The sequence below is a fragment of the Adiantum capillus-veneris genome, chromosome 10 (genome assembly GCF_014529385.1).
Source record: "Adiantum capillus-veneris isolate H3 chromosome 10, ASM1452938v2, whole genome shotgun sequence".
In the NCBI taxonomy this organism is placed as follows: Eukaryota; Viridiplantae; Streptophyta; class Polypodiopsida; order Polypodiales; family Pteridaceae; genus Adiantum; species Adiantum capillus-veneris.
This window is the reverse complement of record NC_140940.1, coordinates 123,200,430-123,344,608: the sequence shown is the minus strand read 5'-3', so window position 1 is coordinate 123,344,608 and position 144,179 is coordinate 123,200,430. Positions and strand designations below refer to the sequence as shown.

The following is a 144,179-nucleotide window of genomic DNA, read 5'->3' as shown; positions in this document are numbered from 1 at the left end:
AAAACCTGGCGTAGATGGCGATGCTGTGGCTGGTGTGGGGGCGGGCAAAGAAGGGGAGGGTAAAGAGCCTCGTCGAACACGAGGCGGTGTGGAGGCATCGGTGGCGGAATCCCCACAACAACCGCCACCGCCACCACTAGAGCGCCGGTGTCTAGACGAGTGTGAAGCTCGTCTCGTCGATGCTGAAGCTTCGGAGCGCGCCGAATGCTCCGAAAGAGAGGGAGATGCGGATGGTGTAGGAACGCGCGATGATGCGCCAGAGCGATGACGCTCCACGTACCACTATCTCTGCTGCGGTGACAAAGAAGAAAGAAACTCCTCATCATCCATACCTGCATTAAACACACGAATATTTAAACTTAATATTGAATGAATAGAGTAGACAATGACGCAAAGACCATTAAATACAATGACGTAATGACGCATATAAATACAATGACGCAATGAATCGAGTGATAGAAGAGGCAAGTCAAAAACTCAGAATTTTCAATCAAAAGATGTGAGCGCGAGTAGAAAAGAGCGTTATACACCATGGAAGGTACTTAGAGAGCCAGAGCTTTTACAACACGGAGCAAAATTGTTCAAATACAATATTTGTGGCTTTAAGAGATCTCTCTCTCATCCTCGCATAACTCAGCATAACCTCCTATATCTATATAGAGCTCTCCGTTTAAACACATATCCTCTGTTTCATTTTGTAGCTCCTCTGCATGCACCCCATATAGAGTAGTAGCATCTTGATGCTCGTCTGGCACCACCGCAGCGGCTTCTGATTGAGCATCTTCTCTGATTTCCTCCATTGATGTCGTTGTGATTGGCACATGGTAGCCTTCATACGTCCTTGCACTACGAGGGGCTACCTCTATGACGTACCACCAGTTTGATGTAGACTTTGTAGGATGAAATATTACCTGCCAGAGCCACATAACTTACATGAGAGCTTTCAAGCACATAACTTGTAAAAGGGGGATGTTAACTATTTATATACTTACTTGTTCACAATGCTCGGGTAGTACGAAAGTGTCTCTTAGGTCAGTCCATTTCTTAGTAGAATCCACCTCAAGAAAACCAGACTCTCCTCTACGCACAGTAGCGTTGCGACCCTCCATGATTATCTTGAACCATTGCACGTCGAACAAGTCGACAAAAAATCCTCTGTAATCGATCCTCAAAATCTCTTGCAGCGTGCCGAAGTAAGTGAGTTCCGCCACCACAGGATCTGCATCAGAGGAACGTCGTCGACTGGACTGTTCAAATTTTGCCATGATTCCACAATCTTGAGTAAAACGCTTTTTGTCGATTCGTTCCACCCTAAAATGTCGACCTTTACACCATGCTGCTGTGTATGACTTATACTACAACAAACAAAGATTATGAGTGGTCGTTCAAACGTTTATAAATAAAGTCACTTGCTAGTCGTACATTGCAAACTTACCTTGGTCGCGCAACCCCGAGAGTACTCCCACTCTTCTTCAGTCACTTCGTCACCGCATTGTTGTGCGCTTTTCAATTGGTTGTGCAACCATCTTAAGCTCATGAAGGTTGGTAGGCTCTCCAGAACCGCTGGATAGTGCATCGGTGGTCGTCTTCCCCGTCTCCACTCGATTCCTGTCCTTTGTCGCTCTTGCTTTGCATCCTAATATTGTGAAATCCACTTTTGCATCACTGGATTGTGAAGCATGAAAAATCGGTTGATTTTAGCCTCTAGATCTTCCGTCATCTTCTTCTCAACACCGAGATTGCACATGACAATCCCAGATATGCGCTCATCATCTATGGTTTGCCATAGCGTGTCCCGGGATTTATCAAATCCGTCTAGCCCCTCTCCAATGTACACTAGGGACTCTGATACCAACCAACCTTCTGCCATGCTACCCTCCGGATGTGCCTTTTGACGCACATATCCAGGCTGCGTTTTCATGAAACGCTCTAAGAAGAACATCCATCTGGAATGAACTGTGCCAACTATTTCCACCTCATCAACTATGTGAACAAGAAGATGCACCTGAATGGTCAGCATGGTAGTAGGAAAATGTTTCTCAAACATGCACACAAGCTCCGCAGCATTTAGTTTGGCTAATGGTATGGAGCCTACGTTGATCTCCTTTTGTGAGATCCATTGCACCAGCTTTGCAAGTTTGTAGATTGTGTTACGGATGTCGAGAGACAAACATCCCTCAATGGCAACTGGTAAAATAAACTGTATAGTATGTGCAGCAATGATATTAAAGTCCACATTTTATGCAATGATATTAAAGACCACTATGAACGTACCTGACACATTTTATGCCAATCGTGTGACTTCAAACCGGTAAGCTTTCCTTCTTTAGTAAAACACGTTCGGAGCGAGTGCATTACGCCAGTGGGGGTCCGCAAAGATCGAATGGCCTCTTTTACTTTGCGTTCTTGGGCTCCTGTGAAAATCCATGGTGCTTTAGGGAGTTTTATCGATCCATCAGACGCTGTTTGCGGCCAATATTGCTCCATACGATCCACATTTCTAAGGTCAACTCTGGCTCCCAAAGTATCTTTCTTGCCGGTCAAATGGTCCCATAGTAGATTACCCACATTCTTGAATATGTGCATTGGATCGAGCAAGTGATTGATCATGAGTCGGGGCCAGTACGGTAACTCGTACCATAGAGATAGTCTCTTCATCCCTGGAGGCAATCCGTCATCGCACATCTCTTTCTGCTCTAACCATGCTTGTGCAGACATCCTTGGTGGCTCTCTTCCCAAAAAGCCGTCGCGTAACACATGATTCTCTGGAAGATACGCTTGATGACCTTCGTAGATTTGCTTCTTCAGTGAGGGTGCCCTACGTGCATTCAGTCTAGGTCCACATGTGACACATGCTCTATATCCGCTTGTTTGAAGCCCTGCATGTATACACATGATAATAGATCAACTATGGGAAAAAACAATATTTACAGTGTCTGAGTGAGGAGTGTCAATAGATCACCTGAGCATTCTGTTAGCCCAGGATAGTCATGCATGGTCCACATTAGAATGCCTCTGGTCTAGAGGTGCACGGAGATCAGAACCACCGGGTTATAATCTCGTCTTTATTGGTCAATACCTATATTTGTGGGTACAAGAAATCTACACACCCACGTCTACATGATACTGCATGTAGTGGACAAAACCCCTTTGCCTCTTCTCTAGCTGTAGCACTTCACTTCATCTTAACATCTTTTCACATTAGATCTTTTCACTGTTTGTCTAACTCTAAACCCTAAACCGTAAGTAATTCTTGCGTGGACTCGATCTAACGTAAATAAGTGTAAATCTAAATAAACGTAAATCTAACTAAAAATAAAGCTAAATCTAATTTAACGTAAGTCTAATGACTAGAGGTTGTCTAGATGGTCATTGTGTCGGGGATGTAGTGACTCTTGCCGCCCTGAAGATCCACCTTCTTCCCTATCTTCTGAAGACATTTCACCAGTACTTTTGGATCGACGGAGCCCACCAGAGTGAAGGCAGCAATACCCTATATTCCATTGAGGGCTTTCTTCACCCGCTTCATGCAGGCATCGCAGTCTATGGAGACCTAAATCTAATCTAATATAACGTAAATCTAAATTTAGCTTAAATAAACGTAAATCTAGTTAAAAATAAACCTAAATCTAATTTAATGTAAGTCTACATATAACTTAATCTTTAACGTCTTTTAAGATAGTTTCCTACGACGTTATAACTCTCTTCTTCTTGTGTATGTGCGTGTGTGTGGATGTGTGTGCCAACAAAAAGAGATAAATGGTATAACCTTTCTATCACCCATGCCAAGTATGATAGATTGATTATGCCATTTCCCTCTTGAATAATAGGTCTTGAGTTCAACTCCTCGTCGGCGAGATCTTTAGGTCTTTTAATTTTAATTAGTTTCCTACGACGTTAAATTAGTTTCTCTCTCTTTCTCTCTCAATGTGTGTGCGTTTTTTTGGATCGTATGCATGTTTTCTCTCTCTTTTCCTCTCTCAATGTGTGCGTTTTTTGTTTATGCATGTTCTCTCTCTCTTTTCCTCTCTCAATGCGTGCGTTTTTTGTTTATGCATGCTCTCTCTCTCTTTTTCTCTCTCAATGTGTGTGTGCATTCTTTGTTTATGTATGTGTGTGTGCGTTTTTGTTTTTGTTTGTACTCTCTCTCTCTCTCTCTCTCTCTCTCTCTCTCTCTCTCAAAAACACTATGTGTGTGTGTGTATGTGTGTGTGTGAGAGAGAGAGAGAGGGAGAGAGAAAGAGGGGAAGGGAACATGAGAATGAGGAGAGGGAAGGAGCATACCTGGCTCTCCTTCTTCTCCTCGTGTGTGTGTTTGTGTGTGTGGAGAAGAAAAAGAGAGAGAGAGAGAGGGAGAGCGTTACCTGTTCCTTGCTTGAGGGCGCCGAAAAACTCAGATCTGAGATCTGAGTTTTTGGGCGCGCTCGGTTATTTTTTTACCCCAGCCGGCGTCGCTATGAGCGTCGCAAATTTATTTGTAAATTTGCGACGCTCATAGTGACGCTTATAGCGACGCTCATAGCGACGCCGGGAATTTTTTTTGTTAGCGTCGCTGTGTGAGCGTCGCTAATATGAAGAGCCTCTTGTAGTGTGATGCAGGCTATTTTCAGGCCGTACCTAGACGATTTTGTTATTTTCTTCTTTGATGATATTCTAATCTACTCAAAGGATGAAGACAAACATGAAGGCCACGTGAGAAAGGTGTTGGATATTCTAATCTACTCAAAGGATGAAGACAAACATGAAGGCCACGTGAGAAAGGTGTTGGATATTCTTTGGGAACGCAAGCTATATGCAAAGATAAGCAAGTGTTCATTTTTCACTCCAAGGATTGAGTATTTGGAATTTATTGTTTCGCATGAAGGAATCTCAGTGGACCCAGCCAAATTTCAAAACATAGTTGAATAGCCTTAGCCATAAAATGCAAGTGAGCTTAGAGGATTATTGGGAATCACAGGATGGTATATAATCTTTATAAAAAGGATTCTGTAGTGATTGCTTGTCCCTTGACCGACCTTCTGAGAAAAGGAGTGAAGATAAGCTGGGAACCACTACACCAAGAAAGATTTGACCAACTTAAGCAGTATGTGACTATAGCACTATGTGCCTAAAGCTACCAGATTTCAACCAGGCCTTTGAATCATTGATGCTACTGGAATAGCATTTATGGGAGTATTAGTTGAAGGAGGGAGACCAATTAATTTCACCTCACGTAAGCTTAAGATTCATGAAAATAACTACCCCACCCTTGACCTTGAACTATTGGTAGTCATTCATGCTCAGAAGGTGTGGAGACACTACTTATTGGGAAGAAAGTTAATTCGACTTATAACCGAACATAAGAGCTTAAAGTGGAATTTCACCCAAGCAACCTTGATTATCCGACAAAGGTGATGGGTAGAACTTTTGCAAGATTTTGACTTTGACATTATCTATTGTCTGGGAAAAGAAAACATGCTTGCAGATTCACTCAATCAAAACCATTTTTGAGTCTCATATCTATACTCGACAATTCGATCATTGAAAAGATTAAGGAAGTTGCGTCATCTCATCCAGAGTACCAAAGGCAACTTAACCTTGTTCGATCTAGGGATTCAAAGAATATACCTTCAATGTTACACTTCTCACATGATGGACTTGTCTCTATTATAGAGATAGGTTACCAAAGGACCCTAACTTAAAGAAGTCTATCTTATTTGAGGCCCATGATAGCCCTACTTTAGGACACCCAGGGTATGCGAAGACTCTCAATGCCGTAGGGAAAAGTTTTTATTGGACTGGGCGAAAGGTAGATGTGCTATGCTATGTTCGGCAATGCTTGGCATGCCAAAGGATTAAAGCTCAGAGAACTAAACTTCCCGTAAACTTCAACCATTGGACATTCCCCAAATGAAGTGGGAGTATATAAGTATGGACTTTGTCATTGAACTACCTACAGGCTATGGTACAGGGAGGATATAATTCACTTATGGTAGTTGTTGACCTACTCACGATGGTTGCATATCTCATACCAGTGAAGACAACCTTTACGGCCTCCGACATTGCACGACTATTTGTTAAAGAGATTTTCATATTGCATGGATTGTAAGAAAACGAGATGTGAAGTTCACTTCAAACTTTTGGGCCTCACTCTTCAAGGCAATTGGTACAAAATTAAACTTTAGTACTTCATACCATCCTTAATCAGATGTTCAAACAGAGCGAGTAATCGAAGGTATTCTTAGAGCTTATTGTAGTAGAGAGCCTAAATGATGGATTCAATTTTTACCTCTAGCGGAGTATGCTTGCAATTCTTCCCACCATCAAAGAATTGGTATAACCCCATTTTGTGCTTTGTATGGTCAAGAATGTGTCTCTCCACTCAACTATTCTGACCCCACCATTAGAGTTGAAGCATCTAAGAAGATGCTTGAAGTAATGGAAAATCAAACAAAAGCCATCCAAAAGGATATTCAAGCATCTCAAGATCCAGTACGCGGATGGTAAGAGATCCCGAAAGAAAATTTAAAGAAGGTGACAAGGTTTTTCTTCAGATTCATCCAAAGAGAATTACCTTTTCACTTGGTCCACATTATTGTGGTCCTTACAAAGTGATCAAGTGCATAGGAACCCAAGCTTACAAGTGGAAGTTGCTAGCTCACATGAAAGTCCATGATGTATTTCATGTAAGCTTATTAAAACCCTATCTTCCTAGTGATAATCAACTCCTCAAGGATGAACAAATTGTCATGCCTACTCAAACCACCTTGGAGCTCCTAATTTTAGAGTCTCGAGAGAAGATCTTGGAAATAGATCTCTTAGAGAACACCTTGTGGCGGGACTATCCTGAAGAAGATGCAACATGGGAAGATGAAGCCACCCTAAATAAGAACTACCCTCACTTTTTCTCGAGATGAGGACATCTAAAATCCCTATGTTGGGGAGATTGTAATGTACCTACCATTTTTTAATAAAAACTATTTCATTTACTTTGCAAAAATGTTTAAGGTTCGCATTGAATCATAAAGCGTTTCAACAGAAGTATTAATTATGGTCTTTATTCACTTGAAAACAATAGGTTGATATGAGAAACTTAGGCCTCAAGATGTTTTGATCGCTAGGTCAACAATACAACATAACTCAACAATGCTTCATTTTTTGAGAGTTATGACATGTTGAGGATTATGGTTATAAATATCATTTGTACTAAGTAGGTAGTCTAGTTGCAGAAGCCAGGGTGAAATGGCACTTCCAGATTGTAAATACCAAGCCATTTGACCCCTCAAACTCTATTTTTCGTTAACCTAAGGTATCCTTAGTGTATAAGGTACCTAGCTCACTTTTGTAAGAACTTTTATCATAATCAAGTTTTAAGTTGTCATCGACTGTGTGTGAGAGAGGAAGAGAGAGAGCACGAGGTTCATCTTGGTGCTACTCCCCACTCGCTCATCACATTGGAGATCCGACTGTACCGGCGTGTTTGTCTCGGCAAGAGCTACGCAAAAATGCCAAGTATTCCGCATGGAATGGAGTGAACACGCTCGCGCATCTACGAGTTGTTTGTGTTGTAAGTATATCAAGTGGTGTCTGTTTTCTGCCTGCAAGTAGTCATTAGAATCATGGTGACATAAGCTATGCATAGCTACTCATAGACTTCAGTTCTGAGTACTTCAAAAATTTGGCTCTTTCTTTATATGTGTTTTCTACAGATGGTTTATGTTACCATATACATGTGGTAGTGATGAATGTGAACACACTTACGACCGCTGGGACATTTTCCCCCTCTAGAAGGGTTTTTCCCCCATGCATTTTATATACGCCCATTCATTCTAGGTCTATCCATCTTTCCATTGCACACTAAGTAATATACTCTCTATTGTGTGCGTTGAGCTTTCTTTGTCTTCTCCAGGCTGTGGCGTTTCCCTGCAACCCTAATTCCAACAATTGGTATCAGAGCAGGTTGCGTCCTCCCGGGCTTAGTCGCCAGCACCTCCAGCACACGCCTGCTCACTTTCTATGATATCGGTGAGCTTTTGTGAGCGATCACAGGTGGACAAAAATCTCGGGCGAACTTGTAGAGCTCATTCTGCTCATATTTCTGATTCAATCTCGTTTCGGCCTCCGTTTCCACTATAATAAGTACTACATAGGCTATTTTGTCATTTTGTGCAGAATTTTTGTTAGTGCCATTTTTTGCATAACAGGTCCCTTACAACTAGTCTTCTACGATTTGTGCTATGTAGCATGTGTTGTTCCCGCTTCATTTATCCTCTTTTCAGACAGTTTTCACATCAGGTGCAACATTTATGATGGTTGATAACAACACATATGTGTTCAAGATGCTTGCTGCTGAGGAGAGATTGGATGGGGACAATTACCCTATGTGGGCACAAGAACATGTATGTCCTGGTTCTGAGATGTAAGCGATGTTGAGGATGTTGCAGGCCTTGCTGCAAGGATTGCTACTGTTAGAGTTGTTTTGCCTATGGCAAAACCGTGCTCGTTGGGATGTAAAGGATGCCCAGGCTCATGCATTAATTGCCTTGTCTATGAAGCACACCATTACTCCTCACATTTGTTTAGCGAACTCTACAAAACAGTCCTGGGATATTTTGGCTGGTCTTTATGCGAGCTGCAATGAGGCTAAAATTTCATTGTTGCGTAAAGAGCTGGAATCAAAGATTATGCATGAGGAAGATGAAATGGACAGAGGAAATCTCTCTCTCTCTCTCTCTCTCTCTCTCTCTCTCTCTCTCTCTCTCTCTCTCTCTCTCTCGGAAGCAAGCAAGTCTAAATAAGGGAGTACCAAGGACCTCGATGGCATGGAGGTTTTTTAGTTGATTTTTTTTTAAACAAAGAGATGAAGAGTAGAGCTCTTGACAAGCGGCAGAGAGGAGCAACGCTATCATCATTAATTTCATTGAATCTTTTTTATTCATTAATAGTTGAGTGATGTCGGGTTAACCCATTGTAAGGAGCTTAAACTCCTTAATTAACACTTAATCCAAGTAGCAGTGCCATTAACAACCCGCTTTGGGTAATTAAGCTTTGAAATCTTGTTTGTATTGTCAGATTCAAGTTCTTAAGCTTCATCTACATTGATTGTGTCTGTTGTTCTCTCTCTTTCACATTTCTGATAGCGAGAGGCCCCGGCCTTCCCGACTCAGCTTTCGAAACCATATCCCCTGACAGCACTGTGACATCAAGTTAATGGGGGTAGCTCCTCATTAAAAAAAACTGTCTCTTTTGAAGGCACGCAAGCAAAGCCCCTAATTCGGAAAAATTCCACATCACTAGTCCTCTAAACATAGCATTGACTGCAACATCACACTACATCAGTGGGTGCTACCATCTCTAACATCGAGCAGTTCCCACACAGAGCCGAGTATAAGGCAACCATAGACATGAGCTCCCAATCTCTCCCTCTCAGCTTGTGATTCCAAATGGGTGCGCCATCTTGCATATCTACTCGCATATCTACCCCAAGCTTTGGACTTGCAACAGTTCATGTGGATTATTTGATGCACCACATGGCACTCTCCTGTTGTTCTGGATTCATAAGGCCCTAAAGCCTCCAAAAAAACTCGTGAGATCCTCCAAAGAAAAACCTTCTTCTTTCTTTACTTTCCAATTGCTCCCATTTGATGCACACGAGTCCAACTGTCAAGCTGAAAAGCCATTGCCGGCTTTGAACTCCACCATCTTTCCCACCTTCCAACTTCACCAAGCTCGCAAACCGAGTGACAAAAGAGTGCAAAACAACATCTGGTAGAGCTCAGCTGGCAATTGTTGCTCCCAACTTCATCATGCAATATATCGGCCCTTCGATCTCTAATTGATATGTTGTTTCTTCCTATCAACTCTATATGATTCCCACTACCTCTACAAACCCTGTGGAGCTTCAAAAACTCCCATAAGGCACACTCGAGGGGTGCACTATTAATCACGTTAATGTATAACATGAGTGCAATAAGAGGGGTTTTAAAATTCAAAATTTTTAGAAAATTTAATAGAGATACATTAAAATAAGGGTTTTTATATTCTATTTTGGAAAAAAATCCTAAAATAAGGGGTCATTTTATTCATTCATACATGTTAAAAGAGGGGTTTTTTTGAATATCCCATGAACGCACGTTATAAAGGGGGGTACTAAACGGTGAATCCCCCGAGAAGGCACATTCTTCAAAGAAGTCAACCCGGCTTGGAATCAGCTCCTAATAAAACTTAAAAGTTCTATAACTTGGCAACCAGGCTCCAATTGTTGATCCGTAAAGACCACACATTCCACAGCTCAATCTCTAGAGACATACACTTCAAAACATCCCTTGCCAATTTTGCAATTCATACCTGCTTAGTTGCCCCTGTGTGCACCTGTTTGCCCATCCATACCTATTTGTGTCATCTTTTGCCAAGTCAACACACTTTAGCTGCACCAATGTCTACTAGGTGCTTGAGAGACTAAGATGACATAAGCATGATTTACTCACCTTTTCTCTCCTTGACTCATACTCTACTAACTCTAGGACAAAGCTCACACCTTACACCTTGCATCTTTGAAAGGATAGTTCTTAAATTGGACAATATATTGTCGGATAGTCTTATCACTTTTTAAAGCTTTGTCAAGTCATGTTGTAGAATTCTCTATTGCTACAAGATCTCTTTGATTATTGCAAAATTATTGATTCTTTGAGTGGATCGCCCTTATATGGTTTCAAAGGGCTCACATGAAAGGCATTATGGCTTCATGTTGTAGAATTCTCACTTGCTACAAGATCTCTTCTTGGCCTTCAAACTTAGGTAGTCCTTCAATTATCAATTCTTTTCATGGCTCACCCTTATACGGTTTTAGACGGCTCACATGAAAAGCATTTTGAATGAGCCAAAGTACTAGGTAACCATAAATAGTAAGTTGATTCATTGATAGGCTTAAGAATATTGAAATGAGTCATAATATATTTTTTATAGTTTAGCATAATATTTTTGGTGACCCATTGGGCATCCGTGTGCTCCCTTGCCCGTAGTGTGACTTAGGCATTCTTTGGAAACTTGCACAATCCCAATCATTCTCTTTGAATTTCAAGGCTCTTCTATCCTTATCAACAACAATATTTTTCTTTTGTTACATCTCCTTAATATTCTTAAAAAAACTCATCATGAGAAAATATCTTCCCAAGTGTCTTGACTATCAATAGGATCTTCCCTTCAAAAACTTTGAAGGGTGCCTTTTGTATAGAAGTATAGACAGTGTTATTGTATGCATAATCTACCAATGGTAAATAATTTTACCATTGATATATTTGATCTAATTTTATAACATAGTCTTTGAAAAGATTAATAATAGTTGAATTTTCTAACTCACTTTGGCCTACCATTTGTGGGTGATAGGCCAAAGAAAAATTCAGCTTAGTACCCAAATGCCCAAAGAGACCATTCCAAAATTGCTACTCATTTTTGGCAAATCCAGGGGCAAAAATCCAGGGGCAAATATTATAGATGTTGCTAAGGCGTGATACTTAAAGATCTATGAGAAAAAAAGAATTACCATATGGTGTGTTCTAATAGTCTTTTTGACCGTCATCAAAGAACACTCCCATGAAGCTTTGATGAGGCCTTAAGAGCCTCTCCATAATTTGATTAAAGGTAATGGCACATTGGTATGCCCAAAAGGGAGTACCAAGAATTCATATAGACCTAAGGTTGTCCAAAAAATTGTCTTATGCATATATTCAAGCACAATTCTTATCTAACAATAACCACTTTTGAGACATATTCTTCTAAAGTAGGTAGAGCCTTGTATCTTGTCGAATAGATCTTCTATGTTGGGAATAGGAAATCTATTCTTTATGCTTATCCAATTAAGTGATCTATAAGTATTATCTTTCTTTTGTACTACTAGAGCTATTGAGCCAAATGGAAATGAAGTAGGCCTGACCATCCCCTTTTCCGCGACCTCGTTCACTTTTCTCAAGCTGATAAGACTCGATAAGGAGGCTTATTAGGAGGTGAACTACCTCGGGGAGTGCACTATGTAATCATGTTAATGTATAAAGTGATTTCAAAAGGAGGGGTTTTAAAATGCAAAAAAAAAAGGCAGTTTAATAGAGATACATTAAAATAAGGAGTTTTAATATTCAACTTTGGAAAAATTTTATAAAATAAAGGGTCATTTTATTCATTGAAACATATGAAAAGAGGGGTTTTCTTTATACCCCCTGAACGCACGTTATATAGGGGGTTACTGAACAGTGAACCCCCCGAGTGAACTACCAGGTCAAAGTTTTATGAAAATGATCATATTGTCCTGTTTTGGTAGGTAGATCCCTAGGAATGTAAACACATCTTCAAACTCACTTGGAAAACTAGAGAATTCTAATTCCTCTTTATTTTCATTTTTTACTTCATTGGAAACACATGCATCTTTCTTAGACTCCTTAACAAAAAACATGCAACAAGAATGTAACCTTTTTATTACTTTGTTTAAATCTTTAGTGTTTACATCAAGTGAAACATGTTTGCCTCTATAGGAAAAGAGGTCTTTTCTTGGAAGAAACTTCATAGTGGCAAGTTGCAACCATGCAATCAAACCATGGTGCCCCTAGGATAACATCCTCATGCTTGAGTGGAGAAATGAAAAATTATTCTTGTCAACATAGCTTTGCAAATGGAGGCTAAGCTTCCAAATCAATGGAGTGACTAAGGACTCTTGCACTTTGAAATCTCCATCCACTTTAACGACAACTCCTATATCAAATTCATGAACTCCTAGCTTAACAACTAGCTCAACAAAAATGAAGTTGTGGATTAATCTATGATCAAAAATTATGAAAGCATCATGATCTCTTACTTTTTCCCAAGAATAAGAGTGGTTCCTCTTTAGATGAATGTTTGTTTTTTCCTTCGTAGCCCTTTTCCTTTGCCTTTGTTGTTTTTTTTTAATTTTTTTATAGCCTTGAGAAAATTCTATGCTGCATTGTTCTTACCCTTTGGCTCAATTGGTTACTTAGCTTCCCTTGGCATTGAGCCCCTCTTACTCCCTTTGTTTGTAGGTCACCACGATTGACATCTGTAGCATAGCTATATGGCACTAACATAATACGTCAATACTGAGGGAAGTGACTCACATGGAGCATAAAAACTCTTTGAGGTTGTCAGTCCTCAAGAAGTGAAGCTAGAAAGTAAACGCATCAACTCAACAAGCAAATCATTACTCAATGATCAAAAAATTTGCCTATATTCTTTCTCATCACTCTGGGTAATCACGCCATTTCAATGACTAAAGGGACTTGGATCGTCACAAAACTTTGAGTGAAGCTATATTAGGCATAAATAGACAAAAGTGTGGTTGTATCCTAACAAGGTGCAAGGATCATGATTCAAGTCACAAAAATTGCAATAGAGCAGCCCAAACAGGTTACCCTAACATTAAATAACACTCTGCTACAGTCAAAACATCAAAAAATAGTGATTTAAGCACTAGGCCCATAGACACGCAGTTGCAAACCACAACAAAAATGGAAATGCGTACACTTAATTAAAAGAGGATGAAAGAGAAACAAAATGCAAGTTTTGAAATCAAATTTGGATTACCCAAAAAGACTTTATTTCTTCAAGATATGGATTCTATATTCATCAATAGATATATGTCTTTTTCAAGAGCACAAAAGACATGACAGAGCAAGAAAATTTTTACACTACAAGCGAATGCAATGTTTTTATGGTGGGGCACAATCAAGTCACTCAAGAGTTTTGACTTGCATCAAAGCCTCCATGAATCCCCAATGGTTGCTTGACCATCCTAGTGGAAGATGCTCGGTGTTCTCTATCACTACAAAATGGGGTCTTAAATTAGTAGTCAATATTTAGGCCGACAATAACCCTAAACTTCATTGTGAGCTCTGGAAACAGCTTGCATCAATTAATTTTTTGTTGGCTTTGTGGGTGCGGATTTCAATATGGTTTGTAATAGTAGTGAACCAAATTCTACTGGAATCCTTCTATCTAACCTGGAACATCAAGCTTGGGAAGCTTTAACAACTAGCAAATGGGTAGACTCATGGATTTCTAATTGTAGTCCTACTCTTGACTTTACCTTTCACTCTAATTCACATACCTCTTCCTCATCAATGTTGGACAACATTTATTTCATAGGTTAGACTGACTGCCTTTATCTGCTCAAATACATGTGGATATTCAAGTTTCTTTATCGGATCATTTTCCATTGATTTTGTGCTTGAATAATGTTGATATTCAATCTTTTAAATAGTGTCGCACTGCTAGGACATTAATGGTCAACAATCTTTTGTTACATCATGAAGTTTTCAAAAATGTAGTGCTTAATGTCCTATGCAGGCGTGACACTGTTTTTGTTCAGTTGGTTTACAGCAGCCTGTGCAGACTTGACGCTATTTTTGTTCAGAAATGTAGACATGTATCAGACATGTGGGCAAGGATGTGGCTATAGACTGGAAAAACTTGATGTAAAACAGGCTTCTAATTACATTAACCACATTATGGCTTATGATGTATCAAATTTAACTCATGGATGATTGCCGCAAGGTAGGTAATCAAAAATCATGAGGCAGAGATGGCTATAAGAGCAAGGTTTTTATGTAGGAAGTATGAACTCAAGGATATACACTGCTCTTCAAATTTCTTATTTAGGAAAATGCAAGCTAAGCATGCTAGCCTACATAGGGTTATTAAGGATGATGGGAATGTTGTCTCAGAACCAGATGAAATCATGGGGGAATATAGATAATATTTTGAGAATTTTTTTAACAAGGAGGTAGATCATTCTCCAAAGAGGCAACAAACAATTGATTTGTTGTTTTTAGTTGTGGATCAATGTATTTAGCCAAGTAATGCCTATAGATTAGAGGTTCCTTTTGATGGAAATGAATTTGTATGGGCTATTAAGAAATTGGTGGGGAATGATAAGACGCTAGATACTTGTGAATTGACAAAGGAATTGGGACAATTTGAGCCCACTTGTCTTGGCAACCATCGATAAAATTATGCTACCTCAATGCATGGAACCCCTATTAAAACAAGTAGTATGATTAAGTTTCTTCCTAAGAAGACTTTCCTTGCCTCCTTGTCAGATTGGAGACCAATCACAATGATGGGTATTTCATATAAAGTGCTACCTAAGGCTATAACTATTAGAATTTCACCTTTTTTGAGAAAAACCTTACAAGAAGCTCTATTGGGTTCATTGGGGGTAGATCTAACTAGATAACATTCTAATTGGTATGTTGAGCATATAGGCATGCAAGAAAACTAATGAAAAATTAGTGTTGTTGCAGCTTGATTTTGCAAAATCATTTGACTCTGTCATTTGGGACTTTGTGGTTAAAGTCATGACAAAGATTTTCTTTGGACGGTAGAATATACTCTTGTATTTTGTTGTTGGGCTTCGGCAACCTCTATAGTTATGGTTAATGGGAGAATATTTGATGCAGTCTTAGTAGGAAGATCAATGAGGCAAGTTTTTCCTTTGAGTCCTTTTTTGTCTATTGTTCCCACTCATCCACTGTTCTATTTTTTAAATGCACAGGCTAATGTGGGCAACCTCAAAGGGTTGCAAATTGGATAGGAACAAGTGGTTGCTTTGGGGTTTGGTGATGATACCATTTCATTTGTGCGGGTTGATAACCTGAACATAGGGAAGTGCAAGAATTATATAAGAGTGTATTTATTGGTAATTGGTATGGAGATAAATTGGGGAAAATCTAATCTCATAGATGTGTCTACTGATAATTTTAAGAATGTCATCTAGAGGGGGAAAAGAATATAACAAGGCACTATCTTTAGACACCTGGGATACCTAATTGGGGTAGTGTGACCACGTTGGGAGGAGGAAAGAGTATGCAAGAAAATTGCTAGTTGGCACTATGATGAGTAGCCCTTTCATGTGAGAGTGAGAATCTTACAAGCTATTATGTTGCCCTATCTAATCTACTTCCTACATCTGGTGTGCGGGTTGGATCATGCTTTCAATAGATTCAGGTCTATTATGTTGCCCTATCTACTTTACTTCTTACATCTGTTGTACTGGTTGGATCATGCTTTGAATAGATTCAGGTCTATGTTGATTAAATTTCTTTAGGGCTCACTATTGTGAGGGATGTAAGATGTAAAGATGTCAAACAATGTAATATAGAACAAGGACCCCCCCCACCCCCCAAAAAAAGAGAGAGAGAGAGAGAGAGAGAGTCGTGAAAGCTTCAAAGGCAAAAGGTGCTCTCTTGTTGTTGGTTATATAACATTTAGCTACACCAAGGACTTTCAAGACCAATTAGCTCTAGGTCTAGTAAAAGACATGGCCTCGTCCAATGTCCATGAGAATGTCGAGTTAGCTCACACACGCGCCAGAGAAGGGAAAGAAGAAGGATAAGGCGAAGCAGAAGCAGAAGCTCGACGTTAATGTTTTTGACAATCATGGCGCTGCAGCCTTCACCGGAACAAAGCACATCACAGCAAAGCGAAACGTTGGCAGCGATGGCCGCCGCGTCTTCTCTGTATTCACACCCGATCTCCTACCCTTGATGCAGGCATTCGATGGTGAAGTTAATGATGAGCGAGACTTCACTAAACCTTTGAAGAAAGACGCTGCTTATAAGGACACAGATGGTGCCATCTTCTTTCATGCCACAGACAAGCTCCAAAAGAGAAAGAACAAGAAGAGCGCAAAGAAGAAGCTGGCGGAGACTAGCTGAGTGCTGACAATGTTGGGTTCCCCAAAAAAGCTACTCAAGAACTTTTGGTTCTTTCATGAAGATATCTCTTTGGCATACATGTTGACCAAAACAATGCCAAGCTAGACATTTTTTTGCAACTTTCTAATCTAGCTATCTCACGCATCAAAGCACCTTCATCAATGCCGCGGTCATTTCACGCATTCAAAGATGATTACACTTGCAGAATGGCCTTCATTTTTCATCCTCTAAAACAACCCAAAACTTTATTGCCACAACCATGTCATGCAATCACCATTCTCCAAGAGAGATGACATTCCCAACAAGACAATGATTGAGAACTTCTTAAGCTTTTGCAAGGACAACATACATGTCTATGAAAGCACCACCAAGCAAGACATATTAAAACCCTTGACTAGTTAACTGAGTGCAAATTCTTCCATCCCATGTCAATGACTCTCACAATGACATAGGATTTCAAGGTGATTGCATCTCAAACATGCCCTCACTTCACATTTGTTGAAAACATCCCAGAGCTTCCTTGCCATCGGCATTTTTGGGAATATTCTCCAATCAAGACATTCTAAGAGACGGATTTAAGATGCACACAAATTTCATCAAGAAATCTTCAAACTTTCACAAGGATGCTACATGTGGCATGCATACCAACCAGTGCGGCACCAAGATAGACATGTTTCTACAGCATCCCTTATCGATGTCTAACACAATGCAATAGGCCTTCAACGGGGAAGCATAGATGACTGCATCTTGTTTGACATACTTTCACTTTGCATCTGCTGAATATTCTTTGCCAAAGTCACGTTGGGTATTATCTCCTACAATCATCACATTCTAAGAGAGGTCATTACGTGCCACAATTATGTTGGGTTGAGACATGCTAAACTTTTCATCACCATCCCCTTATTGAGGACTTACGTTAGCCATCACATCTAGATCCTGTTGATCTCTGACGAATGTGTGAACGCACTAAGTTCAAATCATTCATAAAAAAAATGTTGAAGACATTTCATCTTTCTCTACATGTCTTTAACAATACTTTACACATAAAAGATCACATGTCTTCACTTCAATCAAGGAAATTTCCAATTCAATGTAGATATTTTCATAAAGTCGTTTTGAAAAATACCATCAGCCCGTTGGTATCCCTAAAATTTGAAAGAAAAATTGTTGACTTAATTCAATCTAGGAAATCTATGACAAAGGAGTAGAGTGGTTCCCTTTCTTCTTGAGTCCGCATTGCACTAGATTCAACCTATTGACTCATCGATAATAACCTTTAACTAGATTCAACCTATTGACTCATCGATAATAACCTTTAACATAGACACTACTAAAAATCCAAAAGCTTCAGGGTATATCTTTCTCTAAAGAGAATTTGCATTGTTCTCCTCCTCCTCCATCCACTTTGCATCGAGGGCCAAAGTGTACACTTCGCTAAATTTTTCGACGGACCTAGCTTACCTTTATGATATTTTCTTATGTCCTTAGAGCTCTTCGTAGCTTGGTTGGCCTCCCCTATCCACTGGCACCTCAATTTCAATTGTTTAAATTCTTTGATGAGCCATCAGCTAATTCTCTTTCTTCATCAAAACCCTCGGATGCATCATCTTATGATTCGCTTGCTTCTTTGGAATCATGTGACGCACTTTCATCTGTTCCCTTGACTTGTTGAAACTCTTGGGGTGCACTATCATCTAATTCCCTTGCTTCTTTGGAATCCTCTCAAGAACTTCCATATGGATCCTTTGGTTCCCTTGGTTCTTTCTCTTTACTTGAAGACTCTTACCCTATTGAGGTGGACACTGGCTTGTCTATAGGATACATTAATGAACTGAGATGCATTAAAAATCCTTGATTGGCATGTCCCATGGTCCTCTGATACACTATCAATACCAACGAATCTCTTTTGGTAAACCACAACAAAATCGCTCAATCTGGTCCCTCAAAGTGACCCTCCAAAACGAGGACACTGGTGTTGGAATTGGGGTTGCAGGGAAACATACATAGCTTGGAGAAGATAAAGAAGCTCAAGGCACAGAACAAAGAGTGTATTGCTTAGTGCACAATAGAAAGATAAGTTAGCCCTAGAATGATGGGCATACATGCAATGCACGAGGAAAAAAATATCCTAGTGAGGGGAAAAATGCCCCAATGGTCCTAAGTGTGCTCACACGCATCGCTATCACATATAGGTATCAAACCCCCCTACAGAGTAATGTGATGAACGAGAGCTCGCGCATAATGTATAGGGAAGTGCCATGTCCTAATGAAATGATCAATCCACAAAGGGAAGCTAGCCCAAATCTTTGTGGAAAGCTTCAAACTTCTCACAAGGTAATGCTTTTGTAAAAAGATCTACAATGTTCTCTTGTGTTTGCACAGAAACCAAGTTGATCTCTCTTCCTGAGAGTCTCTCTTTGACATAGTGATAATGCACCTCAATGTGCTTTGTGCGAGCATAAAAAAATGGGCTCCTTGAAAATGCTAATGTTCTCTGACTACCATTGTAGATGATGTTGTTAGTGTCTTGTTCAACACCCAAATCATCCATAAGGTGTCTGAGCGATGCACACTCAACCATAGCTGTGAAGATTGCCTTGTACTTAGATCCACAATTGGAAGTGTCCATAGTTGGTTGCTTCTTGCTGAACCATGATATGCATGAGCTATTGAGCATGAAATAAAAACCACTTGTGGAAACTCACGTGTCATAACAACCAGCACAATCTGAGTCCAAAAAGGCATGCAAATTTAGTGACAATGATCGTCCCTTGGGATAAAACAACCCATTATGTGAAGTGCCACTCAAGTAGTGAAAGATCCTCTTAACATCATGCTTAGACCATGGGCTATGCATAAATGTACTTTGACCTGTGAGATTGCAAACCTAATATATGGCCTCATATTGCATACATAAATAAGAGACTAATAGCAATGTGATAAACAATGACATCACCAAGATCATCAGCATCATAAAGACTTAATTTCAAACCTTTCTCCATTGGAGTAGCAACTAGTTTCCAATCCTCAAAGCCAAACTTACATAGTAATGCCTCTATATACTGCCTTCCCACTCCTTAAACTGCATACCCAAGTAATGATGCAAAATCCCCAAGTCTTTCACCTTGAAATTAGCATTCAAATTTGCCTTGAAATCAACAATGTGTGTCTTATTTGTGTCAAAATGAGCATATCATCTACACATATAAATATGATGGTAAATACATCACCCTCACGCTTGACATACAAAGCTCTTTCAATTGGATTGTTACAAAAACCTCGTTTAACCAAATGAGTGTCATCTTTCTCATACCAAGCACGAGGAGAATGCTTCAACCCATGTACAAATATTTCTTACATTTGTACACTTTCTTTTCTTGTCTTTTTTTGACTAAGCCACAAGGTTGTGTAACATCAGATATATCACCATTCAAAAAAGAAATAACAATGTGTGATTGATGTACATGCCATCCAGAATGAGTTGCCAATGCACATAGAAAATGAGCAGTATTCATATGATAAGTGGGATAAAACATCTCTTCATGATCAATGCCTTTTTGTTGTGCATAACCTTTCACAAAACAAGTCTAGGGTTGTAGCTATCAATCACACCTTTCGAATTATGTTTTAACTTGTAAACCTATTTTGTACCATGAATTTTTTTTGTCAGGAGGCAAATCACATAAATCCCATGTGTCATTTTCTATAACTACATCATATTCTAATTGCATGGTAGCCATCCAGTTTACTAAATTATGTGCTTCATGAAAAGAAAGAGGTTCCTCCTCATTACATAAACTAGAAACAACCAAAGCATAGCAATCTAACGCATAAGATGCATGGCGCGAGAACCTGAATAAGTACAACTAGACATAGATGCATCCAATTTACTATCATGCAAAGTATGCACCAGCCATTTTGGCATGTATCTAGCCTCCTCATTCTCAGTAATTTCCACATCAAGTACATCATGCACTTCTACATTAATAATAGGCTGATCCATAACATTTTCAAAAACCCCTATAGATGGTACATTTGCCTTATTGGAATTTATTTTTAAGTATTTCCTATCAAAAATAGGTAGCAAAAGAATCATAAATTTGTTGTGAGCTTACCTTACTATCCTTGGTACATGATAACAAAGGTTGACCAAAATCTTCCACAAATACAACATCACGTGAAACCAAGATAATTTTTGCTTGCAGATGGTATAAATTATAACCTTTGTTTCAATATTGTAACCAACAAAAAGGCATTTAATAGCCTTATCATCCAATTTTCTGTGCTGCATTTGTGGCACCAAACCATAAGGGAAACAACCAAAAACGTGTATGTGATCATTCATAAAGGAGTCATAGACTACAAGGCTTTTGCAAGACATGTGCTAACCACATAAGTAGCACACATGATAGCCTCAAGCCAAAACGAATGTTGCAAAGCTTGACTCTTGACCATACATCGTGCCATCTCCATAATCAACTTGTTTTTTCTTTCAGTCGTACCACTTTGTTGAGGTGTATATGGCACTGTACATTGGTGAGGTTACTAGCATAAAACCTTTTGCACTCTAGAATGTGCAAAGAATAGAGTGAATGAATGAGCTTTATGGGCTCATGATGAGTGATACAAAGACTCAATGAGGCTGAGGGAGTCCTTGAAATTACAAAGGGGAGGGACTCTTTATATAGGCAAGAGAGTGATTAGGAGCGAGGTTAAGATCTAAGTGCAATTTGTACAAATGGAGCTTGATTAGGGACATTCCACCAATGAAGAAGCTCCTTCCAAGTGATTTGTTCACCAATCTGCAACTAATTGGCTCCATCATCACTTGTGTTGTCTTCACTCCTTCCTCCATAGCTTGAGTCCAAGAGCTTCCTTATTTTTAAATGAAAAAAAATCTACATAAAATCAATGCATATCTAGTAATAATAGAAAGGGGTTGAATGACAACTTATGAATTACAACAAGATTAAGCATGATTTGAGAGGTGATTAGAAGAGGAATTTGTGATGGTTTTATGTGCTTGAGAGAGAGGAGGAAGGAGGGGAGGGGGAGGAGACTAATGGCTGATTTTAGAGAAGGACTCAATGTGGAAAAGGAAGGGTGTGTGTGTAAAGGTAGAGGGGGTGGTCTCCACCATAGTTGGAAAAACTGGCATCCGCCATTTTGGCCATATCTCCTAGACCGTAAATGCAAAAATTATAAAAAAAATATGGTCAAAATCTACAGCTCATCAGATACAACTTTAATGAGGACAACTTTTCTCGGATCGGAGTGGACATATTTTTTAAAAATCCAGCAAAATCATGTGTCTGTTTTCTTCCTTCACTAAGTCTTCCACCTAGGTCCCATCTGTTTGAATCATTATATGGCTCCAAAGCCATGATGATATGAACCCATCATGACCCTTGAATCATGGTGCATGGCTCCACAACCACATCATATCTTTCCTTTTCACATTTACATATTTTCCCTTCCCTTTACCACTATGTTCTACCTTTCACCTCCGGTGAACTAATCAAGGAAAAAAAATCCCATCCAGTCATTTTTTTGAATTTTCCAAGAGGTTGTTCTCACTCTTTCTTTATTGTAAACCTCTAGAAGCATGGAAAACCAACAAAATATAGCAAACAGAAAATTTGTGATAGGCTCGGATCATAGCTCCCCCAAACCTGGCTAGAGGTATTTATGTCTGTAGCCTACTTTCCTTGATGTTGGGCTGACCTTATTCTGATGTGATAAGACTTTAGATGCCATCCATTTGTCCTGGTCTTGTGCACTTTACCATCAATGTCTTGAAGTCTGTAAGAGCCATTTTTGAACTTTTTGGTGACCAAGAACGGGCCTTCCCATCGAAAAAGAAACTTTCCATCCTTATGAGTGTCGAAGCGATTGTCATATCGAAGCACCAGAGATCCCCTTTTGATGTCTTTAGATGCTAGCTTTTTGTTGAAATTTTTTGTGCACTTCTCTGCTTCTTGAGAGTAGTGGTTGATGGCTTCTTCACGATCCAATTGCAGCCTCTCTAGATGCAATTGTAGCCTCTCTAGATCGATGATCCTTTGATGTACTTTCTCCTTTTGAGAGCATACCTAGCTACCCAATATTCGAAGACTTGTTAACTTCACTTCAATGGGCAAAAGTGCCTCCTTTCCATAAACTAAATGAAAAGGTGTGTACCCTAATGTGGTTTTGAAGGAGGTTCTATAGGCCCATAGAGCTCCATTCAGGTGTTTGTCCCAATCTTGGCGCCTGGCATGTACCTGTTTGGTGAGAATCTTGCAAATGATTCCATTTATCTTTTCCACCAAGCCATTACATTGAGGGTAGTAGGGTAGTAAGGAGTAGAGTGTTGATGCTGAATATTTAGCTTCTGCATGAGTTCTTCTACCAAGTCTCCTCTAAACCCTGGTCCTCTATCAGATATGGTCAAAGATGAACTGACTCACATCTTTAGCAGTAATTCTATTGGTTGGCATAGCCTCAGCCCATCTAGTCATGTAGTCTACTCCCATAATGATGTACTCTTTACCTGACTGAGTGTGTGGTAGAGGCCCTATGGCATCAATTCCCCACTTCTCAAAGGGCCCATATACCTTTATTGGGTTCTGAGCTTCAGCTATGAGCCGTCGTGGTCCTGCTTTCTGACATTCATCACATGTTTGGCACCAGTATTTGACATCACGATGAAGACTTGACAACCCAACTTGTAGAACCTTTCTACTAGTGATTTCGTGTGCAAAGTGTCCTCCGCACACATCATCGTGACAAGCATTTAAAATCTCTTCAATTTCACTCTTCGAAGGCACTCTCCTAATAAGCACACCATCCTTACCAAGGCAATACAAATTATCATTTACTATGCGATACCTGGTAGCCTTCCGAGCTAACCATCGCCTTTCCCCTGCATTCAAGTGTTTAGGAGCCTCTCCTTGCTCCAAAATGTGCATAATATCTTCTAAGTCCTCCTTGCCTTGCTGAAGTGGAAGCTAGATAGACACTGCTCCCACTATTGACTCATTTAACTTTGATGATGCTAGGCGGTCTGCCTCCTTGTTCTGGTCTCTTGGCACATGATGTACTTGTGCCTCCCTAAATCTCCTCATCAGAGCTTTGGCTTCTCTCATTTTAGTAGAGAGACTGGCATTCTTGCAAGCCCATGTACCTTGCATTTGCCTTACCAAAATCATGGAGTCACCAAAAGCATTTAATCTCTCAATTGAATTATCCAGGCACCAACAAAGGCCATGAATTAGAGCTTGATATTCTGCTTCATTGTTGGAGTGGACATCTTCTAGAGTGATCCCTTCACCATGGATCCTCTCTCCCAATGGAGATAAGACCACGATGCCTGCAGCTGCCTTATCCTCGGTTCTCTTGTATGCTCCATCAAAGTAGAGGCTATAAGCATTGACCAGAGCCTCTAGAGCTGGAGGTGGTGGAAGTTCCTTTCTCTTTAAATCGAAAACTTTTTCATAGCACTTGTTTGTTAAAATGTCGGCTAAGCATGCTCGAGTTGTTCTTTCAACGTGTATTGTATAATCAAACTCTTGAAGTCGCACCACCCACTTTGCTATTTTGTCAGAGATTTCCATATGTTGTAGTGCATAGGGAAATATATCCTCCACAGTGATAATTACAAACCTCTTTGGCAGCAAGTATGGTCGAAACTTGGTTACCGTAAACATGAGGGCTAACACTAGCTGTTCCATCAGGGTGTAGGCCTTCTCTGTGTTTTCCATGAGGCGGATAGCAAAATACACTGGCCTCATAAAGGATGTTTTTGGATCTTTTTGTAGGAGGGCAGCACCAATGGCTTCTTCTCCCACACTAGAGTTTACAAAGAATGTTTCTTCCCAACAAGGTTGGAGGATTACAGGGAGTGACCCTAACATTCTTTTAATCTCTCTAAAATGCCCATCACTTTCTTCACTCCAAACAAGCGTTTCTTGACGAGTTAGCTGTTGTAGAGGAAATATCACTTGGGAGAGTAAGTGTATGAATCTACTCAAATATCTTAGCTTTTGCAAGAAAGAGATTAATTGTTTGATGGAAGTTGGGGGAGGTAGATTTAGCAATGTTTCTATCTTTTCAAGATCTACCTCGATTCCATCAATGGACACTACATGCCCCAATAGTGTAACGTGGCTTTCCCCAATGTGACATTTGTCCTTGTTTAGTTGTCCACCCAGATTAGCTAAACGAGTAAATCCTTCATCAATCTTGCCGAGATGCATACTTTTGGAGCTGTAAATACAAAAGTCATCTATAAAAACCCTTATGGACTTACCAAAGTAAGGTTGGAAGACCATATTCATGAATCGTTGAAAGGTGGCTGGAGCGTTGGTGAGACCAAAAGGCATGACTCGAAATGCAAAACAGCCCCATGGTGTGATGAAAGTAGTCTTTTTTTGGTCCTCCTCTGCAATGCGTATTTGAAAGTAGCCGGAGTATCCATCACACACTGTGTATCGCTCATGGCCTGCTACTTCATTTAGAATCTCATCTTGAAATGGGAGAGGGAAGTGGTCCCTTTTTGTTGTAGCATTTAGTGGCTTGTAATCCACGCACACTCGCCATTTACCATTCTTCTTTGGCCTCACCACTACTGGGGAGACCCATTCTGAATCTTCTACTCGGTATATGAATCCTGCTTCTAAGAGTCTCTTCACCTCGGACAATAGTGCATTTTGTTGCACAACTCCTAATCTTCTTAGTTTTTGTACTACTAGCTTTATCCCTTCTTTTAGATGAATGTGATGCTTCACTGCAGTGACACCTGTAATGTGAGTGTAATCAGAAATAAACAATGATGCATGCTTCTTGAGAACATTTACATAACCCTCCCTTTCTTCTTCCTTTATATCCTTGGATAACATCTTCTCTAGGCTGGCATCCCACACATTCTCCATTTGGATCCTTGGGTTGTCTTCTGATGAGGTAGTTTCCTTTAGGGTGATGCCCATTACTTCGAGAGTGCTATCACTCTCTTCACTTGAACTCTCTTCCTCGTCCAAGGATGAGGAGCATCCACTTGAGCTCCACTCATCAGCTGACGTCTCTAGTTCAAGGTTCTCTTGTCGCCCATTCTTCAAGTTATAAACCACCTTCCGACTATGGCCACCCACACGAGGCCTCAACTCCAAGTCTCCTGTTTCCCAATCTTGCCTAGCTCCTATACCCATGAGCCAAGGTCATCCTAAAATAAGGGGGTATCTTTCTCCCTTCACTAGCATCACATAAGCGTCAACCTCTATAGTGATTCCAAAAACAGAAACTCTCAAAGCTTTCACTACACCCACACAAGTGACAGAGACATTTTTGGCCATTTTTGCCCTAAAGTTTGATAATTCCATTACCTCTAAACCCAATTGATGCATTAGCTTTTCTGTCATGACACAAACCTCTGCTCCACTGTCAATGTAAGTTTTTGGAATCCGTTGTCCCTTGATTTGAGCCTCCACCAAAGGCACTATATCCTTGAGACCATAGGCTTTGATTACACTTACTAGCTTACTTCGCTTTGCCCTCGTGCTCACCATTTTTGACCACTGTCATCACAGCTTTGGGGAGATATGAAGTAGTTGTGGCCAAGTAATCTTTGGTCCTTGAGAACTTACATCAGCTGTCAAGTCATAAGGTTGTGTGCGAGATCCCATAGGGAAATCAGAGATGTCAATTTGAGACCTAGTACGGGTCTTTCTCTTCTTGACTTCATCTTTAGTTGCCCGAGATGTACTTGCTTCATTGCTTGCATCTTTGCTTGTTTCTTTACTTACTTCATCTTGGACACGCACACGCTTGATAGGCATTGTAGCCACTTTATCTATCTTCATCTTCCCTTTAACTATTTCTTCCTGGTTGCTTCTGCCCTTGACGACCTCCTCCATCCTTATGATGCTCACATTTGGTTGAGTAGCGAGGGCTTGAGCTTGAGCACGTGGTGGCTGCAAAATTTTAGGTTGTGGTTGCTCTTGTGCTTGAGCTCTAGCACGGGAAGGACTTATTTGTTGTCGAGGACCTCTGACGGGGTAGTCATATCTTCTAGGATGAGGGCAATTATACGTGCCGTGGCCATTTTCCCCACAGTTGTAACACAACATTTCCCTTGCTTGACGTCGCATTGGTGGCCGATTCCCACCATTCCCCTCAATAGGCCTTCTTGCACCCTGCACAAGATTTACTCTCAACCCTCTAGCTGGTTTGTGAGATTGTTTATTTGTTGGAGCATATCTTCTTGTTGACCTCTATTGAGGCCTAGTGCATTAGGCACATTTGGAGGTACGTGAGAAGCTTCCATAATTGTGATATTGCCTCCCAAAGCTAGCTGGCCAGCCTGGGCTTGATAGAGAATCTTTCGATTCTTTTTCCTAGCAATTCTTAAGGCATCTTCAAAAGTATTTGGAAATTTTCTCTTTACCTTCTCCCTTATCAAGGGGTACAAACCTGAGATAAATCAATCCTTTTGGAGGCAATTTGGAGCTCGCTCACCAGGGTTTAGTGAGTCTGACCATTGCCCCCAAAGTTTCAGAAAAACTTCCTCATAGGTTGCATAACCATGAGGGTCAACTTGATGAAGGGCCAGAAACCGTTGCCATAGTTCTTCTGCCGAATTGGCTCATTGAAATCTTCGTAGGAAAGTCGCCTTCAATCCCTCCCATTTCGCTATTTGGGTTGGATCTAGAGCCTGGAACCATACCCTAGCTTCTTCTTTGAGCACCAAAGGAAAAGCTCTCAATTTCAATGCTTCGTCATCCCTCCCAGAGACAAGAAAATCCATCTCCAAGTTATCCAAAAAATCTTCAGCATTTTCCCCACTACGCATAAAAAAATTAGGGAACGCCATGATAGGATGGGTTGCCTTCCTCTTAATACAGCACAAAGATGAAAACGTCTAGGTCCAAATCATATCTTATTAAGGGTAGAATAAATGGATTGATAGATGCATTAATCTCAGCTAGACGACGAGGGCCTAGTAAGTTCCCTATGATGTTTTGGAACCTAAGCTTTGTGCTAGCTATTATATGCACCGTTTGTCTAGCAAGAGGTTGGAAAGGTCCATATAAATCCCTATGATTCATGGAGTATGCTTAAAGCAAGATGAAGATGTGAACATAGAAAGATACATTATACTCCAAAATAGGAAATATTATAGGGTCATGGGACAACAATATCTCTCTCAATCTCTTAGCTCCAAAATAGAAGACCAATCTTTGGTGGAAAAAAACTTTCTATCAATGCGCACATTCACCCTAATATTATGAACTGATTGAAAGTTGTAGAAAATGGGATTATTCATTGGTGCATTAAATACAAACTTCCATGAGTTCATCTCTCTTGGATCCCACCATTTGAGCGATGCAAAGAATTTGCTCACCAGTGATTAGCCTAGCTTTGGTGTGACCATCTTCAGCTTTGTAGAGTTCATATGGTTCAATGGCTACCTTCTCAACCACCCTGAGCCTTCTTGCTAGTAGTAGTTGGAGTGCATCACCATATGTAGACTCTTGCCAATACCGCACCCCATTGATGTGTAGCTCCCCCTCCAAAAACTTGTTAATACCCAAGTTTGAGAGTGCTTTCACCACTTGAAGTCAAGACTTCAAAAGAAGTGTCTTCACACTAGCCACGAAGCACTCAACACAATGCTTTGACCTAGGGACTTGATGACTACAAGATTTTTCTTGAAGCAAAGAAGGGTATATGTAGTTAACTCTCTTTACCCGCATGCGTGCCGTTTGTCAATAAAGACGCTTCTTTTCTCGATCTTCTTGGGGAGACCATAGTGGAAGTCTCAAAGAATTTGATGGACCTTCCTTCATAGGATTGACAGAGCACTGCTTAAGAACTCCTCAATGGGGGCACCAATTTATGACGAAGGAAATTTGGAATGGCGGCCTCTACACCAAAACAAACTCCATTGCGCCACAAGGGAAATGAGATGAGGGCACCACCTAGTCTTGGAAGCGTGGACTAGGACCACTACGGAAAGAGAGAGAGAGAGAGAGAGAGAGAGAGAGAGAGAGAGAGAGAGAGCTATAACTATGAACGAAGCATTAATCTCAATGTGTATACAAGAAATGGATAACTTCAAGCACTCCCAACACAAATAGCATGTAGATTACTAAACCACAACTCAAGACTTAGCCAAAAAAATCACCTCAAAATACTCTCACACACACATAAAAGATCACTCTTAATTAACATAAGTAAGAGGGGGTGAGGTTACTAGCATAAAACATTTTGCACTCTAGAATGTGCAAAGAATAGAGTGAATGAATGAGCTTTATGGGCTCATGATGAGTGATACAAAGACTCAATGAGGCTGAGGGAGTCCTTGAAATTACAAAGGGGAGGGACTCTTTATATAGGCAAGAGAGTGATTAGGAGCGAGGTTAAGATCTAAGTGCAATTTGTACAAATGGAGCTTGATTAGGGACATTCCACCAATGAAGAAGCTCCTTCCAAGTGATTTGTTCACCAATCTGCAACTAATTGGCTCCATCATCACTTGTGTTGTCTTCACTCCTTCCTCCATAGCTTGAGTCCAAGAGCTTCCTTATTTTTAAATGAAAAAAAATATACATAAAATCAATGCATATCTAGTAATAATAGAAAGGGGTTGAATGACAACTTATGAATTACAACAAGATTAAGCATGATTTGAGAGGTGATTAGAAGAGGAATTTGTGATGGTTTTATGAGCTTGAGAGAGAGGAGGAAGGAGGGGAGGGGGAGGAGACTAATGGCTGATTTTAGAGAAGGACTCAATGTGGAAAAGGAAGGGTGTGTGTGTAAAGGTAGAGGGGGTGGTCTCCACCACAGTTGGAAAAACTGGCATCCGCCATTTTGGCCATATCGCCTAGACCGTAAATGCAAAAATTATTAAAAAAATATGGTCAAAATCTATAGCTCATCAGCTACAACTTTGATGAAGACAACTTTTCTTGGATCGGAGTGGACATATTTTTTAAAAATCCAGCAAAATCATGTGTCTGTTTTCCTCCTTCACTAAGTCTTCCACCTGGGTCCCATCTGTTTGAATCATTATATGGCTCCAAAGCCATGATGATATGAACCCCTCATGACCCTTGAATCATGGTGCATGGCTCCACAACCACATCATATCTTTCCTTTTCACATTTATATATTTTCCCTTCCCTTTACCACTAGGTTCTACCTTTCACCCCTGGTGAACTAGTCAAGGAAAAAAAATCCCATCCAGTCATTTTTTTGAATTTTCCAAGAGGTTGTTCTCACTCTTTCTTTATTGTAAACCTCTAGAAGCATGGAAAACCAACAAAATATAGCAAGCAAAAAATTTGTGATAGGCTCGGATCAATGGTATCAACGAAAATCACCATGGAATCAAATATCATTATGGCATCACTGAGAATAACCATGGTATCAATGAAATATCATCATGGCAACACCGAGAATAACCATGGTATCAGTGAAATATCATCATGGTATCAACAAAAATCACCATGACCAAAGTACTAACAAAACATCATCATGGTACCATCAAAATCACTATGGTATCAACGAGAAATTATCAATAAAACGACGTAAACTATATCTCTAGAAAAATAATTATAGGAGATTCAATGAACAAGTATATCATATAACAAAAGATCATGTACCAATAGTAGCTCGATAGAATTTGGACGATCATCAACGGCTCGACTGAATCGGAACGATATGTAATTGGCTTCTGCAGCAAAGTTACGTTAGTAACAAATATATGATTGATGAAGAAAAAATATAATTGAGAAGTTTTCACTTATGAGGAAAATCAAAAGCAAAAAGTAAAATTTTGCTTTTCAAACATATTCACAGTCCGAGACGATAACCCAAAATCGGTGCAGAATTTAGAGAAACTTTCTTCTGCAAAGTTGTAGACCACATCGATTCCGATGGCTCTAGCAAATAGTTTCTGCAAAATCGTTCTCAATTAGGAGAAAAATCAAAAAACAAAAGTTGCTTTTCAGGCATGTACGCAGTTCGCCAACGATAACTCAAAATCAGTGCAGAATTTGAAAAAAAAAACTTTCTTCTGCAAAATTATAGACCACATTGATTTCAGTGCCTTCGCGGGTTGTTTGTGCAAAATCGTTCTCAATAAGGAGAAAAAATCGAAAACAAAAAGCAAAAGTTGCTTTTCAGACATGTATGCAGTCTGCCAACGATAACTCAAAATCGGTGCAGAATATGGAAAAACTTTCTTCTGCCAAGTTGTACACCACATCGATTCCCATGTTAACAGTAGCTAGTGTCTGCAAAATCGTTTTCAATCAGAAAAAAAATAACAAACAAAAAGTGAAGTTGCTTTTCAGGCATGTATGCAGTCTGCGAATGATAAGTCAAAATCGGTGCAGAATTTGAAAAAACTTTCTTCTTCAAAGTTGTAGAACACTTTGATTCCGGTCCCTCAAGTGGGTAGATTGTGCAGAATCGTTTTCAATTAGCAGAAAAATCAAAAACAAAAAGTGAGAGTTGCTTTTCAAGTATGTACGTAGTCCGCGAACGATAACTCAAAATCGGTGCAAAATTTTAAAAAACTTCCTTCTGCAAAGTTGTAGACCACATTGATTCCAGTGCCTCATGGAGGTAGTTTTTGTAAAATCGTTTTCGATCAGGAGAAAAATGGAAAACAAAAACGTAGTACTCTAATACCATGTTGAGAGAGAAAGAGAGAGCAAAGAAATAGAACCCCAAAGTGTGTAGAATACACACATGAGATGATGTATATATAGAGGGGACCTGGGTGCCATATATAGAGAAGCCATATATTGAGTAGCTTCACATATAAGCTCAACACCACAAACATCACTATGCACAAATTGCAACCCATGTAGCCCTTACTGAACCATCCCTTGAAAAATTTGAACGTTGCATTTTACCCAAAATACAGCCTTCACAAACATGTTTAGAAGAAGGTTCTTCAAGAGGCAGCATATCAGATTCCTATAAATGCAGCAAACTAACAAAATTTAGATGCCCAACGTGTGCATGTCAAAGTTTTGCATCTAAAATAGCCTTTCAATTCACAATTGCATTTGCAAAATTTACGCACACTTGTCATACAAAGGGAGCTGATACATCCCATGGCACAAAATTTTAGATGCAACTATTTCATCACCAAAATTGAGATCGTGACTGTATATATGTCATCCACAAATTTGACAACAAGACCAAGTCTTGCAAGTGCAGATATAGACAAAAGATTCTTTTTTATCCTCGGTACATAAAGTGCATCAACAAGTGTGAAAGAACTACCATTCATAGTAGTTAGCACCATCTTTTCAACTCCCTTGACCGGATAAGAGGCATTGTTGCACAAGTGACCATAGTCCCATGAGGGACGGACTTGAGAGAGGTAAACAGGTCGTGATGTGAACTAATGTGATTTTTAGCACCACTATCAAAGTACCACACATGTGAATCTACAGCATACGTGCATCATGGTCCATGGATAGAAGGATCATTTTGCACTAGAGGTCCACTCTATATCTACATCAACATCACAATCTTTTTTCCTAAATGATTCTATAACAACTACACTTGTAGTGGATCCAACCCCTTTCTATTGGACTCTTTTGCCTGCAACTTAGGTTATTGGTTTATCAAGTGATCACTAGCCTTGTAACAATGGCAACAAGAACTCCTAGACAAGGTCTACCAGTAGAACCATTAGGAGTAGGTGATTTGCCACTCATTGAAGAACCATGAGAAGTGGTTGTGTTGATGTTATCGCCTTTTCTTTGAGCAACAATAGGAACCTATTCAACTTCATGTTTCTTAGCCCTATTCTTTCTTGAAAGTGACTCTTGCAGCAATAATGTGCAACAAGAACTCCTAGACAAGGTCTACCAGTAGAACCATTAGGAGTAGGTGATTTGCCACTCATTGAAGAACCATGAGAAGTGGTTGTGTTGATGTTATCGCCTTTTCTTTGAGCAACAATATGAGCCTATTCAACTTCATGTTTCTTAGCCCTATTCTTTCTTGAAAGTGACTCTTGCAGCAATAATGTGCATAATGCATCAAATCTGATAGCTTGAGGGTTTCCTTGGGTCATAGGTCTCTAAGTACTAGCAAAAATCGGGTAATAATTTGGCAATGCATCAAGAAAAGTCTGCCATAAGTGAAGTGTTAGAAATGAACTCGCCTACAATAACATGTTGCTCATTAATATTCGAGCAAGAAAAGTGTCCATTCCATTTTTCTCTCACATAACCTTGGACTCCAGCTCTTTATGTAGCAATGAAATTTTAGCCTCATTGCCACTTGCATAAAGACTCCTGGGGGGTCACCTAATATTAATTTTGTGACTATCACGTGAGTGGAGCAAAACGGGTTATTAAACTTTGTTTTTTCTCACATTTTCACATAAAGAAGGAAATCGTAAAATGGAATTGGATAACTATTTTACAGATTAAGAAAAGGGTGTTTATATTTGTCCAAACTTCGTAGATAAGAATTTTTAAAAATAGTTCTTGAACGCACGTGATATACACAATTTATACATAGTGAGCCCCGAGCATAAAGATCAGTCAGAGTATCCCAAGCTTGTTTTGCTAGTTTTATTGAGCAGATGTGAGGAATAATAGTGCGCTTCAAAGATAATGCAATCAAAGCATGAGTATATGCATCTCTAACATCCCAACAAGGCTACTCAGCCGTAAGCAAAACAACTCTAGCAACAAGAGACCTACTGAAACCTGCACCATCCTCAACTAGGACTGTATACCTAATGTCAAGTATGGTGTTTCTATACCCATACATCTAATGAATGGGTGGATCAAAAAGCTTCTCTAGGACCTCTTATGAACTACGTTCTTCTCATGATGAAGTTATTCATTAGCTTTTTATTATGAAAAATTTGATACACTTGAGAGAAATTTGGCCTTTTAAGGTATTTGGAAACGTCAATACACATATTGGCAAAGCATTGTTGCCAATGTTACAATAAAATATATCATTAATTCCACTTTACATTAGTGCACTTAGAATTTGAAAACCTAGGTAGACTACTCAAACTTGTATATTATCTAACTTTTATCAATATTTACATTTTGGAATAAAAGTTGTTTTGTGGTAGTGACACTTCCCCGTACTCGTTTCTTTTGAACAAAAAATACTTTTAAAAAAACTCAATTTTTGCAGTGATTCTCCTCTACTTTCATTTCTTTCATACACAAAATCTTTTGCACCATAAAGAATTTGTATGGGTAGCAAGAATTAAAAACCAGAATGAACAAGTGGACAATAATACACTTTTATTACATCAAAGAGGCTTAATGTTAAGTGACAAAGAGATGAGTTCTACATAAATTTCCCCTTGTCATGTTGGATAGAACTCTAAAATTAACTAGTTTAATACTCGATTTGGAGTTGTGTATCAAAATTTTGAATAAGAGATTACATCATATTGTGAATGCCAATTTCCCAGAAGGTTTTACAAATATGGAGTTCAAACAATATGCAGTCGTCACAAAGAGCAATGAATGAAGACCACGACTGGTCATCCGCAGATTACGACACAAGTTCCTCAAGTAAAACTCAAACAAAGACTGATGCCAAAGAAAAGCTTATTGAAGATGATTCATCTCCATCAAACAAAACCTTAAGAGAGATTAGTGTATGTGCAGATTAAGAAGAATAAACAACAAACACAAAAAGTTATTGAGCAAAGAATTCCACCAAAGCCAAAATTCAAGAAGAACAAAATTAGAGACAACCAAGAAGCAATAGGAAGTCCAAGGATCCATACATTGCCAGTTAGATGAAAAAATAGTAGTGTGAATGTAAAACAAAGTCTCAAACCACCTTCCATAGAGACCGAGCTAGATCAAGATGAGACTATGGCAAAAGCAAGACATAGACCTTTAATAGAATCACCAAGGAGAGTAGTTATAGTCCTCAATATTGCAAATTGAGCAAGTGTCAAATGCAATGTTGAGCAAAGAATGCTAGCAAAGCCAAAATTCAAGAAGAACAAGATTGCAGACAACCAAGAAGCAATAGGAAGTCCAAGGATCCATACAGTGCCAATTAGATCAACAAATAGAAGTCTAAATGTAAAACAAAGTCTCGAACCACCTTCCACAAACAACAAGCTAGATCAAGATGAGACTATGGCAAAAGCAAGACATAGACCTTTAATAGAATCACCAAGGAGAGTAGTTATAGTCCTCAATATTGCAAATTGAGCAAGTGTCAAATGCAATGTTGAGCAAAGAATGCTAGCAAAGCCAAAATTCAAGAAGAACAAGATTGCAGACAACCAAGAAGCAATAGGAAGTCCAAGGATCCATACAGTGCCAATTAGATCAACAAATAGAAGTCTAAATGTAAAACAAAGTCTCGAACCACCTTCCACAGACAACAAGCTAGATCAAGATGAGACTATGGCAAAAGCAAGACATAGACCTTTAATAGAATCACAAAGGAGAATAGTTATAGTCCTCAATAGTGCAAATGGAGCAAGTGTCAAACGCAATGCTCTATTGGATAAAGAAGAAAACTGATATGATTTCGAAGAATATCCAAAGAATACTTGAGATCACTCTAGGAAGAGAGGAGAGTAAATCAATGCAAGGTAATTCAGCAAGTCAAGAAGAAATGTTTTTAGTCTTAGCATCCAAAAGCATGAAGAGAAGGTAAAGTTTCAAGTAAAAGAGAAATGCACGCAGATGTTGTTCTTGGACATTAGTGGTTAGACCAACACAAAGCAAAAAAAAAGAAACACTACTATTACTCTAGTTTCCAAGAGATAGCAAGCAATAGTTAAAGGTACTGTTAATGCTAGATTCAAAGTTATAAAAGTCACAAAATTCAATAATAAATATTGCAGACAAAGGTAAAGCCAAATTGAACCTTCAATCGATTAACACAAAAGGTGTGACAACATATGCCTCAACATAAAAAAACCCTCATGGATCAGCTTCTTCTAGCAAGTCAGGCTTTCAAAACTTCAAGTCAATTACTGACCCAATTAAAACCTCTAAGGAGACACCCAAAAAATCAAAGGTATATCAGTCCAAGTACTTAAGAAAGTGAAAGATAGTCAAGCAAGTGTTTTATCCGAGAAGTTTAGTGAAAGTCAGTGATCCAATGTGGATTGAAAACAATAGATCAAAACATAAACACAAACACATGGAATGGATAGCATCACAATGGAGCTTAAAAGAATAGGAGTAATATAGAGGTAACAGACAGCTATGGGTACCAAAACCACAGGTCAGAGCATATGAAGTGAAATCAAGAACCTCCCAAGAAAGAAGGCCCACAAGGTATCAACCTCAACAATATCCCATGATACCTAAGAAGCAACAACAACAAAAGCTACTGAAGTTTACCCCACTACTATGAAGAGGATACATAACAAAAATAGATTACAAAGAATCTTCCTCTTGCAGAAAGGCTCTACAAAGAATATATAAAGATTTATCTACAAGTCAACCAAAGGCCAACCAACTGTATCTACAAGAGAACTGCATGAAGATCTCAATACCTCAACAAGACCTCAAGCTAGACAAAGTCATCAAAGAACCTATGAAGGTAATGGAGAGATTTGGATTCCTAATTCTTCCAGTGCTCCTAGTCAAAAGCCAGATTCCGACGATGAACATAGCCCTACAACAAGATCCTTACAACAATACTAATTGGAAAATCAAACAGACAATGGAGCCTTCACATTCAAAGAAGGACAACCCAACCAATGCAAATGCAGATTCAAAGATGATGAAATAGGTATGGAAAAATAAACCTTTAATACCAACTTGGTCCTTCAATAATCCTCTTTTTTAGGATTCAAGCCTACTTTTACCTGAAGAAAGTTTTGTAGTAAGCATAAGAATGTGAAAAGTCAAGTCTCCACTAGGGTGCAAAAAACATTCCTTGGCATAGTCAAAGTTGAGTTGTCGAGTCACTAAATGAGAAAAACTTTAGTCCCAAAACTTCAAATCGTAAACCTCTTTGCTAAGAGTCATAGTTATTAGGCTTACACTCAAGATGGACGAGTTGAGCATATCTAAGTCGTGTTGCTCATGCTAGATGAGATGCCATGCATAAGAGTCAAAGTCTATTAACTTAATCATGGTCGAATGACATAGAGTCCAACACTCATGCACAGTGCACAGTAAGATGAGAGCACATATCCTTGACAACAAAAACCCTTCTTAAAGGGGTGTCAACTTGTGAAGCCACATTACATGATTTAATAGCTATACCTTAATTCTACAGAACCCCTTATAAATCTTTCTTGCACAACATATTATTTTCCATGCATTTTTGTGTATGCATATAGTATGTCCCACCATTGGACATATGCATTAGACACTCTTTTTTGCTTCTATCTATGCACCATGAGTGGACTATAGCAGGCTAACCAATGTTCCATCATGCTACTCTTATATTTTCTACTCTTTGTTTTCTATATCCATCAGTAAATAATACCTTCAATACTTTATTATATTTCTCATGCTAATAAGTACTCCAATAATGTGCGTATCCCAAAGGCTTTTTTTTCCCACGGGGTTTTTCCTTTGGTTGTCCAAGTATTAGACCCTAATTTAGATCCTCATCATTCTACTTCTCTTGTACATACTCTTAATAAATAAAAAAAGCCTCACCATGTGCTGCTACAATAGACAAATGCAATATCATACCTCACATAAGATAAATTTGGACCAATGAAGATGCTACACAGGAATCAACATCATCAAAAAATTAATGAAAAATGAAGACACCAATTAACAACCAGTCAAAAAACTTCCACGGCCTCCACAAACACTTCTCATCAGTGCCCAAGAGGATGGGCACTAAAACTAAAAGAGGGAATGTTAACTGCCGATGTCAATTAAAAGAAGCTGCTAAAGGCCAAGCCTTACAAAGAACATAAAAGGTCAATATAAAGAAGCAGTGAAGATTGGAGTTACACATTTTTTAACATTTTCCAAAATGGCCATGTATTGTATATTCCCGATTTATTTCAAGCCATTGTAATATTTGTAACGGGTAATGGGCTCAATGGGAATTCCAAGCTGTAAATAATAAGTCAGCTAGTGTGTCTAGGTTGCAGATTCAGTAAATTGTGGAGTCCTAAAGGCCTTGGGTGCTTGGACAACATATTTTTATCCTAGGTATATAAGGCAGTGTGTCAATGAAATTAGGGTTCTTAACCTCATTTATTGAGACCACTCTTTGGTGAGAGCTCATGAGGTGTATGGCTATGGGGTCCTTGAGCTTCTCCTTGCTCATCTAGCTTGATTGACATTTATCAAGGATTTATTCTCTTTCACTATGCCTCTCTCATACTTCTTATAGTTGTTAATGATGCTTTGATTAGCTAGATCGTAACTAATTAGTGGTTAATCCCGTTCTAATCTTGTGCGTTTGCCCTCTATTCTTTGTGTGTGCATGTAGGTTTGATTGGAGTGTGAATGCTGAATCGATCTATGTGTGTGCACTTGTGATTAGCTTGTTGCATGATAAGATTAGTGATGTGTACATCTTTGCAATCGTTAGTGTGTGTGATTGGGTTGATTTCAGGTGAAGCTAAGTGGATGTGGAGATTTCCAAACATCGTAGCTTAGCTCCTCCATAGGTCGAGAAGCCCACTTCATAGAGTTTCCATTCGTGTTGCCATGATTATCTCAAATTTTGGTGAGTGTTTCCACGCCCTGGCTGGTCATCCCTCCGGATTGACAATTATTGTTGGTCATTGGAGCTATGCTATGATGGAACCCCCAACATTCTACAAGATCATCATATCAAAGACCCCCACTATGAAGAGGTACATGGATCGTGATCCATGTTCCTTTGTCAAATTTTGACTTCCAATTTTGATAATAGCTAGATAAGGTCATGCATAGTCTTTGTATCAATTCTCAGCAATTCTTTGCAACCTAGTCTTTGAGATCCAAAAAGAATTGGACACAAGTTTACGCAAGAGTCATTGAAGATGTTAAAAATTGGAAGCAATGAATTCTTGACAAAGATTGAAAGAAAATCCTTTGAACAGACACTCTCCAAATATGGAAAAGCTTTTGCATTTGAGACGCATGAGATAGGATGTATGGATCCATCAATAGTCAAACCATTGGTAATATTCATTGTACCACATGTGCCTTGGAATCTACGACCAATTCTAGTGCCAAAATCACTATTGCCAAAGCTTACAGATTTACTCAATGAAAAGATAAAGATGGGGATTTTGGAACCTGCATGTGTCCCCCTACTCAAGCAGATAGTTCACTGTACCAAAGAAAAATAGAGCTCTACGCTTCATTCAAGACATGAAACCTGTCCACAAAGTCACAATCAAGAATATGAATACATGGCCAATTGTGGATGAGTTTGTGGATGAGCTTTTGCATTTAAGCCGCATGAGATAGAGTGTATGGATCCATCTATAGTCAAACCATTGGTAATATTCACTGTACCTCATGTGCCTTGGAATCTACGACCAATTCTAGTTCCAAAAGCACTCTTTCCAAAGCTTACAAATTTAATCAATGAAAAGATAAAGATGGGGATCTTGGAACCTTCATGTGTCCCCCTAATCAAGTAGATGGTTCACTGTACCAAAGAAAAATAGAGCTCTACGCTTCATTCAAGACATGAAACCTGTCCACAAAGTCACAATCAAGAATATGGGTACATGGCCAATTGTGGATGAGTTTGCAGAAGTATTTACAGGAAGGCAATATATTCTATGGGGGATTTTTACTCAGGGTATGATCAATTTCAACTAGCAATGGACAACAAGGACTTGACTACCATTAGAACACCCTTGGGTTTGGTAAGGATGTGCACCTTACCGCAGGGAGCAACCAACTCGGTTGCACACATGATGAATGGTATGAAAAAATTCCTATGCGACTTCATACCTCAAATTACAATGCCTTTTCTTGATGACGTGCCAATCAAATGATGCAACTTAGATAAAAAATATGAGGCTCTAGATTCAAGGGGGTGTTGTAAATATTTGACAAACCACATCAATGATTGTGACAAAATTTTAACGAGGCTGGAAGAAGTGAACCTTACACTATCTGGACAAATGTCTTTGTTTGGGGTTGAAGAGCTATTGACAGTGTGACATCTTTGTAATCCTCATGGCCGCCGAGTTTGTCCAATCACAATGGATGCAATGCAGAGGATGAAGAAATTATGCGTAAATATCATGGAGGTGAGAAGGTTTCTAGGTGCATGTGTCTTCTATCTCATATGGATTCCACATTATGCACATGTCACAGATCCTCTTTATCAATTGCTAAGGAAGAACCAAAGGTTTCAATGGAATGATGTACATCTAAAAGCTATGAGAAATTTGAAGCAATTGTTGCTGTCTTCACCAACTTTGAGGAAGATTGACTATGAGTGTGGAAGACCAATGATTGTGACAATGGACACTAGTCAAACAAGAATCAGATGGGCAATAGGACAAGACGATGAAGAGGAACATGTGTATGTGGTGAGGTTTGGGGCCAAGGTTCTAAGCTCTCGCCGCCAAAGAGCATATTCTCAAGTAAAAAGGGAGTTATGGGGAGTGGTTACGCATTAAAGTGAGACAAAGAGTACTTCTTTGGAGCATCCCTAGTTGTGGAGATTGATTTTTTACCACTTCTAGGGATGATTGCAATCTACTCTACTCCTGACATTGCTATGCTGAGGTGGATTGCTTATATAAATTCCTTGAACCCAGAATTGAATCACATTGCAGCAAAAGATAATTCAATGGAAGATATGCTTTCAAGGGCAAGATATGAAAATAAGGATGATATGATTGATGAGGAAGAAGATGTGGGCACAAAGTGTGATGATATATGCACTGTATCTTCACTTGATTCCTTCTCAAAGGAGTTTTACAAGGATAAATGGCTACTCATAGGCTACTACTTGAGTAATTTACAAAAGCAAGATGATTGGACTGAAGCAGAATTCAAAAGGATCACAAAGAAATCATATGGATTCTTCTTGAGGGATGGCTACTTATGGAAACATCCTAAAAGAAGAGATGGACTCCATTGCGAGTAGTATGTCACAAGCCTACTCAGGTCAAAATTATCAAAGAGCTTCATGAAAGACTATATGCTGGACATCGAGGTGTATGGAAAACATTTGCCAAGGTAAAAGAAAGGTATTGGTGGAAAGGGATGTACAAGGATGTGGTTGAGTTTGTGGAGTCTTGTGTGACATGCCAAATGTATTCAAATGTACATAATCATGATGGACTACATCCTACTCATCCATTAGCCATGCATTACAAATGGGTTGTGGACGTGGTCACAATGGCTTTGGGACTTTGGAAAATGAGGTATTTATTGCTTGCAAGAGAAGATTTGTGCAATCAAGTTAAAGGGCGTGCATTGAGGAAAAAGAGTACACAAGATGTATGTAAATTCCTTCTTGAAGATGTGATTTGTCACTATGGTTGTGTGGGAAAGATAGTTGCTGATAGAGGTGAGTTAGATGCAAATGAAGCAAGGGATTTCTTTACAAGAATTGGTATCAAGCTAGCCCTGACTTGTGCTTATAATCCAGAGGGAAATGGGAAAAGTGAAAGAGGACATCCTCCTATTGTCTTTGGCTAAGATATGCAAAGGTAGAATGCGTGAATGGCCAAGGTTGCTACCATATGCTTTATGGGTTGACCGCACAACTCATAGCTCAGTGACTGGTTACATGCCTACGGAATTGATGTATGGTCAGAAACCAGTCATGCCAATTGAGGATGTAGTTCCTACTTCAAACATGTTACCTTGGGAAGATAGTGTAAGTAGGGAAAGTCTACTTGCATTGTGCATAAAGAAATTGGAAAGAAGATAGGAAGACATAGACATTGCAAAAGCTCGATTGAAGGATACAAGACTAAAGAAAAAAGATATGTTTGATAAAAGACATTGGCTTCCACCAAAGCCTATTGAAGAGGGTGATTGGGTCCTAATGCATGACAATAGCCTTGACAACCAGTACACCGCACAAAGAAAATTTGAAAAAAGGTGGTTTGGTCCCTATGCTCTCAACGAGTGCATGGAAATGCTACATATACTTTGAGGGAGCTTGATGGAATAGAGCTTCAAATTTCCATAGCAGGTAAAACAATCAAGATGTTCAAGAGGAGACACAACAACATGATGATGAAGGACCTAATGACATTGCTACAGATGAGGATGAAGAATCAGAGGATGATCTTCCCCCAGACTTTGCTGAAGATGAACTACATCCAAATATTTGTGGATCTTAACAAAGATTAAACATACATAAGGAGAAGATTGGCACATGCCGTAGGATGTGCAAGTTTAGAGGGGGTGGATGTCGTGCCGTGGCATGTACATAGTGTGAAATAAAAAAGTTCAGCTCAATTTTGACACTTCTTGATGCATGGAAAGAAAAACAATAATGTACATATTGTGATGTATGCTAAAGCGGCTACTACGGTTGCTACATGTGCATACCTATCCGGAGAATCGTGGCTTGGATGTGGCACCTTTGTGTGCTTTACCACTTTATAAGTTTTCTAATTTGTTTTGACAATGTACATATTCCAAGTGTTTCATGGTGGTACACTCATCTCACCTATAAAGATTGATGCTGGCAAAAACTACCGAAAATGGTAGCTAACAGGCGTCGTTTGCAAAATTGCATGGAAAGTGATCCGAAATGGTATATTGATAAAAAAATGATGCATATATATGCCTTTTATGATTATTCAATTATTCCAAAAATTTAGGGATTTTTTGACTCTGTTTGGGATTTTTCGCATCAAAAATGGTATTTTTGGGTTAAAAATGAACTGAAAATGGCCTAGTTTTGGTCCAAAGTGGAAAAATGGCCTAAAAATTGACACATCAGCTGAGAATTCCGTGGGGAAGAGAGAGAGGGCTTCTTTTTACAAACAAAACTGAAACTTTTCTCTATTGTGCAAAAGCTTCCATGAGTACCCACCCAATCTATGTGTACTGCAGTCCCGCCTCTTTGCAATCTTGTATTTGAGCTTGTGAGGAAGTGAATTAGGGTTTCCCCTTATCAAAATGGTGTGTGGGCTTCACTTTAGAAGCTCTTAAATCTTTGCAACTTCAAAAAATGGTTGCCATGAAGCTGGAAGCTTTTGTATTCCTTTCAGTTGTTTGATGTTACGACTACGTAATTGGGGGCGAGGCTACATGATACCATGAAAGAGGTTTGGGTTTTGATTGAAGGTTGTGCTTCTATGAGAGTTAAAGTTTCATGGCTCAAAGTTTATTGTTCTTAATTGCTCTTTTTAAGTAAAGCTGGATGTGAATTGGTGATCATTTCATCACGAACTCGTCTACGAAAACAAGCAATTTGCAAGCATAATAGGGGAAAGGGTTTGTGAATATATTGTCATGAACGCTCTTAGCTTTCTAGTAATATTTACTTGGTGAGACAAAGGCTCTTTTTCTAGTATCTGAATGCAGAAGCCACCACGTGGCATTAGATTTAATTTTTGAAGAAAACATCGCTACCAATGAAAAGCTCTAAATAAAAAAGACTCTAGTACGTGAAAAGCTAGTATGTCTCTCTCTCTCTCTCTCTCTCTCTCTCTCTCTCTCTCTCTCTCTCTCTCTTAGTGCTTCTAGCACACACTTTAGAAGATGCACAAAAGCTTATGGTTGTCCTTGAGAACTTTTGCTTGCATAGTGGGCTGATTGTAAATGAATCCAAAACAAAGGTTATGCTTGTGAAAACCAACCATAAGGAGAAGCCATGCATTGTGTACAACAACGAGACACTTGAAGTTGTTGAGAGCTTTAAGTACCTTGGCCTTGAGGTTCCATCCAATCACAAGTGGCATGAATGTGCTATGGGTCATTTGGAAGCGGGAAAGAGAGCATATTATGCATTTGAGAACATGTGTAATGCGGGAAACATCAAGTGTTGGGTTCTCAAGAAGTATCTTTTTGATGCATTGGTGACACCGGTTCTTCTTTATGGAGTTGAAGTGTGGGGCGGGAGCATCTCAAAGTCTACTTGGAAAGAGTTTGAGAATGTCCAAAAGCGTTTTCTTACAAACTTTCTCCAAGTTTAGACACAAACACCATATATGCTCCTACTTCTTGAGTCGGGATCTCTTCCAATTGAGGTTATGGGCATGGAAAGGGTTGTGGAGTACATGATAAAGATGCGTCAAAACCCCTCACATCGACTTCCTACAATTGCATGGGAAGCAAGCAAAAAAGTTCAAAAGACGCATAAAAGCAAGATCTTGAGCACGGGATGGATGCAAGACATAAAGAAGTGGTTTGGGAGATGGGATGCATTACACTTGCTACATGATGCTTCAATTGACTCTCAAGTGAATGAAGCTTTTCTACAACGCCAATGTATTACGGCTTGGAAGAAATCCGGTGGGTCACGCTTCATACATTACACCACCTATATTTCCCCCAACTACAAAACCATGTTCTTCGCTGAGAGAGGAAACCGTACTCACACTTACATGCTTGAGCCTATTCCCTTGTCCGCGATACGCACTATCGCAGCAATTCGGCTTAGCTCCCATTTCCTTCGATGCGAGATAGGGCGTTGGGGCAATGGAGAAGAGTCAAATCGATTGTGTACATTATGCTCATTGCAAGTTCGAGAGTCTGAGTACCACACACTACTAGAGTGCTCAGCTTTTGATCACATCAGAACTTGCTTCTCTCACATTTTCAGCCATAACTTAGACCTACACACTTTCCTCTCCCAGCCAAAGTGTGGGCTCTCCATTGCGACTCTCATCACTACAATTTTGGAGCATCGAGAGTCACTCATCAGCCATACACATACTACATCACATGTAACTTTGGTCCCATAGGTCATATTTGACCTCCGAGGACGATAATAAAATCTATCTATCTCTCTCTCTCTCTCTCTCTCTCTCTCTCTCTCTCTCTCTCTCTCTCTCTCTCTCTCTCTCTCTCTCTCTCTCTCTCTCTCTCTCTCTCTCTCTCTCTCTCTCTCTCTCTCTCTCTCGCAAAGAGTGTACAGATACAAACCTGCAGACAAAGCTCAAAGCTGCTTGAAAGCTATGAACTCTAGATCAAACTGCTTCTGAGAGCAATTGAGCAGCACAAAGTGTTTTTTATTAAATTCACTTGGTGGAATCGGTCTTCTTTTGCAATGAAGCCTGAATACCTAACTATAAGCCTACCTGGCCCTCCCCACGTAGCGATCATAGCAACTTTGTGTGCAACAAGACCCAGTGGCCAGCTGAATAGTATGTCCAGCTTCAACTACCATACTCAGCTCTCACTCACATGCAATTTTTATGGCCGGATTTCTCCATTTTACCAATATTTTGTCCAAAAAATGGCTATTTCTACTTATACACACACACCTAGGGGCTTGATTTGGTGTTTGGCCCCATATACCTATAGATACATGCTATATAAGGGCATATGTTCTTGGGTTAGTCCAGAAAATTTCGTAATCAAACAACAACCCTTAAAATAGTCAAAAATCATGCTCTTTTTTGCTCTTTCTTCTATTGGTTCCGCATTTGAGAATGCCTCCCCCCCTCCTAGCCGGAGTCCTCCCGGACGACAAGGTATCGCCTCGGAGTATGTACCGTGCATAGGTTGAAAAATTTGTGCTAATCCTTGGCCAATTAATGTGGCCCTAATTTATACATACTTGGTCAATGCATGGGAAAAATTAATGCTGTGCAAGAGAAGGAAATAAGCAAGATGCTTATTGGCATTCGCCGTCAAGGTTTCCTATTTTCTTTCCAAGTAACAACTGTAACTCTACTGCTCTCTATTTAATTGTCTTTTTTGCAAAAGGCAATCGCTTTGCCACTTCTGTTGAGATAGTTGTAGCTGTTTCTATGGAGAGGATTGGGGTTTGGCCGGAATGGCCGTGGACAATATTTCCTTTGCTTTCCATTGGTATTTTGTTTTTGCCAGTTTGTATAGATGTTTTGGTACTTCCTTTGTTGCCACTGTTTTGTTGCTGATTGGCATCCACATAAGTCGGTTGCCTTTTTTTAAGTGCAGCTGTCTACCTTCCGTTGTTTCTTGTATTGAAGGGAGTTCCTTTTGCTTTTGTTTTGGTATCCAAATGCGAGTGACATTTGAGTTATTGCTGACATTTTCTTTGGGATCCATATCTGTTTTATGCCCTTGGTTTTTGGTTGAACTATCTGCTTCGGTCGAATTTTTTCATTGCATTGTTGTTTGTCTTCCATGTCATTTCTATCCTTCCGGATCCATACTTGTTTCCCTTGTTTTGGAAACCTAGATCTTTGCACTACGGTTTGCGACTTCGTATGTCTGTAATTAGCATGGTTGGATTTTACCTGTTTGTTGGCCTTGGGTATCATGTTTGTAATTGTCATTCTTGCTTTTGGCTCTTTTTCCAGTGAGTGCATTGCTTGCACAGCTGATTATTCCGGTATTGCTGAGCAAAGGCTATCACCTGTTGTTCATGTGCCTGCTGAATTTTGACTGCATTCACATTCCAATCTATCTGCACATTGTACTCTTTTTGCCAAGGTTGTCCCAACATCATTGGGTGTTGTGTTCTTTCATCCTCCACCACATAGAATTTATGTGGGTAAATATATTGATGTACTTGCAATATAGTTCATCCCAATGTTTTCAACGGGTGTGATGTACTACTTTTCAGCACTTGAGGAGTAGGATGAAGTTGACCTCTGGATTTGAGCTGTTGGTATAATCTGTAAGAGATCAAATTTGCTTGAGCTCCAGAATCAAGCAATGCCATCGATTCAACTTGATTGCTGCCCACTTTGACTGCAATTATTGGCTTCGCTGTGTCTTCATCCAACTTTTTCAGTCGAATGGCATTGATTCGCAATGGTGCTCCACTTTGTTGTTGTTGTCGCAGAAGTCTTCGTTTTGCAATGCGTTCTTTTGCTTCTGCTTGACCTTCTTCTCGTACTCTCTGTGTTTCCTTCATTCGTTGTTTTCCTTGATGAATTTGTTGGAGCATCTCCTGTAGATGATATTTCTTCAGTCGACATCCACTAATCCAGCTCGGCATTTGTTCACCTGCTAATATAGCAAGCTTGACAGCTCCACCTTGTGATAGATCACTAATCACAAAGGATCCCATCCCTCGATTTTTAATTTTCTGGCATGTTGCTTCAGGGTATAAACAAGTACATAATCAGCTGTTTTGAACTCTTTAGTGTGCACATGCTTGTCAAAAAACTCTTTTTGTCTTCTCTTTTAAGCATAGATTGAAGCTACAGCTCTCAAGTGGAGTTCATCTGGCTTTTCAAAATCATCTATCCTTGAAGAGAGCTAATGCCCTGTCCATTCTAAGTGTTTTGCTACTCATAGAGTTAGAATTAAAAACTCTATGGGTAGTATAGCATTTAGGCCAAACACAATGTTGTACGGTGTTGTTCCTATTGAGGTTTTGTAAGCTACCCTGTATGCCCATAATGTTGAGTATAGCTGCTAATCCCAATCTGTTCTTGACTCTAACACTATTTTAGTGAGAACCGTGCATAGTGTTTTATTTGTCGTCTCAGTTTGTCCATTTTCCTGGGGATGGTATGGAGCAGATTTCCTATGTATGACCATGAATTTCTCTAGCAGATATTCAATGACTTCATTAAGAAAATGTCTCCCTCAATCACTGACAATTTCTATTGGTAACCCGTATCGTACAAAAACATTCTCATAAAAAAATTGTGCAGTGGTGCGTGCATTTGCTTTTTGCGTTGCCTTGGCTTCAACCCATTTTGTGAGATAGTCCGTAGTAGCCACAATGATATATTGGGTATGGGTGCGATATGCAGAGGGTGAGATAGGTCCCACAAAATCAATACCCCATTTTGCAAATGCTTTGGCTCCCATCATAGGCCGAAGTGGCATCTCATCTCTCTTTCTTGGCACCTTGGTGCGCTGACATGCGTCACAACGCTTTACAAATTCTTCAACATCCATATGCAATGTAGGCCACCATATTCCTGCGGTTAAGACAATTTTTTCCGTCTTATCGCCCGAAAAATGGCCTCCACTTATTCCGATATGTGCATGTTCTAGAATCAGTATGTATTCGCTTTCACTTGCACAGATTCTAAGTTGATTGTTCTTTCCTCGCTTATAGAGTTGGCTCCCAATTAATTGAAAGTCATGAGCTTCCAGCTCTATAGCCCTTTTCCGTGCTCTTGTGATGTTCTCAGGGAATGTCTTGGTGGTTAAGAAATCAATGGTATATTGACTCCATGCAGGTGCAATGTTTACTTGAAACAATGTCGCGTGATCCACTGGTCATTTGGCACTATATATAGTACAATTGATAACATAAGAATGTGTGTCCGCATACATAGTTGGACAATAAACCCCTAACTGTTTCAGTCTCTGGTGTGTTTTCACTGTTGAACAATGAAATGCACAATCTTGGACCTGTGCTTCTTCAAGGTAGCACATCTTTATACTTCTTGAGAAATTGGGTTAGTCGTTCTTCTTCTTCAGGCTCTAAATCGTTTTCTATATAGATCGGCTGAGGCTTTTCACTTGGTTCTACAAGGTCTATCCTTTTTACATTTTCTGGCCCATTATAAGATTCTTGGTTGGTTCTTTCCCTGGCTGGTGGTGTCATGATGATTTTTCTGTCCTGGATGGTAAATTTCCGTTAGTGTGATGGTACATTCATGTTTCCCTTTTCGGACTCCCCTTTACCATCACTATCTTCTTCAGTAGTTCATATCTCACGTAAAGAACGTTTCAGTTCTTGGTATTTCTGTTTACGCTCCAGTTTGGTCCACTCTTGGTCTTTTGTTGTTTCTTCTTTTGATTTTTGAGATTTTTGTGATTTTGTTTCTGTTTTAGCTTTTCTTTCGTGTTTTATTTCCTCTTGTGTTCTTTCCCTTCGATCTTTTGAGAATCTTCCTGATATTTGATCTTTTACACAATCCTCTGGTTTTACAAGCATCAAATAGTGAGTTTTACCTTTTATCCTGGGCATTAGGTTCTCTCTCACTTCGTTTCCTGCTCGTTTTCTCCTATAGCGTTCCTGGCGTCTAGGGTGCTGATTGGCAAAATCATAAAACTTGATATTCTCGGTTTCCCTTCGACGCTTACTTGAGGTGTCTGAACACTCATTATCTGCATCATCATTTACTTCCAGATGTTCAGAGGAGTTATAAAACTCTTCTTGTCCTGGTGGTTCTATCGTCACATCTTCTCCTCGTATAATGTTTACCATGTAGTAGGGTAGCACATCATAGCCATCTTTATCGCAAAATTTTGTTGTTGGAATATCTGTAATGGTATAGACATCCAATGTTGCTAGTACGTGTTCCCACTCTAGAGGTTCCAAGACATCTTCAGGGAAAGGTTCCGAAATATACTCCTTGTCCTCTATCTCTCTTTCTAAGACACGTTCCTCTTTTCTTAAGCTTCCACAATGTGAAGCTCCGCACATCCATAGCTCTTTTTGTTTCCCTAACCATGCTGGGAGTTTCGATCCTGCTACTGTAGCTGAATCAAACTCGTCCACAGGTGTTTGGTTCACATCTTTGTAACTATGGTCTTTCAGGTGTATTTTAGTTGTTGTCTCGCCATGTCTGAGGTATATGTGGTCGTAACCCCAATCTTGGACCATCTTCAATTGTCGCATGAATGGTCTTCCCAAGATGATCTCATAATTTTTCTTTTTGTCGAAATCGACTATTGCAAATGTATGCTCATACTCGATTCCGCACGAAGTGACAATCACTTTTTCTAAGAGTCCTAGAGGCTTCTCCATGAACCCGTATGCCAATTGCAATTTCATTCTGGTAGCCCTTAAAACTGGTTTTCTCCATTTTTTCTAGATTTCCTTGGTGGCGATAGCAACTCCTGCTCCACTGTCAAGAATAGCTTTGGAAACTACTCCTTGGAATTCTACTTGTAGTGTGGTGTTTCCATTTTCTCCCTCATAATACTCTCCAACCTTGTTTAATGGTACTGGCCTAGTGTTTAGTTGAGGCCTGTCCAACTCTCTGATCCCTTCTTGTAGCCTCAAGGTGGGGTCTTTCACTCCAAATTTTTCTAGGCATTTACCTACTCTGGTCCACATGTTTGGCCGTAACCTTAGGAGTTCTGCTATAGGAGTTCTGCTAATGTGATTGTGCATGCCACCGGGGTGGATAATAACTCAATCAATCCTTACGAATCCATCACTTTGTTAGAAGAAAGTCTTTGAGATGGGATTGCTCTCACTTCCGACTTAGCTTCATACTCTCCTAGGTAAGAGGGTAAAGTTCTCAGCAAGTCTGGTTGGATGTGCCCCAAACTAATTGATCCTTGGTCTCCGCCTTGTGAATGTATCTCAAAGTTCATTTGTGACCTTGCCTCAAATTCTTCAATAGGAGGTAAGATTAATTTTTTTTCTTTTCTCATGCTATTTCTGTGGTTACTCATCCTGTTAGCCTCGTTGGCCTCACGGATTTGCTTCCACATATCGTCTAGACCGTTACAGTCCTTACCCATTTCTGCCAATATTTTAGGCTGGAACCCGTCACTTGCCTCATCTGTGGTATTTGGCACTATGATAGGCTCTCCTATGTACTCATAGGCATTAGTGAGTCTTTCCTTTGTTTCTACTTGTTCCTCTAAAGTTGGTTGGATAGGGGTTGGAACCGATGCCTCATGCTAATTTGCAGGTTTACCCAATGGGTCTTCCATCAATGATTGAGATGTTTCAATCATCCTTTTACACATCTCCAGCCTTTGTTTTTTTATTTTTGCATATGGATAAGTCATCCACCTTTTCTCCTGTGTTTGGTTCTTTTTGAGTCTAGCTTCATAAGCTTTTAGAAGCGCATCCAACTGCTCATTTACCTTGTCTGCCAGTACAGATCCTCCTGATCCTGCACTTTTGGGCTCTGCTATTTCCTTGGGTGCTATGGTTGCCGTGGTGTGTGAGCTTAGGCTAGCTAGGTCCTCTAACCTCTCTAATCTATCCTTTGTATGTTTCAACTCCTCAGATAGAGATGTTTGCTCTCGTTCCTTCCTGGCTTTCATGCGCGCCTTTCTAGCTTTCCAAGTGCTTCTCTGATTTTTCGTTTTTGAACTTTGGGCATCGGTTCTTGGCTCTTCAACTATGGGTTGGTTCGTCATTCTTTGAGCTTGGGCTCATGTAACTACCTGAATCGGTATGATTGTTTCATTTTCGGACCCTCCACTGGAAGGTACTGTTTCTAGCATGTTCAAGGTGGTTTTTGCTCCTTTGCTCGGGTTTTTAGGACAAAATGGAATCAAATGAGTAACTCCACACTCAGTGTAGTATGCATTGACTCTAATGATTTCATCATGAGGACGGTCTCTTAGCCAATGGTCTCCACCACACTTGTAACAGAGTCCCTTGGGTTGTTGAGGTGCCCCTTGAGCTCCTCTTTGTTGGTATGCATGTCTCTGTCCGCCCATGCGTCCGTTGGCTATGAACAACAATGTTCGTTCACCTAAGCTATATCTTCCTTCTCCTGCTGCCTGTGCAGCTGTTGGTGGTCCTGTACTTCCTATCATGCTCCATGGTTCTGGAGTCGAGGGTTCTTCCGGTGAATAATAGACAGAGTTTTCCGCATATCCATTGGGATCTTCATAATATGCATGCATGGGCACCAAAGCCATATCCTCTGATTTGGTTACGGTTGGTGTGTATCTTATACCGGCTGGTCGTAATCCTGGTAGGGGTGGTTGTTGCCCCAACACCGGTTGTGATCTTTCTACACCTACACGTCCTGGTAGGTTGCCTGCTTGATATCTAGGCATCGGTGGAACTTGAGGAGAAGCTACCTGAGCTTGGGGAGCGTAAGGTCTCTCTCTCGCATATCCGTTGTTATAATAACATTCCTCGGTCCCATGGTTTGTCCATTTTTTTTCAATATCACACCACTTGGGATGTTTAGCGTGGGGTTTGGTGTACAAGTTAATATTTTTTAGAACTTCATCTACAAGCAGCTCTTGATTTACCGCTACTTCTCCTTTTGGTGCTGTCTTAGAAGACTTGCTTCCACTTTGTTGTCAAGATGAATTGTCGTCAAGGTCCTTGAACTCCCCCTCTCTGTAGACCGCACAATTGTCCACAAGGTAAAGAGCCTCCTTGGTCAATTTATTCAACGTCGTGCTCCTCTTCATATGTAAGTCTTTCTGGAGATCCGCATTCCTTAGTCCTTGGATGAATATAAGCATAAGTCTGGACTGAGTTGGAAGTTCTTCCATAGGACAAAACTTAACATATCTTTTTAGTCTTAGGGCTGCCTTTCGTACAGATTCCCCATCTTTCTGTTTGAATTTATGGATTTGTGAGACGGTATTATGAGCTATCCTCCTCTGTGAGAATTCCTTGATAAACTCGTCAAACACTTCCGCCATAGACTCAAAGTCTTTACGCTCTACAGAGTCAAACCAAGTGGCAACGTCATCCTCTAGGGTTAGTCCAAACCCTACCAATTGAGTAGGGAAGTCTAACACCTCTTCAGCTCTAACTACACGAACAAAGACTGCTACATGATCTCTTGGGTCTTTGCTTCTTGTGTATTTCTTGTTTACCCATTTTTGCACTTGAGAAGGTCTAATTCTCTGATGGTCTACAAACCTCATCATTGGATCTCCACGTCCTAATCGATATACCTCCTCAGGTCTTCTCTAATAGGCTGGTTCCTCTCCCAGTGGTGCTCCTAAGCCATAATTTCTAACAGTTCTCGCCAGAGATGGTTCATCTCTTCGAACTCGTTCTATGGGTGGTCCTCCAGGCTCTGTTGACCCTTGAGTTTTTGGCTTACTCTCTCCTTGATACCTTGAATAGAGTGGTGGTTCTTGCAAATCCCTTAGCCCTCGTGCGGCCTGATAACCATCTCGGTTTCGGTCTTGTTCCAATGTTGCACTCTGTCGAAGCCATGCCTGCAATGATGGATGGTTTGCTGGTTGGTCTTGGTTGTTGAATGCTTGCGGTCGGGTGGAATGTGAGGTAGCGTCATAATCTTGTGAAAAAGAATTCGTCGACTTGCTTGGGGTGTAGGTGGCTCTTGGCATTTCCTCAGGGTCATATGCTGATGCTCCTAGACCTATTGCCCTTTCTACCTCCTCTGGGAGAATATGTTGGTATTCTCGTCCGTATCTTTCAACAAAAACTATACCCTTCCCCATGGAAGTTTCATAAGAGAATAAGTAAAGAACCTTGTCTTTGCTTCATTCGTTTACGTATGGTTCTTTGCTACAAAAGTAAGCGACTATACCCTCACTCTCATGCTTGTAGATTCCCATGGTCTCGTTATAAGTTGGAACCCTGGTTGTTTTCATATCATACATAAAAATAGCTCCGGGCCGATCAATATTTGGTGGCGGTTCTTGATCTTCTGAAACCATTTTCCCTTTCGCCACATTATCTCCATATTTGTTGTAAACTTCAGGGTTACTAACTATCAGATAGTGGTTCCCCTTTTCGTCTCGGAATCTATCTCCATCATCATAGACTCGGATTATCTCAAATCTCTGTGCTGGCCTCTCTTCGATACAAATACACTTGTGTCCTCGATAGTCAGAATAGACTAGGAGTCCCCTCGAGTTTGTTCCCTCTAAGAAGATCACAGTGAGCTTGGAATCATTCAAAGGATTTAGGGAGGTGCTTCCTCCTGGCATTGGTCCGTCATAGGTGAAACCTCCTGGCTGTTGACTACCCATCATGAGGAAAGATTTTTCTGACGAAGTTTCAGTATCACTACCTTCCTGAATAATCGGTGCTAGCGGATCTAGCCTTGCCTGAGTTACACTCTCCTTGGTGGACACTAAGCTACCTTGGTCACCTGCCACCTTCTGGTCTCTAACAATGTATCTTCCTGATCTTAAATTCATCAAACTTATCAATGCAATTTATCACAAATCCGACCACTTATCTGGTCAAGGATCAGTTTCCGCACAACTTGCTTTGTTGTTGAATATACCTGTACACAAGTGTTTAATTTCGGCAATCGAATCAAAGCATTTATCTGCTAGAGGTTATCTTAGTAATGATTGGTATAACTGGAGAGTTAATCTCAACCACTACTGTATTTTATACACTGCTGATGTTCTGGATTAGGTCTGCTAATCTGAAACTGTACTTCCCTTGGATGTTGGTCAATTTATGCGAAAAAGTATGAATTCAGTCTTTGCTCTGTCAAATGGACAAACAAGGTCCAAATTCACTTCTGAAAGAAGTTATGGAACCCTTAAGCCAAATGGAATCTCACTGTCTATGCCCAGTCAAATTTTCTCTTCAGTAAGCCCCAATATACATTCTACGCGTAGGATGTCTCCTGCTTTGTTTTGCCTAGATTTTTGCACTATGGTTTCCCCTTGATGTGCTGAGCCCACAACTGTTTTTACTTTTTGATTTGGACACCTATAAGCTGGTCAATGAGTCAGAAATCTGTTCCGAGAGCCTCTTGCTGATCTTGATCAGTCTAATCAACTCCAATTTGGACCAAAATTGACTAGGAGGCTTGCCTTGGGCTATACAACACCTTGCTATGCCCACTGTCAATGTTTGGCTTTAATTTCTTGCTTTAGACATCCTACGCCTAGGATGTCTTTTTCATTAGAATGGCTTCAAACTCAAAGCAGAGGCTCCCCTTGAGTTGCTGATCACTTTGGTATACTCAAAATTTGGTTTAGAGTCCAAAATCACACATAAGACATCCTATGCGTAAGATGTCTTTTTGGCCTGTTTGACCCCAGACTTGACCCATAGCTTCCCCTTGATGTCAGTAACCCAGTGGTATGCTTAGATTTTGGTTTGGATTTCAAAAGTCCCCAATTTTAGCTGTTCTTGCCTTTTTCAGTCAAAAAGTGCTAAAGTCTGCTTTGAACCCAATTTTCTTACCCAAATGAGATGAAACCACTTTCAGTCACTCAATATATCATGCAAGACATGCTCATGCAGCCATCTTATGGTTTTGGTCTCAAAATATTTCTTTGGCACAATTTGGGTAGGATGTCTGGCAATTTCAGTCTATCTGGCCTTATCCTGTAAAGATATGGTCAAATTTCCACTTTCTAGTTGAAATTAGGGTAAACCCCACCTTCTGAACACATTGGTCAACTCAAAATCCCAAAATTCCTACCTGATTAGCCTGTAGACATCCTACGCGTTGTCGAGAAATTTGCGGTCTTGCTAGGAAAGCACCGGGCTTATGGCTGTGAGAGTTTGTGAGAGAACTCGTCAAAAACTATATGAAGGAGTTAAACCATAGATGCCATGAAGACTAGGGTTTGGAAAGAAGTGCAATCAAAGAAGACTCACCCTTTCTCTCTTGCACTCACACACACACAAAGAAAGAACGCAAAAGAGAATGTCAAAACAATACGAAGATGAAAACATCAAGGCTATGGTCATATCGTATCATGGGTAATATGAAGGGGTTAATGGATGAGTTAATGGCATTCAATCTTGGCTGACCAAATAGGCTACGAATTGTTCTTTGGAATTGTAGTTTTGTGCTTACCATAATATATATATTTTGTCTAGTGATTGGGATTAATTGTGTGTACAAATCCTCTTGGTTCATAGCAAGATAACTATGCTTACATCAAAAGAAAAATTATAGTCTATGAGAGGTAGTATGATGGGATCCGGTGATAGAAGTATTTCATTGAGCCTTTCAGGGCCAAAGAGAAACACTATACGTTGTTGAAAGTGTATCTTACGGCTAATCCATACATTAATTCTAATAGATTGTACAGAGTGAAAGCGATAGAAATGATCATCATGTGGGTTATTCATCTAGGATAGTATGTGAAAAATGTAGATATGAGAGAAGTGAAGAGACGAGAATTTTCCCTCCCAAGCCCTATTCTTGCCCGTAGGCAATAAGGATACTGCGGGGAGAGATGTACCTGTAGAAAAGAGAACCTAGAGAGGATGAATTACTAAGAATGAGAGAGATAGGTTTGGTTAAGGAGATGAGATTAGATACATATATATATGTTGGATTAGAGATGAAAATGAAAACAACAAGAAATCAAGAAAACATCAATGTAGAACACATCTTACTTGAAACCCTTCGGCACCATTATTGATGGGAGAGAGAAAAAGAGGGGAGAATTCAATGTTGATTGATACGCCAAGTACAACACCTTCTTTGATTAGAGTTGATCCTCCAAGGATGGCGTACAAGAATGGCTAGTTTTCCTCTAGGAGAAAGTGTAGGCTTGGGCTTATGTTAATGGGGCTAAGTACAATTAGGCATTACTACTCGCTCCCTCAAGAATTCCTCTCATCAATGGCTTGAATGATTGAGTTCCTTCCAAGGAAGAAGAGGTCCCCTTTTATAGGTGAAGGGAACCCACAAGGGTTTACACAAGAAGAGAGGAGCCAGTGTGAACAGGAATTGGAAAAGTTGGAAATGAGCTGTCCCTGCATGATGTGGGCAGACTGGGGTCCAGTATTTTGATCATATCTCCTCAACCGTAACTCCAAATAAAAAAGTAAAAATATGGGCAGAAACTTCAGCTCATTAGCTACGATTTTCATTTTAAAATCATTCTCCAATTCGGATTGGAACCTTGTGTAAAAAATTCATCACAATAGGGTCCATTTATGGCAGCAAAAGTCTTCATGTGGTCTCCTTAGCCTTGACTTTCATTTAATTCCCAAGGACACCTCATGCCATATGAAAGCATGGCATTTCTCCTTGACAAAGTTTTGTAACCATGCTTGCAATAATGCATTAAAATAAGTGTATCTTTGAAATCATGCCACCTAGTGTGCCACTAGGATTTGATTCTCTCCTAGTAGCTATTTAAAAAGAAATATAAGAAAAGTATAAAAAATACATAGAATATATATATATTGGAGTTTACCCTAGATATAGGATCTAGCTAGGGTGTGAGATGATAATGAAATAGTAGAAATAAAGAATCAATGCTTTTTGCCCCAAGTTAAAGAGGCGGAGCTATTGACACTTTTCCCATAGTATTTTTTGATGGTAAAGTAAGAATACATTACCCTTGAGATAAATAATAAGATGAGATAGAAAGCTTATTTTTATACTTACATATGCATATGTACATTATAGGAAATATAATTATGTATCTAAAAAGTTACAAGATATCTCTTGTAGCATGTGTTCCCACTATGTACATGTCACAGCACGACAGCGTAGGATGTCTCCTCGCTTGAAATTAATTTTTTTCCTGAAAGAAATTCTCCTGATGCTCTTTAGCTCTATCAGAAACTCTCACATTAACTTTTGGACTTCTCTTAAGCTTTTAAACACACTTTTGTGTCTTTTTGCGTCTTTTACAAACTTGTGATGACTTTACCAAGCAAGTATACATACATGAAATGCTCTAGATCCTGAATCATGATGTCCTACTTGCTCTACTCCTACTTATCATGTGAAATGGTGATAATGGTGTTTTCGTTGCTTTTTGGCCTCTCTGGACTCTCAAGCTCTCCTCTCACCGCTTCTACCACTCCAACTCCTACTCAAGAACTCGACTACTACCTAAAACTATCTTGGTCTACCTAATCTACCTAAGTCGAAGGATCTAGGCCAGACACACGCTTCCTAGACTCCCTCTAAGACATAGAGAGTCCTCCACCCTCTGATCCTATCTAAATGTAAAACGAAACTCTTGGCAAGCCAAAAATCCCACTCCTCAAGGATTAGTCTCAGTCACCTACCTAAGGTTTTCGTCCCCGGCAGTAGCGCCAATGTTGGACGGATACGCCGTGACAGACGTCAGCACAACGAGAACTCACCTAACATATAATGTCAGCTAAGGACGAAGCTCGACCCGCAGGCGTGTGGAAGCAAGCATAAGGTGTCCACCTACACTCGACCGACTCCTAACTAATTCCTACAGAGGTCTCTACCAATTTTCTAAGTCACAGCCTTCAAGAGTGCATAAGAGGAAACTTCCTACAACGCTGTCTAGAGCCGAATACCCATCAAACAATCTCGAAACACCATAGAACTTGAAGGAGACCCTACTAACACCAGTAGGTCGCTCTCCCTAGGGTCTATGAACCAAAATCCCAACCCAAAACACACGGTGCAAAATCACGTAGGATGTCTGGCCGAAATTTGCAGGTCTTCGTTTCCAAAATCTAATGTTCCTAATGTGTAGTTCTGCTCATTGTGAACGCGTAGATATGTTGCAATGCAAAATCGGACAATGTATGCTCACCCAATCACCAGATGAAGCTCGTAGAAGGAGCTCGCAAAACCGGATCGTGCGCACGCAATGTAGGTATCGACGCGTAGCTCTCGTTGGGGACAACACGTTGCACTTCTCCACACTCGATTCCGACCACTGGTGCACACGTAGCATCAAGATGAAGCTCACACTCTCTCTCGTACACAGTACGCTCACTCACAGACTTCAAAACTTCTTTTTTAAAATGACAAAAGGTTTTTCATTAAGGTCAAAAATTAGTGGTATATATACCTTACAATTCTCAAACCCTAAAGTTCCAAAATCAACCAACTACTCCACCTATCTATCAAAACTCGGATACAATCTTGAAACTTCTGTAAGTCCCAATATTTACAAAGTGAAAAACCAGGTTTCCTCAATAAATGAATAATTACAAAAAATGATAATCCTCCGAGTAGTTAGTCTCCATGGGGTGTGTCCAGCTTCTAACAAACCCCAATTTCTACATAACTTGAAAAACGACATAATTCAATAAAAAGTTTGTTCAAAACAAGATTTTATCATAAACTTTAACAAATTTTTTTTTCCTAATTTAAAACGAAATTTCACATAACAAATCCTAATTTCTTTTAAAGCATTGAAAGTTTTATGCATTCAAAGTTTAAAGCATGATTTTTTTTTTTAATATACAAAGTAATTTAAATAAACTTAATATGCATTTAAAGGTTTGAGCACTCACATTAGTCCTATTTGAGCAATGAAAGTTGTCGCCTAAGTTGTAGAACCTGCAAAAACGCACACACAAACACAAACACAAAGTTAAACCCTAAACCCTAAATCTACAAGAAAACATGAAAATAATCTTACCTTAGTGTTATGCGCTAACCCACAAGCAAGATTAGCACCTCCAACGGCGTGTATCGTAGCAGATCTATGAGAGAGGGTGAAGAGGAGAGCTTGAGATGTGGCACAAAAATTAGTAGAAATGTGCAGAGAAAGTCCGCGGTTTTGGTTTTTGCAAGTACCGACGGTACAACATGTCGGTATAGGCGTTGAAACAGCCAACGAAAGGGGCGTTAGAATGCGCATTTGCGCTGGCGTCGGAACACCCGTCGAAATAGGCATCGGAATTTTAAAAATGATTTTAAAAAAAAAATCTTGGCTCCCTCCATAAATACACACACATATGATGACGCCCGCCAGTGACGTCGGTAATGTGGCGCCAGAATTCAAGTGACCTCTTGTAGTGTATTACAATAGTGAATACACAAGTAGTGAATGCATGTGGTGTATCAAAATAATGAATTCACCTTGTGCATTATTACTTTAGCTCTAGATAATTGATACCATACTAGGTGTATAAATAATTGATTCCATATTATATATGTCCTTGTTTCTCCCGTACGTACTAGGTATCAATTTGAAGTTCTCAAGACCTAGAAGATTACAGTCCGATCGTTAATAAGCTAGGGAGAAAATTGCAGCCAACTTAAAACTAGCTTATCGTCCATATGATAGGTCATGGTTTGAAATTACTGCATTATATAAAGATTGGAGCATGCAATGTGATATCTTTTCTCACAATCTAGAAATATGTCCCTCTTGCACAACGGCATACCTCACATATACAATATTTACAAGGTTGATAGAAAACTGAAATAGACACTTGTTGCCCTCGCTTCTGTATTATTGCTGGGTGCTTTGCCATCGTAATGGCAACAACAAGACTTAGCAACATTGCATCTATAGTCTATTACCAACTCAAGATACTAACCACGAATCAACAGTATCCCCTCTCTATTCATGAGACCGATGAGCGGTATTTGGACGTAAAAGAGGCAGATATTATAATTATAGACAAGCTATCCATGTTAACCCAAACAACTTTTGACCTTATCAAAAGATAAAATTTGAATGTAATAAGCAGTACATTGGTAGATCCCTTCAACAACAAATGTGTTTTTTGCTCGGTGATCTTCTCCAACTACCCCCAGTTTGTAGTCATACTTAGGAGCTTTGTAACACATGCCATATCAGAAGCTCGGTCCACCAGCTACATGCAACTTTGTACAAGATGTCATACTATATAAGACATGCAACGGACCCTGAATTGCTTCAATTCTTGGCCATTATGTGTGAAAGAAAACCAATCGACATAGATGAGATCAATTGTAACTTGGGTGCATGTATTATAGATGAAGCCAATCTGCATGACTACATCAACAACTCTACTATGGTAATTTATATTCATAGATCAAATGTCCAACACTATAACAACCTTGCCTTGAATAAGTTGTATTGTCACTCATTAGGTGAAATTTGGACTCACAAAGGGGCCCTTTAAGCAGTTTGACTTTACCTCTCTCTACCAAAACGGGAGCAATAAGAATAAAGTTTTGCAAACAAACTCCAAATTTGGCGGAGGTTTGACAGTTAAAATGTCAAACTGATATATAGCACGCCAAAAATATGAGGAATCTCATGGCATGCTATGTATCAGTTTGACATTCTAATTGTCAAACCTCGGCCAAATTTGGAGTTTGTTTGCAAAACTTTATTCTTATTGCTCCCGTTTTGGTAGAGAGAGGTAAAGGCAAACAGCTTAAAGGGCCCTTTTGTGAGTCCACATTTCACCTAATTACAATCAAACTAGCATTACAAAGTTGAAATGAAGATGAATGCGGGTAACATAAATGTCCCTTATTAGAGGATCCTAGACCCCAAGTTCAATAAGATGGATTCGATCGTAATTGGCGTGCCAAATTAGTCATTCTCTTGTTCCCTTTAGTTTTACATGCTAAATGTCAATTTACATATGTCCTGTTATATTCTATAGATGCTATATAGCAAGACCCACCAAGCAAGACTAGTTAGAAAGAGAGTTGGTGATTTTCCATTCACGCTTTATCTTAAAGTGTTTGTGACTCTCATTGTGAACTCTCATAGCCAGAGGTTCTGCACCTTCCCAACTAGACCACACACATTCCGACAATGTACGTCTCTAGCATCGCTTTCTGGCACTCACATAATATCAATACTCGTGAAGTAACTCGGCTGGGATATGGAGACACTTTGAGGTTGTCAGTCCTCAAGAAGTGAACCTAACAAGCAAAAAACCATCAACTGAACAACAAAACCACCACTGAATGATCGAAAAAGCTACCTATGTCCTTTCTGACTACCCTCAGTGATCACGCTCGGCCTATTGCATTGTGCTAGACATTGATAAGGGATGTTGGAGAAACATATCTCGCTTAGTGGCACATTGGTTGGTATGCATGCCACATGTAGCGTCCTTATGAAAGTTTGAAGATTTCTTGATGAGATTTGTGTGTATTAAATTCATCTTTTGGAATGCCTTCATTGAAGAATATGCCCAAACATGCCTATGGCAAGGAAGCTCATGGTTGTTTTTGACAAATGTGAAGTCAGGGCTTGTTTCATATGCCCAAGTCTATATGTGAAAATGTGAAAATTTTTGAAATTTAATCATCCCTTCTGTTGCACTCAGGCAACAGCCACAAAATTATTGAGTGACCCCCCACCCCGATCACCTAAGTCAGCAGTTTACATCACCTAAGCCACATTCTTGAGTTCATTGGCACCCTCTATCTGCTGCTTTTGGGTTGAAGGTATGATCGTGATGCCTCAGTCCATATATATGCATGCCAACTGTGGCATCCTCACAAAAACATGAAAAGTTACTCAAGTTTGACAAATCTTACATTCAAGGGAAAAAGACACTACGTGGAGGTCCTTAGATAGTAGACCTCCAACATAACCTAATCATACTAAAGTCCACTCCCATGTTTTGAAATTAAAACCAACGACACTCGTTTATGGAATAGCACAGTCAGCATCGACCAAATGCCAGTATTAGTGTCGTCTATGGAATAGCACAGTCAGCATCGACCAAATGCCAGTATTTTCCATCACCGAAGTAACATTCTTAAGTCCCGTTCATTGGCACCATCTACCCGCTGCAGAAAGAGGAAGACATGATCGTCGCACAGGAACGTTATGGCTATTGTCAACTGCTTCCAGGCCAGTTGTGTAGAGAGAGAAGAGAGTTGCTGGCCCACATGCATATCCATATGCCCGGCGCCAATATAGCCTTCGGAGGCTGTCTGGGGGGCTGCATGACCATAACGTTGCAATCTATCGCCTGCGGACTATCAATGCAGATCGGCTGCTTTCCTACATGCAGATCCATACGCCCATCCAATAGAGAAACAATGCCCAGGCAGGAGAAGCTACGCCATGGCTGTAGAAACTTAAGTCTAGAATAAGAATTGCATAATAGAGAGAAGACAAAACTCTGATTAATAAGTAGAAATTGAATACACTAATAATATAGAGTGGAGCGTGCAGCTCTTTATATACAGGTGGGGGTAAGGGCTAACTCCCAAGAGTACAGGGGAGCAATTCAAGGGAGTTGATCTAGGGAGAGATTTATGGGTGAGGTAGCTGATTATGGGTGGTTCACCCTTCACCCAACAGTCACGTGGAAAGGGACTTTGACAGCCCCCTGAAGGGTGAACTACTCCTTGAAATAAAAACAGAACCTGCTACAAGGATTGATCCAACACCTGAATATAAAAAAAAAGGAAGTTTAATACATAGCTCTAAAATAGCCCCCCTCAAGGAGAAGGGCACCTAAGAGGGATGAGGTTGAGGGCACGGCATAAGGCAGTTTGTTTGGCCGCAGGCACGGATTTCGTCAAGAAATCAGCCCAATTCTCCTCGCTACAAACATACTCGACCTGCAAAAACTTCTCTTGGAAATCAGCCCAATTCTCCTCGCTACAAACATACTCGACCTGCAAAAACTTCTCTTGGACCAAGTCTTTCAAAAAATGATGACTAATTTTTACATGCTTTAGTCTAGATGGAAAAGAGGGGGATTCAGCCAAGGTGATGGTAGATTGGTTGTCGCAGTAGAGGATGACGGGGTCATCTGTCATAGCAAAGGGCAATGTGAATTCTGAAATGAGCTCTTGTAGCCATAGTGCTTCACGCGAAGCAAGGGCATAAGCAACATATTCCGCTGCAGTAGATGACTAAGCGATGGACGACCGGCGCTTGGTTTGCGAGGAGATAGGGGCACCTGCAAGGTTAAACACATAGCCGCCAGTGGAGAAACAACCTGGGTCATCACTGGCCCAATTTGGATCAACATACCCAGAGATGGATATAGGAGTATTTGTATCATAAGAGTAAGTAAGTGCATAGGCTTGTGTAGTGCAGAGATAACGTAGTATACGCTTGGCAGCTTGTTTATGTGCTTTGCAGGGTTTAGCCATAGAGCGAGAAAGCATGTGTCCAACATAGGATAGATCAAAGCGTGTGCATGAGATGAAGTAGCGGATCTGGCCACAAAACTTAGGAAAATGAAAGTTAGGAAAATATAAGGCATCAGCATGAGTGTAAGCATGATATTCTGGTGCAAGCTTGTGTTTAAGAGGGAGAGGGGTAAGCTCATAGGATGATGCAGACATACCATAATAAAGAAGGAGTTCCTCAATGTATTGTGATTGAGAGAGACTAATGGTTTTGTGGATCGGATCACGCGTCACTTGTATGCCCAAGAAATAAGACATCGAACCCTTGTTAGTGACGGGAAACTCTTGGGAAAGGCAATCTATGGCTTTCATAATGATATGTTTGGAAGTGCCTAATAGAGGACTATCATCAACAAAGAGACCAAGTATGGCCATACCTTCAGCAAAACGCCAGATGTAAAAGTTATAGTCGTTTTGAAGACTCTCCTAGCCACAGCCAATCAGGTACTCATGCATCCGCGTATACCATTGTCGAGCAGATTGCTCGAGACCATATATGGGCTTGTTGAGTTGGCACACATGATTTGGATAAGCTGGATTGGCGAAGTGGGGTGGCTGAAACATGTAGATGAGTTCACACAGAACTCCATGAAGAAAATCAGTTTTTATGTCGAGATGATGTAGCAAAAGATCGAACTTAGCTGCAATTGCGACTAGTAGGCGAAAAACGGTCATGCCAAGGATAGGGGAATACGTGTCGAAATAATCGACGTCGTATTGTTGTGAGAAACCGCTAGCTACTAAACGAGCTTTGTACCGCTTGACTGTGCCATCTGGATGATATTTTTTCTTTAAGAGACCCTTACAAGAACCGATGTTATGATGCTGCGATGGAGGCACCAAAGTCCATGTGTTTGCTTCTTCGAGATCTTGGAGCTCTTCCATGATGGCTCCATGCCATAGAGTACTCTCACTTGAGGCTAGAGCATCTGCAATAGAGAGTGGGAGTGCATCTTCCAAGGGGTCGGGTGGCGCTGCTGTGATGCGCTCGTCTGTGGAGAAAGCTGTCGCATGATAGATATCGTGGATGGAGTGGGTACGAACACGGTGGCTGGAGGCAGCTTGATCCAATTCAGGAGGATGTGGTGAGGAGCCATTTGATGAGGCAGTAGAGGAAGAAGTGGAAGAAGCAGAGGACTCGGGTTCTATTTCATCCACATCAGAAGGTATGGGGATATGAGGAGGAGTGGCATGGGATTCCGGGGCGGGGACATGTGATGGAGAGGGTGGTGGTGTGGAAAGCCGAGCATATCTCGCTGGCTCGCGATAGGGAGCAACACGAAGTTTGTTGGGAGGGAGGCTCCTTTTGCGCACAGTTTGATAAGTACGCAGCATGCTGGGCGGTGGAGGTGATAAGAGGGCGCTTTGGGAGCTGGGAGGTCGCTGAAATACAGGAGCCAATGAAGAGGGTGGAGAATGATGTTGATCAGCAGAAGGTGTAAGAGTAACTGGCAACGGAAGGAGGGCTGCGCCAAGAGGTGTAGGGGCTGGTGGGGCAGTAGGTCCAACTACAGTCGAAGGAGCTGCGCCATGAGGTGGGAGAACAACCGGGTGTGGGAGAAGAGGTGCGCTTCTGGCTGAGGTGTGTGGGCGAGTTACAGAAGGAAGAGGGAGGGTTGCGCCATGAGGTGTAGGGACTAGTGGGGCAGCAGGTAGAGCTACAAATGGAGGTGGAAAGGCAGTCGGCCGGGTGTGGGGGCTAAGAGGTGTTGTAATGGCTGACGTGCCTTGGTGAGCAACAGAAGTGAGAGCTGCACCATGATGAGCACGACCATTGTGTTTAAGTAGGGGTGTGTTGTCATGCCAAGGGTAGGACTAGACGGGCACGGCCCGGGCAATGTGTCAGACACACATGTAGTAAAGGGGTCTATATAGGATGGTTGGGAGGTTATTCGCATGTCTGTCTACCCACTGGTCTTATATTGGTATCAGAGCATGGAGAAGGGGGAGGAAGAAGAAGGGGGCATGGAGGCCATGGATCTTCGATCTCTCCCTCTCTTTCTTTGGGGTTCATGGAAGCTCGCCCTCCTTTCAGCGATGAAGGAGTATGGCAGAGTTTTTTCATAGATGCATGGCGAGATTTCGTGCTGCAAGGACGGCATGGATTTTCTCTCTCTCGTGATCGGGGTTCTAGACACCACCATGGCCGCAGGAATCGGCGTTCTACAGAACCGGAGTCGGGAAGCTTAGCGGGATCGGCCGCTAACACACACAAAGGGAAGCATGTCGACCTGCTCAAAACCCGCCAAGACTGAACTCATCAGGTGCGCCTCGGCATGATATGCACATCCCGTCCCTGCTGCAAGCCCCAACAAAGCCCGTGCAGGCCAGTGCAAAGGAGTTTTTTCCTGCAGAGTCGCCTGCGTCGCCACCATGGAGGTTTTCTTCATAATTTGGATTTAGTGGGCGCCCTAAATTAGGGCACCCCCTCTTGATAGGGGCAGGGACCCGCGGCTCTTGTGGATTGCATGTCAAGGCATGCAACCATGCATGCACGTAGGGCATGGCATGCTTGGCATGCAACCAAGGCCATGCCATAGTTCTGCAGGGATAGAAAATTCTGGAGTGTTTTCCACTGCAGCAAGCTTCTCAATTTACCGCCGATTATTTAGTAAGCGACGGAACCAACATGGTACGACCATGTCGGCAAACGGATATGTAGGTACGGCTATTCACGGGATCGAGCTTTCCAAGGGATTATGCTTGTGGAAAGCGGTGAACCACTTTGCAAGCAAAAGCAATGCGAGCAAGGCTTCAGGACGGCAGTCAAAATGTTTGGGTTAGCCGACTAAGAGCAGAATCCTTCAACGGCTATGATGCCTTCATGGATTTTCGTCATGATTCCAGGTATTTTTGTTTGTTTCGGCATTAATTTTTGCATTCTTTATACAATCATCTGCACTTTGTTTGGTTTTGTGAATTCCGACTGGTGCAATGGTTGCCGCCAAGAGATAGGTAGAATTTATCAAGAAAGGCTTGAATGATTCTACTGCAACGCTCTTGTTCAAGGTGCATAGAACTTGGCAAGGCCGACGCACGGTTTGAGTAACACCACTGGAGCATTGAAGTTGCTCACAAGATTCCAAATTGGTTGTGAATTGGGCAAGGCCCTTGACAGCATGAAGTGGAGTACTTATTGCACATGTGCTTCGTAACTCTCATATGCAATGGAATGAATAATCACGGCTATCATTCATAATGCCAAGCAGGTATGAGATGCATCCGTTGCACATGTTTTATTGTTTTTCCATTACGTTTATAATTTGGCGCGGTCAATTTTTTATGCATGCTTGACAAGGTCGACTCTTTTTGCTATGTCGTCGGTCGCTAATAGCATTTATTGGCAAAGAGGCCAGACATAGGTACCTTGATGGAGCACTCTCATCACAGGTTACTTTTTGCTTCAAAGGCAGGACCAAGGGCCAGTTTTTCAGCATCTCAAGGTGACAGCATCTCAACGTGACAGGCATCTCAAGGTGACAAGCATGGCATATTACTGGATTTGTTGAGGGCAGCAAGTTGCTCGGCATGGCCGACTCATTGTCACTGTTTCTATAAGCCAACATACGATGCTTGTCACACAATACTGGTTAATTTCACTTGAAATTGCTCGACAAGGTCGATTCTTTTTGTCATGCTATTTGCAGCCACATCAGTTGGCTATTAGCACTAACAGCTTTAGCTGAAGCACGGCTTCTATTTATGCATCTTGCATAATGACTCACCACGTTTGGCATATGCTATGAGCATACAAACTTGGGACGGCTTTGGCAAACGGTTTGCAGATTATTTCATTCCGTATACGAAGGATGTAGATTATTTCATTCCGTATACGAAGGATGTATATGATACAAGAGGGCGTATATCCATATGTGACAACTCTTTCTCGCACAACCGATTTGGCTATGAGCCACCTTTACGCGAGCTTTCCCTTGGGAATTTCATAACAACCGGTTGCAGCAACAACTACCGGGTTGGCCAAGTTTAAGTTTAAGTTTAAGTTACTTGGCAATTACTGTCATTGTGCAAAGTAAAGTGCTTTGGCAATTTTACATGAAGCATGGCTTCTCCCTTCTGCCGAGATACTGCCATTGATTTGGAATCAAGGGCTTTGGCACACAAGTTTGGGGAACTGGCAAAATAGGGAATGTCAGCTCACAGAATCCCTACCCACAGAATCCCTACCAGCTTATTATGTGCAAGGCACTTATGGTTTTAGTTCTCACGCTCGAGACCGTTATAGTAGCCAAGGGCTTACGTTTTTGCATGCAAGGCATGCTCAGCAGGTGGCATGGATTCCACCACTTTATGCATTATGCTTCCGCTATCACACTCGCAACTCTGTCAAGGACAGACTAAGTGATGGATTGTTGAACCTGATGGTTGGTTGCTATCAACACCCAAAAGCACTAAAAGCCTAACCTAAATCTAGGACTTATTTCACAGGCAAAATGCCAATGCTAAGTCATTTTCATACAATCACGACCCTGCAAGCCAGGTAGATCAAGATGTGGTTGTGTTTTTTGGTTACCTCTCTCAATGAGAGTCATAGCAGAAACTTGTTGAATGTTTATAGGATATACTGCACGTTAGGCATAAGATGCACACGAGCATGGCAATCAACTATACACATCATAGTCGTTCAAGGAACGTTCCGCAGCCCAGCATGCTCTTCTTCTCTCTCGTTCTCTCTCTTTAAGGGAATAATGACAATCTTCTAAGAAGCTTTTGACACGTGTTTTTGCTCGTGAGTCAGCTTGAGCCAAGGTGCTCTAACTCTCAGCTAGCACGTGGCTAAGATGCTACTCAAATTGGTCTTCATCGGTTCGTCCATTGAACACTAATTTGCACAAGGGATATGAGCCACACAGGCTAAGAACCATTGCCAGGCCAAGGGTAAGACCCAACTATTGGCATTCTTTGGGTGATTTTTTTCAAGAGTGATCAGATCTACCCAAGGAAGTATACATCGACGTTAATGGACAAGCAAGGGTCTTGTCATTCAAGATGTTTACAGTGTCATTTTTGCACTACGTGTTTTTAGTGCGACACTCAAGTTGAGTTTTTGATAAATCTTCAACTCACAGCAGCTGATCTTTACAAGGAAGTATAGATGCAGCAATCAGTTGAGACAGCATGGCAGTTCACTTGTGTGGATTTCTTGCTCTCTCTACAGCACTATGGAGTGTCTATGGACAATATTGTTTAGGGTACGACCCGGCGGGTGACTGCTAAATCATCCCATACGAATTGAGGATCACAGTTTGATCTCTCCCAGTTATACTTTCATGGAAAGAATTTTGCAACCTACCACACGGTAGTGGACGAATTCAACTTTTTGAATTGATTCCAATCATCATGTACACGGCTAACTATGTTGGTTACCGTTACCTGCTACTTGATCAGTTTCTACAGAGGGTCTTACCAAGGGGTTTGACTACATGGATGTTAACCAAAGGGGTTGGATTGCGCAGGCAACACCCACGGTTTCCAGTGCAATGCTAATTGATTTTTTAGGTAGGAGACAAGGTCCTCTCCGTTTGACTACGGGTAACTACGGGTAAGTGAACAATACGATCAAATCCGTAAATACGCTTGAATGTTTCAAAGCCATGCCAAGGGCATGTTGGAACAGAGTATTTTGGACCGTAGTGTTCACTATACATAATGTTGTTACGAACCTAGTTGTAGGGTTCGATTTGGCACATGTGGTCACATGGGATACAATATGATCTAGGAGCTCACGAAGTTTAGTTTAGCCAGTGTGGAGCATGATAATGAGGGTCCCTCTCACTCTTGTCGCGGAGTGTACCACACACAAGTACCAGCTCGTACTTGATGGATGTCGCTTTTCTTGATATCCTTGTTTGAGACATATTCCACATGTGGAGAATATTAGTCTCTTGGACTGACACTGGCGCCAAATTTTACCAATGTGTCACGACGAAGTCCCTAGGTGCTGGTCGCATCCATTGGTTCGACCATTTCAAGCACACAGTATCAGGAGCAATTTCAGTGGCCAGAAATTGTCAGGTACTAAGTACAAACTTGTTACGATTCCAAGTGCTGTGAAACCACCTTAACGCAGGGTCGTTTCTACATATAGCTAAGTATGCTATGTACATGATAATGTCTCATGGTTGGTACCTAGGTGTGATCTGGTTGTCACCTTCTATTATGGTCCAAATTTGTTGCAAAACTTTCACGTACGTACCGTGTGGAAAGTCTTGTCATGGAATTGCGGTTCGGATATGTTTGTGTTAAATGCATGCACACTAGGTGTTATAGGCCCTAGTGTTTACCACAAATTTATTCGGAGCGGCATGCAAATTCATGGACATTATTGTTTCTGCAATTTTTTTGCACTGCCAGTGCAATCTCTCTTACAGATTTAGTATGCGTTTACACCGTGCCATACAAGGTGATAGCTGAGTATGGGTGTTCGTGATTGGCTGCTTGAAACTCCAATCTGCTTTCAACCTAGTTGGTTGTCTCCATTCCATATCGAGTATATGGTTGGATACTCAATGATTGAATGATAGTTTGTCGTCAGTCGTGGCGACTGTCTGTAAGTGGTTGGGGGAAAGCATCTCACTCTTACTGTTGCTATTCATCCCGCGTAGGATGGGTAGCTTACAAGCATTCTATTTGGTACTAAAGGATATGCAAAGTGCATACGTTAGTAAAGCACGCTAAATGATATGCTAAGTGCATACGTTAGCAAGAAGTGAAACAACTAGATCGGTTACCTTTCTGGTTTGGATTTTGCTTCATATGATGAAAGGCATGTTACAGCCAGTTCTAGTCTCTGCCTGTTATTCTCAAGTTATCAACCTTAATCATCAGTTGGATGAGGTTGACTATTGGCAAGAAACCACCCCAAGTCAAGGACTTGGTTGCTGCTGATGAATATGTCAGCATAGTACTTTCATGGAAAGATGAGCCGAGGTTATATTGCACATTCCAGTATCTTCAGAAAGTCTGAAACCCGCGTATGCATTTAAACACCTCTTAGTTGTGATAACTCGTTTAGCATTCTCAAGTGAGTTCTAAATGGAGCCTTCACGCTCTTTTGATTATGAGTCGGTTAACCAAGACGGTTGCACAGGGACAACAATGTGGAAAATCAAGATGTTACTCTTGATTTCATTGAGCCTCCCAATGAACCGGGTTTCGATTCAACAAACCATTGGATCCATGAGGGATGCCACGGTGGAAAACATTAGTGTTCTTATGAAGATACCACCACTTGTGTTTTTGACGACGAAAACGCTTCTCCAAGGGAGGAGTAATGTCATGCCAAGGGTAGGACTAGACGGGCACGGCCCGGGCAATGTGCCGGACACACATGCAGTAAAGGGGTCTATATATGGAAGAGGGATAGGGGCCTATATATAGGATGGTTGGGAGGTTATTCGCATGTCTGTCTACCCGTTGGTTTTATATGTGTAAAGAGGTGGAGGAAGCGCTGATTGTGGAGGTGGAGGTGGCCGTAATGTAGGAGGCAATATGGGCTTGAGTGTAGGTTGATGAGGGTGATTATGACCTTTTGAGAGAGATGATATAGGGGCTGAATTTTGCCCTGAGTGAGCAGAGCTTTGAGATGGGGGAGGTTCACGTGAAAGCTCATGCGGAGTATGAGATGAAGGTTTTACAGCTAATGAGAGAGTACGTGAGAGGAGGTAATCTTCGTCGAAAATGACCGAGCGGGCGAAGAAGAATTTGTTGGTGCGGGATGATGAAGCCGGTATGCCTTCGATCCAAAACGATCTCCGTAGCCTACAAAAATAGCACGATGTGCGCGTGGTGCGAGCTTCGACGGAGGTTGTGTGTTAAGAGCATAGGCAACGCAGCCGAAAATGCGTAAATGACCAAGATGAGCAGGGTGGCGGAATGAGAGTGTATATGGCATGGTTAGCGGGTTGTGCGTAGACGAAATGCGATTTTGGAGATAGCATGTTGTAGCCGTAGCCTCCTCCCAAGATACGTCGTCGAGGCTTGCCTGGAGCATCATTGCGCGTGCGGCTTCAAATAGTGTGCAGTTTTCTCTCTGCACGACCATTTTGTTGTGGGTGGTTGGCGATGGTGAACTGATGTTGTATGCCAGCTAGTTGACATAAGGTGGCAAAAGCTTGAGATTTGTATTCTATACTATTGTTGGTGCGAAGAATCTTGATGCGCCTGTCAAGCTGATTCTCTACAAGTGCTTTAAATTTTTGAAAGTGTGAGATTGTAGCACCTTTCTCTTCTAGATAATATGTGAAGGTGTATTTTGTGAAATCATCAATGAAGGCTAACATGTACTTGTTGCCTGTGAGTGATGCGGTAGGCAGAGGGCCACATAGATCTGAGTGGATGAGCTCAAGAGGTACACTAGCACGTGATTGAGAGAGTGGGAATGGTGCATGATGTGCTTTTGCAAAGATGCAGCCTTCACAAAGCGTGATATGTGTGAGTTGCTTTGGTAGACCTAGTGCTAGGCGGCGATGTGTGAGAGAGCGAAGCACATGCTGTGAAATGTGGCCTAAGCGATAATGCCATTTGAGCCTAGTGTCATGAGATGATGCAAAATCTGATGAGGCTAATGCATGTAGAGGTGCAGAGTTACCTATGGGGTAGAGGCGCCCAACCTTAGGAATATGGAGATTGTGGCCACGACCATCCCTTAGCAGTGATGAAACATCCATTGGAGGTGAAATTGATGTTGATGCCGGTTTCAGTGAGTTCACTGACTGAAATGCGGTTCTTATTGAGTCCTGGGACGAGGTAGATGCGAGAAATGATGATTTGAAGACAAGTGGGATGAGTTATGTGGGCATTTCCATAGTCCTTCGTGATCTGAATTCTATTATCACACAAACAGACTTCTAGTGGGTGCTCAAGATATGTGAGATGAGTGAGCCATTCAGCATTATATGTCATGTGATTAATAGCTCCAGTATCAAGTAGCCAAGCGTCTGAAAATCAGCTTTCTATAGCACTAGCATAAAGATGCATAGGATAGGGCGGTTGCTCTTCATAAGTAGATATTTGAGCTTGAGGTATATCAACATAATGAGCTTGGCTATTATAAGAAGTGCCGAGCACCCCCTTGAGGGTAAGGGAATAGTTATGAGAAGGTGCAGCAGAGTGGCAGAAACTATTATGATTACCTTGTTTGCGCGGTTGTCGACAATCTTTATCAAGATGCCCAAACTTATTACAGTTTGTACATTGCTGTGGATTGGGGTTTGATCTGCGTCCTCCTTGATGTTGGGGCTTTCTTGCCATGTTCTGATTATGCTGACGACGTTGATTGAAGTTTTCTTTTGCCATGATTCTGATGTTTATGATGTTTGTCCATTGTAATCAAGGCTGTAGACTTTGATGATCCATTAGTTTGATCGTGAAGTGTCTCCTCTTGCTTGATCTTTGACACCAAATTTTGGATATGCAGGTTTGCCGAGGTGGATTGCGTGGTAATAAAAGCTTGCCAAGAGGCAGATAAGGCGGCTAAGCACAACATACTTTGCAACTCTTCAGGGATGAGCAGCCCTGATATGATAAGTTCATCAAGAAGTATCTGCCATGCATCTACAAATTTAGAGGAAGACTGACCTTCAGACATGGTCGTGTTGACTAGTTTCTTGAGGAGAGAAACTTGGTAGACCAAGTCAGTATGCTCATAGTTCTTCTTGAAGAACTACCAAATGGCATTAGTCGTCGCCAATTTCTTCACCATTTGGACTTCCCGATCTTGGCAATGGAGAATAAGCTCCATCATTGCACTATTGTTTCTGCTTTCCCATGCAGAATAAAGATCGGCGATGCCCTGAGGGTCTTTCTCTTTGAGTAGGTCGGGTCGCCATGCAGCTGCTTGAGGTAGATTTCCATCCTAAATTTCCACACTTGGTAATTTGATCCATTGAGCTTGTCAATGACGTATCTTGGCTTATATGTAGATGTCGATGATGAAGATGAAGCTTGGTCAACCATCTTGCGAGGTTTCGGATTCCTCGAAGAGGGTGATAAATAGCTTCTAGTGTGGATTAATTAGGATAGAATGTAATTAGCACTAAATAAATAGACTTAGGCTCTAAGTTGCTCTGATACTATGTAGAAACTTAAGTCTAGAATAAGAATTGCATAATAGAGAGAAGACAGAACTCTGATTAGTAAGTAGAAACTGAATACACTAATAATATGGAGTGGAGCGTGTAGCTCTTTATATACAGGTGGGGGTAAGGGCTAAGTCCCAAGAGTTCAAGGAAGCAATTCAAGGGAGTTGATCTAGGGAGAGATTTATGGGTGAGGTAGCTGATTATGGGTGGTTCACCCTTCATCTAGCAGTCACGTGGAAAGGGACTTTAACAATGGCCGTCGTGCAGGCAACCACATCTAGATCGTGTGGAGAGAGAGAGAGAGAGAGAGAAGCGTGAAATCTCGCGCATCAAAAAAGGAGAGAGAGATGTGGTGCACACATGGCACCGTTGTCGTGTTGTGGCACGTATATAGTGGGAACGGGCATTAAACGATTTATCTTGTGACTTTTGATGCATAAGTATACTTCATATAATAACTCATATGCATAAATAAAAGCTTTCTACCATACCTTAGTATTACCTTTGAAGTAATATAAATGTACATTACTATTAGAAAGTACTGCAAGAGAAGTATCAACAATGATTGTGCCTCTTTATGTATGGGGGAAAAGCATTTGTATGTTTCTTCTAATATCTCAGCTATACCCTACCATATATAAATTATTTTCTTCTTTTCACATTTATTTAATAATATAACCCTTCAATAATGCATACCTTCTTGGATGCATACAAGAGGGAAGGGCCTACTAGAAGACTTTATGAAAAGGAAGATCCAAAGCTTTTTGGACCATCCCAATTTGAAAATACCGACCTAAGGGCGTGGAGAAAAGGCCAAAACCAAGTCAAGCTCTTTTAGTAGGCCAATTTTGCCTTTTGAAGCATGTCAATCCGAGTTATAGGTCAAAAGTTACAAGGAAACCAGTGAAAAACCCTCTCACAACTACACTGCAAGAAGAGATGCTAAACAGGTGAATCAAGTGAAAAGAGGTAATCTTGGTATTTTTCCATAAAATAAGATATTTGGAGGATAAAAGACACAAGCATTTGAATGTGACACCTCAAAGATTCCTTGAAGGACAAGACACACAAGTTGAGACCCCCTATTGGAGCCACACGGAAGATGCCTAGGTGGGGCCCACATACATCATGCACCCACATGGAGCCTCAACGACCAAAAATGCTGAATTTCATGATATTTTGAGTCCTAATATTTCCCATTCTAAGAAATATCCAAAGAGCATTTGATTTGGGCTAACTCTTTAGCCTAATCAAGTGATTATGTAAAACGTGGCTCTCTCACCTATAAAAAGGGGAAACCTTCTCTTCATGGAGGCAAGTTAGGAGTGAATGAGAATAGCTCAATTCCATTGTGACACACTCATCTTAGTGCCACACTTTCTCTTGAAGAAAGGCTGAAGTCTTGCCTCATCTTCTCTCTCCATTAAGGTGGTGGCGATTGCTCTCATGTAAGATATATGTTGCTAATTTTTCTTTCATTTGCATATCTAGTCCAACACCTGTCTCTAAATCTATCTCTATCCCTCATTATCTATCTTTAATACCACTAACACCCTTAGATCTATCCCTAATTCTATCTTTACTACTCCTTTGATCTCTCTTGTTGTGTCCTAATTATTTCATTGGAAGGTATTCAAGCAGTAACCTTGTCAATGTAATGGGTACAACCTTCTTGCGGGAAACAACTATGTGCACAAGTGCAATCTATTAGGGTCAACATTTGGATTAGCCGGAAGATTCACTTTGAGCAACGCATAGTGTTTCTATTTGGTCCTGAAAGGCTCAACGAAGTACTTCTCTCACCAGATCCCATCATACTACCTATTATTGACTATGACTTCTCTTTTGATGTGAATGTGGTTATTTTATTATGAATCAAGAGGATTTGTACTCACAACTAATCCCAATCGCTAGACAAAACATATACATTATAGTAAGCACAAAGCTATAGTTCCTAAGAGCAATTCGCAGCTTATTTGGACAACAAAGATTAAATATCATTAACTCATCCATTAACCCTTTTATCCTACCCATGATACGATATGATCGTAATCTCGATATTTTCATTTTTGTTTTGTTCTGACTATCTTTCATGAGTTCTCCCCATCACGTGTGTGTTTGTAAGGAAAAGTGAGCGTCTTTTTTGGCTACATTTCTTCTTTAGCTCTAGAAGCTATGTTATCATCATCTTAGCACTTTCTCATAACCCTTGAGCTTCCTCACAAACTCTCACAGCAAGAGGCCCGGTGCCTTCCTGGCAAGACCGCCTACTTCTTGACATATTTTTGGTGAACCCGACGCGAAACTGCCAGGGTGAGAGTTTGTGTGTAACCATGGGTGATCATGTTGAGCAACAGGGTATGAATTTTGACCCAGCAACAATGCAGATGTTTCAAGCATTTGTAATGTTCATGCAACAACAACATGCTTCTGAAAGAAGGGAGATTTCAGCAACGAAGGCCATACAAGCGGTCGTGAACAGAATGGATCAGTTCAAAGGCAAAGATGTAACCAAGTACTTACGCGAGTATGTGAAAGAGATGGAGCTGCATCGCGTGTCAGAAGGTCAGATGATTCAAAGCTTTGAGCTAGTTGTTGTTCCAGAAATTAGGGAGCATATTAGGGTAATTAAAGATGGGCATGGGAGAAATTGGGAAGAGCTCAAAGAAGCTTTAAAGGAGGAATATTTCATGGAGGACTCGGAGAGAGTGACCAAAAGGACATTCTTAGAATGGGTAGTCAAGCCAAAGCAAGGACTATCAATAACAGAGCTACTTAGGGAATTCGAGCGGCGCTATGCACAACTCACAAGGACACAAAGGGCCACACTAGATGCAGAGAAGACATATCTTTTCTTACAAGCTACAGGTAAAGAGTTTCAAGAAAATTTGAAGCTTCTTCTTGAAGATAAAGATGCTGAGCAAGGACTAAAGTTCGACTGGAATGAAGTTGAAGGTGCTATCTCGTTGCTTGCCAAACGACAAAGAAGAAGGGACAAGATGGTAGTAAACACTACAAGTCCTTCAACCTCAACTTCTGACAAAATGGTAAAGCCTACTTTTATCGCTCCTAAGTTTGATGAGTCCATGCTAGATCAGCCCGTGAAGGGAATGCGTGACTTGAAGGTGAAGCTTGCAAAGCTTGAAGAAAAAGGCCAACCATCAGGGCCATTTCGTAGGCAAAGGCAACAACCCAAAGAAGGGTTTGTTAATAGATGTATTTGGTGTGATAGTACAGACCCCCTTCCTTAAAGAAAGGTTTGCTACAGATTTAAAGAAAGTCTTGGAGGAAAGGATCTTGAATAGCAAGATTGAGTTTACTCTGGGAGAAGTTCTTGGCATTGCAAAGCGTGAATTCCATGAGGAGATCATTGACGTCATCAAGAGGAAGAGGCAAACCCTTGCTGAAGTTTCTCGTCCACAGGTTGAAGGGGAAACCTCGAAGACACAAGGGGTGCAGCTGCTAAATAAGGAGGAGGATGGAGTTGTGGTAGGATGCTACCAATCTAGTGGGAGAGTGAAGCAAGTGCATTTCTCAAATGATGATGAAGAAGTTGAAGATATTCCTAGGAGCTACTATTCACGAAGTCACTGGGCAAGGGCTATTACAGAAACTTTGGTCAAGGTAGGTGATCTTGAAGAGCCATTTGTTGCCTTGATTGACCATGGTTCAGAAATAAACATAATGTCAAAGAGTCTCTACAACAAGTGCAAATGGCCGATGGACACGGATCATGGCTGGATGGTAAAAGTGGCAAACAATTCATCCGGTGAATTGTATGCAGCATGTCCAGGTGTGAAGGTGACAATAGGTGATGTAAAGATTGACCAAAAGTTCTTTGTACAGGATACATCTTCATATCATCTCATCCTTGGACAACCCTACATTGTGGGAGTTCGAATGGAAACAAAGGTAATGGACGATGGTTCAGCATATGCTAGGATAAAGATGGTAAACGAGCTGTCCAATTTCTCACAGTTTGTGTAAACCATGAAAGAAATCGTGACAACCTCAGAGAACATCCTCTACCAAAGGTAAGCAAAGAGTTTCATGATCATAGAGAACTGATGGGTTTTGGCCAAGTACCATTGTAAAGCGGGATTGCAGTGGTACAGAAAGAAAAAGGGTCTCGCCTGATCCAAAAATAGGTGAAACTTTCTCAATGAGCTCCTTGGTAACAAGGAATGGATCAGAATGTTTTACAAAACTTGAAGATTTGAAGAGATGTGAGAGGCAATATGTGCATAATGTACAAATAGGCATGAAAAAGAGTGGGTTGCTCAAGCCTACTGAAAATGTTTTGGGATTGTGTGAACAAGTTTCTTTTGTAGATACTATGGGTGAGCTTGATTCTATAATGAGGTCTAGTTTGTATCTTGAAAATGAAGTTGTGGAAGTTTGCTCTATGGAAATGTATCAAGTAATAGAAGCCTTTAAAGAAACCCAAACAGTTGGCCCAGAAGTCCATGTTGAAACTAAATACAAGAGTGTAGCAAAGAAGGTGAAACCAGTAGCTTCACCCTTACCACCCAACAACAGGGAAAAGATTGAGCAGGCTTCTTTACAACCAAGTTTGAGGAATCCTAAAAAGATCGGGCATACCTTCACAAAGGAGTCTTTTCAAGAGTTGCAGATTGGTTGCGAGGAGTTTCTAACACAGGAGGAGACAAGGTGCTTCAAAGAAATGCTTTCAAAGCATGGTAAGGCTTTTGCATTTGAGCCACATGAGATAGGATGTGTTGATCCTTCTATTGTAGCTCCTATGGTAATTTTCACAATACCTCATGTGCCTTGGAATCCGCGGCCTATTCCAGTTCCAAAGGCTCATTTGCCAAAGTTAGTAGAGTTATTGAATGAGAAAATCAAAATGGGAATCTTGGAGCCTTCTTGTGCTCCGTACTCAAATAGGTGGTTCACAGTTCCAAAGAAAAATGGTTCTCTACGCTTCATCCAAGATATGCAACCAGTAAACAAGGTGACAATTAGAAATGTAGGTACAGGTCCAATTGTGGATGAGTTTGCAGAGGTGTTTGCAGGGAGGGCAATCTACTCAATGGGGGATCTCTACTCAGGGTATGATCAATTTCAGCTTGCAATCGAAAGCAGAGACTTGACAACCATGAGGACACCTTTGGGTTTGGTAAGGATGTGTACCTTGCCATAGGGAGCAACCAACTCGGTTGCACATATGATGAATGGGATGAATAAGGTTTTACGTGACTTTATTCCTCAAATCACAATGCTTTTCATTGATGATTTGCCTATCAAAGGATGTGACGAAAGTGACAAAGATGAAGCTTTGGATCTGAAGGGATGTCGCAGGTTTGTGGTAAATCACATAAATGATTGTGATAAAATTTTGTCTAGGTTGGAAGAAGTGAATCTTACATTGTCAGGGAAAAAGTCTATGTTCGGTGTCAATGAAGTGCTCATTGTGGGGCACATGTGCGGGCCATATGGTAGGAAACCTTGTCCAGCAAAGGTAGATGCCATCCAAAGAATGAAAGAAACTTGCACTAGCATCACTGAGGTTAGAAGGTTTCTCGGAGCATGTGTCTTCTATGTTATTTGGATTCCACATTATGCACATGTAGCTGATCCTCTTTATCAGCTTCTTAGAAAGAATCAGAAGTTTAAATGGACAGAAGCACATGTAAAATCCATGAGTTGCTTCAGTCAGCAACAACTTTGAGAAAGGTAGACTATGAGTGTCAAAGGCCAGTAATTGTGACAGTAGACACCAGTCCTACAGGGATTGGATGGGCAATAGGGCAAGATGACAAAGAAGGACATAGGTATGTGGTAAGATTTGGAGCAAAGGTACTTAGTGCTCTCCAAAGAAACTATCCACAGATAAAGAGAGAGTTATGGGGTATGGTTACAGCCTTGAAAAGTGAGAAAGAGTACCTAATTGGTGCATGTGTGGTTGTAGAAACAGATTGTCTACCACTTCTTGGGATGATTACAAGCTGCTCAACGCCAGACATTGCTATGTTGTGGTGGATTGCCTACATTAAGTCCTTAAATCCCGAGTTTAAGCACATTGAAGGTAAAGACAATACAGTGGCAGATATGCTATCAAGGGCAAGGTATGAAGATGAGTCACAAATGATTGACGAGGAAGATGATGTAGGCACAAAGTTCTATTCTATCTCTCATGTCAAAGGTAACAATGTCTGCATGACTAATCTACTTGAATCATTCTTGAAAGAGCTTTATGAAGGTGATTGGCTTCTTATTGGAAGCTACTTGAGTACTCTAACAAAACAGGATGATTGGTCTGAACAAGAATTCAAGAAGATACACAGGAAATCATATGGGTACTTTTTGAGGGATGGTTACTTGTGGAAGCATCCTAAACAAAAGGGTGCTACACCACAATAGGTTATATGTAAAAAAGAGACTCAAGTAAAGCTCATGCAAGAGTTTCATGAGAGTCTATGGGTTGTGCACAGGGGTGTGTGGGCAACCTTCTCCAAGTTGAAAGAAAAATACTGGTGGAAGGGTATGTATAAAGATGTATCTCAATTTGTAGAGTCATGTGTAACCTGTCAAATGTATTCAAATGTCCGACATCGTGATGGATTGCACCCTACATATCCACTAGCCATGCACTATAAATGGGTTGTGGATCTAGTCACAATGCCTTTAGGACTCTGGCAGATGAGATACTTGGTTCTTGCACGAGAGGACCTAACTAACCAGGTTGAAGGAAGAGCATTAAGAGCTAAAACCACAGAAGCTGTGTGCAAATTCCTTCTTGATGAGGTGATTTGCTGTTATGGCTGTGTGGGAAAGATCACTGCAGATAGAGGTGAGCTGGATGGTGAGGAAGCAAGGGAGTTCTTTACCAGATTAGGAATCAAGCTTTCTCTTACCACAGCTTACAACCCTGAAGGCAATGGAAAGAGTGAAAGAGGGCATCCTCCTATCATCAAAGCTTTGGCCAAGGCTTGTGAAGGAAGAGTTGGTGAGTGGCCAAAACTGTTACCATATGCTTTATGGGCTGATCGTACAACACATAGCTCAGTAACTGGCTACATGCCTGCAGAGCTAATGTATGGTCAAAAGCCAGTGATGCCGATTGAAGATACAATTCCCACATGGAATGTACTACCTTGGCAAGAGGGGATTAGTAGGGAAGATCTCCTTGCACTGCGTATAAGGAAACTAGAGAGAAGACCTAGAGACATTGAAGCTGCAAAAGAACGACTCAAAAATGCAAGGTTGAAAAACAAGGACTACTTTGATAAGCGACATCGACTCAGGAGCAAAGAAATTGACAAAGGTGACTGGGTTTTAGTGTATGATAGTAGCCTTGATAACCAACACACAGTCATGCGTAAGTTCTCAAAAAGATGGTTTGGACCATATGTTGTAAAGCATGTGCATGAAAATGCTACTTACAGATTGTCTTAACTAGATGGTTCAGAAGTAAAGATTCCCATTGCGGGAAACAGGATCAAAATGTTTAAGAGAAGAGGAGACAATGATCTAGGAGATGTTGATGAGGAAGAAGAGCAAAACACAGGTGAAAATCAAAGTGAACATGAAGCTCTGAAATCATCCTGTGAAGAAGAAAGCACGGAAGATGTACAAGAGGGCTGATCTTACAAAGAGACAATGTGGCACATACCGGAGGATGTGCAGGTTTAGAGGGGGTGGATGTTGTGCTGTGGCACGTATATAGTGGGAACGGGCATTAAACGATTTCTCTTGTGACTTTTGACGCATAAGTATACTTCATATAATAACTCATATGCATAAATAAAAGCTTTCTACCATACCTTAGTATTACCTTTGAAGTAATATAAATGTACATTACTATTAGAAAGTACTGCAAGAGAAGTATCAACAATGATTGTGCCTCTTTATGTATGGGGGAAAAGCATTTGTATGTTTCTTCTAATATCTCAGCTATACCCTACCATATATAAATTATTTTCTTCTTTTCACATTTATTTAATAATATAACCCTTCAATAATGCATACCTTCTTGGATGCATACAAGAGGGAAGGGCCTACTAGAAGACTTTATGAAAAGGAAGATCCAAAGCTTCTTGGACCATCCCAATTTGAAAATACCGACCTAAGGGTGTGGAAAAAAGGCCAAAACCAAGTCAAGCTCTTTTAGTAGGCCAATTTTGCCTTTTGAAGCATGTCAATCCGAGTTATAGGTCAAAAGTTACAAGGAAACCAGTGAAAAACCCTCTCACAACTACACTGCAAGAAGAGATGCTAAACAGGCGAATCAAGTGAAAAGAGGTAATCTTGGTATTTTTCCATAAAATAAGATATTTGGAGGATAAAAGACACAAGCATGTGAATGTGACACCTCAAAGATGCCTTGAAGGACAAGACACACAAGTTGGGACCCCCTATTGGAGCCACACAGAAGATGCCTAGGTGGGGCCCACATACATCATGCACCCACATGGAGCCTCAACGACCAAAAATGCTGAATTTCATGATATTTTGAGTCCTAATATTGCCCATTCTAAGAAATATCCAAAGAGCATTTGATTTGGACTAACTCTTTAGCCTAATCAAGTGATTATGTGAAACGTGGCTCCCTCACCTATAAAAAGGGGAAACCTTCTCTTCATGGAGGCAAGTTAGGAGTGAATGAGAATAGCTCAATTCCATTGTGACACACTCATCTTAGTGCCACACTTTCTCTTGAAGAAAGGCTGAAGTCTTGCCTCATCTTCTCTCTCCATTAAGGTGGTGGCGATTGCTCTCATGTAAGATATATGTTGCTAATTTTTCTTTCATTTGCATATCTAGTCCAACACTTGTCTCTAAATCTATCTCTATCCCTCATTATCTATCTTTAATACCACTAACACCCTTAGATCTATCCCTAATTCTATCTTTACTACTCCTTTGATCTCTCTTGTTGTGTCCTAATTATTTCATTGGAAGGTATTCAAGCAGTAACCTTGTCAATGTAATGGGTACAACCTTCTTGCGGGAAACAATTATGTGCACAAGTGCAATCTATTAGGGTCAACATTTGGATTAGCCGGAAGATTCACTTTGAGCAATGCATAGTGTTTCTATTTGGTCCTGAAAGGCTCAACGAAGTACTTCTCTCACCAGATCCCATCATACTACCTATTATTGACTATGACTTCTCTTTTGATGTGAATGTGGTTATTTTATTATGAATCAAGAGGATTTGTACTCACAACTAATCCCAATCGCTAGACAAAACATATACATTATAGTAAGCACAAAGATACAATTCCAAAGAGCAATCCGCAGCTTATTTGGACAACAAAGATTAAATATCATTAACTCATCCATTAACCCTTTTATCCTACCTATGATACGATATGATCGTAATCTCGATGTTGTCATTTTTGTTTTGTTCTGACTATCTTTCATGAGTTCTCTCCATCACGTGTGTGTTTGTAAGGAAAAGTGAGCGGCTTCTTTGGCTACATTTCTTCTTTAGCTCTAGAAGCTATGTTATCATCATCTTAGCACTTTCTCATAACCCTTGAGCTTCCTCACAAACTCTCACAGCAAGAGGCCCGGTGCCTTCCTGGCAAGACCGCCTACTTCTTGACAACGTTCAGTAGAGCGTTCGGCCAAAAAGTGCAAAGAGGCTCACCATGGCCCGCCACGTCCCTGTCCTTTCTCAATTGCCCGCCACGTCCCTGTCCTTTCTCAATGTCTGAGTGAACGTTGCCATTGTAATGAACCCCCCCCCCCCCCCTTCCACACGTTCACAAGGCGGGAAGGGCGATGAGCTGCTGACTGCTCTGCAAAAGCTGCGCATTGCATACGTGGGAGTCGCTGGATCTCTTTGCCGCCTGCACCAAGCTCGCCAGCATTGCGTCACGAGCAAGCATGGCACGAACGTCGTGAACTGTCGTGCGGCATGTGCGCTTTAGATCAACCAATCACAAACACCCATACTAAACCATTATCATGTATGGTCGGGTGTGAACTCATAGTAAATCTGCAAGAGAGATTGCATTTGCAGTGCAAAAGGGTGCAGAAAGAATAAAGTCCAAGAATTTGCAGGCCGCTCCAAATAAATCTATGTTAAAGACTAGGGTCCAGAACACCTAGTGTGCATGCATTTAACACAAACATATCCAAACCGCAATTCCATGATGAGACTTCCAGTAGGTACGTGAAAGCCTTGCAAGGAAAGTTGGACCATAATAGAACGTGAAAACTCAGTCACACCTAGATACCAAGCATGAGACATTCTCATTAATATAGCACACTTGGCTATTTGTGAAACAACCATCCGTTACATGGTGGTTTCACAGCACTTGTAATTGCAACAAGTCTGTACTTACTACTCGACAATTTCTGGCCACTGAAATTGTTCCTGATATTGTGTGCTCCAAATGGTCTAACAAATGGATGTGACCAGCACCTAGGGACGTCGTCGCGACACATCATTAGGGATTAGGCGCCAGTGTCAGTCCTAGAGACTCATATTCTCCACATCTGGAATATGTCTCAAATAAGGATGTCGGAAAAAAAGACATCCTTCAAGTACGAGATGTACTTGTGTGTGGAGGTAACTGCAAACACTCTGCAAAGTGAGTGAGAGGGACCCTCATTATCATTGCTCCACACTGGCTAAACCGAAATCCTTGAGTTCCTAGACCGTGATGTATCCCATGCGACAACATGTGCCAGACAGAGTCGTACCATGTAGGTCTGTAATTGTTTCAACAAGATTCAAATCCATCATAGTATCTTGATGAATAGGGAAAAGATAAAAAGACACTATTTTCTCAAAACTCTATGCTCTTACATGACCTTGTCACGTTGTGAGCGGGATGAAAACACACACAGCGCCTCTATAACGACCCGACACACACTCTTGGGAAGATACACACACACACTATGGGGAACCACTCGGCTTAGACAACACACCTGGCCGAGACAGGGAACACACCTCTGGAGTGAGAGGAGAGAGACTATCCACTTGTCCACTCCACAGAGACACACACACACACACACACCCAAAAAACTCAGCTCAAAAGAGGAGAATTTATGATGTTTAGATACAAATGAGCTTGGGCCAACACCAATGGGGCAAACAGCTCACAAAATATGGGTAAAAGATATCAGATACAATCACAAACTGGAGCAGAAACTTCGCTCATAGGAGAAACTTACACAAAAAAACAGCAGAAAAGAGTGAGTAATTTGGCAAAATGGATAGCGCCATCGCGTCCGGAACGGCCCAAAACCCCAGTCTACAATGTCAAAGTGCTCAAATCCGACCTCAGATGAGCAGTTTACGGCCAAAACAGGCTCCAAAAACCCAAAAAACACACCTGCGGTTGTTCCTCCTCTCTTCTTCACGTTTTTTCTGGTCTTCTCTCTGTTTTTTCAGTTCCCACACTTAGCTTTATTACTTGGGAACCCTTGGCCTTTTAGATGACCTCAAACAGATCCCGAACAGGCCATAAACTGACCTCGCAGTGCATAGTTGTCACCTTTTTGCATCATTTGCACACCTGGCACTCAGCTTTTTTCCAATAATGCATCTTGCCACCACGTGAAGTGGCCCCAAAAAGTGGTCCTAATGATGACCTTTCTGCATAACTCTCACAAGAAAACACCCACGTTGTGTCCGTCCTCATCTGCGTGCAAATATTGACCTCGTTCGCCCTCCTCACGCCACTAGATGCCATCTGACGCACCTGCTGACCTCACGTCGTCGGCCCGCGGATAGCTTCCTTGAGAAGTTTTACGCGCTATAAACTCCTCATTATTGTAGAAAAAACATACTGGTACTGGTGATAGTGAAAATCGATGCACTATGTACATGCTGTCCTACCTGTACACATGTGGGCCCCACGTAACCACCTGGCTATGGAAAATGGGCAATTATTTATTTGATGCACCATGCATGTGTATGTACATATGCGCAATCCCTTGCTCCAAAAAACTCCTGACATAATTTGCCCATCCCCTAGCCTGCTAGATCATTCATGATCAGCAGCAGCAAAGAGAGATATGAGACTCGCCGCATCACAGGTCTCCTCATCCCTCACCAACACTTCTTGATCCACAGACAGCTCATCTTGCTCCACCATCATCAATCTAGCATGATACAATTTAAGACGCAATCAATTTACCCTTGACTTATGTAGAACACCATCCAGGTTAGCTAACTGATATGTGCCATTTGGAAAACACTCCACTACCTTGAAAGGGCCTTCCCACTTAATTTGAAACTTCTTTTGGAAGGTGTTGTCCAGCTTACTGTTGTAGCGCAAAACCAAGTCATGTTTCTTGATACCCTTACTTTTAACCTTTTCATTTATCTTTGCCAAAGCCTTATCCTGCATCTGCCCATAATGCTCCAATGCGCTCATCCTATCCAACTGGACCTCTTGTAACTGCAAGAGCCAATGCATCACTAGGCGACCCAAGCAACTTCTCTAACATCTTGACCGCAGGCCGCAGGCAACTCTACCTCCACAGGCAATAGTGCTTCCTTTCCATACACCAAATGAAATGGAGTAAACCCTGTACCTGTCTTCACCGAAGTACGATAAGCCCATAATGCACTAGGAAATTCCAAATCCCAATTCTTTCCTTGGTGCTCTGTCACTTTAGAAAGAATTTGTACCAACTCACCATTGAATTTTTCATTTAAGCCATTACACTGCGGGTAATAAGGAGTGGTATGGTGGTGCCTAATCTTCATCTTTGTGCATAAGAAGTCTAGCAATTTAGCTCTAAATTCTGGCCCCTTATCTGAAAGTAGCTCTAATGGCACCCCAAACTTCATCTTTGTGCATAAGAAGTCTAGCAATTTAGCTCTAAATTCTGGCCCCTTATCTGAAAGTAGCTCTAATGGCACCCCAAACTTGCAACATATTTCATCATACACAAATTTTGCCACATCCTTTGCAGTGATCTGTTTTACTGCTATAGCCTCTGCCGAGATAGTCCACTCCCGTCAAGATATAGCTTTTGCCCTTGCTTGTGATAGGTAACGGGCCTATTGCATCAATCCCCCACTTTTCAAACACATCAAACGCCATAATGGTTTTTCATAGCTCTGGCTTCAACACTCTCTTCCCAAATGCTTGACACCTATTGCAAGACCTACACCAATGGTGAACATCCTTGTGCAAACTAGGCCATACATACCCCTCTTGCAAAATCTTATGCAAGGTGATCTTTAGAGCAAAATGGCCACCACATGCGCCTTCATGATTCTCTTCCAACACTCTGTAAAGCTCCTCCCGCCAAGGTACACGTCTCAACACGAGATCAGCCCCTTTCATGTATAAGACATCACCAATCAATTTGTACCTGTATGCTCTACGCACAAAGCCATACTTCTTAGACTTCTGAATCTCCTTTGGAATGATTCCTGTTAGCAAAAACTCCTCTTCTTGAGCCAAACTTTCCCGGCCATGATAAAGAGGTAAAGTGGTCCTCAACACAAATAGCTCCCCAATCATGCCTTGAGCTGCTTCATGTGCCTCTCCATTTAGAGCACGTTCAATGTGTCTGATGATCCATGCTTCGAACTTTTTTAACAGGCCTTTAATTCTGAAGCACATTTCCTTCAATGAGGTGTTCTTGCTCTTCCACACACCCAGCACTTGCTTCACCACTAACAAGGCATCACCTTTTATGCTCAACCTTCGAACCCCATGCTTCAAACAAATGTGTAATCCGGCTTCCAATGTAGCATATTCAGCCTCATTGTTACTATGCGCATCCAATTTGAACCCTCTCTTGCATACTAGCTTCCCCTCTGGATCATAAAGTGCTATACCCCTTGAAGCTGCATCGTGGCTCTTTCTGTATGAACCATCAAAGAACAACACATGTGCATTGCTGATCTGTGGCACTTCTTCAACTACCTTTCTCACCACCTCTTCCTTAACAATAAGGGGATTCTCCTTGTAGGTCAACAAATCAGCTAGGGTAGCCCTTGTACTATCTTCCACTAGAAAAGAGAACTCAAACTCTTGCAGCTCAATTACCCATTTCTTCACCACATTTGACATGTTAATACCATTAATTAACTGTGGCAAAAAGGCATAACTCGTCAAGAAAACAAAAGGCCGTGGTAGCAAGTAATGACGACATCGTCGACAAGCAAATATTACACTGGCCATCACTACCTCTACTTCCGATAACTTTCTCTCCGCTACCAACTTCACTCGGCTTGCACAATACACTGGCCTCATATAATGGCTGCCCTTCCCCTTTTGCAATAGCATGGCTCCAATGGCATCATCCCCTACTGATGGATTTACATAAAAAACTTTCTCCCAATCAGGAGTCTGCATGGCTGACAACCCCCCTAACACCTCTTTCACCTCTTGAAACACTTCTCCACACTTGTCATCCCATTGCAATGGATCATGCTTTGCCACTTGCTGTAATGGATAAAGAAGCTGCGAAGACAATGGAATAAACCGTGCCATGTACTTCACTTTGTGTATAAAGGTTGCCAATTGCTTCGTACTCATAGGTGATGGAAGAAGAATAATAGACTTCACCTTATCTGGATCAACCTCAATGCCATTTTCTGACACCATATGGCCCAATAACTTCACCCTTGGCTGTGCTAGATGACATTTCTTTGGATTTAGTTGTCCTCCACATTCATCATATCGAGCCAATACCATCTGCAGCTTCTCATGGTGATCAGCCCTACTGCTATAGACACAGAAGTCATCCATAAAAGCTTTAACACAACTACCAATGAATGGTTCCAACACCCAATTTGCTCTCTCTTGATAGAAAGATGGCCCATTTGACAACCCAAATGGCAATACTGTGTAGCAATAGCAGCCCCATGGCGTAATAAAAGTTGTCTTTGTGCGGTCTTTAAGAGAAATCTTCAATTGAAAATAGCCTGAGAAACCATCACACACACTGTACCTCTCATAACCTGCCACTGAATCCAAGATCTGATCGATGAATGGAAGAGGATATGGGTTCTTCTTAGTGGCTGCGTTTAAGGGTTTAAAATCCACACAAATTCTCCACTTCCCATCCTTCTTTGGACTGACTACAACTGGACTCACCCATTCTGTGGTCTCCACTGGAACTATGAACCCTACCTTCAATAACTTGTCCACCTCTACCCGCAAGGCTTCCATTTGCTCTTGACCCATTGCTCTTGACCCATCCTTCTTAGCCTTTGTCTCACTGGCTTAGCACCTTCTTTCAGCTCTATATGCATCTCTTCTCCCTTGAACCCTCTGATCTCTTCATATGAAGTAATGAACAGATCAGGAAAACTAGCCAGCATATGCAAAATTATATCCTTCTCCATAGCTGAGAGGTCTCCACTAATCATTTGCGTCATTAATTCCTGCTTCTTTGACAACTCAACCTTGGTTTGCATCAGCCCTTCAATCACTTCATAAGGCCCTTCACTTTCATCTTCAACCTCATTCGCAAATGCAACTAAACCAATCTCTTGGATTTCTTTGTCCATCAAAAGAAATGCAACATCAGCATCCTCATCACTGCTGGTAGTGCTATCACTGTCCTCATCTGTCACCGTGGATGAGTCTTCATCACTAGACTCATCCTCATCTTCATAAAGCTCCTCTAATCGTTTCCTTGTGTCCATATTATAAAGCTTCTTGGTACCTGTCTTTCCATAGAGGCTAATCGTACCATGTCGCCAATCTTGAACAGCTCCCACTGCACGTAACCATGGTCTGCCCAGTATAAAAGGATATGCTCCCAACCCTGCTGGCATCACATGAAAATCAACCACTGACTTTGCATCATATGCCTCCACTTCTAAGCTCTTTACAACACCTAAGCATTTTACTTTTTGATGGTTTGCCAATCTGATCCGAAAACCTGACACCCCAGCCACTGTGAGACCCATCTTCTCAACGCATGAGTGTGTTATGACGCATATTTGGGCTCCGCCATCCACATAACCTTGTCCCAAATGTTTCCTTTTATGCCACACATCTACTATTGGACAAATGTCTGGTAGCTCATCCATTGCCAACACCTGTACTGAACCTCTCTCTAGCTCTTTCTCCATTGGGTTAACCATCCTCTTCCACTGTCGCTTTAGCTTAGGCACCATCTCTATAAGCTGCCCAAAAGTAACATCTGCCTTCCTGCTCGTCAGATCCTCCTTCAAGTCATAGCTTAATTGCCCATCCCCTAGTGGAAAATCTGAAACATGAAACTTTCGACGAGCTCTCCTTTTCCTCTTGGCCTTGACATCCTCGCCTTCATGGCTCTTTCCTTTCTTCTTACTAGGACCTGGGGCACTTCTTCCTTCCTTATCCTCTGTGGTCCTCTTCCCAATAGGCATCACTAATGTATCCTCTAGCTTTGATGCCTTCTCTAAGGTGACTACACTTAGCACTTTTGTCTTTCCCTTTTCCTCCTGGGTCAGTCCACTGGTTCCTTCGTCTCCCTTAATTTTGATGCCATAATCATTTGACCTAGTTAGCACCTGTCTTGGCAATGGATACATGTCTCCCCCCATCCTTGGTGGCTTATCACATTGCGGGCTGATGTGACCCAACTCTCCACAATTATAACATGTGGGCGTCTGCCTCCAAAACCTACCATTGCTTTGTCCAACACCATTCCTAGGCCTTTCTTCACCTCCTTGCTGATTTGCAAACCTCCCTCGACCTTGATTATTTCCCACTTGACCTAGCATGTTTAGGCTGAGATTCTTCATCAAATCTACCATTTGCCTCATGTCTTGCCTTAGCCCATCATCTTGCACTGCTGTAGTGACCACTGCTGGCATAACCTGAGTAGTAACAGGAACCACTAGTTCATGATGAACCCCTGACATGCACCCTTGTAAAGACTCTATAGGCTGAAATTCAGACCTCATTGGCAAAGACTCCACCCCTAACTGACTCATTTTCCTCAGCTTCCACTCTTTGTTCCTTGCTACCTCTAGTGCATCCTCATATGTCCTAGGCTTCTTTAGCTCCACTCTCCAACGTATATTCTCCCAAAGACCAGCTAAGAACCTGTCCTTCTTCATCATGTCAGGCGGGGGTACCTGTGGTGCTAAAGCCTTGCACATTCGCTCCCATGCCAATGAAAACTTACGTATGTACGCATCTACTGGCTCACCTTCCTTTTGCACCAAATCATGTACTTCTTGCCACACTTTGTGAGGATCTTCTATCTTCACAAACTCCACTTCCAACCCATGTCGTAGATTGTCCCAACTCAACCTTACAGGTGGATCAACCACACGCAACTCCTCTTCAAATGCTTTAGACCAAACTCGTGCATCACTCTTCAAACAAATTTGGAGAAGGCGTAACATTTGCGTAGGGTCATGAATCTGGTTGCTAATGCAGGCAACCTCCATCTTTTCCAGAAAGTCCAGCACATCTTCATCACTTCTTCCATGAAACTCCGGATAAGAGAAAGCCATGGCTAGAGGACCCCTTCAAACACACGTGCAAGAACCCAAAACTTTTCACTACCCAATCCCCAGAAACTTCAATGGAGCTCAGCTTTAGATGAGAACAAACACATGCACATCAAATGAGTTTTCATAGTTGATCATCGGAATGACAACAGGCAAAGGACATTCCAGGATCTCTCTCAATCTTCTTGGCCCAAACATAAAGACTATGCGCTGCTGGAAAAAGATCTTCCTGGACACATGAACATTAATATGAATTCTTTGAGTTAAATGAAAAGGAGTGAACTGAGGGCCATTTTGATCATCCATTAAAGCCAACCATGAAGCTCCCAAGAAGGCACACCTGACTCAACCACTGATTTTGCCAAAATTTCAGCAGCATAACAGCATAAATGGCTCAAAATACCAAAAAACCAGCCATCATAACTTGGGAAAATTTCGACAGAGTTTCCCCAGAAGTAGAGCAGTAGGAACCCAAAATATAGACTGTCTATGTATGCATAAACTGTCAACAATAGAACCCGAGCATCAAGTAGGACTCACTAGTACATAGCCTATGGCGAGGTCACAAAAAGGGTGCTCCAGCTACCTGTATCACCGAAAGGATCTCCACATTTGAGAATCCCCCCAGCTCAATAAAAACCTCACGCTATCGACCCTCACACGAAGGCTAATGCAAATCGCATATAGTCAAGTCTCAGAAATGGCTATCTTCCAGACCAAGTCTCAGAAATGGCTGGGACTACCAAATACAACCAAGTATGGCTCCACAAATGCGTACAATGGCAGTTTCCACAAGTAACGTACAATCCAGCAGACAATGCGCTCAAACAGGCGCCAAGTGATGCATTCCCACAACAACTGCAAGTGACATCACTGCTAGTATATCACTGTACTCCAGCTACTTGTACCTGTGTGAATCACCTGTACCTGTGCCTATACCTGTCCCTGTAACCTGTAACCTGTAACCTGTAACCCCGAAGCTCAAAGCTCGAAGCAGAAGGTACTCGAAGAAGATCCTCCGTGGGGGCACCAAAAGAATGTGAGCGGGATGAAAACACACACAGCGCCTCTATAACGACCCGACACACACTCTTGGGAAGATACACACACACACCATGGGGCACCACTCGGCTTAGACAACACACCTGGCCGAGACAGGGAACACACCTCTGGAGTGAGAGGAGAGAGACTATCCACTTGTCCACTCCACACAGACACACACACACACACACACCCAAAAAACTCAGCTCAAAAGAGGAGAATTTCTGATGTTTAGATACAAATGAGCTTGGGCCAACACCACTGGGGCAAACAGCTCACAAAATATGGGTAAAAGATACCAGATACAATCACAAACTGGAGCAGAAACTTCGCTCATAGGAGAAACTTACACAGAAAAACAGCAGAAAAGAGTGAGGAATTTGGCAAAATGGACAGCACCATTGCGTCCGGAACTGACCAAAACCCCAGTCTACAATGTCAAAGTGCTCAAATCCGAAAACAGGCTCCAAAAACCCAAAAAACACACCTGCGGCTATTCCTCCTCTCTTCTCCACATTTTTCTGGTCTTCTCTCTGTTTTTTCAGTTCCCACACTTAGCTTTATTACTTGGGAACCCTTGGCCTTTTAGATGACCTCAAACGGACCCCGAACAGGCCATAAACTGACCTCGCAGTGCATAGTTGTCACCTTTTTGCATCATTTGCACACCTGGCACTCAGCTTTTTTCCAATAATGCATCTCGCCACCACGTGAAGTGGCCCCAAAAAGTGGTCCTAATGATGACCTTTCTGCATAACTCTCACAAGAAAACACCCACGTTGTGTCCGTCCTCATTTGCGTGCAAATATTGACCTCGTTCGCCCTCCTGACGCCACTAGATGCCATCTGATGCACCTGCTGACCTCACGTCGTTGGCCCACGAATAGCTTCCTCGAGAATTTTTACGCGCTATAAACTCCTCATTATTGTAGAAAAAACATACTGGTACTGGTGATAGTGAAAATCGATGCACTATGTACATGCTGTCCTACTTGTACACATGTGGGCCCCACGTAACCACCTGGCTATGGAAAATGGGCAATTATTTGTTTGATGCACCATGCATGTGTATGTACATATGCGCAATCCCTTGCTCCAAAAAACTCCTGACAACGTGGATAAAGAGAAAGATGGATGAAAGCCTTCTTGCTCAAACATCCCTTTGACAGAACTTAACCAAACTTAATTGGTAAGGAAAATAAACCCAAAAAGCATATAAGTTTGGTAAGGAAAATAAACCCAAAAAGCATATACTTACAATGAGGTGGAAAATACCTAATACTTACCCGGAAGTCAAGTACATCCGTGTAAGCGTACTATATCAAAATTTCTTTGATATGCTAAGCACTAAAATTAGAGATTAGTGAAGATAAAGAACTTGAACTTGTAACCTTGGGTGTTTCCTTGGCAATCCAAACCCCTTGTGTAGAATCTACATAGTCAAACTCCTTGGCAAGACCCTAGATAGAAACTACTCAATTAGCAGTTAACGGTAACTAACATAGTCAACCGTGTACAAAAATGATTGGAATCAATTGGAAAAGTTTAATGTGTCCACTACCCCGTGGTAGATTGCGGACTACTTTCCTTGAAAGTACAACTGTGATAGATCAAATTGTGATCCTCAATGCCTATGGAGTGATTTAGTAGTCACCCAGAGGGTCTTACCTCAAAACTGTGCTTCCATAGACACTCATAGTGCTATAGAGAGAGTAGGAGATACAAAAAAGTGAAATGCCTAGCTCCTATGGATAACCATGTTGTTTCAACTGTTGGCTGCATCTAGACTCTGTGATATAGATCAATTGTTGTGAGTTTAAGACTATCGAAAACTCAACTCGAGTGTCACATTAAAAACATGTAGTGCAAAAATGACTCCCAAAACATCCATAATGACAAGACTCTTGCTTGTCCATTAATGTTGATGGGTATGTCACTTGGCAGATATGTTTGATCTTGAGAACAATCACCCACGGAATGCTAACAGTTGGGTCTTACCCTAGGTTTGACAATGGCTCCTAGCCTTTGTGGCTCATAGCCCTTCTGCCAATAACAAATTAGTGTTCAATCAATGAGCGGAGGAAGACTAATTTGGGTAGCATCTTGGCCACTTTCGAGCTGAGAGTTAGAGCATCTTGGCTAAGGCTGACTCATGAGCAAAACATGTCTCAAAAGCTTCTTAGAAAGTTTTCATTAGTCTTCAAGAGAAATAAGAAAGAGAGGGAAAGAGAAAGCATGCGGGGTTGAGGAGGGTTTCTTAACCTATTGTAGTGCGTACCCAATCAGTGTGCTCATGTGCATCTTATGCCTAGGTTGTAGCTTATGTTATGAGCATACAAAAATCTGTCTCTATGACACTCTCATCAAGAGAGGCAACAGAAAACACAAGTCAAATCTTGACCCATCTACCTTGTATGGGGTCCTGACTGTACAAGGAGGACTTGAATAGGATACTTTGCTTGTGAATCAAGTCCAATTTTTAGGTTCTTTTTAGTGTTTTTGTGCATTGACAGCAACCAAAAATCATGTCAAACAATCCAGAACTTATCTTGTTCTTGAGAGAGTGTCTGGTGTTATAGCGGACGCATAAACCAAAAAGTGATGGAGTTCATTTCACTTGGCTAGCATGCCTTGCATGCAGAGTGGTAAGCCCTTGGCAAGAGAGACGGCCTCAAAGGTGAGAGCCCAAAACCATAAGTGCCTTGCACTAGCTAGATTGGTAGGGATTCTATGAGGTGATACCCCTTTTATGCCAGTTCCTCAAACTTTTCTGCCAATGCCCTTGATTCCAAGTCAATGGGCAGTATCTTGGCACAAGGAAGAAGCCTTGCTTCGTGTAAAACTGCCAAAGAAATTTGCTTTGCATAGCAACAATAAGTTCCAAGTAAAAGGAGAAACATGAAAAAAAAAGAAAAACTGGAATCGAACATAACCTGTTGCCTAGAAATTATCAAAGATAAACTTGTTTGAATCTGGATCCTAGCCAATTATGCTACATGAGAGAGAGTTGTCACGTATATCATATATACCCCCTGAAAAACCCTGCAAACATATGGAGAAATTCCCCAAGGTCATGTGCTCATAGCATACTCCAAACGTGGGAAGTTTCAATACAATATGCTGAAAGTGAAGCCGTGCTTCACATAAATACGTCTGGCTTCACTGCCAATAAATGCTATTGTCGATAGATGTCATAGCAAAGAGAGTCGTGCTTCACATAAATACGTCGTGCTTTATGTGAAGCTGTGCTTCACATAAATACGTCTGGCTTCACTGCCAATAAATGCTATTGTCGATAGATGTCATAGCAAAGAGAGTCGACCTTGTCGATTATTCACAAATGTGGACCTTGTCTACTTGTACATCATATTGAAAAGCAGAAAAATACTTGCAAGGTATGAATATGTACCTGCTTAAATTGATTACGGTTGTCCTTGACTATATAAGACCATCTTAATAGATTGAAGCTCTCATTAGAGATACATTTGTTGGTTCCTTAAAATGTTGCCCATGCCGAGCAAAGGTAGACCGAGAGGAAATGTGGATGACAAGTCATAGGCCTTGCCTGAACTTGTCGTACTACAGTTGGTACTCGTCCAAGACATAATATCAGTACCATGGAATGATTATCACATACAGTGGTAAATAGTCCCCAAGTCAAGATTCTCATAGCATATGCCTAGCTGTGGGTAGGTATTATCCCCTGCGTACAAGAAAAGGAAGACGTGCTTCTATGAATTCTCTTGTAGTTGTGCACATGTCATGCATGGGAAGAATTCTCAAAGGCCAACTCTAGAGTGTTGTACATAACACAACAGTGTCGTATGCAGTTAATGAGCCTTGCTCCATGATCAAAACGTCACCGTGGAGACCAAGTGAGCCAAGCTCCAACATAATCATTGACAATTGCATAAGGAGAACTAAGCAAAAAATTAAAAATTAATAAAATGCAACAAATATTCATACCTTGTCTTGGAAAGCTTTAGATGAATAGTATGCATGTCCTTATCGTCGCACTTGCTTAGTGTTATAGAATTGATATTTTATTATCTATTGCACCTGACAGGTGGCAAAAGCATCAACAAATAATGGATTATGCAGAAGGATATTATTTTTATGTATACTAGATTATTAAAGTGCTCTTTATGAGCTTTGGCCAATTATGCCCGGCCGGCCAGTTTGTACTCATTTATTACCATTTAAGAAATCTATAAAACAAATATGTGCAAGAGGGAAATGGTCACTCTTGCACGGGGGGAGATTGCACCCAGTGCCTGTGTATTTTCCTCTCTCTTCTCCTCTTTTCTCTCTTGCGGTGCCGGTGTAGCACTCCGCTCTAGGGGGTGCGCCTGCATGCTTTCTTTCTCTCTCTCCCGCTCTCTGTCTCTCTCTTATCGAGTACGGCTTGGAGTATGTGCAAAGATGGTTGCTAGGTATACAGTTTTGTTTTTTTATGGATTGCAGTGTACTATTTTTTGGTATTTTTCATGGCTCTCCGCTCTTCCATTTGTAGCAGTGGTAGCAGAGCATAGGCTACGCTTCAAAGATTGAAGTCTTGATAATCAAAAGCTAAGTAATTGATTTTTTTTTTCTGTTTTTTCCTTCTACTTGCACATGCCTTTGATTGATTAAACTTGTAGAAAATAGTGTTAATTGTACTGCTAGTGGCTTTTTTTGAATTGGCTCATCCCCGAAAATAGTGCAAACTTTTTTAATGAAGCATAGAAGGTTTTAGACGTTTCATGGTTTATGCCAGAATGATGTGGTAGTGTAGAGTGGATTAGACAAAGAATGTAGAGACATGAATACCAAGAGACGAAGTATATACCTATGATTGGATTCTATAAATAGAGAATATGATTGGATTCTATAAATAAAATAAAATAAAAATCGATTTAAATCATCTCTGATGTTGAATTACCGGCGAGCCTTATCATTGGTAGAGGCATGCACAAGACTGATCAATATATGACCAAAGCAACAACTCCTCCGAGATGCTCAGAAAGCAGCGACAAGTCTCGCAAGCCAAGCCACAACCGACGAGTTCACAAAATTTTGATGCGTGCAGGGTTCACAGTCCACTTGACGGCCAGAGAATCTACACAATATACATTTCTCAATGTATGTAGACCATTGATCCCGTCTCCCTCCATCAGGAGTAACGAAAATCCTATGGTGGAAGATTTTTCAAGCCATGAGGCGCAGCTTTGACGTTCGTTGATTGTTCAACTACGACAAACAATGCAGTAGCCACTACGCCGTAAACAGGGTGCCACTACTATAACACTCAACATGGGTTACATGTACCCACCTCCTTCACTTACGGCGCACAGGGCTCAGAGCCACCATGCAAAGTGGGAGTTGCTCTCTCGACCACCCAATGGCCATGAGATGTTCATCTCTCCCCTTTCTCTTTCTGATCAGAGCCATCACCCATAAACTCTCTCTCTCTCTAAACAACACCCTCTCCTTAACGGCAGATAGGAGCGAGTGTCCAACACAATCTCTCTCTCTCTCTTTGCACTCATTCATGCAGCCACTCAATCCTCAATCTCTCTCCCTCATTTGCTTCTGGAAAAACGCAGAGTCTCTCTTGACTCCCTCTGCCAACCGCCATCAATTAAAAACAAAATAATCTCTCTTGCTTTCCTTGGCCGTCCACCAATGAAGGGTTTCTTTCTCTCTCTTCCAGTGGTGTTGCCCACCATAGCCACCCATGATACCGTCTATAGTCGCCACTCCATGCAGGTAGCCTGATCCACACACACCCTCGTGCACACAACACGTACCCCCCCCCCCGGCGACTACTTACTGAGGTGGGCATGCAACTCCTCTAAGTACTACAATTCTCTCTCTTTATTTCTCTCTCTCTCTCTCTCTCTCTCTCTCTCTCTCTCTCTCTCTCTCTCTCTCTCTCTCTCTCTCTCTCTCTCTCTCTCTCTCTCTCTCTCTCTCTCTCTCTCTCTCTCTCTCTCTCTCTCTCTCTCTCCACCTCGTCTGTTGCTTCTGCCGCCCACACAAGAGTGCCCCCCACCACCCCCTTGGCGACTACCTACCCTGGCGGACAGTGCCGCAGCTCCTCAGTGATTGGCACAAGGAACCAGATTGGAGTGCAATCACATGAAGCTACAGTGCACGAGGTGTCCCTTTTCTGTGTCCAAGATCACATCTTGAGATCCTTGGCACCATGTTATATTAGCGAGCTTTTTTGGAAAACCTTGGGAGGCACTTTGCAGTACATGATTTGTGATTACCTTCACTTTGACACAACTGTGTGTTTTGGTCCCCTGAGGCAAAATCTTGAGGACAGACACGCAGAGATCAGACACATAATGGATAGGTAGATTCATCTACTATCACCAGAGAGGTGGACGCCATTTTTTGAGTATGTGATCCACCATCCTTGTCACCCTGGCATTGACCCCCTACAATATGGCAACAAGCTCAGTACCTCAGCAGATGCCACGCTTCATGCTCATGCTCTACTTATTCGTCCTCCCATGACCCTCAACTTCAGGACCTGCAAGGTCCCTTTGCCCGCTTTCACAGCGCTTCCCTACGTGACTCAGCACTCTAGTTCAGGACTCAAGGCCTCTGTGTACTATTGCACGCAAGATCGCGAGATGCGAGCAAAGAACTAGGACAGACACACAATGAGAGATCATAAATAGGGCTTTCACATGCTAGGAGTCTCTCTCTTTGTCTCTCATACCGTTTGCGGCCTTGCTGAAGGAAGGGTTCTAACTGGTGATACTTACTGCAGCGGACATTGACAAAGCTTTTCAGCAATCACACGGATTTGGTCTCATAGATAATTATGTCCTTTTGATGCCGGTTAAGGTCAATATAACATTTCAATTCATTTCTATCTCTCTCCCCCTTACCTTTTGGATCACTATTGATATCAATACTACACCCGAGCTGCGGATCCTACTTTTGTATTTGATTGTCCCCAACCTCGCAAGTCAATGACCTCTTGCCGTCCCCACACACTCACACATCGCTTCCGATGATATATGCATACCCACACCCAAAACCACACACACATACTTATTGTGAGTGTTCTATATGGTCGACTTTCATAGCTTGAAGTTGATGTTCGAAACATTGTCAAAATTGTGCAACAATACAACGAATTTTCGCTAAGGCTTAAGTTATTAGTTTCTCTCAAACGAGACTCATAATTATTTTTCTTCATGTTTCAAACTTTTGTAAAGCAATGGATATAGCGTTGATAGTCAAAATTCTTTTATTGTTTTGGTGTCGTGTGAGGTGCTCACGTACTACGGTCCTATCGCATCTGTTACATGCTAGGTATCTGTCATTGGGATGTATTTTCCCTCACCTTCAATATTTTGTGCATGATCAAGATGTACCAGGCCTAAGTATTACACGCATGACCATCTGAGAACTCTAACTATATCCACTTCTAGCTACCAACACTTAAAGTGACTGCTATCTAGAGTACAAATGGGTATAATCTTATAATACATAATTAATGGCGTAATATACAAACAGTAATGTAATGGAATTAGATTTTCAAATTGATTGCTCTATTTTGTTCCATCATATGGTATAATGGTATTGCAAATTTGGTTACATATTACTTGTTATAGTTTCATTTATTTGCTTATGTATCACATCACTGCCAATGTTTCCCATACTCCTTTGCAAAAGACTATGTTTACTGAAGGATATTTACCTCTCTGCCCAAATTTGAGGTAAACTACTTTAGGAGACCTGCTTTTGACCTATCCTAACATTCATACATTGAATGTGGCCTCACTTTCTCTGACGACCAATATCCACTGGTCATCCTAATCTTGCAAACCACCCTGTCAATTTAGCTCACACCTCTATTATCAACTCATTTGTACTTCAAATTGTCTACTTTCATTCTCTTTTCTTGGCAAAAAAAACTTTGCATCATATTTTTCCTTTATGGCGTTTCAAATGTTAATGAATTTACTCTGCAATTCTTAACATCTTCTTAAATTTAACAAGCAATTGTTTTTAGTGCTTTGTTTTGGAGAAAAGTTATGCAGACCATCATGCGAGGACGTCAGATAAGTAATCTCTTTACTTTATTTTGCAAAATCATTTTTAAGCTTTCATACTAATCTCCTAACCATATTTTATCCAATTTTATGATATTCTCTTACACTGCTAAGGTCATGCCCTCTAATTGTATTGAAAGACATTTTTGATAAGATGATTTGTCAGTAAGCTATGCAGCTACTCATGCGAGCTAAGGGGCTCTGGGATAGTGCACAACCATTTGTAAATCCTTTGGTGACATACTACACTGTGATGTCGACAACGTAGTAACTATAGTTTTTTTTTCTCCTTTATGTCTTGTACAGTCCATTGGTCACAAGCACACAGATTCGCCGGTTTAGGCAGTGTGTAAATGCTCATCCTAGTGCAGATTCGCCAATTTAGGTAGCACATTGATAAATTGCAGATTCATGAGTTTTAAACTTATACAAAATGCAGATCCGCCGATTTAGGCAGCATTATGCAGATTCACCGATTTAGCCACAGCACGTCTTATTGGTGTAGATACGCCGATTTAGGCAACACCAATCACAAAATCATGCTGCAGTGGCTCGCTACCACTACAACTGGTATGATTTTGTTACCCGGATATAGAAAATGAAAGATATTTTGGATTTGGATTATATTTGGAATTGGAATTGAAGTTGGATTCTCTATATGATGATTTTTTGTCGCAATAAATAGTATGGAATTGCAATTAGCATTGATGAAAATTTACATATTAAATGATGAGTGTGACCAATGATATCCTGATTCATCAAGATATGACATATACTGCTTATTCTAGTTGCATGGGACACTAGAATTGGTAGTATGTGGATGACAGCAGGCATAATAAGCAATGTTGTCTAATTTTATGGATTTTTCTTTTACTATTTGATGCAGATTTCATTGTTTTGACAAGTATTGTTTGCAGATTTTTATCATCGCAACTGAGGAAAGTTGCTTTCTAACGGAGAGGTATGTTATAGAATTGATATTTTATTATCTATTGCAGCTGACAGGTGGCAAAAGCATCAGCAGATAATGGATTATGCAGAAGGATATTACTTTTATGTATATTAGATTATTCAAGTGCTCTTTATGAGCTTTGGCCAATTATGTCCGGCCGGCCAGTTTGTACTCATTTTTTACCATTTAAGAAATCTATGAAACAAATACGTGCAAGAGGGAAATGGTCACCCTTGCACGGGGGGAGATTGCACCCAGTGCCTGTGTATTTTCCCCTCTCTTCTCCTCTTTTCTCTCTCGCGGTGCCGGTGTAGCACTCCGCTCTAGGAGGTGCGCCTGCACGCTTTCTTTCTCTCTCTCCCGCTCTCTGTCTCTCTCTTATTGCGTACGGCTTGGAGTATGTGCAAAGATGGTTGCCAGGTATACAATTTTGTTTGTTTATGGCTTGCAGTGTACTATTTTTGGGTATTTTGCAGGGCTCTCCGCTCTTCCGCTTGTAGCACTTAGACTCCAATTCTGCATGCCTATCAATGCCTCGGAAAATAAAAAAATATGACCATAGAGAGGTCCATGATGCACAACGGAAGGAATCTTCATCCCATAGGTACTCTCTCCGACACCATGGCCGAGAGTAACATAAGTATATGTGCCTAAATTGCCGGAGTTTCTGTGTGGTAGGTTTGGCATGCCGATCGATGCACATGTAGCTGTTGAATACCCTCCCATACAACCTATGCATGCACGATGTCTTGCTGCAGTTTCCACTTGCGGAGGTCCTTGGCCATGTAGCTTCACACGGTAGCACAATGTCCTGCTACAGTATCCCCTTGCGGTTGTCCTTGCCCATTTAGTTTTGCATGGCTACTATGATCATGTGAGAGGCCGCTTGGGTGGGCCATGGGAAGCCTAGGGTGCCCAATAGTGGAAAAAACTGAAAAAACAAAATTAAAAAAGTCGAACCTGGCTATGGCAGCACGAGTTCGTCTGTGCAGGGAAGAAACTAGAGAGGTTGCACGCTGCAGACCATGTCGAGCCCTGCTGTGACGAATTCCCCTCCTTGGCCCATGGAAAACTCGAAAAGCTTAACACTTCCCGGTTTCGTGCAGTCGAAGCCGCTCGCCTCCGTCATGCAAGCAGCCATTCCCGCGTCCGCACGGCCTTGACAAGCCCTACCTTGGAGAACTCGTCATCCATTTTTCCATGACCTAATAGAGAGAGAGAGAGAGAGAGAGAGCACATGCAACGCCTTTCCTTCCTCCCTCCTCCATAGCTCTCCCCTCTCCTGGCTCTGATACCAATGTAAAACCGCAGGGTAGACAGAGATACGAATAACCTCCCAACCATCCTATATATAGGCCCTTGGCCCTCTTCCATATATAGACCCCTTTACTGCATGTAGGTCCTGCACGTTGCCAAGGCCATGCCCGCTTAGTCCTACCCTTGGCATGATACCAGCACGGGTGAAAATCGAGTTTTCTACAGTAGTGTTGGCAATGGCCGATAGGGTTGCAGGGGCATCATTCGCTGGTGCAACGTCACCTAGGCCTGCAGCGTGGAAGTCATCAGGATGGGTGGCTGTTGAGTTCATGGTTGGCCTGTGTGGAGTGTTTGCAGCAGCGTTGGCGTCTACTGGCTTGGGGTCATGAGCACTGGCCATGTAGAAAGGATTGAAGAAATCACAAGCGAGGTGAGGGATGCTCCTTGGTTCCTGCAAGTAGCTTGGTGCAAGAGGCATGGCTAGCTCTGCGCAGGGAAGTAGGGAGTACCAGCAAGGAGGCTCTTTTCCATAGCACAGAATGTGAAGAGGAGAAGGAGAGATCTCACAGAGAGAGTGAGAGAGAGGGAGAACACGCAGAGGCATGGGCGAGTTGGTGAGAATGAGAGATAGTGTATTACTACAAATGGGTTTGTTATATACATGTGTAGAGGCAGTTACAAGGTTCATGTGATTCACATGAATGCGGGCCATTTTTCCTACTAGGATGATAGCTAGATGGATGATGTGGATTATTATTCTCCACAGGTTGAATGTCACATATTCTATAAAGACACATGCGAACCAGCCTTAATGATGATAGAGCTCAACTAGCAATGTAGGAGGCCACCAAGAGAGTGGATACCTAGTGTTTTCTTCCTTCAGGGGTGAGGGCGCCTAGGCTCCTAGTGCTTGGGGCAACGGGCTAGTATGCATAAGATTTGAGGTGCTATCCTCATCATGTATGCATAGGGTAGTGCATGGTGCATTCTCTAGAAATTGGATGGTGAGCCTGAGCTCCTTACCTCCTCCTCCATCGATCAGGACATTGTTGATGGCATCACTACAAGCCTTATAACACACCTTGTGGATGAAGCCATCCTAACCTATGTCACAACGAGATCCTATGCAAGCTACTAGGACTTCATCTAAGCTAGGGGATATGGCACTTACCTTGACTATCATTTGTCGATTCCCATCCTCGTCAACATTTTTAGTCTTTCAAGAATGAGAAAATCAAAATGTACCTTAGCCTTGATTGTTGGCTGATGGAAGCTTTGTACTTATCTAAAGTATAAACTTGTTTTAGCTTGTTGAGCTAAATGCTTCATCAGAAAATATCATGCCAAGTGATCCTTCTTCACAAGAGTTCATGCCAAGTATCCTCCTATTTTGTTTCATTTTTAGAGCCTTTGTATTTATATTTACCTCTAGTATTTTCTCAGTAAATGGAATGAAAAGAGTTGTGCACACATGCTGCTATTGAACTCCTCTTTTAGCTCAATTCATATGGAGATTGTGCTTTTGTATCCATGATCTTCAAAGAACAACCTTTTCTAGTTGCTTTCTTGTAGGAAGCACACAAAACTTGTGCAAATCAATACAATTACTCACTTTGACATTAGGTGAGTTTAATGACCCAAGAGCACGTGGTTTCATGAGAAAAGGCTTAGCTAGGTTTGGTGGTTTTTTTCCAAAAAAAAACTGTGTCTCACTGCTGTTGTGATTAAAGAGATTTCCAGAACAATGTAAGCATCAACATGACTTTATCATGTATAAGCATGTTTCTTTGCATCCAATAACCCATAAATCCACTACATCTTAAATCATGTAAATAAACTTCCATAACCTGTGAGAATAAAAAATACCACCGAGATCATATGGCATATAAACTAATTGCCTCTGACCATGCACATAACCACCTCTTCTTGGATCAAATGGCATCAACTATCCACATAACATGAGATCTAATTGCATCAATGCATAATTATCTTGCTTCCCACTTGGATCAAAAGGAATCAAGTACTTTAAAAACATGTGAATCATACCTCCATGACATCCCATATATCCACATGCATCAAGATTCCCATCTACATTAGTGAAAAAATGTAATCCATCACTATTTGGTAGCAAGTATTGCTCAATAGATCCTGCGAAATGTTAAGATTGAATCAAATAGCAGGACATCTTCATCTTTGGAATAAATTTTGCTAAATCGACATCACCTCTTCTCTCTGATCTATAGTATTCATAGTGTTATTCGATATCTTAAAAAATCTAGCCATGTCATCTTTGATAGTCTTGAAATCTTCTATAGATTTATCTAGTATCTTTATAAGTTCTTCGTGATCCACTTCTTCTCGTTTCTTCAATATCTCTATGAATGTCGGACCTTGGATGCCCTTCTGAAATGAAACACAAAATCCACTTAGAGCATCATCCAAAAGAGCGATAAGCTCTAAATATTCTTTAACCTGCCAAGAATTCTATAAGTTCCTATATCCTTGTCCAATGACACCTATGAATTTCTTATGTAGTAGTCAAAAGAAGCATCATCACCTAAAACATGCATAGGGATCTTCTACTTTGTAAAAAACTATCCATCCCTTTTATCCTCCATAAGATACCTTTTAATTGCATCAACACAAGATCTAGCTTGTATCTCAAAGTTAAAATTAATTTATTTCACATAGCATCATCATAATCTATCAGGTTAACATTAAATAGCTACACAAATTTTTATACCCCCTATAAATAGGCATCATTTTATATGGAATCAATGACATGTGCATCATAAAACCTAGCACATTCCCTCTGAAGTGATAGCATTAAGCTCTATGTGGCTTGCATATATTAGTTCTTTGCGATCACTTACTAGTGATCACAAAGAATTAACATACTAGCGATCACTTACTAGTGAAAATAAAATTTTCCAAACGTTTTTGCATCAATTGAAGAACCTAGCCTCTCATAAGGAAGAGACTCTACACTATATGTGTAAAGAGTTCTTGTAGAGAAAAAGTCGGATCAAAATGAACATAATAGAAATAGATTTTAACAATACCCTCATCCATAAGTAGTTATATATGGCTATAATCATACACTGCATGATTCTCTCTTTAGATACAATTGTCTCATTTGAAAACATTGTTAGGCTCCTCTCCTCTTGCTCCTCTCTTGCATACTCCTCCCTCTATAGAGATTTATCAACTTTTTTAGCTTCCTTTGCTTTAAGGCCTGCACAAATTTCTTCCTAGATTTCTTTATGCCATCCTATCTTTCTCAACAAACCATGATCTTCTTGTTCCTTTGAAACATCTACATCACCAAGATCATTCCCTAATTTGAAGACCATATGTCAGTCACCCATGTGCACAACTGTTGCCTCGAAATTTTTCCAACTATGCTTGTATGTGCTAATAAGCCCCCGTATTTGCTGACGCAATTTTAAAGCTACTAATTTTTCAAAATCATTGATCAAGCGCTCAAACAAAATTCCCTTAACACTAGGTTGGTAGCGTAATAGGGCATAACAGTGTCTTTTTTGAGGTTTTGAAAAAACTTGCAATACCATAGACAATCTAGTTTTTTTTGGGAAATCCTTTCATGATCTCATAGTTCAAGGACCACTACATACGCGAAAAATGAGAAGCATGTGAAATATCTCATATTCTCACCATGGCATGCCTCTAAATCTGATGGACCATTGCATTTGGCTCAAAACACTCATTTCTTGCGGTCTATCGCATTCTAAAAAGACTTGAAATTTTTGTCTCACGAGACATAAATTTCTCAACAAAATTCTATGGGTTGGTGATTAAAAACTATCCTTATTTTTGGCTCACCACATTTTTTGGGGAGCATAGAATTAGGTACAAAGAATGTGCATTTTTTTCATTCTCCTGAGCTATCGTCAAAGTTTATATTGCCATGCTCAATATTGGACCATCAATATATACATTCAATTTTGGTTTTCTTTAAGCCTTTTACATTCATGAGGAGTGTAAGGCCAATGGAAAACCCAAGGGGGGTCATGGATCCAGATGAAGGGCCAACTGCTAGATGTGGACAAGGGATTCTAGATATGGACGATCATGTGCTTATATAAAGGGTGGTAGGGCGGAGAATCTTCAATGAAGTTCCTCTGGTCTCACATTGGTATCAGAGTTGAGGGAGCACAAAAGCTATGGAGGAGGGGGATAACTAGCATGGAGACACATGCTCTCTCTCTCTCTCTCTCTCATCTTTCCAAAGAAGCATGGATCCTCTCTCGCAATGATCTTCTCTCTCTCTCTCCGTCTCATTCTCTTTCTCTCTCTTGTTTTAAGTTGACATGGTGTCCTCGAGGGCAAAAAAGGTTTTTTTTCCCTCCATGGATATGCACCGAAATGTGGAGTATTTTTCATCTATAGGCCTGGCTGAGCAGAGCAACATAGCATCTTCTCCTTCTTCCTTGCCATCCACACTCTGTTGTAGATGGCCGCCATCACGAGTAAATATTTTAATTTAGTCTTTAGTTCATATTGGGTTGGGTTCACACAAAGGGTGATTTCCACAATGTAAACAATGTGCAAGTTGAATTTTTGCTTTGTTTTGGGTTCTTCATGCGCTGAAGGTAGCCCCAGCTTTAGTACATGGATGCTTGACAATTAGCTACACTAAAAATAACTCTATTGCAATTTGTTTTGACCCAATGAAGAGTTTTAAACTTGCCAAATTCAAATTGACAACTCAAAGTATCCATACAAGTTTTATAAAATCCATGCAAGGCATGGTGGTGGTTGTCGCATGCAAATTGTTGCATGCAAGGGGCAAGAAGAAGATTTACCATGTTCAAACCGCGACATGTAGTAGCTGGACCAAGGGGAGAGGGTCATGGAAGGCATGTTGCATTCTACAAAGGTACCATGCTTGTGCTCATGTGAAGCATGCATGGAGCATGCAAAGAGGCGATAGTCATGGACAAGGCCGACAGTGTTGGCCGTGGTAGTGGTTGCTTGCAAGGATGAGAGAGGCTATCGGTTCTCTTCTTAATTAAGGTTGTTCGATTATTACAATGGCAAGGCAAGTCGGCTTCAGAACTTTATGAGTAATGCAATTGATTTTTCTTTTTGTTTTGAAAGGTTCTTGATAGCTATGGCATGGAACAAACATGTATTTACCATGGGCGTTCTTCCATAATTGTACAATTTTAGTACTCCCGACACAAGCAAGGCTCGTAACAAAGAAGTGAAATGGTGGCAAATGATCCTAAGAATCCATGCAAGGCATGTGATTATGTATGGACTAAGGAGCAAGGCTCCAACAAGGATAACCCATACAAGGGTTTCAATGGTGCTCCTCAACCTTGTACAAGGCAAGGTTTTCTAGAAGTAAAAGTGAATTGAAAGGCGAAGAAAATTGGTAAGGCTGATCATTAATTCCAATTCCAATATATTGGTAGGCAAAATTGATTATCATCAACACATTTATGGGAAGCGGGACTCGACGAGTTCTCAAAATAAATTGGCAACAAGTGCATCCCAAGTTGCCAACAATATTATTGGGAAACTCACGTATGCTTGTTTGTGTGCAACTGCTATAGTTATTTTTCTACTTCTAGTATGATGTCCTCCTCGACAAGGTCAAAACTCAACAACAAATATTCACGAGGAGAACAACAAGGTATCCAAGAGCACAGCGCCTCCCTATCTATGCATATGCATTGGGTGCATAATCACTTCAAAGCATTTACTGCTTTCCAAGAAAAGAAAGTACATGAAGTACATTGAAGGCACAATCAAACCACATGATGCTAAGACATTTGATGCTAAGGGCGGTGGCTACAAAAAACTGGTGAGTACTTTGAATTTAATTTTCACTTTTGAACTTATTCCATCTTGCAGGATTTTTTGCAATGCCAACTTGACAAGCAAATGTTGCTTTGTTCAAGCGGCACTTGGCAGTTAGATGACATTTTATAGCTAATCTTTAGGAGATATGTCTTTAATATTGGGCAATCTCAATAAGCTACATGATTTGGCAAGGCCGTTTCTCTATGAAAGATCGACAACATTGATACCCTTTTGCTTTGACATTTGTACGCCAACAGGAACACTTGTTAGCTATGAGTACTCACTTACCATTTTATCTCATCTTTTTTATGAACTTATGTCAAGAAAGGCTTCACTTTAGGGAATATTGCATGTAAGCTTCCAAATTTTGGAATATTCTATTAGCATACGAACTTGGGGAAACTTGGAAACATGTCTCCCTGATATTTTCTTGAAGGTCAACCAAGCCACAATGGCATGCAGGGTACATCTGCTAGCTCTACATTCCTTAGCATACATGACTATGAGTCAAATTCAAACGAAGGCAACTCTTCTCAAAGAGGCGACAAGGTTAGCCACTTTCAAGTTCTTTCTTGTTTTTTGTGTTTAACCTTTAAATTGAACATGACTTTTTTGTTGTGCAAAGGAAATGCTTTGACAATTTTTATGAGAAGTAAGGCTTCTAGTGCATGCCAAAGGAGAATGACACACAAATTTGGCAAATTGGCAATAACAGGATAAAAGCTCACACTAACGTTAGGAAACAATAAAATGTGATGTATCCATACCATTACAAATCATGCAAGGCATAATGGCGCGGCTCAAACTATTGGACCATTGTGAAAGCCAAGGGCTTCTCACCCTATTTTTCTGATATGCATGCGTGGCGTGCCAGTATGGTGGGATTATTTCTGAAGGAGTACGAGCGGAAGTGCGATGCGAGAGAGAGTGCGAGAAGAAGAGCACGACGATATGGTGAACTCGCTCTACTGTAATGTGTAGAGCATAGTGAGTTCTTATTAGGTTTTTACAAAAGAATATGTGTACATACCTGGCGGCCCGCCCACTTACCTGGGCGACCACATTGGGCTTTATACCCCAACAACCTCCCACTTAAAGTCCAATGTGGTACTTTAAGTGTGAGAGAAGCTACTATACAAGCTAATATACAAGAGATGTAGAGAAGTGATGTACTACCCTACACCTAAAACCGCTTGCGAAAATGCGCAAAGCTCTCTGACGGAAGTCCTTTTGTAAGTAGATCAGCAAGATTTTCTGTGGTGTGAACTTTGACAAGCTGAAGTTGCTTATCCTCGAGCATTTCCTTGATGAAATGATACTTCACATCCACATGCTTTGTCTTTGAGTGATAAACTGGATTGCGAGCCAATTGTATAGCACTTTGACTATCACAATATAACACAGGCATCTCTTCTTTGATTCCCAAATCTGTTACTAGTCGATTAAGCCAAATTGATTCTTTGCATGCCTCTGATGCTGCAACATATTCAGCCTCTGTAGTAGACTGAGTAACACAATCTTGTAATCTAGAACGCCATGATACTGCTCCACCAGCCAATGTAAAGACATACCCTGACGTAGACCTTCGGTTGTCTAAGTCACCTGCATAATCTGAGTTTGTAAAACCCTTTGCACTTAACTCCTGAATCCCATAGCATATACGCATACTCTTTGTAGCTTTCAGGTATCTCAATATACGCATACTCTTTGTAGCTTTCAGGTATCTCAATATTCCTTTCACTGCCTCCCAAAGTTTCTTGCCTGGGTTTGACATGTATCGACTTACTACTCCCACTCCAAATGCAATGTCTGGGCGAGTAGAAATCATTGCATACATCAAACTACCACTGCAGAAGCATATGGAATCTTATCCATTTCAGCTTGTTCTTCCTCAGACACAGGACAATCTTGTTTGCTAAGTTTCACATATGGTGGCAATGGAACACTCAATGCCTATCCCTTCTCCATATTGAAACGTTGCAAAACCTTGCCAATATACTCTGTTTGAGATAACCAAATCAACTTTTTTGATCTGTTTCTCTCAAATTATGCGCATACCAAGTATATGACTTGCCTCACCCATGTCTTTCATGCATGTCAAACGATTTTGCCATCTTTGACTTCAAAGCTGAAATTTCTTCCAAGTGCTTGCCAGCAAACAACATGTCATCCACATACAAAATAAGGATCAGCCAACTGCCATCCTTAGCCTTCTTTGTATATAGACAGTGATCAAACTCACTACGTTTGTAGCCTTGAGAAAGCATAAACTTGTGGAACTTATGGTACCATGCCCTTGGTGATTGTTTTAAGCCATAAAGACTCTTTAACAACTGGCATACCAAATCTTCCTTGCCTTTCTCAACAAACCCTTCTGGGCTACTGCATGTAAATTTCCACATCTAAATCACCATGCAAGAACGCTGTCTTGACATCCATTTGGTGCAACACCAAATCTAATATGGCAACCAATGCAAGAAAGCATCTCAATGTAGTCATCTTGACCACTGGAGAGAAGACTTCATCAAAGTCAATGCCTTGTTCTTTCTTAAAGCCCTTGGCAACAAGCCTTGCTTTGTACTTTGGCTGACTTTCATGAGCGGTGATCTTATACCTGTAAACCCATTTACAAGGTAGATCCTTTTTGCCCCGTGGTAATTTAACTAGCTTCCATGTCTGGTTTTTATGCAGAGCTGTCATCTCTGACTGCATGGCCAATTGCCAATTCCCGGAGTCCTTCATTTGCACTGCTTCCTTATAACATGAAGGCTCATTTTCAATCATTCAACATGACATAGTTCATAGATGGAACAAACCTATCAGGAGGTCGCGTGACACGTCCAGATGTACGCACTATATGTGGCTCAGGCTCAGCCACAACCTGTGGTTCCAATCTATCCTGTCCTTGCTCCTCTTGAGCAGGTCCATCTTCTTGGAAGGCAACTCTTCTAATCTCCTCAACCCTCTCTGGTTTACAATGATATTTGGATTCATTAAAGTGAACATCATTGCTACGTAAAACCTTTCTGGATTCGGGATCCCAAAGTCTGTACCCCATCTCACCAGAATTGCCATAGCCTAGAAAGATGCACTTTCTACTCTTTGGCTCAAGTTTGTTCCTAAATTCCTTTGGAACATGAGTATATGCCTCACAGCCAAAGACTCTGAGATGCTTGTATGAGGGCATTTTGCCTGACCATACCATCTCTCGCACTGAATCCTTCTACAAAACCTTGCTAGGAGATCTATTTACAAGATGAACAACTGTTGATACAGCTTCAGCCCAAAACCCATTTGGCAGTTGTGCATTAGACAACATACTTCTGACCTTCTCTTGTATGGTCCTATTCATCCTCTCAGCAACACCATTTTGAGGAGGATTGTAAGGAGCAGTAAGTTCACGTTTTATACCTTTTGACTCACAAAAGTCCTGAAAGGCCTTTGAAACATACTCTCCACCATTGTCAGTGCGTAAGCATTTAATCTTCTTGCCACTCTGATTCTCCACAAGTGTCACAAACGTTTTGAAAACGCTAAACGCTTCATCCTTGTGCTTGAGAAAGTAAACCCATACTTTCCTCGAGTAATCATCTATAAATGTCATAAAGTAAGAAGCTCCCCCTAGAGATAGGTTAGGCATAGGTCCACACAAATCACTATGAACAAGTGCCAACTGTGTATCTCTTCTACTGCTTCTATGCTTATATGGCTGCTGTGTTTGCTTACCATACAGACAATGTTCACAGAATTCAAAATCATTAAATGAAAAGCCAGGCAAATAACCAGAACGAGACAAGATTTCCATTCCCTTCTTTGACATATGTCCTAACCGGCTATGCCACAAAGAAACGTTTGGCTGCTCGGTTACATTGATTACATTTTTAGAGACATTTGATACATAAATCATGTAAAGTCCTCTAGACTTTACTCCATGTGCTACTCTCATAGAACCCTTGGATATCTTCCACATGTTCTGTCCAAAAGTGGTGACGTAGCCAGCATCATCAAGTAAACCTGTGCTGATCAAGCTCTTTTTAATTGCGGGAACATGTCTCACATTCTTCAGTGTGAAAGAAGAGCCATTCTGAAACTTCAATTGAACATCTCCAACACCTAAGATCTCACATGTTTCCCCACTGCCTAGCCGAACATGATCTTTAGTGATAACATAAGAGGTAAACCACTCCTGGTTTAGAGACACATGAAGTGATGCCCCTAAGTCTATAATCCAGTCACTCAGTGCATTTCCATCAGATGCTGTAAGAAGAGCTGAGTCCATTGTATTCTTCAAGAAGTAGATGTCTCTTGACACTAGACTGTCATCCTCTGCAACAGTGTTTGTCACATTTATTTCTTGAATCTTCACTGAGGACTTGTTCTTCTCACCATGGTCTTCAGCTTTCTCTTTGCCTTTTTCTGCTTTCCATTCTCAGCAATCTCTTTTCATGTGACCCTTCTTGCCGCAATGGTAGCATTCTATGTCACTCTTGCCTTTAGCACTGCGGGACTTGCTACGAGACTGATTTCACTTTCCACCTTTGTAATTTTCTTTGGTCCTTCCCCTGACAACTAAGGCTGTTACTTTGCCTTTGTCCATTGTATTTCTATTGGTTTCTTCAGTAAGCAGACTTCCTTCTACACCTGCTATGTTCAAACCATCTGGAGGTGCAGAATTACTCAAAGCTGTGCGAAAAGTGTCCCAACTTTCCGGCAATGTGATCAACAGGAACATATCTCTAACAGGTTCATCAAACTTCACACCTTGAGCTGACAACTGACTGTAGATGGTGTTGAATTCATTCAGATGATTGGACATAGGGGTCCCTTCTTTCATCTTCAAGTCAACAAGCTTCTTAAGCCAGTATACCTATGAAGCTGCACTCTGCTTCTCATAAAGATCACTCAGCTTTATCCATGCTTGATAAGCCGACATCTCGTCTGCTACATTGAAGTAAACGCTTTCTGCCAAAGTCAGCATAATGGTAGAAAGTGCCAATTCATCCATTTCGCTCCATTCATCTTCGTCCATATCTTCTGGTTTTATCCCCTTGAGCTTTATAGGTTTTATGTGCTTCTTTTGTTCCAACACGTGCCAAATCTGCTTCTTCCACAATGGGAAATTGGTTCCATCCAGCTTCTTGATATTGTAAAGAGCAGTGTCCTGTTATCCAACCATAGCTACGCTTCACAGTGGTTTACTATCCTGGGAAAAATTCAGCAGAGTTTCCCTTGTAAACTGACCTCTGAACCAATATCAACCTGTCAAATGAACGAAGAAAGCTTCATATTCTGCATAAATTTTGACAGAGTCTCCTTTGTAAAATGGCTCTGGTGTACTCAAAAACAGACCAAAAACAGCTCAAAAAACACTGTCTCTCTGACACTGTAAGCTGTGGGTAAACCTGTCCTGCACCTGTACTGTCTCTCACTGTCCTGTCACTGTCCTGTAAGCATAGACTGCGACAATGCCTCAACGGCAGTAAAGCAAAGATGCAATCCCAACTGTCTAACTCACAGTGAATACATCCTAGCTGCCTATCTAAGGGTGCTCGAGGGATCGCTCCAAGACCTGTATCACCGAAAGGATCTCAACATTCGAGAATCCCCCAGCTCAATAAAACCTCACTGGACCCTCAACAAAGGCTGCAGTAAATCTGACAGTACATAGACTTCCCACAAAGTCATACATCCACAAATTTCCCACTATATGCTGTAACCGCTGCGGCGGTTGTTTGCTGCGTGACTCACAGCCAGCAAACCCTCAACAGACATACATCATCTCTGACAATACATCCCATGTGGAAGTACTTGCAATGTCAGGATGAAATCTGGAATATCAAGCAGCAAACACAAGCTACCTGATGAACTAGTGGATGTCGCCTACAATCTGTGTGTAGATGCGCCTGTCTCGTGTGTGACACGCCTCCAAGAACTATGAGCCGTCCTTTGTTGTGTAGACGGCCACAAATCAGCACTCTGGAAGTGCAGATATCCTCAGCACCTACAGACGTAGGACGAAACCCCAAATTTGCAGAGTCGGCGGATCTGCACCCACCGAGACCACATAGTCGAAAATGGCTTGCGCAGAACTTTGTCGAAGCCGAACGGTGACCGAGATGACCTCATAATGAAATTCTGAGAACACCAAGCCCTACGAGCTTTCCCGCAAGATTTGGGGCCGTGTCTTTGCCTGTCGAATTTCACTCCAATTTGAGCTGGTGACTCTAGCCTCCTGCAGTGCTGCCCCGAGCCTCGATCTGAGCTCTGATACCAGCTGAAGGAGTACGAGCGGAAGTGCGACGCGAGAGAGAGTGCGACAAGAAGAGCACGACGATATGGTGAACTCGCTCTACTGTAATGTGTAGAGCATAGTGAGTTCTTATTAGGTTTTTCCAAAAGAATATGTGTACATACCTGGCGGCCCGCCCACTTACCTGGGCGACCACATTGGGCTTTATACCCCAACATTTGGTACTTAGACGTGATGGATTTTCACATTCTTTGATGGTCCAAATATGTTAGCACAATTTTCAGGTGGAAGATAGTTCATTCTTTTTTCGTGATTCGTGAGCATAACATTAGCCACAAGCATTGGCAAGTACGATCATCAATATGCAAGTTCAAATATGTTTTTTTTCTAAAGTCATGCACACTAGGTCTTATGGGCCCTAGTATTTAGCAAAGGTTGATTTGGAGCGGCATGCATATTCATAACATAAGTAGCTTTTCGCACTATAGGTACAATCTCTCTATGAGATTAATTGTAGGACTACCAATCACCAATAGAGTTCATGGATCGGTTTGGGTGCTTGTAGATAAGATCACTACAATTAACCAAGATGGTTGTTCCTACAATTATTCGTTAATCAGCAAGGAATTGTGATCCCTATTTACCAGTTATTTTGGAGGACAACAAACAATGAACACCATATTAGAGAGTTTGAGACTTTAGAGACAATTTAAGAATCATCAATGTATTAAATATTTTGTCATATGGACAAATCTCAAACCATTTTTTAAAGCCAAATCCCTCCACAAGGTACTACTTGCAAACCTCTTTCACGAAATACTCTCAAAACTTTGGCTAAGATTTGGCCATGTGGTCAAATCTTAAGCTCATTTTGAAAGTGGGATTGGGAAAATTCTCAAATCGCTAATATGGAATTGATGGGAAAACACACCTTAGTACTATCAATTATCTAGAGAGGATAGAAACTTGACAAGTGTTAATCTTGTGCTAAAGCATATGCTAAGTGTGTACATTAGCACCAAGCAATCCAATTGAAAAGGTTATGTCTTTAGTTGGTGTTTCCTTACCATGAGGCAAAGCATGTTGCGAGACTAATATTAGCCTCTTCATGTTTAAATCAAGTTCTTAGAATTGAACACCGGTTACAATGAGGTTGTTTACTGATAAAGAATGATTCATGCTAGATTGAAAAAATAGACCACCTTTATATAATAGGCTATATTCGGCATTAGATGTCCAAAAACTCAAGGAAAAATCCTTTCATGTTATGAAATCCACCCACGCAATTCAAACTCATTCTAGATTTCATTACATCTACCAAAAAGTTCAAAAAAATGCAAGATTTGGCCAAGAAACTGGATTGGTGAATTTTTGTAAGTAGTTCATATGTTCTAATGTGAATATTTGATTCTTCTTAGAAGCATGAAAACATGTTTAGAACTACTAAGGCTCATCCTCTATAATGATGGATGTCACAAATATACGTTTTATGGTGGAGAAGCTGGCAAACTTTGAAAAAAGACAAAAAATAATAAAACACATTTTTTCACACAATTTAGGTTGAGAAATGATGTACAAGAATAAGGTTAATGTTGAAATTGATATACCCAAAAAATTTCAAGCTTCTTCTAGATTATAATCCAACCTTTTGGATAAACAACACTAGAAGATGCACTTTAAAACTCTTGAAATAACTCAAGTAAAATGGTCACTTAGCAGGACATAAAAGCATTATGTTAGTAACCACGCAATTCATATTAATGTAATCACGAGTTTATTTTTGTGATCACACTGATAACTAACAAAATTCTCAATTCACAACTTTTCACATTCACAAAAAAGGAGAATGTGACCTGAAGGGAACCGACAAGCTGATTGGATTTTCTCGTCGGTAAAGGGGGTTAGCCCACCGGGCCTCATCGCGATACTTGCCCAGTCTGGTAGTCAACGTCCTTGACGGGCCCGACTCTTAGCCTGACAAGTCCTCTGAGTACTATATAACTGGGCCCTAGGGTCCTCCTTTCTCCTCACAATTCCCAATCTTTCCAGCTTTGAAAACTCCCAAGTTGTCATAAGCTCTGCCAAGCTTTCCCAACCCCTCACATGCTAAATAAAAATTAACGGTATAAGCCTTACCTTAATTTCATGTATTTTTTGTGTATATATATATAAGTGAATTAGTATAAATTTCTATTATAATGCTTATATAAATGTTTTTCCTTATTTTTAAAGTGTGTTGATCTTGCCTTTCTTGTCGGCACCAGTCCTATTGTTAGACCAAAAGTGTTGTTGTGAAATTCTAGAATAATAGTCACTCATGAATTATAATTAGTTAATCAATTTGTTTTTGGCATTGGTTCTACTTTGAATCGGCGATTTCATCATGCAAATTGAAGCCAAAGGATATAGACAGAAAAAGTGAGAAGATCAACACAATATTGGGGACCACAAGATGGACTAGTCCCCCCTCCCCCCATAAGAGTATCTTTATTATTGGGGAGATGTCTATAGAAGCACTTGGGTTGAACATATTACCACCTTCATTCTAGAATCAGGCTTGATGGTACTCAAAATCCTCAGCTCCATATTACTAGGGGTTTTCACCTCTCAACCTCACCTTCTAGACGCAAGGCATGGAAACCCTACAACACTTGCCTCTACTCTACTCCCATAGTCCTCTTCCTACAGAACAACTTTGCCTTCCTAGACGCAAAGTCCTTCCTTGGGAATCCACTCCCTAATCCCAACTTGAGAGTCTAACACTGGAAAATCCATGGATCTACTCCAAATTTTGGGTTAAAAACCCTTGGGCTAATCAAACTCTAGTTCCTCAGAGTGTGTTTCTTGTATAGATGCTAATGCCTTCCTCTAATCCTATTTCCTTTTGGAGAGGAGGTACTCCTGCAAACAAACATGCTCAGAGATTTTTTAAGACATGATACCTTTTCAATCTTGACAATTGGTATGCAACTTAGTTCTTAAAGAGAAACTTCCCAAAAAAGATCCTCTATGTGGAGGACCCTCTCTTCCAATCCTACACAAAGAAGATGTGTGTTCTTGGGTTCCTTCTCATAAACTAGCCTCGTCCATTTATGTATATGTGCTGAAAACAAACAAAAAAAAGATCTTTGTAGGCGCTTCTCATGATAGTACCTACCTACATTTCCTTGGTGACATCCGGTACACTTGGAGCAGCCATAGGCATCATCGGCATTTTTGTCTTCATGGTTAAAATCTGTAGCAGCATGTCTTTACATCTAGTGCTAATTTTTCCTTGTTTCTAAGAGTAAGAAAGGATCTACCTTTATAGCTCCTATTAGATTGTGTAAATAGGGGTGACCAAGCTGGAAAGAATAGGGCAGAGAGGTAGGGTCCAAAGGGAGGGAGAAAAGAATTTCTTGCACACTTAGTTAGAAAGAGAGAGAGGGAAAGATATTGTGGGATACAAGAGAAAGGTAGTGTTGTTCCTTTTTATTTTTATTCTTTGTGCCATTTTTCAAGCTAGTGGCTGCCCACTTATTAAGTGGGAAACCAATGTATTTTTTAAATGGTTTGAATCTATTAAAACCCTATAAGCAAAAACAATGCTTGCACAATCACAACTCAGGCATCCTTGGATGTAGTCTCATGCATAGATGCAATGCTAACGTAGACCTCTTTGTGGAAAAGAATTTGCTTTTTTAAAAAGCAACTAGCTTTCTCAGAAATAATTTTGTTTTTCTCAAAGTTTCCTCTGAACTCATCTTCATTCAAGTGCCTACTCATTCTTGTGCAAAATTTTAACACAGTTCAGCATTTCCTCTTCACTATGGAATATTTCCTTTGTGATGCCCATGTCACCCAGCTTGTGATGGATCAAGAATACCCATCATCTAGTCCTTTATCACTAAGCTTATGGTACAATATTCCTGTGATCTCTATGTCATCCATCCAATGACGCATCAGAGTTGTCCATTCCCCGATGGTTGAATATTTCTTCTTGATGATCCGTGTCTCCTATGTGATGCAACAGAAGTACCCATTTTTGGTGGCCTTAGAAACATCCTTATTCACAGTGTTCCCATCATTATTCTAAATCATGCATTAGAAAAAATTGTACTTGGAAGTCTCTAGTGAGAAAAACCCTCTCAATTATTATTCCAATAAATCATTTAAAGTTATGTTTCCTTTAGATAAATCCAATTTAGCAATAGGAAGACAGTCTCTATAATTAGAAGAGGCTCCATGATTGTGATTGTGATTTTGATTGATAGTGGGAGCGTGATTGTGATTGCGAGTGTGTCTGAGATTGGAATGTGATTGAGAAAGAGATATGTTGAGAGTGGGATGGATTGGGGGTGGTTGGTAGGTTATGGTACAAGTTCTGATCTTCCTATAATCATTATCTTACATCATTAGAAATTCTCTATTCGTATGTTTATTTTGCATACTGTGTATTTTTTGTTTATCAATCCTTTTGTCTCTCCGTGTTGCATCACAAACTTTGCCAGAGTGAAGTACAAACGTCAGCTGTAGTTTGACATGTGTGTGAAAAGATTGATCGAGTACTTTAAACACCAAAAATATATGAATCAGCTAAACAAAAGTTGATGAGATTCACTCGAGATGGCAAGAGGCCATCGATTCTCCTCTTAATGTAGAAAGAAAGCTGAAAGAATATAGAAAAATAGAAATTGTACTCGCAAAAAGAGCTAGACAAAGAACAAGTTAAAGAAAGCGCTCTCGAAAGAAAGGAAACCAATGGATTTTTTGGAATATTTGGAACGAAAGTCGACTTTTGAGGTGGTAAGCAGATCCAAGAAGCGCGTTCATTTCGAGGATAATTGAGATTTTTCTTTGTCTTCGGAGATTTCCAATAGTTCTCGTCCTCTAGTTCTTGAGATAATTGAGAAAAAGGTGGAAGAAGCAAAGAAAAAGCCAAAAAAGCAAGAAAAGTAGATTTTTAAAAAATTGTGGAAGGCCTGGAAGGCCATCTAGTAGTTTAGAGTATGAGATTTTGTCGCCTTCTCACAATGAGAAAAAGAATACAAAGATCAAGAATATCACAAAAGCGCTCAATCTAGTTCGTCAAAGTGACGCTTCAAAATGAGGACAAAGCCTCAAGTAGTAGTCATCCAACGTGTTTCTCTTAGTCATTCTCAAATGATGCCAAGTTGTGATGACATCTTCTTGCTACTCTTCTGTTATCAAGGCAGAAGTGAAAAATATCTTGAATTTAACTCACTTCCTAGGTGCTTCTCTGCATAACAATAGAGTAGACCACCATGTCTATGCATTTCCTTTCAAGGAATATGTTTCCCTTTGCACCTTGGAGCACTTCGCAAACTTGGGGTTTTATCATCCAGTACCCCCCTATATAACGTGCATTTGCAGGGTATTAAAAAAACCGCACTTTTAACATGTCTGAATGAATAAAATGATCCCTTATTTTAGGATTTTTTCCAAACTGCAACATAAAAAATCCCTTATTTTAATGTATCTCTGTTAAATTCCCTAAAAATTTTGCATTTTAAAACCCCTCCTATCGAACTCACGTTATACATTAACATGATTACATATTGCCCCCCCCGAGTTTGCAAACTATTCTCTTGAAAATGTGATGTCAAACAGTTGTATGTACTCATAAGTTTGACTCTATTTAGAGGCTTGTGAGACATGCCATGCAAGGTTTAGGATTGCATGCCAGATCATTGAAGTATTCTATGGACAAGCCGGTGCTCATCTCAGCAGGGCAAGAGTATTTGCATGAAGAGAAAGAACCAAGGAAACTGGATAGAAATTTCATGAGAGGGTTTGTTAGCTACTGGACACACTCAACGGAGGATGATTGCCCGGTGGGATACTAATTTCCTTTGTAATCAATCCTTAATTGAGAAGAACCGTCATTTCACCTTTATAAATAGTGGGGCTTGGAGAAGCTTCCAAATTGTATCCCACTTTTGACATTTAGACTTTGTAAATGGTTAAAGTGGAACATTAGGGTTTGAGATTGTAAGGTATTTATACCACTTTTGACCTTAATGCAAAAGACCCTTTGTCATTTTCATAAGTTTTGTCTGTGTGAGTTGAGCGTACTCTGTGTACGAGAGAGTGAGAGTTTATCTTGACGCGACACGCACACTGGTGGTCGGAATCGAGTGCGGAGAAGCACAGTGTGTTGCCCCCGGAGAGAGCTATACGCCAACACCTACATTGCGCGTGTACGGCCCGACCTCGCGAGATTGACCCGCAAGCTATTTCTGGTGATCCGGTGAGCATTTGATGTTTGTTTTTGCATTTCAACATATCCACGTGTTTGCAATGAGTAGAGCTACGCATTAGGCATGTTAGTTTTAGAAAACGTCGACCTGTAAATTTCTACCAGACATCCTACGCGATTCTGCACCGGGTGTTCAGGGTTGGGGTTTTGGGTCACGGACCTTAGGGAGAGCAACCTATTGGTGGTAATAGGATTTCCCTCAAGTTACGTAGTGTTTAAGAACATTTGATGGGTATTTGGCTCTTGAAAGCATTGTAGGAAATCTCCTCTTGTGTACTCTTGAAGGCTGCAACTTAGACATTGGGTAGAGACCTCTGTAGGAAGTAGTCAATAGTCGTTCGAGTGTAGGTTGACACCCTATGATTGCTTCCACGTGCCTGTGGGTCGAGCTTCATCCTTAGCTGACAAATCGTGTTAGGTGAGTTCTCGTTGTGCTGACGTCCGTCGTGGCGTATCCGCCAACATTGGCGCCGCTACTGGGGACGAAAACCCTAGCTAGGTGACCGAGAACTAGTCCTTGAGGATAGGGATTCTCTGGCTTTCTAGAGTCTTATTTTACATTAGATAGGATCAGAGGGTGGGGGACTCTCTAGGTCTTAGGAGGAGTCTAGGGAGCGAGTGTCTGGCCTAGATCCTTTGATTTACGTAGTATTAGGTAGGAGAGTAGGAGTTGGAGTGGTAGAGGCAGTGAAAGGATAGCTTGAGAGTCCTGGGAGTCCAGGAAGCAACCGAGACACCAAAATCACCATCTCACATGATGTGTAGGAGTAGGGTAAGTAGGACATCATGATTTATGATCTGGAGCACTTCATGCATGTTATATTTGCTGCTAGGCTCATCAAAGAGCTATAAAAGACGGAAAAGAGTGTTTAGAAGCTGAATTGAAGTTCAAAATTTTCTGTGAGTATTTTTGAGAGAGCTGCAGAGCATAGGGAGTACTTTTGTCATACAAAATTTAAATTTTAAGACAATAGACATCCTACGCGTAGCATGTCTCCAAGGGGTTTTTAGCAGGGAATTTGGGGAAACTGAGGTCACCTGTGTGTTCAGAGGGTGGGTTTCACCCTAGTGACATATAGACTTGGGTGTTTTTCCCTTATTGGATTGCCCAAAAGCTAAAAGGCTGACTCAGAAAACGTAAAAGTTCAGAAAAGGTTTAAATTGAGAGAAATTTGCATATTTTGCACTTGTAAGGCATATTGGCACTTGCTGAGAGCATAGGGAAGGCAAAGTAGCACTTTAGTATGAGAAAAGGAGCAGTAGACATCCTACGTGTAGGATGTCTACAGGGTGTTCTGGTGAGAATTTTGAAAATCTGTGTTGATCAGTGTAGAAGGTAGGTTTTACCCTATTTTCACCTGGAAAGTGGAAGATTGACCATATCTTGACACTATAAGGCCAAAAGACAAAAATTGCCAGACATCTTACCCAAATTGGACCGAAGGCATAATTTTTGAGACCAAACCATAGGATGTCTTTATGAGCATGATCTACATGATTTATTGAGTGCATGAGAAAGGTTTCATCTCAATTGGGTGAGAAAATTGGATTTTAAGCAGACTTTAGCATTTATGACTGAAAAAGGCTAGAATAGCTAAAATTGGGGTCTTTTGAAATCCAAACTAATATCTAAGCATAGCATTGGGTTGCTGACATCAAGGTGAAGTTGTGGCTCAATTTTGGAGTCAAACAGAGCACTTAGACATCCTACGCGTAGATGTGTTCACAATGATTTAGCACTTCAAATCCAACTATGAGCATACCAGAGTGTTCAACACCTTAAGAGGAGTCTGTGGTTTGAATTTGGATCAATTTTGAGGAGTTAGACATGCTACGTGTAGTGTGTGTAAGGCATGATATTGAAGTCAAAATCTGACTGTGGACATAGTAGGGTGTTGTATAGCCTTAGGCATAGCCTTAGGCAAGCCTCCTAGTCAATTTTGGTCCAAATTGGAGTTGATTTGACTGGTGAAATATCAGATCAACATTAGGCTGCTGGAACAGATTTCTGATCAGTTGACCAGCTTATAGGTGTCAGAACCAAAAAGTGAGAACAGCTGTGGACTTAGCACATTAAGGGAAATCTATAGTGCAAATTTTAGCCAAAACAGAGCAGGTAGACATGCTACGTGTAGGATGTCTACAGGGTCTTATTGAAGTCAAAATATGACCGTGGACATAGAGTGGTGTTCCAATTGACTTAAGAGTTCTAGAACCTCTTTCACAAGTGAAATTGGACCTTGTTTGACCTTTTGATGGAGCAAAGACGGAATTAAGACTTTACCTCTAGACTGACAAACACTCCGGTAAAGTACAGTTCCAGATTAGCAGACCTAATCAAGAACATTCGAAGTGTATAGAGTACAGTAGTGGTTGAGGTTAACCCTCCAGTTATACCAATCACTACTAAGACCACATCTAGTGGTTAAATTCTTTGATTTGATTGCCGAAATTAAATGCTTGTGTACAGGTATATTCAGCAGCAAGGCAAGAAGTTGTGCGAAAACTGATCCCTTGCCAGGTGAATGGTTGAATTTGTGATAAATTGCATTGCTAAGTTTGATGAATTACGATCAGGAAGACACATTCCTAGAGACCAAAAAGTGGCAGGTGATTAGGGTAGCTTAGTGTCCACTGAGGAGAGTGTAACTTAGGCAAGGCTAGATCCATTAGCACCAATCATTGAGGAGGATAGTGATACTGATCAGCACTTCATCAGATAAGTCCTTCATAATGGGTAGTCAACAGCCAGGAGGTTTCTCCGGTGAAGGACCAATGCTAGGGGGAAGTACCTCCCAAAACTGTTTGAACGATGCCAAGTTCACTATAATCTTCTTAGAAGGAACAAACTCTAGGGGAGTCCTAGTTTATTCTGACTATCGGGGATGCAAGTGTATTTGTATAGAGGAAAGACCTTCTCAGAGACTGGAGATAATTCGAGTCTATGATGATGGAGATAGATTCCGAGACAAAAAGGGGAACCACTATTTGATAGTTAGTAACCCTGAGGATTATAACAGATATGGAGATAATTGGTAAAAGGAAAAATGGTCTTAGAGGCTCAAGAGCCGCCTCCAAAAATTCATCGACCTAGAGCTCTTTTTATGTATGATAAAAAAAACAACCAGGGTCTCTACCTATAGTGAGAATGTGGGAATTTACAAGCATGAGAGAGAGGGAGTAGTCTCTTATTTTCGATGCAAAGAACCCTACCCAAATGAAATAAGCAAAGACTAAGTTCTTTACTTGTTCTCTTATGAAATTGCTATGGGGAAGGATATCATTTTTGTTGATAGGTACGGGCGAGAATACAAACGAATTCTCCTAGAGGAGGTAGAAAAGGCAACAGTTCCAGAAATATCAACATATGCCCCCGAAGAAGTACCAAGGTCCTCCTATACCCCTAGCAAGTCAACAAATCCATTTTCAGAAGAGTACGATGCAACATCACATTCTAACCAACAACAGACGTTCAACTACCAGAACCAACAAGAAACCCAACCATCATTGCAGGCATGTCTTCAACAAAGTGCGACATTAGAACAAAACCAAAAGAGGGATGGTTATCCAGCCGCAAGAGGGCTAAGAGATTTACAAGAACCACCACTCTATTCATAGTATCAAGGCAAGAGTAAACCAACAACTCAAGAGTCAACAGAGCCTGGAAGACAACCCATAGAACGAGTTCGAAGAGATGAACCACCTCTTGCAAGAACCGTCAGAAATAATGGCTTAGGAGCACCTCTGGGAGAGGAACCCTCCCACTACCGAAGGCCAGAGGAGGTATATCGAGTAGGACGAGGAGAACCAATGATGAGATTTGTAGACCATCGTAGAATTAGACCTTCTCAGGTGCAAAAATGGGTAAACAAGAAATACATGGGAAACAGAGATCCTAGGGATCATGTAGTAGCCTTTGTGCGTGTAATAAGAGATGAAGAAGTGTTGGACTTGCCTACTCAATTTGCAAGGTTTGGACTTACCCTAGAAGAGGATGCCGCTACTTGGTTTGACTCTGTGGAGCGTAGAGACTTTGAGTCTATGGAGGAGGTTTTTGACGATTTTATTGAGGAAGTCTCACAAAGGGGGATAGCTCATAATACAGTCTCACAAATCCATAAATTCAAAAAAAAGGAAGGGGAATCTGTGCGGAAGGCAGTCCTACGACTAAAGAGATATGTGAAGTTCTGCCCTATGGAAGAACTACCAACCCAGTCCAGACTTATGCTTATATTTATTCAAGGAATGAGGAACGCAGATCTCCAAAAGGACTTACATATGAAGAGGAGCACGATGTTAAATGAGTTAACTAAGGAAGCTCTTTACCTTGTACACAATTGTGCGGTCTACAAGGAGGGTGAATTCAAGGATCTTGATGACGATTCATCCTCACAACAAAGTGGAAGCAAGTCCGCTAAGACAACACCAAAAGGAGAAGTAGCTGTAAGCCAAGAGCAGCTTGTGGAGGAAGTGCTAAAAAAATTTAATATGTATGCCAAGCCTCAGGCTAAGTAGCCAAAGTGGTGTGCTAGTGAACAAAAATGGACAAACCATGTGACGGAGGAATGTTATTATAACAAGGGATATGTGAGAGAGCGACCATATGCTACCCAACCTCAAGTAGCATCTCCTCAACTTCTACTGATGCCTAGGTATCAAGCAGGTAACCTACCAAGACCTGTAGGTGTTGAAAGACCACAACCAGTATTGCGGCAATAGCCACCCCTACTAGGAGTACGACCGGTAGGCATAAGATACACACCAACGGTATATGAACCAGAAGAGAAGGCTTTGGTACCTATGCATGCATATTACAAATATTGCAATGGATATGCATCAAATCCTGTCTATTATCCACCAGAAGAACCCCCAACACCAGAACCTTGGAGCATGATTGGAAGTACAGGACCACCAACAACTGCACAGGTAGTAGGAGAAGGAAGATACAAGTTGGATGAATGAACACTGTTACTAATAGCCAACGGAGGCATGGGCGGGTAGAGGCATGCATACCAACAGAGAGGAGCTCAAGGAGAACCTCAACAGCCTAAGGGACCCTGCTACAAGTGTGGCGAAGATCATTGGCGAAGGGATTGTCCTCACGATGAAATCATTAGAGTCAACGTGTATTGCACCGAGTGTGGAATTACTTACTTGATTCCTGATTGCCCTAAGAACAATTACGAGTATTGCACCGAGTTGATTTCGACAAAAAGAACAATTACGAGATCATCTTGGGAAGACCATTCAGGAGACAACTAAAGATGGTCCAGGATTGGGGTTATGACCACATATACCTCAGACGTGGGGAGACTTCAACCAAAATACACCTAAAAGACCATAGTTACAAGGATGTGAACTAGACACCAGTGGAAGAGTTTGATTCAGCTACATTGGCACGGTCCGAGCTCCCAGCATGGTTAGGGCAGAAAAAAGAGAATGGATGTGCGGAGCTTCACATTGTGGGAGCTTAAAAAGAGAGGAATGCATCTTAGAAAGAGCTCTTGAGGACAAGGATTACATTTCGGAACCTTTTCCCGAAGATGCCTTAGAACCTCTGGAATGGGAACACATACTAGCAACATTGGATGTCTGTACCATTACAGATAGCCCAATGACAAAATTTTGCGATAAGGATGGCTATGATGTGCTACCCTATTACATGGTAAGCCTTATACCAACAGGAGATGAGAATGTAGACTCACCAGAACAAGAAGAGTTTTATAACTCCTCTGAGCATTTGGAACTAAGTCACAATGTAGATAACGAGTGTTCAGACATCTCGAGCGAGAGTAGGGAAACAACTGCAGATATCAGATTTAATGATTTTGCAAATCAACACCCTAGACTCAGGAACGTTATAGGAAAAAAAGAACAGAAAATAAAATTAGAGAGAACCTGATGCCCAGGATAAAAGATAAAACTCACTATCTAATGCTTGTCAAGGCAGAGGATTGTGACCAAATATCAAAAAGATTCACAAGAGTTGGAAGGGAAAGGACACATGAGGAAATAAAACAAGCACGGAAGACTAAAACAGAAACAAAATCAAGAAAATCTCAACAATCAAAACAGGAAAAGACAAAAGATCCAGAGTGGACCAAAATGGAACGTAAAAAGAAATACCAAGAACTAAAACGGTCATTACGAGAGGTATGGACTAATGAGGGAGAAAGTGACGGTAAGGGGGATTCAGAAAAAGGAAACATGAATGTATCATCCCACTATAAAAAATTCACCATCCAAGACATAAAAATCATAATGACACCACCAACAAGGGAAAGAATAAACCAGGAATCTTACGATGGGCCGGAAAATGCAAAATGGATAGACCTCGTTGTGCCAGGCGAAGAGCCTCAGCCTGCTGTCTATATAGCAACTGATTTAGATCCTGAAGAAGAAAAGAGGCTAACACAACTTCTCAAGAAGTATAAAGATATGTTTGCATGGTCCTACAAAGACCTCAAAGGAGTTTATCCGTCGATATGCCAACATACAATTCCTTTGAAATCAGATGCCAAACCTAGCAAACAACGTCCTTACACATATAATGACACATTCGCTAAACGAATCAAAGAAGAGATTGACAAGCTGATGGATGTTGAATTCATCTATGAAATCGAGCATAAAGATTGGGTGTCACCCATTGTGGTTTTCCCCAAAAAGAATGGGAAGTTGCGTGTGTGTGTGAACCTCAAAAAAGTGAACGCAGCCACAATAAGGGATATTTATCCCTTGCCAATCACGGAACATGTGCTTGAGAGGGTAGCAGGAAAACGGGCCTATTCCTTTTTAGATGGGTTTTCGGGGTATAACCAATTGGCAATTGCAATAGAAGATCAACACAAAACAACATTTGCCACAGAGTGGGGAATATATGCGTATAGAGTTATGCCTTTTGGCCTAACCAATGCCCCAGCCACCTTCCAAAGGTTAATGACTCATGCGTTCAAAGAATATCTGAGAATATTCTTAGAAATATATATGGATGATCTCTGTGTCCACTCTCTTATACGAGAGGAACATATCGACCATTTACAAAAGGTATTTGAGAAGTGCAGAACATATCGAATCTGTCTCAACCCAGAAAAGTGTATTTTTATGGTAAGGCAAGGCCGCATCTTAGGACATATTGTCTCAAGAAATGGCATAACCACTGATCTAGACAAAATTAGAGTCATAGTAGACTTGCCCAGGCCTACTAATGCCAAACAAGTACAATCTGTGGATACTATCGAAGATTCATATATATGTATGCGGTCATTGCACAACCTCTATATCGCTTATTAGTCAGTTTCAACTGGACTGAGGAGTGTGAAACTTCATTCCAAAAGCTTAAGGAAAACCTTGTATCAGCACCTGTAATTCAAGCACCAGATGGAGAAAAGATATTCCATGTTTACATTGATGCCTCTGCATACGCAATTGGGAGTATGTTGGCTCAACCTGAAGAAGGAACAATGGAAATTTCCCAGTTTGTTATGCAATCTGACAACTAAATAGTACAGAAAGGAGCTACACCACCACTGAAAGAGAGGGATTAGGAATGATTTATGCTGTAAAGAAGTTTCGGCATTAGTTGCTTGCAAACAAATTTGTGTTCTTCACAGATCATCATGCTCTTTTGTATCTGGTAAATAAACCATGCAATACTGGGAGAATTATACACTGGTTTATTATATTGCTAGAATTTGACTTCACAGTCATAGTAAAGAAAGGTAAAACTCATCTACGGGTGGATCATCTTTCAAGGATACAAAACGGAGAAGCTCCTGAAAGAGTAGATGATGACATACCTGATGCTTATCTTTTAAATATTGAAATGATACCGAAATAGTCTCAGGAAATTGTTAGCATTCTTTCCTTTGGAGGTAGATTTGATAACAGGGAAGAGAGAACCAAACAATAAACGTTTCGACAAACAAAAAATTTCCAGTTGATTACAGGACGACTGTACCATCTAGGTTCGGACCAAATTCTACGATTATGTATAAATCCAGAGGAATTCGAGTGTTATCTTGAAGAAGCACACATCCAAGATTGTGCATTTCATTGTTCAACAATGAAAACACACCAAAGATTGAAACACTTAGGAGTTTATTGCCCAACTATGTATGCTGACACACATGCTTATGTTAACAATTGTACTATATGTAGTGCCAAACGACTGGTGGATCACGCGACATTGTTTCAGGTAACCATTGCACTTGCATGGAGTCAATATATCATTGATTTCTTATCAACAAGCACATTTCTTGAAAACATAACAAAAGCGCGAAAAAGGGCTATAGAGTTGGAGGCTCGAGACTTTAATTTCATTGGAAATCAACTCTACAAGAGAGGAAAGGACAATCAACTTAGAATCTGTGCAAGTGAAAGTGAATATTTGCTGATTCTAGAACACGCACATGGGGGAATAAGTGGAGGCCATTTTTCACGCGATAAGACGACAAAAATTGTCTTAACCGCAGGAATATGGTGGCCTACATTGCACATGGATGCTGAGGAGTTTGTAAAGTGTTGTGACGCATGTCAGCGCACTAAGGTGCCGATAAAGAGAGATGAGATGCCACTACGGCCAATGATGGGAGCACGGGTATTTGCAAAATGGAGAATTGATTTTGTGGGACCTATTTCACCCCCCGCATATCGCACCCATACCCAATATATAATTGTGGCTTACGGACTATCTCACAAAATGGGCTGAAGCCAAAGCAGCACAAAAAGCAAACGCAAGAACCACTGCACAATTTTTGTATGAGAATGTCTTTGTACGATACGGATTACCAATAGACATTGTCAGTGATCGAGAAACACATTTTCTTAATGAAGTCATTGAATATCTGCTAGAGGAATTCATGGTCATACATAGAAAATCCTCACCATATCATCCATAGGAAAATGGACAAGCTGAGGCCAGAAATAAAACACTATGCACTGTTTTGACTAAAATTGTATCAGAGTCAAGGACCGACTGGGATCAACAATTACACTCAACACTATGGTCATACTGAGTAGTTTATAGAACATCTATTGGAACAACACCGTACAACATGGTGTTTGTTCTAAACGCTATATTACCCATAGAGTTTTTAGTTCCAACTCTACGAGTAGTGAAACGCTTAGAATGGACAGGCCATGAGCTCTCTTCAAGAATAGATGATCTTGAAAAGCTAGATGAACTTCGACTGCGAGCTGTAGCTTCGATCTATGCTAAAAAGAGTTTTTTGACAAGCATGTGCGTACAAAAGAGTTCAACACAGGTGATTATGTACTTGTTTATACTTTGAAGCAACATGCCAAAAACCTTAAAAAGTGAGGGATGGGACCCTTCGTGATTAGTGACTTATCACAAAGTGGAGCTGTCAAACTTGCTACATTGGATGGTGAAGAAATGCCAAATTGGATTAGTGGATGTAGGTTAAAGAAGTATCATTTACCACTAACACAGGATATGCTTCAACAAATCCATCAAGAAAAACAACGGATGAAGGAGAAACAGAGGGTACGAGAAGAAGCACAAACAGAAGCAAAAGAATGCATTGCAAAAAGAAGGCTTCTACGACAACAAAAACGAAGTGGATCACCATTGCGAATAAATGCTATTCGATTAACGAATTTTGGTGAAGACACAGTGGAACCAATAATTACAGTCAAAGTGGATAGCAATCGAGTTGAATCGACGGCATTGCTTGATTCCGGAGCTCAAGCAAATCTGATCTCTTACAAATTATATAATCAGCTTGAGCTCGAAGATCAGCTACATCCTACTCAACAAGTGTTGGAAAGAAGTACCTCAAATTCATTAAACACATTGGGCTAGACGACATTGCATATACAAGTACATCAGAATGTTTATCCCCACAAGTTTTATGTGGTTGAGGATGCGAGCACACTACACCCCATGTTGTTGTTGGGACAACCTTGGCAGAAAGAGTATAATGTGCAGATAGATTGGAATTTGGATACAATCAAAATTTAGCATGCACAAGAACAACAGGTGGTAGCCTTTTCTCAGACAACCCGAAAGAACCAGATAATAGCACCACCATCACTCTATAAAGAACAAAAAGGATGGGTGCCAATAAAGCACAACACGATACCCATGGAGAAGCATCAGGGAACTGCCAACCATGTTCACTACAAAAATAAAACAACAAGGACCACAGTGAATAGATCAAGGTTAGCAACACGCGAAAAACAAGTATGGGTACGGAAGGATAAAGGCGACCTGGCATACAAACCACAATACAATAGCAGAAGTCAAAAGAAGAACACAGTTAAACCAACAAACAAGGGAATAAAAAAGATAAGAATCTCGAAGAGAATTCTCAGAAACCACTTAAATGCAACACACATCTGGATCCCCAAACCAAATCAACAGGAACTCCCTTCAGTACAAGCAACACCAACAGCCAGACACTCACTAAATATGAAACTGGCAAACTGACCTATGTGGGTGCCGATCAGAAGAATAGCAATGACGACCAAGGACGAGGCAATAAACCTACAAAAGCCTCCACAACACAACTCCAAAGGGCAATTAATAGAGAACAAGATTATCACTACAACGGAAATGACACTTCCATCAATGGAAACAACCACGGCCATATCGACAGTAGCGGCAACCCAAGCAAACTTCGCAAAGAAGACGATCAAACAAAGAGCGACAGAATTACAACTTTTAATTGCAAAGAAAATCAGCCAATTAAATCAACAACAAACAGGAAACCTCGACGTCGAATGCCAATAAGCATCTTGCTTATTCCCTCCTCTCGCACAACATTAATTTTTTCATGCATTGACTGAGTATGCATCAAATAGGGCCACATTACAAGGCCGCGCATTAGCACAATTTCTAACCCATGCACTACACATACCCCGAGGCGATACCTTGTTGTCTGGGAGGACTCTGACTAGGAGGGGGGGAGACATTCTCAATGCGGACCCAATGAAGGGGAAAAGAGCAAAAAAGGGCATGTTCTTCGACTATTTTAAAGGGTTTTTGTTTGATTGCAAAATTTGCTATAGTAACCTAAGTACATATGCCCTTATACAGCACGAATCTACAAGTATATGGAGCCAAACGCCAAATTAGGCGTCTAGGTATATATATATATATGAAAATAGCCATTTTTCGGGCAAAATATTGGTAAAACGAAGAAATCCAGGCATAAAAATTTCATGTGAGTGTACATAGTGTTTTGTGGTGATGTTTTTGAGTTATTGTGATTTTTTGGGTTTATTTTACTATTTTCTTTTTAATTTTACTAATTATCGACAGAAAAACTTCAAAAATACAAAAAGCAGGTGAAATACGGTCGTAATGAAAAACAAAAAATATGGGGATAATAAGTGACTATAGGAAAACCTATGGTACGATGGGGGTGCAATTATGTGAATGTAGCGGGAGGCGTGTTTTGGCTAGATTTTGACCGAAACGTCAAATTTCTCGAAAACTGCGCAAACGGAGTTCATATTAGGAACTTTTCGAGCCTAACTTTTCGATCCTAAACAGATCTCACGGCCAAACCGGATGTCCATTTGCCACCAAACTTCACGAGCGGCTTGCCTAGACCATCAACAACCAAGTCCTATGGTGGTAGACCACCACAAGTCATCGACGGCATACAAATGCAACCACGAGCGCTTCCAGAGCGACAAATCGCCAAACGGAGCTCCGGTGAATCTAAAGCAACAAAAACCATATGGCAAGGTTCCCCAAGGAACCATGAAGCTATGGAGACTAACATCAAGAAATTTCATCGCCGAAAAGCACTCCAAGAGTCAGAAAATGACTCAGAGGCTCTGAAAGCCAAACAGGGAGTTTCTATGTATCTTTTTTACTTTTTTATTGAAATAAGGCTTAAAGGGGACTCAAGGGGGCTAAGGGCATATACTGGTGGCACTTCTTCCAAAAGAATTCCCCAAGAGACATCCTACACGTAGGATGTCTCAAGGCCATGTTTGGGCACCCAACTCAATATCTCACCTCATACACAGCTTCTACATAGCTTATACATGCTAGCCATCAAGTTTCATTACATTTGGACAAGAGTTGACCTCATATGCATCAAAAACACGGAAAGTCAAAGCATAGAGGCAATAAAGGGTCATAGACCTACCAAAACTAGTCCAAATCACATGAAACTTGCACAATATACTCATTATCACATTGCCAAGCTAACTGTGGAGTCAGATATGAAAAATAGTGAAATAGACATGCTACACGTAGGATGTCTAAATGCCCTATTTGACCTCCAGCTGGTGTTTTTGAGCTCCACATATCTTTATAACATCTTCACAAGCCCATATATCAAATTTCAAGCCAAACCCATCACATTTGGCCCCCAAAACCTCAAAGATGCACTTTTCTGAGCCTTAAAACACTAAACATGCTCCTCACAACACCAATACTTATCCAAATCAAAATCCAAGAACAGGGCCATGTTCTACATGCTAAGGGCTACCCACAAAACCAAAATCAAGTCATTCTGAAATAAGAGACATACTACACGTAGGATGTCTCCAGGGTCATATTGACCTTCTATAAAGGAGTTGACATCATGTGAGTCTTTTACATGGTATAAGGAGCCTATATATCAAATTTCAAGCCAATTAGATATCATTTGCCCATCCATATAGGACATCCTACCCATTTTGTGAGCCAAAAGCCTAAATCTGCTCAAAATTGCACTTTTTAATGTCCAAACCAAATTCCAAGTACATAGCCAGGTTGCATAGGTCAAGGGCCACAAGCATGTCAAGTTTCATCAAAATCAGAGAAAGTAGACATCCTACACGTAGGATGTCTACATGCTTTTTTTTCAGTCAAAAACCTACTGTGGGCACATGCATGGCTTCCCTAGTCCCTTTTGAGTTCTTATTTAAATTTTCAAGTCATTTGGGTAGTGAGAACTCAGTTTATCAGCTAATCTGTAAAGAACGCTAACTTTGGACTACTGAGTGCAACAGGATCCATGGCAGCCACAAATCGCCAACAAAGAAGAAGAGGATGGCTATCAAGGACTACGTAGAAGAGTTGACCTCATATGCATCAAAAACACGGAAAGTCAAAGCATAGAGGCAATAAAGGGTCATAGACCTACCAAAACTAGTCCAAATCACATGAAACTTGCACAATATACTCATTATCACATTGCCAAGCTAACTGTGGAGTCAGATATGAAAAATAGTGAAATAGACATGCTACACGTAGGATGTCTAAATGCCCTATTTGACCTCCAGCTGGTGTTTTTGAGCTCCACATATCTTTATAACATCTTCACAAGCCCATATATCAAATTTCAAGCCAAACCCATCACATTTGGCCCCCAAAACCTCAAAGATGCACTTTTCTGAGCCTTAAAACACTAAACATGCTCCTCACAACACCAATACTTATCCAAATCAAAATCCAAGAACAGGGCCATGTTCTACATGCTAAGGGCTACCCACAAAACCAAAATCAAGTCATTCTGAAATAAGAGACATACTACACGTAGGATGTCTCCAGGGTCATATTGACCTTCTATAAAGGAGTTGACATCATGTGAGTCGTTTACATGGTATAAGGAGCCTATATATCAAATTTCAAGCCAATTAGATATCATTTGCCCATCCATATAGGACATCCTACCCATTTTGTGAGCCAAAAGCCTAAATCTGCTCAAAATTGCACTTTTTAATGTCCAAACCAAATTCCAAGTACATAGCCAGGTTGCATAGGTCAAGGGCCACAAGCATGTCAAGTTTCATCAAAATCAGAGAAAGTAGACATCCTACACGTAGGATGTCTACATGCTTTTTTTTCAGTCAAAAACCTACTGTGGGCACATGCATGGCTTCCCTAGTCCCTTTTGAGTTCTTATTTAAATTTTCAAGTCATTTGGGTAGTGAGAACTCAGTTTATCAGCTAATCTGTAAAGAACGCTAACTTTGGACTACTGAGTGCAACAGGATCCATGGCAGCCACAAATCGCCAACAAAGAAGAAGAGGATGGCTATCAAGGACTACGTAGAAGAGTTGACCTCATATGCATCAAAAACACGGAAAGTCAAAGCATAGAGGCAATAAAGGGTCATAGACCTACCAAAACTAGTCCAAATCACATGAAACTTGCACAATATACTCATTATCACATTGCCAAGCTAACTGTGGAGTCAGATATGAAAAATAGTGAAATAGACATGCTACACGTAGGATGTCTAAATGCCCTATTTGACCTCCAGCTGGTGTTTTTGAGCTCCACATATCTTTATAACATCTTCACAAGCCCATATATCAAATTTCAAGCCAAACCCATCACATTTGGCCCCCAAAACCTCAAAGATGCACTTTTCTGAGCCTTAAAACACTAAACACGCTCCTCACAACACCAATACTTATCCAAATCAAAATCCAAGAACAGGGCCATGTTCTACATGCTAAGGGCAACCCACAAAACCAAAATCAAGTCATTCTGAAATAAGAGACATACTACACGTAGGATGTCTCCAGGGTCATATTGACCTTCTATACAGGAGTTGACATCATGGGAGTCTTTTACATGGTATAAGGAGCCTATATATCAAATTTCAAGCCAATTAGATATCATTTGCCCATCCATATAGGACATCCTACCCATTTTGTGAGCCAAAAGCCTAAATCTGCTCAAAATTGCACTTTTTAATGTCCAAACCAAATTCCAAGTACATAGCCAGGTTGCATAGGTCAAGGGCCACAAGCATGTCAAGTTTCATCAAAATCAGAGAAAGTAGACATCCTACACGTAGGATGTCTACATGCTTTTTTTTCAGTCAAAAACCTACTGTGGGCACATGCATGGCTTCCCTAGTCCCTTTTGAGTTCTTATTTAAATTTTCAAGTCATTTGGGTAGTGAGAACTCAGTTTATCAGCTAATCTGTAAAGAACGCTAACTTTGGACTACTGAGTGCAACAGGATCCATGGCAGCCACAAATCGCCAACAAAGAAGAAGAGGATGGCTATCAAGGACTACGTAGAAGAGTTGACCTCATATGCATCAAAAACACGGAAAGTCAAAGCATAGAGGCAATAAAGGGTCATAGACCTACCAAAACTAGTCCAAATCACATGAAACTTGCACAATATACTCATTATCACATTGCCAAGCTAACTGTGGAGTCAGATATGAAAAATAGTGAAATAGACATGCTACACGTAGGATGTCTAAATGCCCTATTTGACCTCCAGCTGGTGTTTTTGAGCTCCACATATCTTTATAACATCTTCACAAGCCCATATATCAAATTTCAAGCCAAACCCATCACATTTGGCCCCCAAAACCTCAAAGATGCACTTTTCTGAGCCTTAAAACACTAAACATGCTCCTCACAACACCAATACTTATCCAAATCAAAATCCAAGAACAGGGCCATGTTCTACATGCTAAGGGCAACCCACAAAACCAAAATCAAGTCATTCTGAAATAAGAGACATACTACACGTAGGATGTCTCCAGGGTCATATTGACCTTCTATACAGGAGTTGACATCATGGGAGTCTTTTACATGGTATAAGGAGCCTATATATCAAATTTCAAGCCAATTAGATATCATTTGCCCATCCATATAGGACATCCTACCCATTTTGTGAGCCAAAAGCCTAAATCTGCTCAAAATTGCACTTTTTAATGTCCAAACCAAATTCCAAGTACATAGCCAGGTTGCATAGGTCAAGGGCCACAAGCATGTCAAGTTTCATCAAAATCAGAGAAAGTAGACATCCTACACGTAGGATGTCTACATGCTTATTTTTCAGTCAAAACCTACTATGGGCACATGCATGGCTTCCCTAGTCCCTTTTGAGTTCTTATTTCAATTTTCAAGTCATTTGGGTAGTGAGAACTCAGTTTATCAGCTAATCTATAAAGAACGCTAACTTTGGACTACTGAGTGCAACAGGATCCATGGCAGCCACAAATCGCCAACAAAGAAGAAGAGGATGGCTATCAAGGACTACTTAGAAGAACTGGAGCCTTTTGTTATCCCAGAGGGAACCCTGAGCCCACAATCACTTGGATTCAAGATGACGTACTAGAAGCCAATGATCTGAGAATCTACCAAGGAGTGTTTAAAGATCCGGAGGGAAATGCAGTGGAGCTACCCATGATCCCTCAAGAGCTCAATGAATTTGTTAGGAGCAAGATGGGAGACTACTTGGAGAAACTGGATCTCCACAATTACTTTGAAGCCTTGCCATCAAGGATTGACGTTAAAAGGGTGTGGGAATTTGTCACCACAATCAAAGAGAACGTCATAGCGAGAGTTACAGATCTACAAGGCAGGCCTAATAAGATGATTGTCATCACAGAGGAGGTGGTGGCAGCAGCACTTGATCTCTCTAACAAAGGGGACAGTGTGACTAAGAGGCGGGATGACATTAAGGTCTACTCAAAGAAGAAAAATAACTATACATTTGAAGATATTGCAAACCTGAAGGTGGATATCATGACCCAATTATACAATCAATACTTCCACATGTGTACCAAGCGGCCACAGAAATATAGGATGCCACCTGGAGCTATTGCCACCACTTTCACTTGGGCGATGCAGAAGAGCCGCCCGAGGGAGATAAACTATGCTTCTTACATTCACTACAACCTTGTGAGAATGGGGACCAAAAATCATCCCACTTATATTGTGCCTGGTGAGTTGATAACCAAAGTCATTTATGGAGCATTGGATGCCAAGGGGATTGGGCCTCTACCTCCCTCCCAAAATGATTGGCTCAAGCTGAAGGAAGACAAAGAAGAAGATCCTCCTAAGGCTACAAGGGTAGCCACAAGGTTGAAGCGCCATTTAGAGACAGTGCCAGAAGAGCAGCCACAGCCCAAGAAAGGGAAGAAAGAAACTCTACAGGTGCCAGTAATAAAGGAAACAAAGTCACAGAAAGCAGCAAGGCTGGAAAGACTAATGGAGAGTTTCAAAGCTGAGAGGATGCTAAAAGGGGATCTGAGCGAATTATGGAATCCCTCACTTGATGCTATGTTTGGATCTTCTCGAAGGACTAAAAGGGATCTCTTTGAAGATTATATAAAGAATTTCGAGATCTTAGATGCTACAGCTAAGAATATCCCAAACATACCTTTTACCGAAGAAGAAGTTGAGGATGTGAGGCGATAGCTGCTGAAAGAGCAGGAAAATATATAAAGAGAGAGGAAAACAAAGGCTGATCGGGACTTCAAGAAGAAGCAACCAACCCCACCATCAAGCCGAGAATCTAGCCCTCACCATCACCACCTCCTCCTAGTCCTCCTCAACCCCGAGAAACTGAGGAGTTGAACAAATATGATGGGCAGCAAGACTCCAAGGAAGAGGAGAACAAAGAGAAAGAGCAGAAGGCAGAAATTGAACCAAAAGAGGAGAATCCAGATCCAGAAGAAAAAAACTATAGAATATTCCTTGATCTACTAGCTACTGGATACTCTCGAGAAGAGGCAGCTCATGCAGCTTTTCAGCTGTCTAGCACTAGGCCCAAAGAATATATGGTGAGCCCTCGGCTAGTGGAGTTAAAGGAAATGGCCACAGATACAATGGATTTATAGCCACAAGCCAATGATTGGGATGATGTGATGCAAAGACTCACTAGGCTTAGAGCAAGGTATATGTCCACTGAGATTGATTGTGATAATCTCAAAGCAAATGAAGTTCAAATCAAAGCCAAGGTAGACTCACTACAAAAGCAGGACCAAGAGAACACACAGAAGCAAGCCAAGCTGCAAGCCGATCTGGACGCAGCACTAAAAATATGCCAAGAGCTAGAAAGTCAGAGTCAGGCAATAGACCAAAAGATTCAAAGAGCATATGAGGAGTATAAGAAAATTAGTAAATCACTGACAGATGCAGAGAAAGAAAGGGACAACTTGACACTCCAACTTGCCGATGAGTCCAAAGAAGTGGAGACTTTGAGGAATGCTAAGGAAAAAGTTGAGCTAGAACATAGGCCAGCCAGGAAGAAGTTATGAGTTGAAAGATCAAATAAAAGTGAAAGATCAGACAATCCAGAGGCTAAGGGCATCTCCGGGCAGAGTCAGAGCCGCGACCTCAACTAGCACTGCTTCAGAGAAGGATATGTATGAAGAACAGATGAAGGAACTCCAAAAGAAGTTGAAACTAGAGAAGAGACAAAGATTGATGTTGGGCGAGGGTTCCCTAGTGATGCAAAGCCGTTTGGAGGATGAGAACAAGGCCACGAAAGATGAGCTAGCAACCTTGAAAAAGAAGATGGAGGAGGATCTCAAGAAGAAGCAAACTAAAAATGAAGACACCAAGAAGAAGCTAGAAGAGGCTTAGAAAGCCAATGCTGAATTGAACGACCTTTTAGTGAACATGGGGGATCAATCTGAAGAGGAAAAGAAAGCATATCAAAAGCAGATTGATGAGCTAAAAGGCAAACAATAGACTGAAGAGCCACACTTGAGCACAGGCCAACAGCTATGGAAGGAATTGATATAGACAATGTGTTAGATCCAGTGGACACAACAATCCAAGACAACATCCTTGTGGGACCATCCCAAGAGCCTCGGGATATGACACAAGAAGAAGAAGACAATCTACAAAAGGCAATAGAAGCGGCCATAAAAGACACCGCCAAAGAAGCAATGGAGTGGAAGCAGAGGATATTGAAGTCTATGACCATTCAAAAATTAGATGCAAATGCCGTTCAACATGAACGGCTACAATCCTCTCTCCCATATCCTCTTCTCAAGTATGAAGCTGCTACTATGAACAAGAGGATTAAAGAGGAGCCGATAGTGCCACTATACGAAGAAGATATCACCAAACTCGAAGGTGTTAAGCTTATTGTGGACTCTCAACCAAAATGGAGGAAGGCATGGCTAACTAAATACCCACAGTATTTAGTACATTTGGTAGAGGTGCCTAAAATAATCAGAGACAACCTTAGCTTTTGCGCTCTACCAAGGATGTAGACCTCGAAAGAACAAGAACTGCTGCAGAAAAGCCACCGCACGTGGCTCAACTACCCAAAGTTGCCCGGCTTGAAGGCAGGTGAGAGAATGAGTGAGCAATACATGGTGAAAACCCTAACGGACGCCATTAAATTGTTCAATGGCTCACCTGACCTCTCTTGCATTATGCTCAGGAAGATATGTAAAACCCTTCTGGCAGTTTTTGAGATCTTTAGACTTGGACATGCAACAGACAACATATTTTTCTTCCAAGATATATTTAGATGTGCGTATGAATTGTGTGCTACCTTCCCATGAGGTGATACATGTCCTCTACCAGGGAATAATGTTTTTGCCCTTGTACCATCTCCAGGCCTTTGAAGAAGCCTTCTACACCGGTTTCTTCACCATCGATACAGATATATTCGGCCCTACATTACTGGCCCAACATGCACGATATGAGTCTGTTCTGAAGATGCGCGAAAGCCTCCACTGAAGAAGCAATTCTATTGTCATGTCGGGGACAACATGATCTACGAGGGGGGAGTGTTAGCGCTAGACACACTCAACGGAGGATGATTGCCTGGCAGGATACTAATTTCCTTTGTGATCAATCCTTAATTGAGAATAAACCGTCATTTCACCTTTGTAAATAGTGGGGCTTGCAGAAGCTTCCAAATTGTATCCCATTTTTGACATTTAGACTTTGTAAATGGTTAAAGTGGAACATTAGGGTTTGAGATTGTAAGGTATTTATACCACTTTTGACCTTAATGCAAAAGACCCTTTGTCATATTCATAAGTTTTGTCTGTGTGAGTTGAGCGTACTCTATGTACAAGAGAGAGTGAGAGTTTATCTTCACGCGACACGCACACTGGTGGTCAGAATCGAGTGCGGAGAAGCATAGCGTGTTGCCCCCAGAGAGAGCTATGCGCCAACACCTACATTGCGCGTGTACGGCCCGACCTCGCAAGATTGACCCACAAGCTATTTCTAGTGATTCGGTGAGCATTTGATGTCTGTTTTCGCATTTCAGCATATCCACGCGTTCGAAATGAGGTTCAAAATGAGTAGAGCTACGCATTAGGCATGTTAGTTTCAGAAAACATCGACGTGTAAATTTCGACCAGACATCCTATGCGATTTTGCATTGGGTGTTTATGGTTGGGTATTTGGGTCATGGACCTTAGGGAGAGCAACCTATTGGTGTTAATAGGATTTCCCTCAAGTTCCGTAGCATTTCAAGAACGTTTTATGGGTATTTGGCTCTTGAAAGTGTTGTAGGAAATCTCCTCTTGTGTACTCTTGAAGGCTGTAACTTAGACATTGGGTAGAGACCTCTGTAGGAAGTAGTCAATAGTCGGTAGAGTGTAGGTTGACTTCATATGCTTGCTTCCACGCGCCTGGGGTCGAGCTTCGTTCTTAGCTGACAAATCGTGTTAGGTGAGTTCTTGTTGTGCTAACGTCCGTCGCGGCGTATCCCCCATTAGGGTTCCAGAGAAACATTGGGACCAAATGATCATTCACCCAAGGGTTCCAAAGAATCAAGGGAACCACACAAAAGTTCATTACAAGATTTCAGAGGAGCAAGGGAATCATATAATAGTGCATCCGACGGTTTTGATGAAGAAAGGGAATCAGATGTTGGTTCATCAAAGGATTTCAACAATTGAAATTGAGGTGCCAGTGGGACAAGGGAGGCTAGTGGTGCTACCAACAAATCGGAGGGCACAAGAAAAGAACGCAAAGATAATCTAGGTCCACCAGATAATATCATCAAGGGTACTTGTTGCCCCCCGATGCAAAGTGGCCCCGAGGAGGAGGACAATGCCAAATCTCTTTAGAGAAAACTGTATTTTGAAGCTTTTGGATTACCAAAAGTTTCTATGCTAAAAGTTATCGATGAATGAACAGGCTGAATCTCTCGTGGTGCCGACTGCACAAGAGGGGACCCACTCCACTACTTTGTGGAAGATTGCCTAGATTGAATAAAGACACTAATTTCACTTTGGGATTTTAGGGATACTGATGAGCTCTCAGGATATTTTGCATCATGACTTTATGAAAATATTTACATTTAATTCAAAATTTCCTTGATTGAATTGAAGATGTGCTCTTTCATGTGTGTATTGTTAGATGTGCTCTTTCATGTGTGTATTGTAGAGAAAGATGAAACGTCTTCATTATTTTTTTGTGATTAATGATTTGAGCTTAATGCATTCAAACATATGTTAGAGATCGGCGAGATCTAGAACAAAACGGCTATCATCCCATCATAACTGTGGCAAAAAATGATATCTCTTGGAATGTGATGATTGTAGGATATGCCCAATGTGACTTTGGAAATGAAGCTATGGGCTATTATTAGCAAATACAAAGTGAAAGCATGTTAAAAAAGATGCAATCACCTATTTCCCCTTAAAGGCCTATTGTATTATGCTAGACATTGATAAGCGATGTTGTAGAAACATGTCTTGCTTGGTGGCGCATTGGTTGGTATGCATGCCACATGTAGCATCCTTGTGAAAGTCTGCAGATTTCTTAATGAGATTGATGTGCAACTTGAATTCATCTCTTGGAATGTCTTAATTGGAGAATATTCCCAAACATGCCTATGGAAAGGAAGCTCTGGGCCGTTTTTAGCAAATGTGAAGTGAGAGAGTCTTTGAGAGGAAATCGCCTTGAAAGCCTATCATTGTGTAAGTCATTAACATGAGATGGAAGAAATCATGATGAGATAAGTAGTCAAGGGTTTAAACATGTCTTGCTTGGTGGTGGTGCTTTCGTGGAAATGTATGCCAAATTCAGTGTCCTTGGGAGAGATTAAGACGTACTCAATAATTGTCTTGTCTAGAGTGTCATCTCCCTTGGAGCATGGTGATTATAGGACATGCCCAACATGGATGTGGAAATAAAGTAGCAAATTGGTTCAAATACCATGCTATACAAAGGTAGAAAGTTCAAGGGCAGGCTAGGGGCAGTGGATATGTATGCTATGTGTGGTTTTCAAGGCCAAAATTCTCTGTTATGGTGCCTATCAAAGGTGCCAAATTGGATTTTTTAAAGTACAAAAATGAGAGTGCCATATGTGGCCCTCAGTATGCTCTACAAGCTAGTCTAGACAGCTCATCAACAGGACCTACAGAGTGGAAGATATGGTTGTTCAAAGTTGGAGTGCGTTGTAGATCTCAGACAGACAGGGCAGGGGATGACATGTGATCAAAGCTGATATGAGCAGATATATGTGTAAACACTAGGAAGAGGTGAGGTCTAGGAGGGCCTCTTTATTTTCCATGAGATTATGGAGGTGATTAACATTTTGACAAATAGGTGCATTCCATGTGTACAAGAATGGTGGGTGTGTAAGAGAGGTGTAAGAATGGTCAAAGGATGCACTTTTTCCCCAAAAAAATGGAGGCACAACTTTATGATTTTCGGCCTTCCATAACTCCTACATATGATCTCTTATTAGAGAGACGATTATAGATATGTAATCTACATGCCGAGATCTTTCCGTAGATGTGTCAAATGATATAGTTTTGCCCGCTAGATTTTGAATTTCATTTGGAGGGGTAAAATTTGAATTCAAATAAACTAGTAGTTTTGCCTGTTAGAATTTAAAAGATGTCCTTTAATTGCTTTCTTAATACTAGAGCTTTGACTCCCTTAAACTTCCAAATAAAGAGGCCCTCCTAGACCCCATTCTCTTCCTATTGGCTTAAATTATGGATCATGTCGGTCTTTGCGAATTGATGATTGGAGTCTCGATTGCCAAGATATTTTCAGTTAAAATTGCATTGAGGGCCAATTATAAGCCAGATTAGTCACCTTGAACGGGGTGCCACCTGAGTTTTTTGGAGCCTTGCTAGGGTTTATACATGAAGTATGCAATATAGCAAAGCCACTAGAAGAGACAACTTGTCAAACGGGATCTAGATGATCAAGATACAAGCAGTCAAAGTTGGTGGCAATCATTAGTCAAGGTTGCTAGGTAATTCTTGGCAGTTTTGATTGCCTCAGTTTGAGGGCCTAGCAAAGTCAAGAGGCATCAAGACCGGTATAGATTGAAGTCAGGGACCAGGTCTTCAAGGGGTGCTTTGCGGCTTGACCATCAAATAACTGAGCTAGATGTTGGAGTGGAAGGAAGCATGTGGAAAAAAAAAGTTTTTAAGAGGTTTTGGAGGGTTGGAGGCCCCATTGTACCCGATAGCTCCACGTGGCCACCCCATTAACCCATTTGCAATAGCAAGGGGAAAAAGATCATAGCCTATATAGCACGGGCTGAGTCCACCATAGGCATCGAAGAGGTGGGATGAAGAGCTCCTTGAAGTGTTGCTCATGGCGTCAACACTGCCATGGTGTCTGGTGGCATGTTGGCGGCTCTGCCATAAGCTAGCACTACCAATCTTAGAGGTTTGGTTTCCCATTGTCGTATTTCTTTGCATAGCAATTGCTGACATGGCGGGTTGTATGGATGTTGTCGCACGCGGCCTCACAAGACAATCTTTTACTGAGTGCAAGGGGGGCTCCTCCCTTCTCACGCCACCGTTGTTGTGTAGCTTCGCTTCCATGACAAGAAAATGAGCAACGGAATGCCAATCAGGTATATTTGAATCTTACATGATTATTCAATAGTAATAAGGGCTTGCTAACAAAGAGTATGCTAGAAGTGGTCATAGCTGGGATTTTATTGATCAAATTTGAAGTACTTGAAGGGCTCTACAGGATTGTCTTTACGGCTTGTCAATCGGAGCTACAGATCGGAAGTTATGAGAGTTTGAAGTTGAGTCAGTAGCAAATCCGTACCATTTTGGGTAGTTGCTGATAAAAGGTTAAGGATGATATAAATGCATGGGCTTGAAGTGCTCACTTCTAGGAGCATGTTGGTCATTCGAGTTCGTCAATCAGGGTTTCGGTTGGCAACATA

At 41.0% G+C, this 144,179-nt stretch overlaps 2 protein-coding genes across 2 annotated transcripts; both read right to left on the bottom strand.

The window, feature by feature from the left end:
• Positions 1 to 62,219: 62,219 nt before the first annotated feature.
• Positions 62,220 to 102,454, bottom strand: LOC147449573 (uncharacterized). Its single transcript, XM_086521593.1, has 2 exons — positions 102,172 to 102,454; positions 62,220 to 64,913 (listed from the first exon to the last, which is right to left on the bottom strand). The coding sequence occupies exons 1-2, from the start codon at positions 102,452 to 102,454 to the stop codon at positions 63,589 to 63,591; spliced, it is 1,608 nt and encodes a 535-aa protein (XP_086377719.1). The 3' UTR covers positions 62,220 to 63,588.
• Positions 62,881 to 63,318, bottom strand: LOC147449574 (secreted RxLR effector protein 161-like). Its single transcript, XM_086521594.1, has one exon. It carries the CDS (start codon positions 63,316 to 63,318, stop codon positions 62,881 to 62,883), a length of 438 nt encoding a protein of 145 aa, XP_086377720.1.
• Positions 102,455 to 144,179: the final 41,725 nt, after the last annotated feature.

Excerpts from the sequence above, each read along its gene's own strand:
- LOC147449574 (XM_086521594.1), bottom strand. The coding sequence starts at position 63,318 with ATGTCTGCATCATCCTATGAGCTTACCCCTCTCCCTCTTAAACACAAG.
- LOC147449573 (XM_086521593.1), bottom strand. The coding sequence starts at position 102,454 with ATGCCTCTTGCACCAAGCTACTTGCAGGAACCAAGGAGCATCCCTCAC. Across the intron at positions 64,914-102,171 it reads CTCGATTTTCACCCGTGCTG|CTCTCACTTCTGTTGCTCAC; the intron begins GTATCATGCCAA and ends ATCATGGTGCAG.